Raw genomic sequence first — 133,332 nt, 5'->3', positions numbered from 1 at the left:
GGCACGTTCGTTCGACCCACTTATCTGGTGGGCGCAAACAACACCCTGGCTAACAGGCTGAGCAGAATTATTATTTAGATTGTAAGCTCTTTTGGGCAGGGACTGTCTCTTTGTATCAGTTGTTCAGCGCTGCGTGCGTCTGGTAGCGCTATACAAATGCTAATAATAATAATAATTATGCAACCATACGAGTGGTCTCTCCACATGGGCATGGCCCGCAGGATCTTTCGAGCGTGGGGCACCCCCTTGGTGAATCTTTTCCCACTCAGATCAACCACAAGGTCCCTCAGTCTGTTCCAGGCTTCGGGCCCATGACAGACTAGCGTCGGATGCCTTCCTCAATTGGGGGAGAGGTCTCCTATATGCTTATCCTCCAGTACTTCCAGTAGGAAAAACTTTGTTGAAACTCAAGCAGGACCGCAGAACCATGATTCTAATTGTGCCGTACTGGCCGAGACAGATTTGGTGCCCTCTTCTTCTGGAATTATCCTCCAAAGAACTGTGGAGATTGGAGTGTCTTCCAACTCTAATCACTCAGAACGAGGGGTCACTGCAATATCCCAACCTCCAGTCTCTGGCGCTCACAGCTTGGATGTTGAGAGCTTAGAATTTGCTTCCTGGGGTCTTTCGGAGGGTGTCTCCAGGGTCTTGCTGGCTTCCAGAAAAAAATCCACTAAGAGGTGTTATTCTTTTAAATGGAGGTTTGCCATCTGGTGTGACAGCAGGGCCCTAGATCCTCTTACTTGTCGTACACGGACCCCGCTCGAGTACCTTCTGCACTTGTCTGAGTCGGGTCTTAAGACCAACTCCGTAAGGGTTCACCATAGTGCAATTAGTGCTTAACATCAACGTGTAGATGGTAAGCCTGTCTCTGGACAGCCTTTAGTTGTTCGCTTAATGAGAGGTTTGCTTTAGTGAAAGCCCCCTCTCAAACCTCCACCAGTGTCATGGGATTTCAAAGTCATTCTCGTCCAGTTGATGAAAGCTCCTTTTCAGACACTGAATTCCTGCCCTCTGAAGTACTTGACTTGGAAGTTCATTTTCTTGGTAGCTGTTACTTCAGCTCGTAGGGTCAGTGAGCTTCAGGCCTTAGTGGTGGATGCACCTTATACTAAGTCTGTATGGACCCTAAGTTCCTGCCGAAGGTGGTGTCAAAGTTCCATCTGAACCAGTCGATTGTCTTGCCAACGTTCTTCCCCCAACCTCACGCCCATCCTGGCGAAAGCCACTTGCACACCTTGGACAGCAAGAGAGCATTGGCTTACTACATGAAGTGGACAAGGCCCCACAGACAGTCCGCCCAGCTTTTTGTTTCTTTAGATCCCAACAGTATGGGGGGTTGCCGTCTGAAAACACACCATTTCTAATTGACTGGCAGATTGCATTTCCTTCACTTATGCCCAGGCTTGGCTGGCCTTAGAGGGTCATGTCACAGTTCATAATGTCAGAGCAATGGCTGCGTCGGTAGCCCACTTGAGGTCAGCCTCCATTGAGGAAATTTGCAAAGTTGCAACGTGGTCTTTAGTCCACACATTCACACCTCATTACTTCCTTGAGCAGGATACCAGACGTGATAGTTGGTTTGGTCAGTCAATGTTTGCAGAATCTGTTTGGGGTCTAGAATCCAAATCCAACTCTACCCTCCTAGGCCTGTTTTATTCTGTTCCAGGCTGCACTCTTACTCTGTGTATAGTTTCAGTTTAATCTGTGTTATGTCCTCACTGTTACAAGGCCCAATTGAGCAACGTTTCAATGTCTGTTCTATTGGGTGAGCCTGGATGCTAGGGATTCCCCACATGTGAGAATATGAGAACCTTATTGTCCTTAGAGAAAGCGAAGATACTTACCTGTAACAGGTATTCTTTGAGAAAAGCAGGCTTCATATTCTCACAATCCCGCCCACTTCCTCTTCAAGTTGTCTTTTTCATGATTTTGTTTTCTTTATTTTGCTTTCCAGTTAAACTGAGAGGACCGTGTTCTTGCGGCAGGCCGTAAGGCACTCGCGCATGCGCAGTGGAGCGTGGCTTGCACTCCACAAAGCTCTGTTTTTTTACACTTGGGCATAAATGCCGGACTGGACGTGTATCGGTGTCTATCCAAACGTGAGAATATGAAGCCTGTTGTCCTCGTATAGTACCTACTACAGGTAAGTAGTACCTTCGCTATATGTAAATGACAAGATGCCCATTATATTCCTATGGGCAGCCTATCATTTTGCACATGCTAAATCTATTAGCGCACCTTAGTAAAAAGACCACATTGTTTTTTTTATTAATTTTTTTTTTGCATTTTGTTTGTATATATTTTTTCTCATATGGGTTTTATTCACCTCCTCCGGTTTTATCTATTGACAAACTGTAGTTTAAAAAAAAAATTCCAACATAGACATTTTGTCTCTCTCTCTTATCTCATCCGTTGTTCTTTGTACAAGGATCAATATAGACAAACATAAGTTGCTTTTGATCAGCATAGATTAGCAATTTCATGCTTGAGTTCTTTTGAGTACCCTTGGATGTATGCCATCCGATCCAGGTGATTTACCTCTCTTTGTCAATTTGGCTGAGTACATCTTCGGGGTTCACCAAGATTTATTTCAGTTCTTCTGCATCATCACCCTTGAAAAACAATTCTGGTACAGGCAGATCTCTTACATTTTCTTCCATAAAGACAGAAGCAAAGACAGTTTCTCCGCTATGGCCTTGTCCTCCCTGAGCGCTCCTTTTGCTCCTTCATGATCTAATAGTCCCACAGATTCCCTTGCAGGTTTTATGCTTCTGATGTAAATGAAACAGTTGTTACTGTGACTTTTAGCCTCTGTGGCGTTTCTTTTCATATTCTCTTTTAGCTTTCTTTATTAATGCTTTGTATCTGACTTGCCAGTGCTCATGTTGCTTCTTATTTTCTTCATTTGGGTCCTTTTTCCATTCTTTGAAGGACAATCTTTTGGTTGTAATGGCTTCTTTAACTTTACCTTTTAACCATGCTGGCTGACGTTTTCTCTTCTTTCCTTTGCAAATATGTGGAACGCATCTGACTGGGCTTTAAAGATGATATTTTTGAATTACATCCATGCCTTATTTAGTATCCTAATCTTTGCAGCCGATCCTTTTTGTGGTTAACGCCCGCTTAACTCACAGGTGATCGCACATACCCAGTTATGCAATGCCAGAGCCCAGACATGACCAAGCACTGAATAAGGTGATCAGTGGCTTAAAACTATTGACTGCCATGTACTAAATATAACCCCTTTATTTTTTAGAAAGCAAAATATAAAAATGTACAAGGGTTTTTTTGTAAGGTTCTATAGATTGCTCTTTGCTCTCTTATCATTAGTTACATCTGTGAAACTTTCTTTCTGAGAGTCTTTTGATTATAGTATAAAATATTCCAAGTACCCTGCTATGAATTCTTTATATTAAAACATTAAGACACAAGATACCTTACAATTTAACCTTCTCGGACAAGACTAGGGCCTCACACCATAAGCCAGGCTGACATACAGGAATCAAGTAGTGGTGCACTTGTAAAGAGTTATGTAATGCACTTGGGGGCCATCTATTCCCAATGTTCCTGTCACATTACAGGAAAACCACAGCTGAAAACTGTAGCAACTGCTTTTCACCTTTGAACACCAAGTTCCCCTTTTAAGGGCGCTTCCTCCCATAAGGGCCACACAGGACACAGATGGCTTCATGGGGCTTGGACAATGGGGAAGAGAAATTTAATTAATTCTTATTAATAGCTGCTCTCCATCTCACCCACTGAAGGCTGTCACCCTGCATTATCTATCAAAAGGAGTCTCTTGTGTGGTATATGGAACACAAGGTACAGGTGGTGGATCATGACAAACTGGGAATGTTTGACTGAATGATTCTGTACCGAGCTACCGATCTACTAGAAATTTGGATATCTGTATTTGTATTATATTAAAACACACACACAAACAAAACAAGGTAACAAAGCCCAAGTACTTTTACCTCACTACGAATCACTGACAGCAATAACATCAACCATTTATTTATTTTTTTTACTTCCTGCAGTGGCCTTCTCATTACCTCCAATACAGCTTTTTGAGTCACCAGCTTCCTTTCTAACACCAAAATAGATTTAGGTGAAAACCCCATAAAGCAGATGCAGAAGAGAGAACTAATGTTTGGAAGGCAAGTTCTGGGTACCATCTGCACAGCTCCCACAAAAGTTATTTTAAATAGTGATGTGTCCTTGTTCAATTATTTTATAACAAAATTTGTCCCACTGAATGCAACAAAACTGATCAATACATTAGTGTCTTTAACTTATTTATTGCTTCCAGAACCACTTGACCCATATACTGCTAAGTACTCCTTCCATGCTAATTACAGGTTCACTGATTTTCAACTAGTAACTTTTGATTTACATATTTACAGCCTCAGGTTTTGCATAGTGGGGCAAACCTTTAGCAGAGTTCTCTCCAAAGCTATTTCTGAATCTCTTCTCTCATTTTGTGGCTCATTTTCAAAGCACTTAGACTTACAAAGTTACATAAGTTACTATGAAGCTAATTTTCAAAAGAGAAAACCGTCTAAAAAGTGGCATAAATTTGCATTTGGTCATTTTTCTCTCAAAAACATCCAAATTAGTATTTTCAAAACCAATTTTTAGACATTTTTCAAAGAACTCCATTAGAAGTGCGTTCAAATCACAAGGGGGTGGGATCTGGGCATTCCTAACACTTAGACGTTTTTCTGCCATAACGGACCAAAACAAAAACATCCAGGGTTATAAGTTGGGATGTTTTGGTCTAGACCTGTTTTATTGACGAATAAACCACAAAAAAGTGCCCTAAATAACCACTGGAGAGAAAGCGATGATACTTACCTGTAGCAGGCATTCTCCGAGGACAGCAGGCTGATTGTTCTCACATGTGGGTCGACGTCTGCGGCGGCCTAGGAATCGGATATTTTGCAAGCAAAATAAGCAAAATGTTTTGCCAGAGAGTTCTGGCGCGCGAATCGCGCGCACCGCACATGCAGGGACGACTTCCCACCCGTCGCACGAGCGTGTACCTTAGTTAAATCAAAAAGCAAACAAATAAACACAACTCCAAAGGGGAGGTGGGCGGGTTTGTGAGAACAATCAGCCTGCTGTCCTTGGAGAATACTTGCTACAGGTAAGTATCTTCGCTTTCTCCGAGGACAAGCAGGCTGCTTGTTCTCACATGTGGGGTATCCCCAGTGGTGTGCTGGTAAATGTTTAACAACAGGCTCTCTCCCCTGCTATAGCCAGCTCTGCAATTGGGGGGGGGGGGGGGGGGGGCGACCTGTCTTTCGAATTCTTCGGGGCAGGCAGTCTTGCCTGCCCGCTGCCAGCGCTGACTCTCCCCTACTGGTTTGCGCTTCAAAATGGCCACCGAGACTTACAAGGGCGGCCTCCAAGACTTCAGCAGAAGTCTCACGAGGCCGCCTCTGGAAGTCTTGGCGGCCATTTTTAAAACGCAAACCAGCAGCGGGGAAGAGTTAGCTCTGGCAATGGGCAGGCAAGACTGCCTGCCCCAAAGAATTCGAAGGACAGGTCGGTGAGGGATGGATCCGGAGGGAGGGAGGAGAGCCGGCTTGCGGGTTTTAACAACCAGCTCGCAAGTCGGAAGAAAGGTTAACAACCTGCTCCAGCACACCACTGGATATCCCTAGCACCCAAGCTCACTCAAAACAATGAACATTGGTCAACTGGGCCCAGCAATGGCGAGGACATAACACAGATTGACCTAAAACCATAAACAACTACTGAGAGTGCAGCCTAGAACAGAACAAAAATGGGTCTAGGGGGGGTGGAGTTGGATCCTAAACCCCGAACAGATTCTGCAGTACCGACTGCCCAAACCAACTGTCGCGGCCTGATACGTCTTCCTCCCAAAAGAATCAAGAGTCCTAGCTTCTCTGCCTGGGGGCGCCAAAGCATAATCTTTAGTACTCCTGGCTCTCTTGAGGGTGGAATCCACTACCATGGAATTGTGGGGTAAGTGAGACCTTATCAACCCAGGTTCACCATGGATCCGATACTGGGATTTTTTTCGGGACCACAGGGCCAGAAAGAGGGGCTGACCAGTTTTGCATAAGGACTTCCTTCAGTACCTTATGCAGAGGAACCGTCACAGCCTCTTTAGGTGGAGAAGAATAATCCAGGACCTTGAGCATCTCAGTCCTGGGCTCATCCTCAACCTCCACAGGGAAGGGAATAGCTGTAGCCATTTCCTGGACAAAAGAGGAGAAGGACAGACTCTCCGGAGGAGATAGTCTCCTTTCTGGTGGAGGGGAAGGTTCAGAGGGAATCCCGTAGGACTCATCAGAAGAGAAGTACCTGGGATCCTCATATGACTCCCACGAATGCTCCTGCTCAGTGTCAGAAAAAACCTGAGTTAAGGTGCTTTGACACTGGACTTGCCTCGACGCCAAGGAACGATGTCCTCTGTGACGATGTCGAGAGGCCGATGCCTGGTCCGACTGCGGTAAAGCTCCCTCCACCGGTCAAAGGGGAGTCGGCCTGGGTGGCAGCTGACGTCGATGCCGCAGGCGGCATCGCAGTCAGGGACCTCACCACAGGTAAAGGGCCAGACACCATAGCAGTCCCTCCACAAGTTCTGGAAACGAGGCCCGGATGCGCTCGTCGAGAGCCGCCATCGGAGAAGGCTGTGGGGTCGGTGGAACAGGTGGTGTCAGAATCCATGGAGGCTCGGGAACAGGTACCGGGCTGCTAGGAGACCGACACATCGGCACCTCCCATATCGAGAGGGAGCATTCCTCTTGGTGCCGACGCTTCTCGGGTGCTGACTCTCTCTACGCTCCGGAGCTCCTGGTACAGTGTGTCGAGGGAGAACGATGATGGTGCTTCTTTGCCTTCACTCGACGCCAGTCATCAAGACTCCTCGATACCGATGAAGAAGACGTGAAATCCTCACGTCTCCTCGGGGCCGGGCCAGAAGAAGGGTGGTCCTGGGGGCCTGCATAACAGGATGCCTCACTGCTCCCGGCACGAACTGGTCTCGGTACCGATGTCGAAAGCCTGGACCAAGCCCCAAAAAGCTTCTCTCGTTGGGCTTCTCGAGACACTTGGGTCCATTTCTTCATACGAAGAAGACACAGACTACAAGCGGTTGGGCTATGATCGGGCCCAAGGCACTGGATACACCAGGCGTGGGTATCTGTACCTGAGATGGTCCAGTTGTACCGAGTACAACGTTTGAAGCCGCTGGGTGTCTTCGATGACATGGAAGGAAAACAGCCTCGGTGAAATAAAACGACGTGATTGTGCCAAAAAAGAAGGCACAAAAAAAGGGAATAAACCCGACCGCGCAGCCCAAAGGCCGGTCGCATTGAAAAAGAAAGGAAACCTTAAAGGTGGACAAGAAAACTATGGGAAAACTACTACTTAAAAAAAATATATTTAAAGATAGAAAATAAAGGTGAAAAATAAAGCGAAAGTCAGTCGCAAAGAGTTCTCTTCCTGGACCTGATGGAGCGCAGAGGAAACACTGCTGCACCTAACCACGGAGAAAAAAGAACTGAGGTACACGCTCGTGCAACGGGCGGGAAGTCGTCCGCGCAATTCACATGCCAGAACTCTCTGGCAAAAAACTTTTATTTTGCTTGCAAAATATCCGATTCCTGGGCTGCCGTGGACGTCAACCCACATGTGAGAACAAGCAGCCTGCTTGTCCTCGGAGAATCAGGGATGACCTCCCCTTACTCCCCCAGTGGTCACTAACCTCCTCCCACCCCCAAAAAATGTGATTAAAAACATTACTTACCAGCCTCTTGCTAGGCTCAGATGTTATACTCAGGTCCATTAGAGTAGCATGAGGGTCCCGAGAGTAATCTAGTGGTGGGTACAGTGCACTGCAGACAGGTGGATCCAGGCCCATACCTGTTACACTTGTGATGGAAACTGTAATCCATCAAAAACTCACCAGAAACCCACCTGCCTGAAGTGCACTGCACCCACTAAAACTGTTCCAGGGACCTGCATACTGCTGTGATGGACCTGAGTATGACATCTGAGGCTGGCACAAAATATTTTTAGAGGGTGAGAGGGGGTTAGAGACCACTGGGGGAGTCAGGGGAGGTCATCCCCGATTTTCTCCGGTGGTCATCTGGTCAGTTCGGGCACCTTTTTGTGCCTTGGTCGTAAGAAAAACAGGACCAGGTAAAGTCGTCCAAATGCTTGTCAGGGATGCCCTTTTTTTCCATTATGGGTTGAGGACACCCATGTGTTAGGCACACCCAAGTCCCACCTTCGCTACGCCTCTGACACGCCCCGGGAACTTTGGTCATCCCCACGACGGAAAGCAGTTGGGGATGCCCAAAATCGGCTTTCGATTATACCGATTTGGGCATCCTCTTTCGAAAATAAGACTGATAGTGTTGTCAGATTGTCAAAAGGCATTGGATAAATTCACAAAAGGCTCCTGAGGAAATTAAAAATTACTGTGATAGAAAGACATGTCTTATTTTGGGTTGGTAAATGGTTAAAAGATAGAGAGTAGGGCTAAATGGACAATTTTCTCAGTTGATCTGTACTGGGATCGGAAGTTGTAGATAACATCTAATTGTTGAAAGTTGTTAGATCCTGAGTAGATTGTGAGGAATTAAACGAGGGCCTTCAATGTATCACCTTGCCATTTTTTAATATTAAATTTTAGGTGTCAAATTCTGGACCATTCCCAAAGTCTCCCTATTTTCTATATCTTCAGGGATGGCCACCCGAGCACAGATTTTACTATCATCTGCAAAAGGGTTTTGATATAGTCGTGAACTTAAGGACTTTAAGGCATTCTCTGCATAAAAGAATTCTCTGCACAACGGAAAGATACACGGGCTGTGAGTTGAGCAGATGGAATCTTTGGAGTATTGAGGATATGAAAGGATTCATGACTACAGGAGGAAAGTTTTCTAATTTAAAGCTGTTTTTTGGAAATATTTAAATGCTATAGAGCAGCAGAGACTGGCAAGCTGTTCAGATGTGTTTTATGGTAGTTAGTAATTGATGTATTAGTGAGGATAGATATATGTATATGAATATGTGTGAGTGTGGTTGAATGATCTGGGGTATTTATGAATTTGTTAAATATATTAAAACATTTCGAAAATAAAGGATAATTTTCATCATAACTGTTTGTATTAATATAGATCATCTGCAAAAGGATATATACATATATATATTTTTAATAGTACAGCACTCTATGTTCTATGAAGAGCATAACCTGAATAAACCATTTACTGTCAGCACCTTTGCAATAGTACTTGAACAGAACCAGACCCATGCTTGATCACTGCAGCACTGTAATTAGACTGGAATTGTCCCTTGGTGGATCCATCTTACCTTGAAACCTATCATATTACTTTTAATACTAGCTGATAGGGGGTTTGGACAGATTCCTGAGGGAAAAGTCCATTGAACATTATTAAAAATTACATTTTTTGTGCTTATGTTCTTATGATACCTGGTGAAATTCAACAGAGGTTCTTGTTTACCCCTTTCTACTACTACTACTACTATTTAGCATTTCTATAGCGCTACAAGGCATACGCAGCGCTGCACAAACATAGAAGAAAGACAGTCCCTGCTCAAAGAGCTTACAATCTAATAGACAACAAATAAATAAAGTAAGCAAATCGAATCAATTAATGTGAACGGGAAGGAAGAGAGGAGGGTAGGTGGAGGCGAGTGGTTACAAGTGGTTACGAGTCAAAAGCAATGTTAAAGAGGTGGGCTTTCAGTCTAGATTTAAGGTGGCCAAGGATGGGGCAAGAGTAGGGGCTCAGGAAGTTTATTCCAGAAGTAGGGTGCAGCGAGACAGAAGGCACGAAGTCTGGAGTTGGCAGTAGTGGAGAAGGGAACAGATAAGAAGGATTTATCCATGGAGCGGAGTGCACGGGAAGGGGTGTAAGGAAGGACGAGTGTGGAGAGATACTGGGGAGCAGCAGAGTGAGTACATTTATAGGTTAGAAGAAGAAGTTTGAACAGGATGCGAAAACGGATAGGGAGCCAGTGAAGGGTCTTGAGGAGAGGGGTAGTATGAGTAAAGCGACCCTGGCGGAAGATGAGACGGGCAGCAGAGTTTTGAACCGACTGGAGAGGGGAGAGGTGACTAAGTGGGAGGCCAGCAAAAAGCAGATTGCAGTAGTCTAAACGAGAGGTGACAAGGGTGTGGATGAGGGTTTTGGTAGAGTGCTCGGAAAGAAAGTCTGCCCAGCACTATCCCCGCCCCCCCAACCACCCGCCCCGCCTCCCACCACCGGCTCTGGCACAGTGTTGTATACATTATATGCAGGTCATTTCTCTGTCCCTAGAGAGCTCACAATCTAAGTTTTTGTACCTGAGGCAGCCTTTTGTACCTTTCCCAGCCATTAGGCTCCCACAGCCACTTGTTGCTGGCCATCATGGGCAGAATGGAACACTGCCTCCTGTGTGTCCCTGACCTTACCCCCTGGCATTGCTCATCTGCCTCCAGTCCCATGGCTTTGTTTGCAAAGATAGGGCTGGTGTGGGACTGGCACATGGGATCCCTTAGGAAAAGGAGAAGTTAGTGGTTACTGAGGAAGGGCAGATTGGATGGGCCATTTGGCCCTTATCTGCTATCATGTTTCTACGTTCAATGTGTATGGCATGTGATAGTGCATGGTGGTCTCAAGACAGCTAGAGTTGTCAAACTTACAGCAGCACACTTCAAAATAGACATCAGTTTTGGGAGCATAAGCATATTACAGATAGACAGAGAGCCACCTCTCCCTCTTTTCTACTTTCCCTGTCCCTCTGGAAAAAATTATAGACTAGTATAACATACAACCCAGTCATAGCTCTCTGTGAACCATAGTTCAGTAACCGTCACTATATTTAGGTCAGTTTCATACATGAGGGAGTTTGGAATTCTGGACATCTCTGACATGTATGTGTGCAGGTGAGGGAGGTGATTTAAACTGCTTTTAATATGTTTATTGTTTTATCTTGGTTTGATGTAAACTGTGCTGGGCAATACATTTGTAATGAGGACGTGGTATATAATAAATAAAATAAAATGACCCACGTTATGGAAATATGCACTCATCCTCCCTTGCCCCAGATATTCAGCCTGCAGTGGCTGACAGTTTTTTTTAAACATCAGCTGCCATGAACAACAACAAAAAAAAAATCCAGATTTTCAGCAGAAGACCCAGATAGTGGCTGCTGCTGAATATTTAGATACTGTGCCAAGTGCCCGGCCCAATTCGGGTTACATCAAGATTCAGCTGCTAACTTTAATGGCTTATCTGGATATACTCTTAATACAGCTTCTTTTTTTTGTCTTAATGGTTTACCTAGATACTGTAAGAACAACTTTTATCCTAACGCCCCAGAACTATCTAGATAACGCCACAGTGGTCTGAAAAGATATTCAGTGATACTATCTGGATAGTGCCATGGTGGTCTGTAAAGATAATCCGTGACAATCTGTCTGGATAGTGCCACTGAATATTTTTCTCAGTGGCATTTATGCAGGAAGCAGGTCTTGCTACCTGGATAAAGGCTTTTAAATATCAATCTCATAATTTCCAAATTTGTGACGCGCACTGACCATTTTAGTAGCTGCCTTCTGGACCAACCCCATCTTGTTATATCTTTTTTAAGGTGCGGTTTCCAGAATTGTATACAGTACCTTAAATGAGGTCCCACTAGAGACTTATACAAAGGCATTATCACCTCCTTTTTCCTGCTGGCCATTCCTCCCTCTGTGGACCCAAGCATCCTTCTGGCTTTTGCTTTGCCATTTTTACATGTTAGCCCAAATTAAACTCATCAGATACAATTACCCCCTTTTCATTAACTCTGCAAATTTTCTTGCCAAGGAGTTCTGATCACCCATCCCCACTAACCCTACTGTATTTTCATGTATATAACTCGTGGATTATACACTATTTTACTTTTTTTTTTTGCAAGAGGTGCAGGGTATATACAAGTGCGGGTTATACATGAATTTATTTACAAAATCAGTGCTTTTCAATAGGAGTAATATACAATTTTACATTTTATTGCAATAAATGCGGGGTATATTTATTACATTTGTATCCCACATTTTCCCACATAGCAGTAGGCTCAATGTGGCTTACAGGTTCCAGAGAGGAGAGTACCAACTCCGGGAATATATGCAGAGTGGAAAATAGAGTAACAGTAGGTGCAAGGTGTATATATAATTTTACATACGAAATTAGATGTGTACAGGTTTTATACGTTAAAAAAAATATGGCAGTTTAAAGCTCAGAGACATAACCAAAATCTTGACCCGCAGATGTTGTTATCTGTGAGAAGTGAGAAGCAAGTTGTTTATCCAGAAATCTATTCCTGTGCAGAGCCAGATAAGATCATAAGAATAGGCATACTAGGTCAGACCGATGGTCAACGTAAGCCAGTATCTTGTTTCCAACAGTGGCCAATCCAGGTCACAAGTACCTGGCAAATTCCCAAATAGCAAAATTCATAGTAACTTAGTAAATGATGGCAGATAAAGACCTGTATTGTCCATTCAGTTGGCTCAACAAGATATACTAATAGCAGAAGGCATGATTTGATAACTACATATGCATACTTGATCTTGATTTGTCCTTGCCATTTTCAGGGAACAGACAGTAGAAGTCTGCCTGGCACATCTGTCTAGCCACAATCAGGGCACAGACCTGCTACTGATCCCTGGGCAAGAAGTGCCTTCCCCCATGTCTATCTCAATAGCAGACTATGGGCTTTTTCTCCAGGAACTTGTCCAAACCTTTTTTAAACCACCCTCCACTCTTTAGGTACTATGGACAATTTTAACAACGGGTTACAGATCACTAATAGCAGATCAGCAATTTCATGTTTTTCACTACCCTGGGGTGCATAGCATCCGGTCCAGGTGATTTGCTACTCTTTAATTTGTTGATTTGGTAAAGTCCATATCCACAACTGGGCAGTGACACAAAGCACACTCATGGCTAGGCTGTGAAAGATATATTTTAATCTATGACATACAGAATCTAAGTTCTGAACAGCTGCAATTGACAAGTGGTCTTCAGAAGAACTGGAAGAGTTTGAGGTATTTGACGGTGAAGGAAGCAAGCACCAGTGCCATCTTGAGTTCATCTGCTCTGAAATGCACTTACTAGAAAAACTTGCACATGTGTGTGTTAAGTACAAAGGCATATTTAGACAGGTTCAGGTGCATGTATTTATGCACACACATTTTCAAAAAGTAAAATTTCTCCATACAAATCAATTTTTAAAAGTTTTTGGGATGTACAATTTACTAGACACATTCTCTGCTGTGCAGCCTATTGCTAATTCTAGAGAAGGGAGACAAAATGTTAATGCATAATGGATGTAAGTACTAAAGACTTTGGGCCTGATATTTAGCACTATTTAACTGGTTAGGAATGGCTTCTGGCCGGTTAAATAGCGCTTAGCCAGCTAACAACTAATATTCAGCATGATATAGACAGTTATCTCTGCTGAGTATTAGCACTGCATGACTTAGCAGGTTAAGCATGAGTAATTAACGATAACCGGCTCAGTATAGCGATTAAGATAGGCCTGCTATTTATGTGGTCTATCTTTAACCACACTAAGCACTTAATGATTAGCGCTCAATATTAGCTTAACCAGTTACGCTGCCGCAGACAAAACTGAAACCAGATAGTCAATGCTGGCTGTCAGATACGGCCTGGCCTCGAATAGCCGCGGTCAGTGCTGCCAATGGCAGCTAACTGTGCTGCCTGTCAGCACCTGAATGAATAGAGTGTGTGTGTCTGCGATAAAATGCTTTTTACATAGGTCTAGTACTAGGCAAATTGGCAACCCATTAAAGTCCATGGCGAAGAAGCAAGGTAGTAGGACCCCAGCCCCAAAGTTGCAGCGGTTTGTGAAATCCCTCCAATGGCAAAACCACCTATTGTTCCCCTCTCATGCAATGGTGTAAAATCTTAAATCGATGCTGCTGCTGTACTGGCACTTCACCCTGTGTCCCTTCAAACCAGGCACTGCAGGCAGTTGCCCATCTTGTTCATTTCTTCCAATAGCCCTGGGACATAGATCCCTAAAACCCCAGCATTTGAAGTATTAATGTCAGGCTTTAGTCCTTCACACACACAATATAATTTCTATAGAACACATTCTAATTTTGATGTACAAAACTGAAGCCATATCCTCCCTTCAGTCAGACAGCCCTCAGGCTCCAAAACAAGTGTAGGCTTCTTTTTTTTTTTTTTTTAATAATATGAAGGCTTAGACTTGGTACAGCAGCTCAGTGACCATGCTATGCTGTGACCTGCTATGTTGCAGGGACCTTGATTTGATCAGTTCTTCTGCTCCCCTGGATCAGCTGGGGGTTGAGGAAGATGCAGTCAGCATTTACAGCTACTGGGGGGAAGATGAAGACCCATCATACAACATCATACAACAGTGACATCTACTGGCTGGATTTAGAGGCTTTGGTTGCAGGGCTCCAAACAAAACAAAATATAATGGAAGAGAATATAACAAGGGGGAAATAACCAGGGTAACTGCAATACGAACGCTAATCCTAGTCCTGGTTCAGATTAAACTGAAAGCCCAAACAGAGCAGGAAAAAACTGGTAAAAAAATATAGGGGTATTCCAAGGAGACTAGAAGATGGCAAGTCTAGGTTTGTTCTGGAGACTCGGGGTGCACGTTAGATTAGACAATGTAAAGTTTCTCTCTGGCATTCACATAGAGCTTGAAGAGAAGACAGCAAAGGGCGTGGATGAGAACTCGTTTCCTGGGGGATATATTATGGAAATCAGAAAAAGAAATAACGGCCATAATACAGCAGATACCCATAGGAATAGGGCATCTATTACGCACCTGATTACAACTGCGTAAAAAGGTCTTCCCTAAAAGGAGATATTTCTTGCAAATGGCGATCAGAGGAGCACCGGGTTTCCTGTTAGGAGAGTCAGAAAAAACTTATCAGCAATGGGCGTTTAAAGGATTATATAAATTAGATCAAATGTGGACTAATGGAGACATAAAGAATTTTGAAGAACTACAAGAGGAATATGGGTTATAAGATAGGGATTTAACGTATTATCATTGCTTGAGGAGCTATATCTTAAGAAGGACGAAAGATGAATTAGAACTTTCAGAAACAAAGCTCGAAAGGGCTATGAGAGGAAGAGGAGGAGGAAAAGGCAGTATTACACGGCTATATAAAGCCTTGCAGCTCCTCTCAGCACCACAAGATTATTATACCGAGAGATGGGAAGAGGCCCTACAGACAGTGGCGTTCCGAGGGGCGCTGACACCCGGGGCGGATCGCCGATGCGCCCGCCCTCCCCGGGTGGGGAGGGGGCCAGAGGGAGCATGGAAACGAACGACGCTGACCGCGCGCGGCACCCCCCCCCCCCCCCCAGCGGCGTGCACCCGGGGCGGACCACCCCCACCGCCCCCCTCTTGGTACATACTGCCTACAGACTACATTTTCCCCGGAATGGTGGGTGTGTAGTTATAGACAATTGCTGAAACCCTCCATCACCCAGGTCACGAGTGAAAATGGGTATAAAATATTATATTGGTGGTATTACACACCAGTGAGGTTACATAAAATTTACCCTCAAGTTCCCACAGACTGCTGGAGGGACTGTGGAGGATGTGGCACATTCCTTCATATTTGGTGGGAATGCCCAAAAGCACAGGTGTACTGGACCCAGATCACTGAACTAGTAAAAAAGGTAGTACAAGTGGAATATCCACGTCAGGCAGAAATATGCCTATTGCATTCAAGACCCCCGGGAAGCAAGAAATATGGTCACAAGCTGGCGATCCAATTCTTAGTAGCGGCAAAAATGGCATTGGCAAAGGCCTGGAAAAAGGTAACATTGCCTACCATTAAGGAGGTGTTGGCTAGAGTTGATTACTTACAACTGATGTCAAAATTGACGGCTGTGAGAAAAGGCCATTTGCATATATACCTAAAAATGTGGCAATCTTACGAGAAGGTTAAAAAAGATTTATCATAGCTCCATTGTTGGGAGGGTAGAAGTGGGGGGGGGGGGGGGGGGGTGGATTTCGGATTGAAGGGGATTGTTCTGTTATAGATGTGAAGTGTGATATAAGTCTAGTGATAAAAGATTGTACTGTTTCAAGATCTGTTTTCAGTTTAGATTGGATAATGTTATGCAGAACTGTTATTCCAAAAATAAAATAAAAATTAAAAAAAAAAAGAGAAGAAAAGACAGCAATGGGAGATATGATAGAGGTCAATAAAGTCACAAGTGGGTGGAACAGGTATAGAGGGAATGGCTGTTTTCTTTTTCAAATAGTACTAAGATTAGGGGGCAGTGCATAAACTAATAGACAGCATATTTTAAACAAATCAGAGAAAGAGTTTAAAAGGGGTTCAGACAAGTTCCTGGGGGGGAGGGGGGAGAGCGAAGATACATACCTTTAGCTGGTATTCTTCGAGAACAGCAGGCTGATTGTTCTCAATGATGGGTGATGTCCACGGCCAGCCCCAGGACGGAAATCTTCCTAGCAACAAAAATTTGCTACCGCGCATGCGTGGCCATATTCCCACCCATCACACGAGAGTCCCGCTTTAGTTAAATTATAAAGCAATAACAAAGAAAAAGGACAGCTCCAAAGGGGAGGCGGGCGGGATTGTGAGAACAATCAGCCTGCTGTCCTCGGAGAATACCTACTACAGGTATGTATCTTCGCTTTCTGCGAGGACAAGCAGGCTGCTCTCAACATCCAGGCCGTGAGAGCCAGAGACTGGAGGTTGGGATGCAGAAGCGCCCCTTGGTTCTGAGTGATGAGGGTTGGAAAACACTCTAATCTCCACGGATCTTCGGAGGACAACTCCAGAAGAAGAGGGAACCAAATATGACGTCGCCAAAGGGAGCAATCAGAATCATGGTTCCGCAATCTGCTTGAGTTTCAGCAAAGTCCTTCCCCACCAGAGGTATGGGAGGATATGCAAACAGAAGGCCCTTCCCCCAATGAAGGAGAAAAGGCATCTGACGCTAGTCTGTCGTGGGTCCTGAAGTCTGGAACAGACCTGAGGGACCTTGTGATTGATCTGAGTGGCGAAAAGATCCACCAAGGGGGTGCCCCACGCTTGGAAGATCTTGCGCACTAGAGCGAGTTGAGCGACCCACTCGTGAGGTTGCATGATCCTCCGGCTCAACCTGTCGGCCAGACTGTTGTTTACGCCTGCCAGATACGTGGCTTGGAGATACATTCCAAAACAGCGAGCCCAAAGCCACATCTGGACGGCTTCCCGACACTCTGTGCGAGATCTGGTGCCCCCCTGCTTGTTGATGTAGTACATGGCAACCTGTCTGTCTGAATTTGAATAATTTGATTGGACAGCCGATCTCTAAAAGCCTTTAGAGCGTTCCAGACCGCTCACAACTCCAGGAGATTGATCTGAAGACCCGATTCCTGGAGGGGACCAAGCTCCTTGAGTGTGGAGGCCATCTACATGCGCTCCCCACCCAGGAGAGATGCATCCGTTGTCAGCACTTTTTAGAGGCTGAGGAATTTGGAAGGGACGTCCCAAGGTCAAATTGGATCGAATTGTTCACACACTGAGGGAATTGTGAAATTCGGTGGACAGCTGGATTGCATCCTCTAGATTCCCTGCAGCTTGATACCACTGGGAAGCTAGGGTCCATTGAGCAGATCTCATGTGAAGGCGGGCCGGTGGGCGTCACATGAACCATGGAGGCCATATGGCCTAGAAGTCTCAATATCTGCCGAACTGTGAACTACTGAGACGCTCTGGCCATGGAACTAGAGACAGAAGATTATCTGCTCTCGCCTCGGGAAATATGCATGAGTCGTCCTGTGATGTCCAGCAGAGCGTCAATAAATTCCAGTCTTGAGCAGGGAAAAGATGGGACTTGGGGTAATTTATAACAAACCCGAGTAGCTCCAGCAGTTGAATAGTCATCTGCATGGACTGTAGAGCTCCTGCCTCTGAGGTATTCTTCATCAGCCAATTGTCGAGATAAGGGAACACATGCACTCCTAGTCTGTGTAGCGACGCTGCAACTACTGCCAAGCATTTTGTAAAGACCATGGGCGCAGACGCGAGCCCAAAGGACAATACTGGAAGTGCTGTGTTCCCAGCGGGAATCGAAGATACTTCCTGTGAGCTGGAAGTATAGGGATGTGTGCATAAGCATCCTTTAAGTCCAGAGAGCATAGCCAATCGTTTTTCTGAATCATGGGAAGAAGGGTGCCCAGGGAAAACATCCTGAACTTTTCTCGGACCAGGTATTTGTTCAGGGGCCCTTAGGTCTAGGATGGAACGCATGCTCTCTGTCTTCTTTGCACAAGGAAGTACTTGGAATAGAAATCCCAGCCCTTCTTGCCCCGGTGGAATGGCTCGATCGCATTGGCGCTGAGAAGGGCGGAGAGTGCCTGCCTGTGCTGGAAGCTGAAGGACTGAGCTCCCGGTGGCAATTTGGAGGTGTGGAAATCAAATTGAGGGACTATACGAGCCGGACTATTTGAAGAACCCACCGGTCAGAGGTTATGAGAGGCCACCTTTGGTGAAAAAATTTTAGCCTCCCTCCGACCTGCAGATCGTCTGGCAGAGACACTTGTATAGCAGCTATGCTCAACTGGAGCCAGTCCAAAGCCCGTCCCTTGGTTTTGCTGGGGAGCTGCAGGGGCCTGTCGAGGCTCACGGCTGTTGACAAGAACAAGCACGCTGGGGCTGAGCCTGAGAAGGCTGTCGAGAAGGCGGATTGTACCTACGCTTACTGTAGCATAGGGAGGCATTCCTCCTTTCCCTGAAAAAAACGTCTACCTGATGAGGTAGATCTGAAGAGCGCAGGTGGGAGAGTTTGTCGAGGGCGGTTTCCCGCTGGTGAGCTGCTCAACCACCTGCTTCGACTTTCTCGCAAAAAAAATATTATCCCCCTGGCAAGGAACATCCGCAAGCAGCTGCTGGACTCGATTGTCCAGGTCAGAGGCACGCAGCCATGAGAGTCTGCGCATCACTATACCTTGAGCAGCGGATCTGTATTCAACATCAAAAGAGTCTAAGCACCCCTGGACAGAAATTTAAGACACGCCTTCAGCTGCCTGACTACCTCCTGAAAAGGCCTGGCGTGCTCTGGAGGGAGCTTATCCACCAAGTCTGCCAGCTGCTTCACATTGTTCCACATGTGGATGCTTGTGTAGAGCTGGTATGATTGAATCTTGGTGTCACGTCTGTGGCCGTGACCACCCTCAGACTTACCTTATTTCTGGGGGTCAGCTTCTAAGCTGGCTTCTGCCTATCCTTTCTGGAGTAGTTTTCCTTCTGTGTGCTGGCTGCTTCCAGCATGGCTCTAATTACTCCACTCTACTGCACCTGGGGGGGGGGGGGGGGGGGGGGGGGGCTGCCTGAGTTAGCTCTACCTCTGTCTCCAGCCTGGCTCTGTTTGCTCCTCTGTGCTGCACTAGGTATTCTAGTCTCACTATGTTCTGTGTGCGCTCTGCCTGCTCCTTGGTTTGTGCTCCTCTCACCCGCGCTGGTGGCCAGAGCCAGTGGCTGCCATAGTTTGTCTTGCTGCTCCTACCCATTCCATACTTTAGCCCAGTCCGGCCGGTTCTTCCAGCCTGCCGGACTGTCTCTCGTGTTTGTGCCTGGACAGCCTCTGTAGCTGCTTACTGATGGCTGCAGCTGCTCCTCAGGTGTTGAAGGGCTTTATTAATCACTTAGAGACTGCAGCCTTGGCCTTTGCATCGTCTAGGTCCCTGGTATGTTTGAGTGCTCTGTGCACTGCTACCTTGTCCAGTTCAGTGTGAGTTTCTAGCTTGTTACTAGTAGCTTGGGCATAGCTTTTCTTGTTGGCTTGTGTACAGCTTTACTAGTTCTCCTGTGTGTGTGGTGTGGTTGTGGTGTGGTGTGTGAGTTCCTAGCGTGTGGACTAGTTAGCTTGGGCATAGCTTTGCTTGTTAGCTTGTGTACAGCTTTACTAGTTCTCCTGTGTTTTGCTTAGTGTGAGTTTCTAGCTTGTGACTAGCTAGCTTGGGCATAGCTTTCTTGTTAGGTGTGTACAGCTTTACTAGTTTTCTTGTGTCTAGCTTTCTGGTTTTCCCGTGTGTGTTTTCCTTGCTTCTGGAGCTTCAGCCCTAGTCCTGTCTGCTGCCAGTACTCATTGCTACTGGAGCTCCAGACATAGTCTTGCTACTTGACCTGACCATTGCCTGAATCTGACTACTCTCTGCCTGAACCCGATACTTGCTGCTGCTGTCTGACCCGACTACTGCCTGAACCCCCGATATTGCTGCCTGCTGCCTGACCCGACTACTGCCTGAACCCCCGATATTTGCTGCCTGCTGCCTGACCCGACTACTGCCTGAACCCGGATATTCTCTGCCTGTGGCCAGACCCGTCTAATGCCGAAACCCGGACATTCCCTGCCTGTCTGTCTTGCTTTCGCCTAGGTGCCCGGGGGCACTTCTGTATTCTGATTCCTGTTGTTCCTCGCTTGCTAGTTCCAGTTCCGGTTTTCCTGTAAGCCCTGCCAGCCTGCCCGAACCTGAGGCTCAACCCTCGGGGAACGGTGGCTAAGCGTAGGTGAAGCCTAGGTCCAGTGTGTTCCTGTCCAGCGGGTTCCGGTCCCGTGTGTTCCGGTCCAGTGGGCTCCACTCCAGTGTGTACCAGTCCTGTGTATTCCAGTGCAGAACTCCAGTCCAGGGTTTCCAGTCCAGCCTTGCCTCGTCTCTGCTTTGAGGTGACCTTGCCTGCCACTGCACTCACGGTAGTGTCCAAGGGCTGACAAGCCCTGTGCTTCCAGGGAAGAAGCCTGACACTTGGACATGAACATAGAGGAATGATAGGCCTTCTCCAAGAGTGTCCAAGGTTCTAGATCTCGTCCCGTGCGCTGAGGCAAAATCTCTAGAACTCCTGGCTCTCTTGAGAGCGGAATCCACAACCATAGAGTTGTGAGGTAACTGAGACTTCATCAACTCAGGTTCTCCGTGAATCCGATACTGGACTCAGCTTTTTTGGGAATGGTGGGATTAGTTTAGTGGTTTCATCCAGTTCCTAAGCAATGTCTCCTAAGGACATTATGCAAAGGGACAGTGGATGACTCCTTAGGTGGCGAAGGATAGTCAAGGACCTTGAGCAATCTCAGTCCTGGGCTCAATCCTCAGATACCACAGGGAAGGGAATAGCCACAGACATTTCCCGCACAAATGAAGAGAAAGAAAGGCTCTCCGGAGGGGAAGCTTTCTTTCTGGTGAAGGAGTAGGATCAGAGGTAAGACCACAAGACTCCTCAGATGAGAAATATCTGGGATCCTCCTCGGTGTCACACAAGAGTTCTCTGACTGCAGTCCGAAACCAGGCCCATCTCGACTGCGAGGAACCACATCCTCAATGGCGACGTTGAGAGGTCGACTCCTGTGCCGGCGGCGATGAAGCTCCCTCCAACGATGTCGACAGGGAGTCGACCTGGGTGGCAGCCGAAGCCAATGCCGCATTAAAGACCTCACCACAGGCGGAGAACCAGCTGCCGCTTCCATCAGCGGTACCACCGACGCAGCAGTCCTTCCAGAAGACCTGGCATAATGGCTCGGATGCGCTCGTCCAGAGTCTCTGCCAGGAAAGGCTGTGGGGCCTGTGCAGGAGTCGGAGGCAGAACCTGCGAAAAGTGAGGAGGCGGTACCGGGCTGTCTGATGACCGACACCTCTTGGATGGAGGATGAGCGGTCCTCCTGGCGTCAACGCTTCATGGGTGCCGAATCCTTCGACGCCCCGGAGCTCCCGGTACCGTGTGTGGAAGGAGACCGATGACGATGCTTCTTAGCCTTCGCTCGATGCACATCATCGGCACTCCTCGGTACCGACGAGGAGGACATGAAATCCACACGCCTCCTCAGGGTCGGGTCCGAAAGTGGTCGGTCCCAGTGGGCCTGCACAGCAGGAGTCATAGAGGCAGGTGGAGACCCACTCGATGCTCACTGCTCCCAGCGTGTGGTGGTCTCCGGACAGCCATTACCTGCGCTCCCCAATGTCGAAGAACCGGGCGAAGCTCCAAACAGATGATCCCGCCGAGCTTGTCTCGACGCCTGTGTCCGCTTTTTAAGGCTAAGATACAACTTACATGCGTCTGGGCGATGGTCGGGCCCAAGGCACTGAAGACACCACGCGTGGGGGTCAGTACCTGAGATCGCCCGGTTGCACCGAGTACACTTCTTGAAGCCGCTGGGAGTCCTCGATGACATGTAAGGAAAAATAGCGGCGGCGAAGTCAAAATTCTCGATTTTGCCAAAACAGAAGGGCACAAAAATGAGAACCACGTATGTGCGGCCTAAAAGCACCGCGACAAAAACGAAATGACACTTAACAGGGTAAAACTAAGAAATATAGGATCGTTTTTTCAGGTTTTTTTTTTTTAAAGAAGAGAAAACAGCTCAGACAAGAGCATAAAAACTATAAAGAAAGCGAAAATTCGCAAAAACGAAGGCTTTTCTCGGGGCGAAACGAAGGGAGACACCACAAGCAGCCACTCCCTCACCGTGGAAAGAAAAGAACTAAAGCAGGACATGGGCAGGAAGATGGCCGCGCATGCCCGCGCGCTCGAAGGCTCTAGCAAACTTTTGTTGCTAGGAAGATTTCCGTTCCTGGAGGCTGCCGTGGACGTCACCCATCAGTGAGAACAAGAAGCCTGCTTGTCCTCGGAGAATCTATAAACCACTATTAGCCAACATGACTTGAGAAAGCTAGTGCTTATCCTTAGGTACAAGCAAAAACAGGTGCATCTCTTACTTGGATCTGGACAGGACCTTGTGACCTGGACTGGTCCTTTTCAGAGACATGATGCTGGGAGCGAAGTATGTTTGACCTAAACCAGTAGGACATATCATATGTTCTTATTATACATGTTTTTATTTTGCAATGCTATCCCTGGCTACAGACTCCAGTACTGTGATGGAAGGAGGTTGCTGACAGGTTTATCATGCGCTGAAGCAGCTGTTAGGCAGAGATCAAAAGGTAAGGTTGGAGACATAAGTGGAGAACAGTCCTCGTTCCTTGCCTTCTAGCTGAGAATGAGTACCTGTCACCCCACCCTATTGGGGACAAGAAAACGCTATGACCATGATCATAAGATTAGATGTCCCACAAAAAAAAAGAAGAAAAAAATCATGAGTTGTTCAGCTGTATTTCTGTCTTTCTTCCCTCCAACCAAGTGCTCAACATTTTTTTATTTTTGTTACATTTGTACCCCGCGCTTTCCCACTCATGGCAGGCTCAATGCGGCTTACATATTGTATACAGGTACTTATTTGTACCTGGGGCAATGGAGGGTTAAGTGACTTGCCCAGAGTCACAAGGAGCTGCCTGTGCCTGAAGTGGGAATCGAACTCAGTTCCTCAGTTCCCCCGGACCAAAGTCCACCACCCTAACCACTAACATTTTGCCCAGTGCCAGTGGCCCTGTGAGAATGCATTAGTGCAGCTTGCTGTGCAAGGGGAAGAGCAAAGTCATGTGTTCAGCCCCTTTGAAGGGAAGCTTTTCAGTGGAGTAGTAATGTACAACTTCAGGGATGCTGCAGAACACGGCACTTGGCTGGTTCAGAGTGAATTTGTTGTCTCTGGTCTGGGCCACAATAATATGAACACATCCTTGACTTGTTCTGCAAAAAGAAGAGTCACCATGAATAAGAGGACACAGGGAAACCTGGCACCACAGGACAGAATGTGATGGCAACATTTTCACACATCTCACCTTTAGCACTGATAAACATTAACATCATGATGCTAAGAAACAGCTTACCTGTAAAGTGAAGTTACTCAGCTGTAGCAGATGTTTTCCGAGGACAGCAGGCCAAGTATTCTCAGATCTGGGTGACTTCATCCGTTAGCACCCGGTGCAGACACTGCCCAGCATATACAGCTATTGGAAAATTCTAGCAGGGAGGATATGTGAGAATACTTGGCCCGCTGTCCTCTGAGAACACCTACTACACGTGTGTAACTTCACTTTCTCCGAAGACAAGCAGGCCATCGGTATTCCCACATCTAGGAATTTCTAGCTGCCAGGTTCAACAAAAACAACAATGCTAGGATAACAGGGACTCAAAATGTCGAGGCCTTGAAGTCAATCAACCTTAAACTATATACAAGCTAATTGTGCAGGTGGCAGCCTGAACAGAACAAAAACTGGGCCTAGAAGGGTGGAATGACCTACGAGACTGGGCGTCTAAATGGCAGATGACGTTTAATGTGAACAAGTGCAAAGTGATGCATGTGGGAAAGAGGAACCCAAACTATAACTACGTCATGCAAGGTTCAGTGTTGGGAGTCACGGACTAGGAAAGCAAATAGAATGTTGGGTATCATCAAGAAAGGGATGGAAAACAAAAATAAGGATTTTATTCTGCCGTTGTATCGCTCCATGGTGCGACCGCACCTCGAATATTGTGTTCAATTCTGGTCACTGCACCTCAAAAAAGACATAGTGGAATTGGAAAAGGTGCAGAGAAGGGCAACAAAGATGATACAGGGGATGTAACGGCTTCCCTATCGGGACAGACTGAAGAGGCTGGGGCTCTTCAGCTTGGAGAAAAGGCAGCTGAGAGGAGATATGATAAAGGTCTATAAGACAATGAGTGGAATGGAACGGGTCAATGTGGAGCGTCTGTTTACGCTTTCCAAAAATAGTAGGGCAAGGGGGAATGTGATGAGGCTGCAGTGTGGTAAATTTAAAATGAATCGGAGGAAATTTTTCTTCACTCAAAGCGTAAACTCTGGAATTCGCTGCCAGAAAAGGTGGTTAACTTAGCGGACTTCAAAAAAGGGTTGGACGGCTTCCTGGAGGAAAAAGCCATAGAATGTTATTGAATGGACAAGGGAATACACTATTTCTAGGATGGGTGGGACAAATTGCTTGTTCTTTTGGCCGCTGTCGGTGACAGGGTGCTGGGCTCGATGGACCCTTGGTCTGTCCCAGCATGGCGATGCTTATGTACTTATGAATTGGATTCTAAATACCAAACAAATTCTGCAGAACTGTCTGGCTGAACCGGATATCACATCTGTTATCCTGCTCAAGACAGTAATGAAATGTAAATGTGTGGACTGAAGACCACATTGTAGCCTTGCAAACCTCCTCGATGATGGCTGATCTCAAGTGGGTTACTGATGTAGCCATGGCTCTGATATTAAGCCAAATGACCCTCTAGTCAGCCCAGCCTGACTCTAGCCAGTCGCTAGCCCTCTATAGTCAGCCCAGCCTGCTAGCCAGTTGGAAAGAGTGCATTTACAGATGGCTACCCCCATCCAGAATGAGTCAAAAGAAACAGAAAGCTGGGTGGATTGTCTATGGGCCTTAGTCCAGACAGACAGAAGGTTAAGGCTCGCTTGCAGTCTAAGGTATGCAGACTTTCAGCAGGATAGGCATGCAGTTTTCAGAAAAATGGTGGCAGAACGATTGACTGGTTAAGATGGAACTCCGACACCACCTTAGGACACGTCACTTCATTCCTACTCAAACTCCACTGGCTTCCCTGCAAAGCAAGAATGGAGTTTAAACTCCTCACTACCATCTTCAAATGTCTGTATGGAATGGCCCCAATATAGTTACAACGTTTAATGAAAGTTTATAGACCCTGAAGATCTCTCAGATCCCTAGCAGACTGGAACTTCCAAACAAACAAGCATGTCTCTTTAAAAACACTTTTAACAAAATACTGCTAGAGAGGAGTGCAAAATTGTGAAACTCGTTATCTTTAGAGATCAGAACAACATCAAACTATAAGAGATCCTGCAGCCGACTGAAAATGTGGCTTTTCCAAAAATTTTACAGTCGATCACCAGACCCCCAGGGACCCTCAATATGTGACAAAACAGTGGGTTTTTAAGCCATTATTTCTTGAAGTGTATTTCTCTAGTTTGGCCAGCAGGTGGTGCATGTTTATGTTTAAAGCTGACTGTTCCTTCTTTAGGCCCTGTTTACTAAGCCGCGCTGTACACAAACTAACTTTTTAGCACGCGCTAATGATAGAGGCACCAATTATATTCCTATGGGTGTCTCTAGCATTAGCCTGCTAAAACATTTGCAAGCCTACAACGTGGCTTAGTAAACAGGGCCCTTTGTTAACACAGATAAGAAGTAACCTGCAGCTACTTTTAAAACTTGTTGTTCTGGGCTCTGATTTACCCAGGAGCTCAAAATTCATCTAGGAAGTACTGGCATTTTCTCCAGTCTTGGCCAGGTAGAAAAAAAAAGAGAAAGAGCTCTTTGCTGAGGCCCTGTGAACAGTTATATGTTATCTCCCCAGGTACTATTTAGATAGGATTAATTATAAAACTATCTAACATTTGTTGACTATTTCAGGCCCAGACGCACAAGTCCCCGTTAAGAATCCCTCTGTATTTCCAAATCTGTAAGCATTACCGATTTGGAAATACAGAGGGATTCACAAAGAGAATCGCATGCAAATGAGCTGCCCGTTGCTTTTGCGACCCAGCTCATTTGCATGCAAATGGGGGAAGCCAGTCACAGCTGATCATGTTGGCTTTCTCTAATTAATCCATGCTTTTGAACATGCTCTGTAATTTTTTCTTTATAACAGTCTCTACCATTTTACCCGGCACCAACGTCAGGATCGGTCTATAATTTCCCGGATCATCTCTGGAACCTTTTAAAAAAATTGGCACTACATTGGCCACCCTCCAATCTTCCGATACCATGCTTGATTTTAAAGATAAATTGCATATTACTATCAATAATTCTGCAGTTAATTTTTTTAATTCTATCAGTACTTTGGGATGAATACCATCCTGTCCAGGCTATTTGTAACTCTTCAATTTGTCAAATTGCGCCATTACATCTTCAAGGTTTACAGAGATTTCTTTCGGTTTTTTTGACTTGTCAGCTTTGAATACCATTTCTGCCATCGGTAACTCTCACATATCTTCCTCAGTGAAGACCAAAGCAAAGAATTCATTTAATCTCTCTGCTATGGCCTGAGTGCCCCTTTTACCCTTGGTCATCTAGTGGTCCAACTGATTCTTTTGCCAACTTTTTGCTTCTAATATACCTAACATTTTTACTGTGTCTCTGCCTCCAAAGCAAAATTTTTTTCAAAGTCTCTCTTTGCCTTCCTTATCAACGCTTTGCAATTTACTTGCCATTCCTTGTGCTGTTTATTATTTTCAGTCGGATCCTTCTCCCATTTTCTGAAGGATTTTCTTTTAGTTCTAATAGCTTCCTTCACCTCACTTTTTAACTATGTCGACTGTCATTTGTTTTCCTTCCTCCCATATTAGAATATAACTAACCCAGACGTAAATCTTTGACCTTCGCGGCTGCTCCTCAAAGGTTTTTTTTGTCCGTTCTTCTCATTTTATCATAGTCTCCTTTAAATGCTAATGTACTGGATTTTCTGTGTGTACTTACTCCAGAACTGATATCAAACCTGATCATATTATGATCATTGTTTATCAAGCGGCCCAAGCACCATTACCTCCTGCACCAAACCATGTGCTCCACTAAGGAGAAGGTCTAGAATTTTTCCTCCTCTCGTTAGCACCTGTACCAGCTGCTCCATAAAACAGTCCTTGATTCTGTCAAGGAATTTTACCTCCCTAGCATGCCCCAATGTTACATTTAACCCAGTCAATGAAGGTAATTAAAATCACCCATTATTATTGTGTTCCCCAGATAGCTAAATGAGCCCCTGAACAACATTGAGAGTACTGCCTAGATGCTGCTCTGCACTTTCCATAGCAAGAGTAGCATTTAACAATCTCTGCTGCCATAAAAATGAAAGTGAAAGCACAACCGTAAGACAGCCTGGTGGAAATCTGAGGCATGGCACTTTCTGTGCAAAGGCTTTGCTGGCAGCACAAACTGATACATCCCCTCCAATATAAAGCCTTACAGCAGTAAGAGCAGCTGACAATCCTCACACTTTTCTTTTGTCTGTGAGGAAGGAGAAATAAGGATCGGCAGGAGGAGGCATGGGGTGGGAGAGGGACCTTGCACCACCAGGTGTATCTCCTAAAGTAGGCACTCCTTAGCCTAAACACCCCCAAGCTCTACTAAACCAGAGACCAAGAACAGGAGTTATTATAAAGACAAGACCAGGAGTTTGTGAGAGACCATCCACTGGCTGGTTCAGGTAGAGATATACTAACTGTCATGGTCAATTTAGTTCTCTATCTCCACCTGCTGCTAGATTGTCATAACCCACAAGTCTCTGGATTAATCTACTTTGATAACAAGGAAAAAACAACATTTGATTGAGAACTCAGAGGACCCTGTGCAGTCACCTCCAGGGGCACAATTCTTGTGAGAGAGCCAAGTGGAAATAAAACACTAGTTATCTTGTTCCTACTGAAGGAGACATAGCTAAACTGAGGCAGGTGCTCACAGAGCAGTGAATTATTTTGCTCTAGGTTTTGTTTTGTTTTTTTACTCAGCAGTTTTCTCACGCTTCTTTGGTCCTTCCAGCTCAACTAGAACCTGGAATCTGGCAGCATGAGCCTTCATTCACAAGCACCCACATATTTTTTTTTACTCTAGTTTCTCTCTCCAATGCAAATAGTTTGGTTGTTGCAGTGATGGTCCCGAGCCAAACCCTGTATGCTGGTTTATAAATCTAGTCACCAAATGTCACTCTTGAGCGCTAACCATGATTTTTGCTGCCCCTTCCCTACCTGTAGGGGCTGTGTACAGTGCTTTTTAACATTTTATTGAAACTCTCTGCTTACTTCAGTGCAATGGAATATTTGCTGTTTCCTGATTCACTGTTCCGCACAAGGTAACTTGCTTCCTTACATGTCTGGAGACGGCTCTCAGCCTCCATTCGTGATATGGATCCATGATACCAGCTGCAAAGAAATGGAGCAGAAACATTAAGATAGCACAAAAACAAAATTTTAGCTGGAGGAAATCACAGCCTCTACATATGCTATGTATGAAATGGAGAACTGTATCATTTGAATTCAACTGCTCTGCCAGATTTATCTAGCACATTTAGAACATAAGAAAATAAGCAAGTAATGATCACTTCTCTAGCATCTCAGATCTGTAACACCTTCCTTTTGTCTCTTCACTCTCTCGCCTGTATCTCAGGTTTGTAATATATTGCATTATCCTTACACAGCATATATATATCGAGCCTGTAATACATCCTCTCCTATATCTCAGGGCTGACAACACATTCCCCTATTTAGTAATTCTCTCTTGTATCGCAGATAATATCCAACCAAGTCATCCTTCCTTTTCTACAGACATGGCAAGAGGTACATAGCAATCCAACACAGCCAAAATGATCACTTACGGTTGTTTTTCCAGAGGGACAGTAGGCTCCACTTTCTCCTTCTCACTGGGTTCAGACACCGTTTGCATCAGGATTTTGTGTGTCCAGCTCTTCTGTCGCTGATGCTGCCAGCCTGTCTCTTCCGTGGTAGAAGAGATTTTTTCTGGCCCCTCAAACTGAACTGCAAGGAAGCAATGGTTTAATACCTGGATGGTAGCGTATGATTTTGGATATAGGAAAATTAGGTCTCTATCAGTCTAGTAATCCCGCTTTGTCAGTTACCTAATGGATCTATTTGCCTTCCCACCTTCCGATTTTCCCCCAAACCTCTCCCCATAATTCCTTATCTGTTTAGTCAAGCCTCTTTTCTCAGTCTTCTCCCTCCCTAACAGAACCTGTAATGCCCACGCCCCTTGAATTTTCTCCCAATTTCTTTACTGACACTGTGAAGTCTCATACACCTCTTTCTCTCCTTGTCTGGGAACACCTCTTAATATCTTTTATTTTTTCCCAAGCCTCTCTCTCTCCTCCTAGATGTTTACTTACCTACCCCGTGGTACTCATTCCTCTTTTTCTTTAAGGGGCCTGCTATCTTCCACTTGAATTTCTTCTTACCCAAAAGGACCATGTTCCTCCTCTTCCATTTAGTTTTCAGTAGGGTGTCTCACCTGACAATGCTTTCACAATGTGCTCTTTTTTCCACTCCCATGGCTGCTCATATTCTGTTGCGGGTCGCTGGTCACTTTCAGGTGTTCTGCTCTCTGCAGTATGTGCCTTTACACAGCTTGGCAGCACTTCCAGTTTAGCCTCTTCTCCTCCTTTTGTTGGTTCAAATGGTGTGTCATACAGTTGTGGGAGTTTGCCTAACAGCTCTTTGGAGCCTGATCTCTTCATAGGCGACATTTCCAACTTGCTGCCATTTCCACTGGGCTCACCAGGGCTGTCTAGCTCCAGCAGGATTATGGCTTTCCCCACAGGGTCCTTGGAGCCTCTCCTGCGGATTTCTGGAAAAAGAAAATATGCTAAAAGCAAGTTGAGAAAAGGAGGAGAAGATAAGATCAGAACCCTCTTATCCCAAATTCAAAGCTTCACTTAAGACTTGAAAAGCAATAACCAGATACCACTGAATATCCTTACAGACTGCCTTTGCGCTATTCTGATAGTGTTGGGGTAGCGTGTGGGTGGAGATGCAGTCATCCAGACACAGCTATATTCAGACTATCCAGATAATTACCTGGATAAAGATAATACAAATTCCTGTCTTAATGTCATTTGGTTAACTATCTATACTGCCACTAACAGCAGAAGCACTCACTGCCACTCAATATCCAGATAGTGATGCTAAATATTTGTGTTTTCTTTAGATGTCAAAACATTGAGCAATGGAGTTTGTATGTTCTTGCAAGACATTACCAGAATGAAATGCCAAGTAACTGTTCCAATACAACCAAAATTACTCTTGAGGAGAGAAGTTCTAGCCACCAATTAAACCAAAATTATTGTCACAACAGAAGGAAAAGCCTCAAATTCTTAGTGGCATTAACATTTAGTACTCTTGCACATTTCCAATCATTGGCATAAAAACCTTCTGTTTATATGAATATTTTCTTCAAAACTTTAAATTATTCAAAGTGAAAACTCAAATCAAAGATAACACTTAGTTTTCAAATAGTAGTGTGCATGCCCTTAGAGTCAATTCCAATGGTGGCCAGCGTTTCTGAGTGTCATTACTGCTGCATCAGGGAAACTTGGCATTCACAGCACATTTAACTGCATCTGATGTGCAATGAATGCCCAATTTCCTTGATGCAGTAGTGATGACACTGAGAAACACTGGCCACTGTTGTAATTGACTCTAAGGACACGCACACTGTTGTTTGAACATTAAGTGCTACCTTTAAGTTTTCACTTTGACTAATTTAAGGTTTTGAAGAAAATATCCACATAAGCAGGTTTGTATGTCAATGATTGGAAACATTGACACTGTAAGCTCTATTGAGCAGGGACTGTATCTCTATGTCAAGTGTTCAGCGCTGCGTACGTCTGGTAGCGCTATACAAATGCTAATAATAATAATATGTCAATGATTGGAAACATACGAGAGCACTTAATGTGAATGCCACTAAGAGTTTCTGAGGCTTTTCCTTCCGTTTTTTACATAAATGTAGAGATTAGTTGAGACACTAATTAAGTGAAGCATATTTTGGTTTACTAAGCATCTGTTCCATCCATTTACTCTTGTTCTGTAAAAATATAATTTAACAAATTCCCTGCAAATTTATAAAGTTAATAACTTCTGCTTTAAGGTATCTTACTGTAATGGGAAGCTAACATGCTAGTTTTTACTTTTCATATGTCTACGCAGACAGTGCAACTCCGTTTTCAAGAAATCAGGGTAAGTGAAACAGATCCGAGACCAACAAACAGCTCCTTCCTGCCAGAAGACCAAGCCCTGAGTATAGCTCCAACAGGAAGCGGGACTTTGGAGAAGGAAGTGCAGAGGAAACTACACCCAGGCAGGCCGATAGGGTCTATTCAACACTACACACAAGAAAAGAGAGTTCTGCACAACTGCTAACAGCTCTTTAGAAGAGCAGATTCTGGAAAGCAGAACTGGACAGCGTTGAAACATTCTCTTCTGCTGCCCATCATAACCAGCTCTTATTTAGGGACAACAAATGACTTATTAATCAGCTGAAGAAAAGCAGATATGTTTCCTTTTAGTGTCAAATACCCTCTTTCCTACTAACAGAGGGAGGTAGAGGTTAAGTGCCCTGTATTCAAATTCTGCATGGAAAGAATTTAGAGCCATCAGTATTAGGATGTCAACTCATATGTGCCTCATGATGGGGTCTATTCTACTTTCCATCCATCTGCCCAATTTCTGCACCTATGATTATAGGGTATTTTGAAGACATGGCTTTTAATTGGTATGGTATGGCAATTCTTCCTGAACACAAGCATGCTGGATTCCACGGCACGCCATGAGTGGGATGAGATTCCAGCACTATCCCAACCTTCCCAAGATTAATCCCCTTCTTTCTATAACTTTAATGCCTAAATATAAATGCCATTTGTGCACTAAAATTAAAGGATACTAGTACTTAAGAAAGTTTAGATGCTCAGCACCATTCTATAATTTAGGTGTAGAATTCAATTAGCATGGAAATGCAATGGGATATTCATGTGGCCAGAGAATAGGTGGGGCACTCACTTATGCATGTAACATGTGTTGAAGTGCCACATTTAGATGAATGCATTTAATTTTGCTATTGACATAACATAATTGGGCAAACCTAGTTTCAGGTGTGCAGATGCTGATTAACGTTAGTATTCTACAATCAGAATTCAGTGTACTACAGCTAGGTGCTTAACTTTGGTGCCCAAATATAGAAGTGGCACCAAAGTGACTTCCCTAAGGCCACAACAAGCTGTCGTGGGATTTGAACCTGGGCCTTTTGGTTCTCAGCCTGTTGCTCTAACCATTGGGCTACTCTACCATCCCTGGCTTTTATTAAGATTTCTACAAACTCAGCAAAATGGGACTAACAAACCATCACTGTTGACAATGCTATAATAAAGTTTATCAGACATCCTCTCCTGTCGTCTGCTGCCTCAGGAAGACTCCTTTCCATAGAAGGTTCTATGGAAAGGCATCTTCCTGAGGCAGCAAAAGATTAGGAAACAAGGCGCTCTTGTTGAAGACAGGAGAGGAAGTCTGGTGGATCAGCAGTGCACTGCATTACATACCTAAAAAAAAAAAATGCCTCCAACACAATCTTTTTTTTTCGAAAACCTTCCTTATCAGCGCTTTGCATTTGACTTGACATTCTTTATGCTGTTTCTTATTATTTTCAATGAAGAACAGAAACCCTACGTGATATATTAACTAATCACAATAACATTTCTACTATACATCAGCAATATAGCTAAATGATTAAACAGTGCTCAGACCCTTCTTCCATTTTCTGAAGGATTTTCTTTTAGCTCTAATAGCTTCCTTCACCTCACTTTTTAACCACACCAGCTGTCATCTGATCTTCCTTCCTCCCTCTTTAAGAAACGGAATATATTTGGCCTGGGCTTCCAGGATGGTATTTTTGAACAGCATCCACACCTGATGTAAAATTTTTTTACTTTCGCAGCTGCTCATCTAAGTTTTTTTTTCACCATTCCTTCTCATTTTATCATAGTCCCCTTTTTGAAAGTTAAATGCTAACGTATGTTTCTTGTGCGTATTTACTCCAAAGCTGATATCAAATCTGGTCATATTATGATCAGTGTTATAAAGCGGCCCCTCCTGTTACCTCTTGCACCAGATCATGCGCTCCACTAAGGACTAGGTCTAAAATTTGTCCTCTTCTTATTGGATCCTTTACTAGCTGCTCCATAAAGCAGTCCTTGACTTTGTCAAGGAATTTTACCTCCTTAACATGCCCTGATGTTACATTTACCCAGTCAATATTGGGAAAATTGAAAATCACCCATTATCGTGTTCCCCAGTTTGTTAGTCTCCCTAATTTCTGAAAACATTTCTACATCTGTCCATTCATCCTGGCCAGGTGGACGGTAGTACACTCCTATCACTATCCTTTTCCCCTTTACACATGAAATTTCAATCCACAGGGATTCCAAGATGTGTAGAACCTAGCACCGTTTAGCTATAATTTGGTGTTTTCTTCCCAATGTGCATCACTTTGCTCTAATCCATATTAAATTTCATCTGCCATTTGGATGTTCCAGTCTTGTAAGATCTGTTTGCAATTTCAACTTTGAATAGTTTTGTGTCATTTACAAACCTGATCACTTCACTCATTCCACTTTCCAAATTATCTATAATTAAGTTGAAAAGTACAGGTCCCAGTAAAGATTCCTGTGGCACTTCATTATTCACCCCCCTCCACTGAGAAAATTCTCTCTCTTTTCTATCTTTAAACCAGTTCCCAATTCACCACAGGACACTGCTTCCTATCCAATAGCTTTTTAAGTTCTTCAGAAGTCTCTCATGAGGGACTTTGTCAAAAGCTTTCCTAAGTCTAGATACAATGGTTATGCCAGGAAGGAAGGCTGTTGGATGTATGGCAGTTGTTACATCCTGGGAATAGGGCATACACACGTATTTATTTATTTATTTCCAAGATTTATATCTCACCCCCACCTCTTGCACAATAGCATGCTAATATGCTGCAGATAGCAGAATGGGAGTGCAGGAGGGTCTCTGACCTAACTGAGGGAACTCTCAGGCATACTGTGGTCTTTGGCGGCATTGCCTGCAGCAGCTGCCCAGAATGCCTAATGCTACTGTTTCACAGTCACTGGACACAGGGATGGGAAGTGGGTGGGAGAGAGGGGGCTGGGTCTTTTCTTTTTCCTTTGTAAACACAAAACCACAAGTGGGGCATCTGGTAGAGCTCTGGTATGACACTCGGTTGTTGCTGTTCTGTATTGTTCTACTGGTTAATAAAAAGATTTTAAAAAAAGATGGATGGGGAAAATCCATTGCTTATTTCTAGGAAAAGCAGCACAAAATCCACTTTACTGTTTTGGGATCTTGCCAGGTACTTGTGACTTGGATTAGCAACTAATGGAAACAGAATACTAGGCTTGATGGACCTTTTGTCTGGCCAAGTGTGGCAACGCTGATGTTCTTACTACCTTAAACCCTGACCAAAATTTTTATAAAACTTATGCATGCTTTACAGCTGACAGAAAAGCTGATTTGGAAATTGTGTAAAATATATGGGAAAGACAGGTATACATTTTCAGTCAACCCTAGTCACACCAGCATATGCTCCATTGATCTCTCTGCATCCCAGCCATTTACACATTACTCCTGGGGGAATCCTGCACACAAAAAAAAAAAAAAAAAAATTCTGCACACTTTATTTGTAATTTTCTTATGCAGAATTCCCCCATTATAAGAGCAGGCATCTCCAGGCATGAAATACCTTCCGTCTCTTTTCCCCCACCACAGTAGTTTTCCATGCACCTTCCTGCAGAGCTCCACTCCATTCCCACCTCACATATACACTCATCCTCATCCACCTTTTCCCAGCCCCCCTCCCCCACACTCCACCCACCTTTTTTTTCCAAGTCCCCCTACATGCCCTGTGGTCAGTTTTTTACCCTCCTGCCTGCTCTTATCTACGTTTTTTTCCAGCCCCCCCCCTACTCCATGCACATTCACCACTCCAGTGCAACAAGAGGAGGAGCTGCTCAGCCGCACATCAGGCTACTTCCTGCCCTCTGTCATCCTGGGCCAGACTGCTCCTTTGAGTCATGTGGATCTTCATACAGCTGAGCAGCTTAAAAGAACTGCTGGGGACCAAGGCGGCAGAAGATGAAGCAGCAGGACCTGCAGCTGTGCAGCCCCTCCTCTTGCCACACTGGAACAATGAGTGTAGGGAGGGAGACAGGCAGCCAGAAAGTGACTACCTGTGCCACTCTGCATGAGAAATGCAGAATTTTGAGCAGTCTGCAGAGGTGGGGAATTCTGCACAAATTCTGCATTTTGCAGTAGCGCAGAACTCCCCCAGGAGTAACATGTAAATAGCAGTTTCCTAAAATCACCATTCAAACATGTAGCCAATTCACATGTGTAAAACCATACTATTTAAGCACCATGACCTCCAAACACTCTTCTGGGAAACTGAAAAGTGTGTTACTTTGGGGAACTATGATAAGATCTAACAATTTTGGAAAAACTTAATATAACACAGCTATAATGACTAAAACATGCCAATACAATTTTCTGTATTTTAAGCATTTGGAAAACTGTTTTTACTGGTAAAATGTATACATTGTTCCTGGGAACAGTTTGTTTAATTGCTAAAAAGTGCATGCACTTTTAATGGTTATAGCGAAGATACTTACCTGTAGCAGGTATTCTCTGAGGACAGCAGGTTGATCATTCTCACAAGTGGATCGACGATCCGCGTCGGCCCAGGAATCGGCATAATAGCCAGCAAAAAATTTTCTAGAGCCTTCTGGTGCACATGCTACACCCCACCGTGCATGCACAGAGTGCCTTCCTGCCCGCCGTGCAACCGTGCTCCTCAGTTTAATCCGACAGCATAAGAAAAAAGAAAGAGAAAAACAACTTCAAGGGGAGGCGCGCGGGATTGCGAGAATGATCAGCCTGCTATCCTCAGAGAATACCTGCTACAGGTAAGTATCTTCGCTTTCTCCAAGGACAATCAGGCTGAATCATTCTCACAAGTGGGATATCCCTATCATCCAGGCTCACCCAAAACAACAAACATTGATCAACTGGGCCTCGCAACGGCAAGGACATAACGTAGATTAACCTGAAACTATATACAAACTAGCTGAGAGTGTAACCTGGAACAGAACTAAAAAGGGCCTAGGAGGGTGGAGTTGGATTCTAGACCTCAAACAGATTCTGCAACACAGACTGTCCAAACTGACTGTTGCATCTGGTATCCTGCTCAAGGCAGTAATGAGATGTGAATGTGTGGACAGAAGACCATGTCGAAGCCTTGCAAACCTCTTCAATGGAGGCAGACTTTAAGTGGGCCACTGATGCACCCATGGTTCTGACATAGTGAGCCGTGACATGACCCTCTCAAGTCAGCCCAGCTTGTGCATAAGCGAAGGAAATGCAATCTGCTAGCCAACTGGAAATGGTGCATTTACCGATGGTGACTCCCCTCTGGTTGGGATCAAAGGACTTGATTGGGCGGACTGTCTGAAGGTCTTCGTCCACTCCATGTAAAAGACCAACACTCTCTTGCAGTCCAAGATGTGAAGCTGCTTTCGCCAGGATGGGCATGAGATTGGGGAAAAAAAGTTGTTAAGACAATCGACTGGTTCAGATGGAACTCCGACACCACCTTCAGCAGGAACTTAGGGTGAGTGCGGAGGACTACTCTGTTGTGATTAAACTTAGTATAAAGGTGCATCCACAACTAAGGCCTGATGCTCACTGATTCTACGAGCTGAAGTAACAGCCACCAAGAAAATGACCTTCCAGGCAGGAATTCAGTGGCTCAAAAGAAGGTTTCACCATCTGGGTGAGAACGACGTTGAGATAGTATCCCTAAATTTTTTTTAAACAGTAATAATGGATGTAACAATATGCAAAGAAATAATGATTGTGTGAAAGAAATAGTAACTCTCAGTTACCTAAGCCATGACGCCCATACGCAGTAGTGTACTGGAGCCGGCTCGTAAGAGCCGGTTGTTAAATTTTTTAAGATCTTGCGAGCCGGTTGTTCTGCAGGGCGAGATGGCTCCAGTAAACGAGGTAAGCATGGCAGGAGGGCGCCACAAGCCATGCTTACCCCGTTTACCTCACCTCCCACCACTGCCCTCGTTCGCCTGCGCCGCCCTGGGGGGTTTTAAATCGTTTTTATTACTTCCGTCGAAATGGCCACATCATTGAAAGCCCTGCCTGTCTCTAGCCCGTCTCTAGCCTTCCCTTTGTGAGTTTGTTCCCTCAGAGTCCCGCCTTCTGATGACATTTCCTCTTTCTGCGAGGGCGGGACTGAGGGAACGAACTCACGAAGGGAAGGCTAGAGACGGGCAGGGCTTTCAATGACGCGGCTGCTTCGACAGAGGTAATCAGGGGAGAGAGGAGAATCACTGCATCCGGATGGCTGGGGGGGGGGGGGGGGCAGGGGAGAGAAGAGAATCGCTGGGTCCGGATGGCTGGAGGGGGGTGGGGGCAATATGTCCACTTTGAGAATCAGGTGCTCAACATTAAAAGTTTATATTTATTTACTTATTTATGGCATTTTATCCCACATTAAACATGAATTAGATTGGAACCTGGGATCATTTAATTTTTTTTTTCCTGGAGAGAGTAATGCATTGCCCCCCCCCCCCCCAGGCTCTCTCCCCGGCTCTGCAATTTGGGGGGGGGGGGGGGGGGCGCAGAGGTGGACCGGGGAGAGAGCCTGTTGTTAAACATTTACCAGCACACCACTGCCCATACGTCTAAGGCTCACTAAGGCAACAAGAAGTCTGAGCTCTGTATTTAAGGCTCTCACATTTGGTGCTCAGATACATCCTTGAGTAAAACATTGTAGTGAATGGGTGGAAGAGTAATTTGATAGTAGTAAAACAACCCGTACACAAAAGGCAAATAAGGTCCCCCAAGAGACTCCAAAATGCAAAATATCACTATGATCCAATAAAACGTCACAGTCACTCTAAAATAGTACTGGTGGAGGTTTGACAGGGGGCTTTGAGAAAAGAACACCTCTCATGAAGCAAACAACTAGAGGCTATGCATAGATGGGCTTATCTTCTACATGCTGATGATAAGCACTAATTGCACTAAGGTAAACCCTTCAGGAATTGGTCTTGAGAACAGAGTCTGATAGGTGTAGAAGGTATTTAAGCATGGTTTGTAAAGGGGTAGCAAGGGGATCTAGGGCCTTGCTCTCACACCAGATGGCTGTCACGTTTTCCAAAAGCAGGAACTCGGATTGTGAGCCCTTGGGCCACTGCCGAGGAGCGGCAGTGGCAGGCAAAACTACCCCACACAGGGATAAGGCAAAACTCTGACAGGGCCAGATAGACTTCAACTGCACTTAGCCACAGTTCCTCAGGAGTTCAGCCCCAGAGTGCAGGTGGCCGGCAGGACTTACTGGACAAGGCTGGAACTGGATACCAGCAGGATACCCACAGGGACTAGAACACACAGGGAGGCTAGGCAGGATACTAGACTAGGACTCTCAGACAAGGGACAGATCTGAAAGCTGCAAGCAGCCACTGAAACAGGGAACAAATACTGGTAGACAAGAGACAGAACTGAAAGCTGCAAGCAGCCACTGAACAAGAAACCCAGACAACCTAGCACTAGACAAAGGCATACAAACAAGAACAAGACTGGGCAACAAGCAATACAGAAAACAAGCCATACAGGACACAAAGCTACACAAAAACTAAGCTAGAATCAGGCAAGAATACAAACTATAAACTGGACTAGGCAGAAGTGCAGCAAGCACCAACAAACCAGGGCCTTAGACGATGCAAAGGCCAAGCAGAGAGTTTCAAAATGGCTAATAAGCCCAGCAGCAGCTGAGGCTCAAGCTGCAACAATCACCAGGCAACTATGGGTGCTGTGCAGGTTCAAACAAAACAAGCAGGTCTGGCAGGCCGGAAGATCCGGACCGGACTGGGCCGAAGTCTGGAACGGGAAACAGCACACAGACAATCCAATGCAGCCAGCACACAGAGACAGAACTAATATAGGAAGCACAGACAATCCAATGCCGCCAGCACACAGAGACAGAGACAGAACTAACACAGGGAGAACAGACAGGAGCTAGCTCAGAAGCTGACTGCCGGAAATAAGGTGAGTCTGAGAGGGGTCACGGCCACAGACGTGACAATGGCAAACCTCTTCCATTTGAAAGAACAACACCTCTTAGAGTAGTCTTTCCTGGAAGCAAGCAAGACCCAGGAGACACCCTCCGAAACACCCAAGAAAGCAAATTCTAAGTTCTCAATACCAAAGCTGTGAAAGCCAGAGACTGGAGGTTGGGATGTAGAAGTGACCCATCGTTCTGCGTGATGAGGGTTGGAAAACACTCCAATCCACACGCCTCCTCGGTGCCAGGTCTGACGAAGGTCGGTCCCAGGGGGCCTGCATAGCAGGAGGCCTCGAGACGGGTGGAGACCCACTCGATGCCTCGCTGCTCCCAGCGCATTTTGGTCTTTCAGCAGTCATTACCTGTGCTCTCAAAGTCGCTGCTTCCCTCAATGTCGACGACCTCGGTACCGATGTCGATGCCGACGTCGAAGGACCAGACCAATCAGCCAAAAGTTTTTCCCGCTGAGCCTCCCGAGACACTTGGGTCCGTTTTTTCATCAAAGGGCACAGCTTACAAACAGCTGGAAGATGATCGGGCCCAAGGCACTGGAGACACCACGCGTGGGGGTCGGTACCCAAGATGGTCCGGTTGCAGCGAGTACTACTACTAGTACTACTATTTAGCATTTCTATAGCGCTACAAGGCGTACGCAGCGCTGCACAAACATAGCAGAAAGACAGTCCCTGCTCAAAGAGCTTACAATCTAATAGTACAACGCTTGAAGCCGCTGGGAGTCCTTAATGACATGGATGGAAAAACAGCAGCCGCGAAATTAAAAGAGTCAATGGTGCCAATTAAAAGGCACAAAAAAAAGGGAAGAAAACCCGGCCGAGCAGCCTAAAAGGTGGCCGTGGCAGGAAAGGAAACTTAAACGAGTGACAAAAAATAATAAATATAAAGGTAAAAATTAACTTTTTTTTTTAATCGAAAAATAATTTCCCCATGGTATGCAAGATGGCAATTGTCCGAGCATTCTACACAGATGAAAATGTGTTTTACATTCATAAAATGGACGTTCTGAGCACCAGTGAAACTACTCTACCTCCAGCAATTGTTATCTACTATAGTATTATACATTCTAGCATTACAAACAAAATGGGTGTACATACAGATAAACATTGGAACAACTAGTTTAGTTACAGCCGGAAAAGGGACTGGAAAAGGGACGGGGCAGGAAGGGCACTCGCCTGCTTCCTGCAGCAAAGGGGGAAGAGATAAGGAGCAAAGCTTAGGAGAGAGAAATCTGATTATGTTTTACCTCAGTCATGAACTTTGACCTCTAAATAACTCCATGCATAAGAGCACCACAACAGGGCTCATCACAGGACAGTGAAAGGAGCAGCATGATTTAGAAACCCTGTATTTTAATTTCTATAAACAAATCAAAAAACACTCAGGACCACAAAATATTTGATAGGATACAGACTGACCCAAATGCCAGAAAACAGGAAGGGTAATTTTCAAAGCCATTTCTGCACGTAGAGGCATGCTTTACCAGTGGAACTGGACTGTTATAAACGTGCCCATCCAATATGTGAGCAGTGAATATGAGCACATCAAGCTGACACATTCCTACTAGCCAGGCGGTGCAGGAGTTTATGTGTATAACTCTGTCAATTCATACAATGTGCATAATTTGGCAGAAAACCCTATGTGCACCGAATAGCAGGTGTAAATAAATGCATGTGTACAGTTGTCCTTTGAAAATCTGGATGTTTGCCCATACCTTAAAAGCATTTATTCACTTTCTGCCGATATGGACAATTATAAAATTACTCCAAGAGTATTATTATTATTTACGGTTCATTTCTACCCCACATTATTCTCTCTTAACCATGGAACAGAATCTGAGAGACGATAAGGACCATAAGAGTCAGCTATTCTACCCGCTTAAATAAACCACTAGCAAATGACACACAATTTTGGTACCTATAGACCTGCATTACTTAGGGGAAGGGTAGAGTCTTTTGAGTTATTTTTCAAGAAGTATTAACAACTAGCAATCCCATTACGCACCTGTTATCATCTGCTGTGCATCATATGGCTCCATGTAACCATCATTGTCCCCAGTCCGCTCAGCATCCCGCTGGCCCTTAGTGCTTTTGGCATCATAGGGATCAGCATAGTCTTCTACGATAATGATCTACAAGTGACCACACACAGAAAAAAAAATTGTTCTTTTGTCTAAAAATCCCAAACAAATATAAATCTAAGTAATGTGCGTTTCTCTACAAGGAATCATATCTGAAAAACTAAAAAGAAAATGAAGACACATGGAGAAAACAGTAAAGAAAGAACAAAGGTAAGAAATGTTTTAAGTTAGTGAACAAAAGATTTCAGCAGTTCTATGAAATTATGATTTTTAGCAAATTATCTTGCTGAAAGAATTAAATATTGCCTTTTATTAAGAAGGTAACTGTTGGCCCAGCCCAGTAGTGCCAATGGAAAGTCATCAGTTTGATCCCATGGTTCTTGATCTAGAGATGAGCAAAGAACCAGGGAAACCAAGGACAATAAGGGGAAGGCATTAATGTAAAAAAATCCCATTCAATTCAATTGAGTGATTTACTCAGCGGGGGCTTATAATCAATTTAATTAATTCCATTGCTGTCCTAAAATATTCTTTCACCAATTAATCCCAATGCTGTCCTACGATATTTTAGGACAACATTGGGATTAATTGGTTAAAAATAAACCCCACAACTGATTCTATGGGACAACAAACTACTAAATAACATCAGTACTACACTAAGTGCCCTGTTTACTAAGCCGCGCTGTTTTTAGCATGCGCTAACAATAGAGACACCCATAGGAATATATGGGTGTCTCTAGCGTTAGTGCGTGCTAATTTTTAGCATGCACTAAAAATGCTAGTGCACTTTGGTAAGACAGAGCCCTCAAATAGTTTGAAATATGTGCCTCATTCACTCTTTCTACAGAAATCTTTCTTTAAATAACAAACCTCAAATCTCCAGACAGGAAAAAAAATACACAAGGTATTGAAATAACCTCTATCATTCTTGGGAGTTAGTTATCATAGATTATTAAAAGGAAAGAAAATAGAGGGAAAAAAAGAATCAGTATCAAAAACTCCCTTTTATTGGTGAAAATATACCAATTAAAAAAATGCCTTTCTACTAAATAAAGTGAATGTGAACACCCAACTCTTTTAAATATCACAAAAATCCAGATAGTAAGTCATAGGCTAGAACACGCAAGGATTTTTACTGCACTAATTAAGACATAGTAAATGACAGCAGATAAAGACCTGAACGGTCCAGCCAGTCTGCCCAACAACCCTTTTTTGTACTAAATAGAATGGAGTGAATGTGAACACTCAACACTTTTAAGTATCACAGAAACCCAGATATTAAGTCTTGCTTTCATAGGGTAGAACAAGCAAGAATTTTTACTTCACTAAATAACCACTTAAGGAAAACTAAATGAAAGCTAAAAACTAAAGGGACTTAAATGAAAACATATCAGCGTTCCCATATGTTTCTCCCAAAGCTGTCTTTCATCCATTAGTTCCAAAGTTATTTCATCACCTCTCACTGTGCAGTGCACTGCTTGTTCCGCCTATTTTTCTGCAATAAGAGCACCTTCACGTGCAGGCGGGAGAGAGGGGTCCTTAGTACTAAAAATATCAAACAGTGCAACGCACAGTGAGACGTGGATGAAATAACTGGAAATAACGGATGAAAGACAGCTTTGGGAGAAACTTATGAGAACACCACCGTGTTTTCAGTTGACATAACGCCAGTTTAGAGTCCCTTTAGTTTTTAGCTTTCATTTAGTTTTCCTTAAGTGGTTATTTAGTGAAGTAAAAATTCTTGCTTGTTCTACCCTATGAAAGCAAGACTTAGTATCTGGATTTCTGTTCTATTTAGTACAAAGCAGGGGTTTTTTTTAAATCAGTATATTTTCAACAACAAAAGGGAGTTTTTGATACCTATTCTTTTCCCCCCTATGCTTTCTTTTTAATAACCTATGATAACTGACTCCCAGACTGTCTTTCTTCATGTTCAATTGTAAAGCGCTGCGTACGACTGGTACCGCTATAGAAGTGATTTATAGTAGTAGTAGTAGTATTTCAACACCTTGTGTATTATTCCCTATCGGGAGATTTGAGGTTTAAGTTATTTAAAGAAAAATTTCTACAGAAAGAGTAAATGAGGCACATATTTCAAACAATTTAAGTGTAGTACAGACATTTTTTTTAAAAATCCCCAATTTTTTCCACTGACATTCCTTATAACTTTGGGAAAGTCACTTTATATTTCTTTTCCTTGTAAGCTCTTTTGGAAGGGACGCATTCTACCCAAATATTTAAAACCATTATGCAATGCTGTGCATGTCAAGTAGTGCAACAGATTGGTCAGTATTATGCAACAGAGGCTGCATCCATCACTCATATAAGGTGGAGTGGGGGTATGGTGGTCACGGTCATTGTTGCCAACTTTTGGCTGTATTTACCCCCGTTTCCTAAGCCATGCGGAAATGCTGAGACAGCCCATTCAAAGTGAATGGGCTATCGGCATTAGAACGGTTTAGTAAACTAGGGGGGTTAGTGCACACAATACAAGATTCTGGAAACTGTCACCAACAATATGTCCTCGAATCATCACCAGAGGTTTTCAGAACAATTTCATTAAGTTGAACAGAAAAATAGGTGTCCATACATGGGACACAAGTTAACAGAAAAAGAAGTTATGTGCAAGTTTGAAACCTTTCAGCTGTAGCATCAGCGTGGGTCAAACTTGGATTGATTCAACCCCTATTTGTGGAAAGATACTGAAAAATATTTCACAGGCATCCTACCATTTAACTCTCCCTAGGATGGAGAATGGTCAGTGCATAAGATGCCGCCATGGGTGAATCTCTTCATAAAGGCAGTTAATAAATCTCAATAAATAAATAAGAGATAAATACACCGCTGAATTTACGTATAAACTGGACAAGCTACATTACATGGGGCTTCATGCTTCACAAACACACACAAAAAAGTTAAATATGTAAATAATGAAAATTACAATATATTATATTGGGCCTGATATTTAGAAAATGCTGAGCTCCTAATTAGCCTCCTAAATTTGTGCCATATTTTCAGCGAAACTTAGAAGTTTAACTTTTCAGCTGAAAAGTCATCTTAGTTTAGGAGTTTAAAAGTTATGCTCATAAATGTAAACCTGCCACTACTTTGTCTAGATTTATGAGCTTAGTAAGACTACGCTCCTAACTTTTCTTCCTACCCTAAATCCACCCCGGTTGCCAATCACTTTTTATGCTCCTAAATTTGAGTTTAGTGAAATTTTGAGTTAAAATGCATGTACTCAGCTCTAGTAAATTTTCAAAGAGGTCAATTTATAAACACAACTGCCAAAGTTAGGTTGTTTTATATTTATTTTCTATCATCTATTAAACTTAAAATGTACTTTTGATTAATGAGGGAGGCATATCTCCAGAAACGTTAATTCAATGCTGAAGCCCTATTGCACATCCGTTCAGATGCACTTTTTTTTTTTTTTTTTGTAGGAGTCATCCATGTTTCTACACCTTTTCAGGCATTTTTAGGCAGGGCTAAGACTTGTGTCCCCCCTCCATTACGCACTTGTATTTAAGTACCGAGGACCCCTCTCCCTCCTGAAATGCACTTTTATGCAGTGCCAAAACCTTACTGCTTCCCCCTTTTTCAGACTGTGAGCCCACCAGGCCAGAGAAAGCATCTGCACATAATAAAAGCAAACTGCTCTGTTTGTACCACATAAAGGTGGAATATGAAATCCTATTACCCTTTATGTGGTTTGCGATTGTGGGTCCCCCAGACCTGTTAATGGAAAGCTGAGGACTCACCACCTCACCCTCCTGTTCATATATTTTATGCACTGTTGAGCCCCTCTCTCTCCTCCTCTATTTTATATATTCTCTGTACCCCCACTTTTTCTGCAGTGGAGAAGCTCTTCTCCCTCCATTCCCTCCTCAATTTCTTGCGATCTGCCTCCCTTTTTTCAGCGGTCCCGTGGCCCCCTCCTCACCGTATCCTGCGGCTGCTTGGGGTTCTTCTCCTGCTCGGACACAGGTGCTGTGGGTCCCTTACTCTTTTCTTGCACGACGGGATCTACCTTGATGAGGCGGCCGATATATGCGTTGCTGCTGGAGCTCCACGGGCCGCCGCCGGCCTCCTCTGACCCAGCTCGAGAATTCTTGTGCCCCTTGGTGGCGGCGGCAGGCGGGGGCAGCAGCAGCCCCGGCAGACTGTCCCGAGACAGGCGTCCCTCCCTGGCCGAGCTTTGGCTTTTCCTGGCCTCTACGGCTGAGCTCTGGCGCGAGGCCTTAGGGTGACTCTTCCCCGGCGCCAGGGCACCGAGCCGTGTGCGGTCCGAGGTGGCCTTCAGGCTGAGAGGAAACTCCTTGAACCACTTTGCCATGTTCGGGGTCCACTGAGGTCGCCCCTCCCTTGGTATCCCTGTCTCCTTTCCTGCAGTCCCTCCTCGATCATCCCCTCCCTCCCTCCCTCCCCCAGGCTCTTTACATGGCCCCGGTCTCCTCAGTCTCTGTGAAGTAACAACCCCGGGAAGCTCAGTCTGTCGATCCTGGACTTTCACACACGGTCTGACTTGGTTACTCCGGAAACCTCCATCTGTCAATCTCGGACTCGCTCAGTCTCCTTCTGGTAACTCGGTCAGGCTCGGTCTCTTCTGGTTAAGTCGCTGTCGCCTCGGTCTTCTGGTAACTCGGTCTCGGTCTCTTTCCGGTAACTCCGGCCGCTTCAGTCTCTTTTCGGTAACTCGGTTTCTCCTCAGTCTCCTTCCAGTAACTTCGTCAGTCTCGCCTCAGTCTCTTCTCGTCGTAACTCCGTCAGTCTCGCCTCGTAACGTAAGTCCAGCGGGTCCCGGTCTCACACTTTCGCGCTCTCTCTCACCTCCTCGCGCACACTAAGCGGCGGCAGCAGCGACTACTTAGGCTGCACGTGGGCGTGGCCGGAGCGCGTGGGCGTGGCCGCTGTTACGTTCGCCGCGTGCGCCGGGGCAAGAATCGAAAAAGAAGACTTGTCCTTGTGAACAAACTCAGCTTGCATAAAAGGAGCAGGTGCGCTTCTCTTCCTCTGTGGCATGATATAGTAAGGATTGCATTGCTTCAATCAGACTGTGAACCCTCCATGGACAGAGTAATAGCCAGAATACTTCATCTTGAGCTAATCCTGGAAAAGGTGTAAACAAAATCCAAATCCACAAAAAAAATTTCCAATGTGTATTATTACCTTCACTTATTGTAGTCCTACGCTAGCAGCCAGTGCACAGCACTCCCCTTCCCGAGATAACAGGAACTCTCACTGCTTCCTCCACCATGAGTCCTGGCTTCATACGGATAATCTGCGTCTGTGTGTAACACTTTAATGAAGCAGTGAAACTATTCAAAGTAGTTGGATTGCCACAGCTCCAGGACAAAATGAAACCAGTTTCCCATAAGTCACCTTGTGACTCTGGGCAAGTCACTTAACCCTCCATTGCCCCATGTAAGCCGCATTGAGCCTGCCATGAGTGGGAAAGCACGGGATACAAATGTAACAAAAATAATAAAAAAAAATAATTCACTATCCAGAAGAGAAACACCATCTCATGACCAGAAGCATTCTTAATGTATTTATTTGCATTGTAGTATTTCACACCACTTTAGTACTAGCCCTCCCACTATAAGTAAAGAGAGGATTTCTAGCCCTATAATCTGCGCATCAGTAGGAAAGACAAGTAATCTGAACCTGTGTACGCTTTCAGCAAGACCAACAGCTAAGTACAGAAGTATTGCCATACTGCGACAGTCCAGCATCCTGTTTCCAACCGTGGCCAATCCAGGCTACTAGTAGCTGGCAAGATCCCAAAAAAGTACAATACATTTTATACTGCTTATCCTAGAAATAAGCAGTGGATTGTCCCTGTCCATTTTAATAATGGTCTATGGACTCTTCATTCCATCATATCTTTTTTGAGATGCAGTGACCAGATTTGAACACATTATTCAAGGTGCAGTCACACCATGGAGGGATAGAAAGGCATTATAAAATCCTCATTTTTCTTTTCCCATTCCTTTCCTAATAATACCCAAACATTCTATTTGCTTTCATAGCTGCCGTCGCACACTGAGCAAAGGGTTTCAACATATCAACAAAGACAGACGCCTAGATCCCTTTCCTGGTTGGTGACTCCTAATGTGGAACCTTGCATTACGTAGCTATAATTCAGGTTCCTCTTTCTATCTCATGCAGCACTTCAGCAAGATCATCATAGCCATGGAATAGCCATAGTAAAAGATAGCAGATAACATCAAAGTCTAAATGGTCAGCCTAATGAGGTAACTAAAGGTGCACCTGCCAGTCATGCATAGCACACTGCTCTGTGCATGTCTTTGTGTAGGGTGTATCTGTCAATCTGTGCAGCTATAAAGTTTTGCTTTCCTTCCATCTTCTTTTTGAATTTCATCACTGCTTTTGCCCTCACCTTTGTAGTGCAACTAGTAGGTTACTTGCCTACCGTGTCCAGGACCAGAGTTTAAATCTTGCACTAGGATTTCTTTCAGGTACTGAGCCTATGGCCCAACTAATCATCCATCCACTTTTGGTCGGTAGGCGAGTATCCAGCGGGGGATGGGGAGACAGAGTACCACTCTACATAAGTCATTTGCAACTGGGTACCAGCATACGGCTACCTTACCTTTGTCCCCACTATCTCTATTAGGAGGGCTTTTCAGGCATCCACCAACCTTTCCATGAAAGGGCAGTGCTGTTGCTGCTCTTAAGTTTACCTCCTAACAAATTCATGGTCATGTCCTCTAGTTTTACCACTTCCGTCTGTTTCATAGATTCATTAATGCCTTTGTATTATGCCTCACTGTCCCTCCTTTCCTCTTAATATACAGATTTAGCTCTTCAACTTTCTTCACATACATTTCTGGCAAAGCTCCCATACCACTTTTGTTGTCTTCCTCTTAAGTATTTCAAGTTTCTATATCTCTAGAAAGATATGGCCTCCAAAACTGATAATGGTCCTATACAAGTGAAGCAATGCTATCACCTTCTTCCTTCTAATCTCTCTCTCTCTCTCTCTTGTGCTGCAGCTTAGCATCCTTCTGGCTTTGGCCACTGCCTTGGCACAGGTTTTGCCACCTTGAAATCCTTTAACGCTATCACTCAAGACCCCTCCTGGTCCATCACCTTCTCTCCACCTACTCCATAAAGCTCACTTGGATTTCTGCACCCAGAATGCATCACTCTGCATTATTACTAGTCCTTCACAGGCATGTGCAGTCTTCATTAAGTTTGAATGAAGATGCTGCTGTGGAAGAAGACAGAAAATGCACCAGGTTAACTAAGGTAAACTGCTGCTTTTACCTAACTCACAGATGTCTAAGGCACAGATGTCTGTACTGTGCTGATGCAGGATTTGGAGGGCAAAGGGTGAAAGATTAGAAAAGGAAGAGGAAAGAATTTGCTATTACCCCCTGCTGCTGGCCATCCTTATGCAGATGATTGCTGAAAAATGTTATTGTGCATCTTCCCAGCAGGCTGTAAGGCTGAAATGAGCCTTAAATGAGTTCACACTTAGCATCAGATTTAGCTAGAGAATGGCAGAAACTTGCAGGCATAAACCTCAAATTCTCCAACAGCCACTGAACAAACAAGGACAAGGATGCAAGAGCTTCAAATTAGCAAGTTGTAATTTTCCAAAAGATATTTCTCCAATACACATCCATCATACATTGTAACAAAACCAAAATACAAACCCATCATACATGAAAATAAATTAAAAATTTATAGCACAAGTGACAAAGATGTTCTGTGTGGTAAGAGCCTTAAGAGTAAAACAAATCCAGCGCTGCAAGAGGCTCAAAAGTTTCTTTCCAAAGAAGAATGCCCTTTGGCAAGGATCTCCAAGGAGACAAAAAGTCAGTGTTCAAGATATTTTGTCCCAAGAACAAATGATAGAGGAAGGCCAAAAGGTTGAGGTGCTGCTTTAAAATGGGATGAGGAACACTGCTAGCCATCTTCCTTAGGAGGGGTGTACCAACCTGAAAAATAGAAGAAAATCTGGTTTCAGATGGAGATCGTGTTTATCTTGCATCAGTAAAACCTTTACAGCATTGCTTCGTTCTCATACTGGGGTCCTCCTTATGTTACTGTGCAAATTCAAGTTCACTCATAATGGAAAAAGAATAACCATTATACAAGTTCCAGTTCTGTCCTACTAGAGGCAAGAGACTCCAACGCTGGGGTTTACCAGTACCCACACAGCCCATTCACCTTGAATGGGCTGTGTCGGCAGTGCCGCACGGAACAGACTCCCAAATTTGTTATTGGTATCAAAAACGCTCATTGACAGAGGAGAGCACAGCGTCTCTGAATTCAAGTTTTGGATACTGGTAGCAGGAGGCTCACTCTGTTCTCACTCACTCTTCCCAGGCAGCAACACCACTCAAAATGGGAACTCATTTCACACAAAATACACTACATTTAAGTTTACTTTGAAGCTTCTTAAATTACTGGAAGTCACATTCAACTAAGCGTAGGGGCCCTTTTACGCACTGACACATGCCTTACCATGCAGCAAAAAGCTCTGCCACAGGACGTGTCGATCTGTTTTTATTTTTTAGCATGGGAGGCGTGTCAATGGGCAGAGAATAGGTGTGCCCTGTGTTAATCGGGTAACGTGGACATATTGCAGGTTGGGGATAGAGTGGCAGCCCTTAGCACCTACAAAAAAGGAGGTGGTAATGGCCACGCACTAACTGAGAAATTAGAATGTGGCCACTACAGAGCAAACTAGAAATGTAGCATTTTACAGCTGTGCTAGAAGTGACCACAGAGTGCAGGAAACCCATGTGCTAACAAGATGGCCACTTTTCATTGCAGCTTAGTACAAGGGCTCCTTAATGCCTTGAACGTTAATAAATGCTTTTATACACTTCAGCGGAAAAACCCATTCCAAGCAACTTTCAGGTTAATGTGGAAGAACGTTTTGGATTGTTAGAACTGCTGTCACCGATTCATGGATTTATTCTCACTCCTCTTTGGGGAGCAAAAAAGAATATTTTTTAACCTTGAAAAAATAACAAATCTTGGGTGCATAGGAGAGGAATGAGCAGCAGGAAAATAGAGGCAATAATGCCTCTGAATAAGTCTTTGGTCAGACCTCATTTACACTGCTGCTTAATTCTGGAAACCGCACCTTCAAAAAGATATAAACAGGATGGAGTTGGTCCAGAAGGCGGCTAATAAAATGGTCGGTGGTTTTCCTCATAAAGCGTATAGGGACAGACAAAGATCTCAATACATATACTTTGGAAGAAAGGTGGCTGATAGAGATATTTAAATACCTCCGTGACAAACGCACAGGAGGCGAGTCTCTTTCAGTTGAGAGGGAACTCTGGAATAAGGGGGCAAAGGATGAAGGTGAAAGGAGATAGAATCATGAAATACTTCTTTCACGGAAAGGGTGGTGAATTCGTGGAGCGGCTTTTCCCAGTGGAGGTGGTGGAGACAAAAACTGTATCTGAATTAAGAAAACTTGGGACAGGGAGAGGAAGGAATAGTAGGTGGCATGGATGTGGGGACTGGACAGGCTATATGGTGTTTACTGTCATTTTCTATGGTTCTAAATCTACATGCTTTAATTGACCAAACGTACAATCTAAGTAAACATGTCCTCTTTCACCCAAACATCGTACCCTTTCTATAAATATTTGAAGTAAACACATTTAGCATTGTAGGTCATCCCTGGCTGTCCATCCTGGTTTATGTAAATACTCATTCAAAATGGAAGCGAGATGATGCTATCCATCTCTGCCCACTCCCCTACATTCCTGTTGCCCTTTTCAGTGTGCTAGCCACACCTGACTAAAATACAAAGGGACGCTTTTTCCCAAATGTGGCACTTTCCCAAGTGTATAATACTGTGTATGCATACCATTCTTTTCATGGATCTGAACCAAGGACTTGTAGGACTGTTGTGCTCTGGTCAGGCTATACTGAGACTGCAAGAGACAGAAAGGGAAAACAAGTGTTATAATTAAATGCAACCTAATCTCCCCTAACACTTTTAATCTAAAGCAGTTTTCAGAAAACTTCTAGACATACAAAACACACACACACACACCCTTTCCACTTACTCCTTGACATAAGTATTGCCATACTGGGAAAGACCAAAGGTCCATCAAGCCCAGCATCCTGATTCCAACAGTGGCCAATCCAGGTCACAAATACCTGGCAAGATCCCAAAAAAGTACAAAACATTTTATACTGCTTATCCCAGAAATAGTGGATTCCCCCCTTTCCGTGAAGTACTTCCTCAGGTTTCTTCTGTGTCTATCCCCTTTCACCTTCATTCTAGGCCCCTTGTTCCAGAGCTTCCTTTCCAATGACTCATAAGTATTTAAATGTTTCTATCATATCTCCCCTCTCCCACCTTTCTTCTAAGTATACATATGGAGATCTTTAAGTTTGTCCCCATACGCTCTGATCATTTTAGTAGCCGCTCTCTGAACTGACTCCATCCTGCATCCTGTTTATATCTTTTTGAAGGTGAGGTCTCCAGAACTGTACACAATGCGCTAAACAAGGTCTCACCAGAGTCTTCCACAGGGGCATCATCACCTCCTTTTTCTTATTGGCCATTCCTCTCCTTATGCACCAAAGCATCCTTCTAGCTTTCACAGTTGCCTAATCTACCTGTTATGGACACCTTAAGATCATCACATATGATCACACCCAAGCCCTCTTTTCATGTAAAAAAGTTCTTCAACCCCCTTCAACCGTTTCGGTGTGCGGGCGCTGCGTGGCAGCCGCACTAGCTAACCTAGGCTTAAATCCATTTATCTACGCAGATGATATAACCATCTACATCCCCTTCCACTACTCATTAGCTGAAATCACAGATTTGATCGAAGCGTGTTTCTCCACCATGGACGAGGGCTAAGGTGTTCCAGTTCAAGCTAAACACAGACAAAACTCAATGTCTTGTCCTCTCGTCCCTCCATGCCAAATTCTCTGCAAGCAAACTTGTCATCAAAGACCAGACTCTTCATATCTCAAAGAGCCTAAGACTTCTAGGTGTTGAGCTGGACCCTCATCTGCAACTAGACCTGCATGTGCGAGCGGTCACCAAGAGGATGTTCTATGCAATGTGGAGGCTGCGGCGTATACGGTTCTGTCTCACCAGAGAGCTCTTCCGTACTCTCGTCCACTGGCTTGTCCTGTCTCACCTAGATTACTGTAGTGGGATATATGCGGGCTGTCAGGAGCACTTACTGAGAAAGTTCCAGACTGCCCAGAACACTGCTGCGAGACTCATCTTGGGAAAATCACGCTTGGTTCCTGCGCAGCCTCTGCACCTCAATCTACACTGGCTACCAGTACAAGAACGAATCGCTTTCAAGATCTGCACATTAACACATAAAATAATTTAAGGATTAGCACCAAAATATAAGATTCCTTTAATAGATCTACCGCCAAGAAATGCCACAAACACAGCTCGCTCCTATCTTCAGCTACATTATCCAACTTGCAGGGGTGTCAAATACGAGCTTCTTTTCGCCTCGTCTTTCCACTACTCCAGTCCGAAGATTTGGAATGCTCTACCTTTGTACTTAGAATCGCAAGCTGACCACCATCTTTTCAAGAAGTTGCTGAAAACTTTCCTCTTCGAAAAAACATACTCCATCAGTAACTCTGTTGTTTAGTCGTTATTCTTGTTGCTAATGTTACATCCTTATTCTTCTATAGCTTTCATGTATTGTACTTTTCTTCTTTTTTATAATTCATGTAAGCCACATTGTGCCTGCATTTGTGGGAAAATGTGGGGTAGAAATGAACCATAAATAAACTATACCGTTCCCTCACGTTTTTGAAGCCCAAATTCATGACCCTGCATTTTTTAGCATTAAATCTCAGCTGCCAAATTCCACACCATTCCTCTAGCATCGCTAACTCTTTCCTCATGTTATCCACACCCTCAGGGGTGTCTACCCTATTGCAGATTTTGCTATCATCCGCAAAGAGGCAAACCTTACCAGACAGTCCTTCAGCAATATCACTTACAAAAATGTTAAAAAGAACTGTCCCAAGAACCGAACCTTGCGGTAACATCCTTTTCCTTAGAATGAGCTTCATTTACCACCGTCTGTCACCTTTCACTGAACCACTTCCTAACCCAGTCATTTTAGGGATCAAACCGAGGGCACTCAGTTTATTTATTAGTCTATGAAGAACTGTGTCAAAGGCTTTGATAAAGTCTAAATACACCAAATCTAGCACTTTCCCTCAATCCAACTCTCTAGTCACCCAGTCAAAGAAATTAATCAGATTTGTCCAAGACCTTTTTTAAACCCCAGATACGCTAACCACTGTTACCACATCCTCCAGCAGAAAGTTCCAGAGCTTAACTATTCTTTGAGTGAAAAAATATTTCCTATTTGTTTTAAAAGTATTTTCCCTTGGTCTTTGTACTTTTTGAAAGAGTGAAAAATCGATTCACTTCTACCCTCAGTACCTGCAGTATTTCTCTATATGCACTATTTGGTTAGTTATGGATTTCAGAGTCACTATCCTACAGTGCCCTGCCCACCTTTACCAATAAGGCCCCATATTGATACATCTGATATGGATAATACATAGTAACATAGTAGATGACGGCAGAAAAAGACCTGCACGGTCCATCCAGTCTGCCCAACAAGATCTGCTATAATAAAACTCACCCTCAACGTTCTGAGGACACTGACGTCAGTGAAGCCAAGCCCTGACTTCCTTCAAAAAGGTTCGAAGGTTCGTAGTGGTGAAGCCACCAAAATCGCTCCGGGCCCCGCCCTCAAGGGCGGAGCAATGGCAGAACAACGAAGGGGTTGGCAGGGAGGGAGGGAGGGAGGGAGGCGGGGGGGGGGGGGGGAAATTGCTCCGGGCCCCGCCCTCGCGTCAAACGTCATGACAGTGGGGGCGGAGCAATGGCAGAACAACGAAGGGGTGGCCAGGGAGGGAGGGGGGATGTTGGCGACGAAAACCTTGCTAGCACCCGTTTCATTTGCTCTGAAACGGGCCTCTTTTACTAGTAAACTCATATAACATATTAAGAAAGTTCCCAGTCCCTCTAGGTAACTTTTTTCTATTTTTCACCAGTTAAACTCATCTACCCAATGCAGCTCCCCCAACTCAGCCACTTCCCCTAGTCTATCAGCTGAAACTCTCTCACATTATTTTAAGTCCAAAACCTTTTTATGACACTTCCAGCATTTGATCCCTCCTCCATTTCATCTTGAACCACCTCACTCCCCTCTACCCAGGACCCAATTCCCTCTTTTGGACCAACCTCATGGTCTTCTTTCCAGTTACAAACCCTATGCTCGTTATCTAAGACAACCTTGAAAAAACATTTGACTTTGTTCTCTTGACCCTTTTCCATTATTGCTACTTTTGAAAATTCTTGCTATTATCAATAGTAGTATCTCTAATGGCCAATTTCCCTTTCTCTGGAAATCAACGATTGTGCGTCCCATTCTTAAGAAGCCATCTCTTGATCCCCAAGCCCCTGCTAACTACTGCCCAGTTTCCAATCTTACTTTTTGCTTGAAGGTTTTGGAAAAAATAGTTGATTCTCAGTTAGTATCTTTTGCCGACAAAATTTTTGCTCTCCACCCAAGGCAGTCCGGATTTCGCCCTCACTTCAGCATGGAGACGGTACTTACAACTGTTCTAAATTAAGCCTACTCTCACTGGGACAAACACAACATACATTTTTTTCCTCTCTGTTTAGTGCTATCTGGGTGGCAAATAATTGAGTTTAGTTAGCTGAGGTAGGGTTTTATTTTATGTATGGCAGTCTCTCTTTACCTGGTACTTCAACCGAACAACATATCTCACTGTACATTTTTTGCACTAGTAAATGTTTGTTGTTTATGTTTATTAAAACTTTTTATATAGCATATACTGACAAAATATTTTAAAAAAGGAACTCTATCGTTAAAAGGAAAGAGGACAACAGTGTGTGGGTGGGGGGTATGCTGGAAGGAAGGCAGAGAGGCGCTGGACCTGCAGAGAAGGGAAAGAGATGCTGAACCAAGGGAATGAAGGAAGAAGGGTTAAATACTGAACCCAGGGAGAAAGAGAGGACAGGTGTGTAAGATGCTGGGGGGAGGGAAACAGAGAGAGAAGCTGGATGGAGTGGGGTCAGAGAGGAGAAAAACACATTGGAGTAAAGGAGAAAGGGGAGAAGTTGGAAACAGGGAGGTATACAGAAACAGAGGGGAGATGATGGGCATCAATAACCAGATGTTTAAAGGTACTTTAAAATTCTTAAAAGAGGATTCAGAACACATAGAGAGAGAGAGAATTCCAATAATAAAAAGCATGTGAACTCGAGTTGTGATACTTTGGGACTCTGAAGAACAAGGTGGTGATCATTCAAAGAACGAAGAGATCTAGCCGGAGAGCAAGGTATTGTCCAAGATGTCAAAAAGTCAAGGGATCCACTCCTAAAAGCAGAGAAGTAATGTGTTTTTTAATAAGTTGTTCAATAGGTAACCAATGCAGCTTTTGAAAGAAAGGGGAAACATGATCAAATTTGTGGGCATGACAAATGAGTTTAATAGCTGTATTCTGAATAGTTTGAAGTTTTTTTTTTAAGATTAGATTGGGAACAACCAAGATATACAAGATTGCAATAATCAAGTCTGGTGTAAGGAGAGAGCATGGAACGTAGGTTGATCAACATAGTGGCGGATGGTAAGTAACTGACGAAGAATCAAAAAACCAACTTTACAAAGGTTTGAAATCTGAGGAATAAAGTTTAGGTGGGAATCAAGAGTTACACTTAACTTCAGCTTGATCGAGTTTATTCAAGAGCCACTTATGAGAAACCATGTCAAAGGCTTTGCTGAAATCCAAACAGTTAACATCTAGTGTATGTTCTCAATCCAATTCTCTGGTCACCCAGTCAGATACATTTGGAACAATTTACCTTTGGTAAAACGATGTTGCCTTGGATCTTGTAACCCACTGGATTCCAGGAAATTCACTATCCTTTCCTTCGGCAATGCTTCCATTACATTTCCAATGACCGAAGTGAGGCAGCCTGTAGTTTCTGTCACCGCTTTTGTGAAGAGTGACCACATCTGCTCTTCTCCAATCCCACAGAACCTTTTCCAAGGATTTATTAAACAAATCTTTGAGAGGACCCACCAGAACCTCTCTGAGCTCCCTCAATATCAGGTCCCATGGCTTTGTCCACCTTCAGTTTTTCAAGTTGCTCAAAACAATTTCTTCTGCGACTGGCTTAATATCTACTCCGTTCTCACACATACCTCTGTCAGCCAATGCTGGTCCTTCCCCAGGATTTTCTTCCATGAACACAGAACAAAAGTATTTTTTGTTTTGAGTTTTTCTGTATTGCATAAACACCAACTCTTTTGCCTTTATTTTTCAGCCACTTGTTTGGAGAACCATATCGGCTTCCTTTTTCCCTTGCTTTTTATTTACTCTCCTCATGTAAGGATCTGTAGCCACTGTTGTAATAAGTTAATTGATTTATTGAATTTCCAACATATAAACAATCTTAAAAAAAAAAAAAAAGCTCTTTCTGCAATTCTTGCATTGTCTGAATTACAGAAAACCAGCTGTGACAAACATTTGCCATACAGTCAATAGATCACAACTGGTATTAACCTTAAAAACATTCGAGGACTGAACCACCATTAAAAAATTGCATTCATACTTTTGATATGTGAACGAGAGCACCAGTTAGGGAGATCATGAGCTACAGCGTTTATCAATTTATCTGCTTATCCCCAAAAGTAATAATCATATCTGATTTACACCCATTCATTCCCCATCCAGAGGATCACCATCTGTCAGTGTATATGCACACACACACATGATCCAGTATCCCTGTTATTATTTTTATTAATACTGGTCCATTCTCAGAAACGGATACCAAAATGAGGAAACTAGTTAGAAGGAAACTAAAAGGATAAACATAGTAAACATAGTAGATGACGGCAGAAAAAGACCTGCACGGTCCATCTAGTCTGCCCAACAACTTAAACTCATATGTGCTATTTTAAGGGTTAAAAGTTCCCATGACACATTAAAATATATCAGATGCCCAGACAAAACATATTTCATAAATTAAAAAAAAAAAAAGAGGTCAAAAGTCTGCCAGCATGGCTAAATGCTGCTGTGAAAATGGCAACTAAAACCAAAAAGATGTTCTTAAAATATGGAAAGCAGGACTTCAAGAAAACAGGACGACAAATAAGTACTTCCAAATCAGATGTAACACAGAGGGGATTGGCAAATGACAGTGCTCAGGGAGGATAAGACCAAAGAAGAACAAAATTAATTGTTTGCTTTGGTCTTCACAGTGAAGGATGTTGGAGATAAGCATTTTGGAACCATTCTTTGTAAGTGATAATTTAGACAAACTGAAAAAAAAAATCATTGTGAACCTGGAAAAAGTACTAGACACAATTGTCAAACTAAATAGCAGCATATCAGCAGGATCTGACAGTATTTATGCCAGAGTTCTCAGGGAACATAACTTCGAAAACTGCAAACCTGATTATGATTTTAACACATCATTCAAACCTGCTTCTGAGAGAGGATTGGAGGGTAAGCAACATAATGCCTCATTTCCACAAGCCAAAAGTTAAAAACTGGGACTACCTGGGGTGGAGCAGAGGTCACATGCTGTAACTAAGTATACAATTTGTTCAGAACTTCCTTTACTCCTACCTGCTCCACTTTCTAAGCATCTGAACCTCCTCTGTTCTTCCCCTCTCCATCTCTCTTTTAAAGCACCTTGTTGTGTAGTGGAAATGGAACGAGTGACATTTTTCCTATTGACTGTGTTGACAAGTCTTTTGCATCTCTACCCCCTCCTTCTATCCAACTAAGCCAGGTCTTTTAACATCTGTATGTCTCCATGATATCCAAAATCCAGTCTAAAACTTCTCTCCCACTCTGCCTCTCCCTCCCCAAAATACCTTTTGGCTTTACCTCACTCTCTCTTCAATGGCAATTAGCAGAAAGCTGCTTCCATCCCCTTCCCTGTTTGTACCCCTTATATCTCTTGTCCACTGTTCTACCTTCTGGATAGCAGGCAAGTCTCTAGCGGTACCCTATCAACTATCAGTAGATACTACCATATGTGTTTTTTTACAACTATTTTTTCTACATTCCTTTGAATTAGCAGAAAGTGGTGTAGAATTTAGCTATGAAAAGTTCTCGATGTTTCACAATCTGATCTCTAGTTCTCAGACTGCAGTCTCTTACTTTATTGGCTCCGAACTGCACCCGTGCTTTGCCTTTCACCAACGTGGCACTGATCTGCATGATGACAGACTCAATAGAGTAGGCACTGCTCCAGCCCTGCAGATAGCACAAGATGGATCAACAGGTACCCACACAGTACAAACTGCACACACAGACCTTCTAACTGGTACTCTCCTTCCCTTTCACATCACAGCTACAAATACAAATGTCAAGATGTACTGTTAGAAAAATTTGCTTGAGGTCAGACTTGCAGTTTATTACTGTTAAAAGTGGGATATTACAAATGCTTTTCTTGTAAGTATTTTGCATTTGCATCTAGTAGTGTGGTTGAAATGTTTCTGCACATCAATGGGCCAATGGTGAAAATAGGCCTTACCTGCTAATTTTCTTTCCTCTAGACTACTACTACTACTTGATATTTCTAAAGCGCTACTAGGGTTACGCAGCACTGTACAATTTAACATAGAAGGACAGTCCCTGCTCAAAGGCGCTTACAATCTAAAGGACAAATGTACAGTCAGTCAAGTAGGGGCAGTCAAATTGGGGCAGTCTAGATTTCCTGAAAGGTATAAAGGTTAGGTGCTGAAAGCAACATTGAAGAGGTGGGCGTTGAGCAAGGATTTGAAGATGGGTAGGGAGGGGGCTTGGCGTAAGGGCTCAGGAAGTTTATTCCAAGCATAGGGTGAGGCGAGGCAGAATGAGTGGAGCCTGGAGTTGGCGGTGGTGGAGAAGGGTACTGAGAGGAGGGATTTGTCCTGTGAGCGGAGGTTACGGGCGGGAACGTAAGGGGAAATGAGGGTACAGAGGTAATGAGGGGCTGCAGACTGAGTGCATTTGTAGGTAAGAAGGAGAAGCTTGAACTGTATGCGGTATCTGATTGGAAGCCAGTGAAGTGACCTGAGAAGAGGGGTGATATGAGTATATCGGTTCAGGCGGAATATAAGACGTGCAGCAGAGTTCTGAACAGATTGAAGGGGGGATAGATGGCTAAGTGGGAGGCCAGTAAGGAGTAGGTTGCAGTAGTCAAGGCGAGAGGTAATGACAGCGTGGACGAGAGTACGGGTGGTGTGCTCAGAGAGGAAGGGGCGAATTTTGCTGATGTTAAAGAGAAAGAAGCGACAGGTCTTGGCTATCTGCTGGATATGCGCAGAGAAGGAGAGGGAGGAGTCGAAGATGACTCCGAGGTTGCGGGCAGATGAAACGGGGAGGATGAGGGTGCCATCAACTGAGATAGAGAGTGGAGGAAGAGGAGACCCTCCAGACCAGTCAAGATGCTTGGGTTATGCACTCCTACCAGCAGAGGGAGACTGAGAACACTAAAACTGTAACAATGTATAAACCACCTGCCAACCCCCAAGCAGCCAGTAAATCAGTAACAAAGCAGAAAAGAACAAACACATAAAACCAATACATAGAACCCTGTACTCAGAAATCAAAACAGACATGAATGTGCTTCTGTCGACCGAACGCCAAAGCACTGCGGTCTGCCCCTGACAACGCAGAGGCTACTACCACTGAACTTCAGAAAATGAGAAGTCCAGAACTAAAGACCTATCAGCCATAGCAACCCTGAGGCACAAAACCAAAAACAGTCTGCAGACCACACTACACTAAAACATACCGGGTGGGTTCTTGACCGATCTGGAGGGTCTAGAGGAAAGAAAATTAGCAGGCAAGGCCTAATTTCACCTTCCTCAGCGACCCTCCAGACCGGTCAAGACGCTTGGGAAGTACCAAAGCAGTAAATAGTCTAAGGGCGGGAACCCCGAAAACCAGAAGTCAGAACTGCCGCACCAAAACTAACATCCTCTCTAGCCTGCACATCTCTGAGGTGGGTACGGGAACCATAGCCCCCAGATCGATCAACCAAAGGAGGGTTTGGCGAATTGCCCTGGCCTTGAGATGAGAGCGACACGGAGATCCCAGAAAAAAAAAAATCGGAAGGAGGGCCATCGAACTCTAGGGCATACCCGTAACACACCACTTCGAGCACCCACTGCCATTGGCCCTACCCGGCCTGTACCGCCGAGTATCTCGCAGACGACCACGGCCTGATAGCCCTCGACCACCTGTTCTGGGATGCATCTCTGGCAGGCATGGAACCTTAACATTCCCAAGACCGCGTACCAACTTATCCAGCTCTTCCCCAAACAGCATAGAACCCTTGAAGGGGAGAGAACACAACTTGGACTTAGAGGCCGCATCTGCGACCCAACCTCGAAGCCAAAGAGCCCGACCAGCTCCCACAACCAATGCCATATTTTTTGCCGACGCTCGCAGCAAATCATAAAGAGCATCCGCTAAGAAAGAAAAGCCCATCTCCAGCTTGGCTAGCTCCTGCACCCAGGAAGATCTATCCACCACCGGATCATCTAAGGGTTTTTCAGCCCAGCGGAAGCAAGCACAAGATACTAAACCTACACACACTGAGGCCTGCAGCAACAAGGTGGACAGATCAAAACTACGCCTAATAAAGGATTCCAACTTCCTATCTTGAGGATCCCTGAGAGCAGCTCCCCCATCAACAGGAATAGCAGTGGCTTTAGTGACCGCCGTCACCACCATGTCTACTGAAGGAGACTTTAAAGAGTCCCTATCCTCTTGCGGAAGAGGATAAAGCCTCGCCATAGCTCTAGCCACCCTACAAGCAGAATCTGGGGAAGACCACTCCTGCATGACCATATCGCTGAGGTCTTTATTCATGGGAAAAGAACGGGAAGACCAGCGAATACCCTTAACCAATGGGTCTACCTGCTTTACCTCCGCCACCATGGTGTCAGGAGAATCAAATTTAAGTGTAGCAACCACCTGATCAATCAATTCAGCCAGCTCCTCTCTATGAAAGATCCTCACTACTGAGGGATCTTCACCTGGCAAGGACCCCTCCTCCTCAGGACAGGTGTCCAAAAGAATGTCATCTCCAAGATCACTGCACTCCTCTTCTGAGTGCTGTAAGGACAAAAACTCAAGGTCTTCTGACCACTCCAGACGAGGGCGCTTGGCAACTAAGGGACCTACCCCCTTCTGAAGGTCTGCCTGCTGGGATCCTGACTTCCACGCCTGGAACATCGACCAAATAAAATCAGATAGGAATCCCATGCCCCCTGAGCACTCAGGAGACCAGCCTACGTTCTGCCCCTGAAAATCCTGAAACGTCTGAGGCGAAACCGCAGGGCCGGAGGAATCCAAGATGGCGGTGGTTCCTGCCAAAATCTGAACCGCCGCTACAGCACCCTGGAGCAAGGACGTATCAACAGAGCCCGAGCCAACCCCGGAAACCTCTGCGGACAATACCAGAGGCGAAGAAAGAGGCGGTTTTGGCTCCCCACAGAGCCTGCATTGTGCCCCCGGTGTGTCCACACCTCGACGCGCACAGAACCGGCAATGGGACAGTTTCCCCGCCGACAAGCCTCAGGGAAGAAAGGAGGTAAGCAACCCAACAGGCAGCAGCGCCCAGATGCACTCTCTCTCTCACAGACGCACTACAGCTCTCCCAGTCAGACTTATACGGTCTGTGCCCTGAAAAGCACAGATACAAATCAAAGTAGGGTATACACAAAAAGCAGCAAATATGAGTTATCTTGTTGGGCAGACTGGATGGACCGTGCAGGTCTTTTTCTGCCGTCATCTACTATGTATGTTACTATGTAAAACAAACAAGCAGAGCTTTTCTTTTTTTTTTCAACTGGCTTCTTACCTCCCAGCCCGGTTGCTAAAAGCTGACAAGGGCTATGGCTCTCAAGGTTCCTGCAATCACACAGGGCTGCCTGCTCAGGAGAGCACAGCAGGGGGAGGGACCCGATCACAGGGTGTGACACCCCAGGGAAAAACGGAGCCTCACCGGACCCACTTCCCCGAAGCACACAAATTCTAAGTACAGGGTGCCAACCAACAAAAGGCGTAAAACAAATCCCAGGCCAGACTGACTGCTCAGGCTGCACATCTACCCTCTGCTGGATACTGAGATTTACTGGCCGCTTGGGGGCTGGCAGGTGGCTTATACATTGTTACAGTTTTAGTGTTCTCAGGCTCCCTCTGCTGGTAGGAGTGCATATCCCAAGCGTCTTGACCGGTCTGGAGGGTCGCTGAGGAAACAAAGATTATTCCTTTTTATTATTATTTTTTTCAATTAACGTTTACTTGGTCCAGCTTAATATATGTACTCAACTAGATTTTCTGAGTCACTCCCTTCATCAGGTCCCAACAGAAAGAGCAGCTAACATTTGTATATCTGGGTAACATTGTCTGCCTTCAGTAGTGTATCTAGTTTGAATCAGATGAAGACATGGATGAAGAACAGGGTGATATTCAGCCCATGGCAGACAGCAGTTTTTAAGTTACTGACAGCTGCAGGCAGAATCAATGTCACTGAGTATCTGGGGTCAGGTGATGACCCAAAAGTTATGCAGGCGATGGCCGATATTTAGTTTGCCTTTCGCTACACTGAACATGACCAGTGCCCATGTAACGACCAGCTCTTCCCCGACTCCCCCCTAGCACTAAGTGCAGTACCGCAGCAGTCTGAGTCCACGTTCAGTGGCACTTACCAGTTAAAATGCTGCTGAATATTGGTGGCCAGGATTTAGCCTCTCCTGCCCACTTAAGATTTAACTAATAGGGTGATGCCTTTTGGCTATTTTATTGACCTCTATTTTCATGTCTTAACATCTAAGATGGATGTTTGCTCCTTGCACCTTTTTTTGGTCTCTATTTCAAGTAGAGCTCCTTCTGCAATCTCTGCCTCCCCCCTCACATTCCACAGCACTGAAGGTAACCCAGTGCCTATAATGATATTTTTGAGGTTGTGCAGAAGAAGGTAATTCCAGTCACTACCAGCAGTACAAAAGGAAATCTGTCACAGGAACATATTTCTCATGGTGTAGACATTTCTCTCTTGAACATTCTCATTTCAGCTCTCCCTATTTTATACACAGAAATTCATCTCAGCATAGAAGTGTTTGGCATGGATATCCCATCATTTTGTTAACTCCTATAGTAGAAGTACTAGCAGTCTAGTTTAACATCTACTGTCATCAACTATTCTAGGCAACCTTTTCCTACAAAAATCTTTTATTTTAAAATGGCTATTGTTAATATAGCTATTATGAGATGTTCTGCAGCTTGTAAAAAAAAGAGACTCTCACCTGCTTGGTAAGAAGCTCCATACAGATAGATCCACCGCCTAACACATACCTAACAAAAAAAACAAAAAACAAATCTCACTGCTTGCATTTACTGTAAAAAGCACACATTTCTGATGTCCAACTCTCTCGTCATGAAGCTAGCAGCTGCATTAAGGAGCATTTTCATAGCAAAGGAAAGATAGGAGATCTTGCTGGACTTCATATTTCAGAAGTTTCTGAAGACACCTGAAGATCTGGGAAAATAATATCTGAAAATTTAGAACTGAGAAAGGGGATGGGTCAGACCTGCTTCCAACAGTGGCCAATCCAAGTCACAAGTACCTGGCAGAAATCCAGGGGCAAGCAGTGTCTTCTCCTATGTCCATCTCAATAACAGACAACTGCAAACTACATTTAAAAATTAGCTGGTGAACCATTTTACAGCATCGAAATACAGTGCAATCCGCTTAAGCGCAAGGGTCTGGGACCAAAGAAATGCATGCAGTTAACCAGAGTGTGCACTTAACCGTTGTGACCCAAAGAAGCTTGACATCTGATAAACATATGTACAGTACTGTTTATTATCATACGTACAGTATACAGTCTCCGTTAACTGACATTAGGCTTACTTGAAGTAATCAGTTATAGTCCTCTGTACAATCTTGGGTCTTTGAGTTCCATAGACTACATCTGCCAAACGGTAAAAACTGTCATAGCACTGACATCCAGTGGCCTCTAGATAGGCCCGCACGGCGATGAGACTCTCCAGCGCTCTTGCAAAAGTGACAGGAGGTTGTTGAATTTCGTCAGCATGTGCCTCGTTCATTTCATCATCTGTTTCATCATCAGCCGTTGCCTGCATGTAGGCACATATCTCGACATCAGTGCTGTCAGTTGTTTGTAGATCGTAATCAACAGCTACGTAGTGATGAAACTCCTCTTCAGTAACACCGGCTGGGATGTCAATAGCCTGTTCATCTGACGCGTTTGCAACAGCTGCATCTGTTTCATCCCTCTTCACATCCTTAACAAAGCTTGCCCGCTTGTAGCAGTTCACAATGGTTGCCTGTGTAACATGATTCCAGGCTTCTTTCTGCATATGTAGGGAATCCAACAGTGATAGATTACGAGCCAGTTCAACAGCACGTTTATCCTTGCCAGTCTGGTCATCCATAACGCTCATCAGACGACATAGCACAAGAGCCCAATAATGTTGTTTGAAATTGGCTATTATGCCCTGATCCATAGGTAGGATCAGAGAGGTAGTGTTTGGTGGCAGGAAGACCACCTTGACGTTACACAGTCTGACATCATCCCTGTGTGCACCACAATTATCACAAAGCAGCAAAATCTGACGCTTTTGTGCCCGCATTCTAACTTCTTTAGCCACTGCTTCCAAATTTCCCCAGTCATCCATATATTTGCGTTAGCCTCGTATGACACAGGAAGTCTCTTAACTTTCTTGAAGCAACGGGGCTGTTTGCTCTTTCCAATGATGAGGGGTTCCAACTTCTCACTCCCATCCATATTGCAGCAAAGGAGGATCGTCAGTCGGTCCTTCGACGTTTTACCTCCAGTAGTTTCGGCATGTTTGAATGCAAGTGTTCCATCAGGAATCGCAGGTCAGTAGAGACCGTTTTCGTCAGTATTGAAAATGTCACGAGGGGCAAACTCGTTCAAGATGGTAGGAAGAACTGAAATAACCCAATTTTCAGCACCAAAGTCATCAGCGTCTTGTTTCTCAACATGCTGTTTCTTGAATTTTATGCTGTTCCTCGCCTTCCATCTTTCCAACCATCCAACAGTGGCTTTGAATTCAGTTAGTCCAAGACTTTCAGCTAGCTGGTTAGCTTTCTCCATAAGCAGTGGACCACTGACAGGAAACTGTCTGCTTCTGACTCGAGAAAAGCACCGAAGAGCATCTTCTACCTCCTCAGCTTTTCCTGCCCGTTTGTTTCCGTTGTGGATTTGTATTGTTTTACCAGTCTTCCGTAAGCTGGTCTTTCTGCTTCAAGATACGTGAAATTTGACTGGGATTGACACCATATTCTTTAGCAATAGATGCTTGACTTTGTTTTCTAATTTTTTATGAACTTCTATTCATTCAGCCAGTGTTAAAGTCTTACAGTTCCGCTGTGACGACGTCAACGACCCCAATGTATACTTCTAACAACATTCTGTCGCTTATTCTGCCTGTGGCAGTTAAAGAGTCAGTAAATTTGAAATCTCGCTGGTTGTCACGCACCAATCAGCTTTCATATTCCATAAACGCGCTTATGCGGAGTCTTTCCTGCAGAGGAGTGGTCTTGAACCATGCATATAAGCGAATCTTGCACTTATCAGTGGTGCACTAAACCGAAGTTTGTCCCCATAGAAAATGATGGTGCCAAAAACGGGACCGAAGTACAGCATGCAGTTAAACAGAAAATGCGCTTATTTGATGTGCACTTAAATGGAATGCACTGTATTTCAAAGGGGAAATTCAGTACTGACAGTAAGACATGCTTAGCAGCAACTTGCAGCTCCCAGCACAGTATCTACGCATGGATACCATGTGAAACAGCCTGGAAAAGGCAGACCAGAACAAGTCAATACGTGGTGGTCTACAGGTGGCAACTGTCAGGTACCCCAGACTACATGAAACCTCAATTTTTGATACAACTGGGTGGGAAAAAAAGTTCAATATTTAAAAGATAACTTACCCCCCAGAAAGCACAGGACACACAACCCTTACAAAAGGAGGGTCAAAGGGAAAATTATCCTGAAAAACAAGTGCAGAATAGATTAGTGCAAAGCATCTATTATAACTGAGCTTGGCTAATAAAGGTGTGAAAATAAAGAGCAGAGGCTTTACTTTAAAAGAGAAATTTAATAAAATGAAGTCTGCTCCTTCTTTTTCTTTCAACATCTGGAGGTCATTGTGCAAAGCGCTATCCTGGTCAACCCTGGAAGAGAAGAGACCTAATTTTATTAGCAATCCCCCAGTATAAATGCAAAAAAAAAAAAAAAAAACACCCCGCAAAAAAAGCCCCCCACACACTATTTTAACATTTCCGGTCTGTTCAACTCTGTCAGGGGCTTTATCAAACTCATATAAGTCACGAAGAGTTATCAAAAGCAAACGCAGCAACAGTGATACAGTAAAACAGCATGCCCACTTTAGACCTTTTTAGAAAAAAAAAGGGGGGACATTTTATCTGCAGTATGCAAAATGAAATGTATGCAGGTTACTGCTAACTACAAAGAATTCCTTATAATCCAAAGAAAGTGAGCAGGTGTCCCCGATCCTTCCTCCTGCACTCTCTGATACACAGCATCTACATTTCAGAAAAGTTAGGTCTGGAGCCTGGGTCTGTGATCACAGCTCTGTCACCGACTTGCTGGGTGACCTTCTCATTCACCTTACGTACATCATCAGTCCCTCCACCCATCAAAAGCAAAGTTACTGTTAATGCACACCACCGGACAACAGAGAGCTAGAGGCAGGCTGACAGAAGGGAGCAACTGACATCCTGGGATGAGCATGTGCTCGTGACCAGGTTGGAAAAGACCTGACAAATAAAATGAGATTAGCACTTGCAGCTAAGCTACAGATAAGGATGGTCACTGAGGTCCAAAAGCAGCTGTTGTAAGGGTCCTGGAGGGGACTCAGGAGAACTGGAAAGTTGGGGTCCAGTAGGGGATAAGGGAGGAAAGGGAAGTCTATGTCACTCATATAATGAAGGAGAATTGTTAAGTCTCTCTGAGGTTGAAAGCAGCGGCCTTGAAGAATATGAATCGTGAATACTTGGCTTAGGCTAATTAACTGTTGAACCAAATGTACTAGCATAGGCCTTCAAACCTAAGACATGAAAGAAACAGAAAAATTGACTGTAGCATAGCCAAAGAAGGATGTGCCTGGGCCAACATGATATGGATGTGTATTTTCAAAGCACTTAGACTTACAAAGTTCCACTGTAACCTATGCAACTTTGTAAGTCTAAGTGCTTTGAAAATGAGCCCCATGGTGTACCTGCTGATGAAACAGACAGGGCCTGAGTGTGTTGCCTGCCAATTATCTTATCATGCCAAATTATGAATCTGTATTCTGAAACTTGCTAATACAAATAGCTTAGCTAAAGGAGGGATCAGAGATTTGTCTGGCACAGTTACTAGGTCTTTCCTAAAGCCGGCTTTAGTTAAACCTGCAACCTGTGTTGTGTGTTTATTTCCTCAAACACACTTTGGGCTCTCCAATCTAAGAGCCGAGGCAAAGTTAAGGAGTCCCCTAGCTTTCAATAACCATTGCAGCCTCCTGCCTTTAGGGCTACAAAAGAAATGAAATACTGCTGTAATCTGGCTGAAGCCCTGCCATAGGATCACAAACTGTTTTATGCACTGTCAGTGTGGCCCAGGGTAGGTTAAGACAAGACTGGAGGGAAGGAAGCAAAATGGAAAATTAAAAGGAAACATATTCCCACTTCACTCCAAAATATTTCATGTAGTGCCCAGTTTTCAAACCATTTTTACAGCCTTGGGCTGGGATGAGATTACTATAAAAGTCATAAGAACACTTACTTTAGGAGTTTCACATTCCAGTCATAGAGACTGTCATTTACTAGTTCAACTGCATAGTTACCTGAAGGGGAGACGACAGGTGTCAGAGAGCAGAAATAATTGATCAGGGAGCAAAACAACAGTCAGTACTATGAGATGCCCCGATCTTAAATGTCATACTTACAATTAGGAATGTGCTTTGATTAAAATTTTAATCCCAATTAAAAGGTACGTTATTCCCCCCCCCCCCCCCCCCCACCACCACCACTGCAGCTCCAACTCTTGTTGCCCAGTGTTACAAGGAGCTGCCGTGGAAAGAAAATAAACATACCTTTAATCATGCAATCAATTGCAATTACAAATTTTAATTGAATGCAGGCCTTGACAAAATGAAAAGATAAGAAAAACTGAATACAAATTCAAGAATCTAAAACAGCCATAAAATTTTCACAGCCTACTTACAATACAAACACTTACCGAGTTTGAAACTGTCTGATCGGTATATATCCCTGAGCTCCTTCATTAGCCGATCGGTGGCCTGCACTGAGCCAGATACTGCTCCCTAAAAGGAGAGCAACATAACGGATACTTTACAGGGATACCACTGCGGCTAATTTTCACTCCAGCTACTGCCAAATGCAACAGGCTGTGCAACAGAACGTGATTAAATTGCATTCATTTTATAAGAGGGAATATATATGTATATATGCCTTTATAAAGGAATCAAACACCATGGTCAGGCCCAGGCTCCTATAAATGTTCCAGTTTATATTATGCAGAGTGTATAACATATGCGGCCCAGGCTTGCCCTCGGGAACACCTATGATTCTTCTGGATTAAGTATGCGCAGGAAGGCGGTCCACCCATATTTTTATTCATGTATTTCCTGCAAAATAAGGTCTTTCTGTACTCAAAATGCTATTTTACCTACACAAATGGTTTATAATTTAGGCTCTAAATCAGGATAAGCAGCATTTATCTGGAAGAGTGCAGAGAATGGATTGTCAGGTATCATATTCCCTTTTCCAACTGAGAACAAACAACCAATCTCCCAGGCCCCTCCATTAACAGCCACCGCTTTATTCTCAAGCAATACACACATTTAGATAATCTTGTCTTTGGTTCTTTTTAATTTTTTCTAATATTGCCAAGTTCTCCTTTCCAATGCCTTCATCTTCTGACTTCTTTGCCTCTGCAGGTTCCTCCTCTTTCATCTCATAATGATCCAAGTCTTCTGTGTCCTGCAGAGAGAGAAAAAGAACTTGAGACAGAGAGAAGGCTATTGTTGCTTCTACCACTTTGTATATCAAAGAGCACTGAAGAAATTCATCCTATCAACAGCACTTTACAGCTTAGAGGAGATGAAAGATATAAATTGGATGGCTGTGCAGCACAAAAATTCTATTCTACCCCTTCATACACTGATAGTCCAAGCTGAGGGGGCTCTTCCCCATGTCCACTTACACATAAGAAAGAAAGCATCAGGAGTAACTCTTAAATCTCTCCTTCATCCCTCCCAAAAAAAGAATAGCCAGGATGCAGACCTACCTCTGGCATCTCCTCATCTTCCTCCTCCGAGGACACATCGTCCTGAGTGCACTAAGGAAGGATAAAAGCAATGATCAGATTGCTTCTCCTTTCACGTGAGCGATGACACTGCAGCAGCTTCTAAACAGATAAAGCAATGAGAAAGAGAACTGCCTTCTTGCTTATCCTCAGTCTCCCACCCTTTCTTAGCCTCCCAAGCAGAAATGTAGCACGACATTGCAAGGAACTTCCAACTTTTAAGAGTAATGTGGCTTATAAACTTACAGTACGGAAATGACCAATAAAAAAAAGGTCTTAAATTCCACACAGTTTTGCAAAATGCTCATCTGAATATTGCACTCTTTAGAAATCTGATTTGGTTTAATACCTTATAGCTCCATTAATGCAGGAGCAAAACAGGGCAAAAAGCTTATCAGACACACTGTGAATCATTAGCTAAAAGACAAGATTCAGGGACCTTGTTGGCATTTACCTGGTCTGCAGGTAGGGGCTGGTCCAACATCTCCATGTCAGGATGCTGAGGGAGGTTGTAGAGTTTACACAGGTCTGAGATTATTCGCTTCAGATGCTGCAGCAGCTAAAAAGAGGACACTTTGATCACAAACTCAATTTCATTCTACAATCAAAGCTAAAAGGACACCATCAAAGTCAGGCAGACTTTTGTCCCTTATCCAAAGCTACCAACGTCTGTACATCTAAGCCCTATAACCTGATGTCAGTGTCCAAAGAAGAAAACCCTGTACTTATTTTCCATGCCCAACCCTTGTTCTAATGCCAGTTGAGCACAAAAGGCACCTGATGGAAGTGGGCACTTATCAGCCTCAGTGGCTGCTGCAGCACTTGCAGTGATCATGGGAAGCAGGCAGGGTCTAGAAAGAGGAATAAACCTCAAGAGGAACTGCTGATGTAGGACCGAAACTAACACCTCAGCCCATGTTTACCAGTGTATTTCCTTTCTTCATCTCCACTAGTCTATCCAGGATAGCGGCCAAGCTTGGGTCATCTGACTCAACAGACCATATTGGGGGAACAGCAGGGTAAAACTCCTGATGACAAGAAAACATTCATTAATACACATGGTATCAGCAACATACTTTATAGTAGCAAAATGAAAAGATACCAAGCTCCTTTCTCCACTGCTCCATTTCCTGCCCTGGCTTTTACATGAACTCCACAAACCAGTCTCGATATTTCTAAGAGGAACTTCTTAAGAGTTATTTTCGATAGCTATAAGAAATAATCTGGTTAGGGTGATCCCGTTTCCTGCCAGCCATCCAGAATCTCATTTGGCATTTCTGATTATTTCTCTGCTAGACTCTTGCATCTAGTCTTACCTGCTAATTTACTTTCCTTGGCTTCCTCCAGACCAGTCCAGACACATGGGTATGCCTTCTCTTGCTAGCAGATGGAGACTGACAACCAATGAAAATCACAGTATCCTGTGCAGCCTCTCCTCAGTTAGCGTTTTTATAACAAAGCAAAGGGGGGAGGGAAGCATGATGACAGTACGTACCAGAGGGAGCAGAGATCAAGAACACTTGTCCCTTTTTGCTTCAGTCACAATTTTCCTTTGAAGAATATACCCCATAAAAGGAACGGGTTTTTGATAGCCCTCACTGCAGCCTCCTCTCTTCTACTGAGGTAAATGAAGGTTTCTGGATTTCTTCAAGGTTCTTCCCTTCAGATCATTTGGAGAAGACATCTCGTTATTCCCCTCCCCCCATGAGGTCTCAAAGACGGTGTGTGGAGGGCTTTCATAAAGCAAGCGCAAGACTGATGGAACCCCAAGTTAGCATTGTTGACGCAGTGAAAGGTCCAGCACTTGAGGGCATGGAAATGCGGCAACCTGAGGAAGTAGTAAGTTCCATGGATGTGGATAGTGCACCAGATCATTTAAAAAAAAAAACTGGGCTGAGGCGGTCATGACAACCATACTTGCCACAGTGCTCCCAATGGTGTTGGTAATTCCCTACACAATATTTGGACTGCACTGATGAGAATAAATGATTTTCTTAATAATTCAATGAAAGAAATTGTCAAAGTAAAATTAAGTGTGTGGCAGTAGGGCCCACAACTTCAGTGGTTCATTAAGTGATGTGTAAAAAAGATAACAGTTGAATAAAATTTGGAAGAAGTTAAAGTTCAGACAGAGCTGATTAAGGATAAAAACTTGGTACATCGTCAACTAGTTCAAAGAGAAAATAATGTAGAAGCTTAAATTTAAACTTCAAGAACTTTCCTCTAGTTTTGGGACTGGCACTAAGGGAACTTTTAAGGAAATATTTGGTGGAAGTGCTTCAAATCTTTGAACCTGGGTTTCCCCCTATATGGAAGGTTTAGTATTTACCTAGGAAAATCAACAATAGAGGTTAGGGCCATGGATCTGAAGAAATAACATCTCCAGATAGTTTGACCTAACAGCTTTATTGGAACTGGAAGAAGTTAGAAAGCAGTGGGCAAAACTGAAAGGAACTATTATGAGGGCAACAAACCTTTTTGTAATGAAAGTAAATAAGAGGAAAAGGAGGCCACTTAAGTTCTCAAAAGCAGTAGCTGAAAAGCTAAAGAAAAAGAGGTCATCCTTTATAAACTACAAGAGATCACCGAGAAGACAGGGGACAATATATAGCAAAGCTATGAGAAGCTGGTAGTCAGGAAAGCAAAGATGCAAATGGAAGAAAAAAATAGCCAATACGGTAAAAAAAAAAAGAGAGTGGGGGGAACAAGACATTTTTTAGAAACGTTAATGATAGGAGGAAGTGCAAAAGTGGCATTGTGAGATTCAAAGATGAATTGTAAGAGTATGTAGAAGCTGATAAAGAAAAGGAGGATTTAGATGCTTCCTACCTTGATCCATCCAGATCAGGTGGATTTTGTGGCACAGCGACAAGCAATGGATAATGTGCGTAGAACGCTGGGCTTTATGTGTCTCAGGTTTTAGATCTCCCAATGTGCCTTCTTGAGCTGGATGCTGAGAAGACGTTTGATCGTGTTCATTGGGGTTTTCTTGATAAGGTTCTGGCTACATTTGAGGTTGGGCCTTTTCATCGCTCTTAGATTTAGGCTTTTTATGCATCGCCAACAGCTTGCATTTAACAGTGGGAATTCTACAGTTTCCTCTTTCCTGGGGCACTCGCCAGGGGTGTCCTCTTTCTCCTTTTATTTGATATGGTTGTAGAAGCCCTTGTAGCTATAAGGACTAACATTAGTGGAGTTCATGTGGGGAACAAGGAATTCAAAATAGCGTTATTTGCGGATGATATTCTCTTATGACTTCCGTGACCTCTGACTTCTCTTCCTAATTTAATGAAAGAATTGAGGCATACTCGGCTGTTTCTGGGTATAAGCTGAATGCCACTAAATCTGTGGGCCTAGCAGTCAGGTTGGCATCTTCTTTCATTTTAAATGGACATCTAAGGAGATCTAGTACTGGGGGGTCCAGCTCCCCCTGTAAGGTTCATGACCTTTTTGGGGTTAATTACCCTGCTCTTCAGAGGACATTGATTTGGGATTTGGACCATTGGGCTACCATGGGACTTACCTGGTTTGAGAGGATTGCAGCTATCAAAATGAATATTTTCCTTCGCTTGTTGTATTTATTTCAGGTACTCCCGTTTCATCTCATCCTTTAAATTTTTCTGGAAACAAAAGCGTCCCCGTCTACCTCGAGCTTTCTTCTATAAGTATAAGCAGAATTGGGGGGGGGGGGGGGGGGGGCGGCTGGGTGTACCCAATTTGTTTTGGTATTCTTGTGCAGCGCACGTGCCATCCGTGATTGAGTGGTTTCATGCTTCTGACCATAAGTTATGGGTTCATCTTGAGCAGTGTTTGTTGAAATATCTTATTTGGCTCCCAGGAAAATATAGAAGGTTGGTTAGCCCCAACTGTTTCTGTCACTCTTCTCTCTCCCTTCATATCCCAATTGCTTATAATCCGTTATTTCTTCCGGGGATGGTTGGAAATGTGGGGCCTCTTGTACGATGATGGGGAATTTGTTTCTTTTGACACTTTTGCCCACATTTTTCTCCGTTTCTACAGATGAGTCGCATAGAGCAACCTTGTTGTTGATTTTTGTATTCACAAGTTTTGCTAATGGGTCAAAAGATCTGAGTTTTTCTTTATGTGACTTGACAAACTCAATTGTGTAGAAAAATGTTTCTTCCAATGCACCAAGAGGCTTTATTCATTTGGCTATCTTTTGTTCTTTATCGTTGTAGGTGTATAACTACCTATGTTAATACTTGTTTTTTGACCTAGAATTCAGAAAGACCTTTAGCTGTTCAAACATGACAGCACGTGTGGATGAGTCTGGGGTATAAGCTCAAGCATTTGTTCTAAGAGAGGACATTAACTTTTATGGCCTTTTGCTCATTTACTTTTACTTGTTATCTTCATATATTTTTGTAGTTCTCCGCTCCCCCTCCCCCCCCCCCCCCCCCCAGTTTAGTTTGTGGACTGAATGAACACAGGCAATGTTTGTTTTGCTTATAATTGGGATGTTCCCATTATTAACCAACATTGTACTAATGTATCCTTCTATGCTTTTTTTTCTCAGTATGAAGAATTTTTTTTTATTGTTTTGAATATTTCTATAAATAAAAATAAATTTTAAAAATGCAAAAGGAAACTAACTTCCCTTTAAACCTAAGAACAAGCTAAACTCAACCACAACATCAATGCTTAACCAAAGCCTTCCTGCAGACTGCAGTACATGGAGATTAGTGCAACTAACCTTTCCAATTTAAGCAGTGAAATTCTTCACCAGTAAAAACACAGGCAGTATGATGAAATGCCTAGCCACCCGCCTGAGGCTAACCCTGCAGCCACTTAAGAGGGTCTATCCCCAGCACTGCTCAGGTCCGCCTTTGGCCAAATCTCCAGCTCTCAAGGTGATTTCAAGGACACTGGGGTCACACTCCCAGTGGTCCCACAATTCCTAGAAAGCACTCACAGACCCACCAGGATTCTTAGTCAGTCCAGACAAACAGAGGCAATAAACTGAAGAAGGTTTATTGTCATAAAAATATTGAACAGTGAATCATATAAACAGGTAGAAAAGAGCAGGCACTAACAGATAACTGAATATGGATCAAATATAAAACTATCTAAACATTTATCTACTACCTAAATAGTACCTGGGGAGTTCAGGAACAAGATATAGCTGCTCACAGGTTATGAAGCCTAACTGTTCACAGGGTCTCAGAACAAAAAAAAAAAAAGAGAACCTTCTCTTTCCACTCCCTTATCTGTGACTGAAAGAAATACCTCACATCTTAAGCTAACAGCTTTTGTGGGAAGAAGAATCTGACAGTTATGTAACAATTTTACAAACAAATGAGTCGCCATCTGCTGACCAAACAAAGGAAATGCACATCATAAACAATATGATAAACAATATTACCAAGGGTGGAATCCACGCAAAGCTGCCACTAGCACTCTAGCTCCAAAGGCTGCATCCTGAGAAAAATGTACATCTAAGAAGTGTGCAGAAAAGTGTGAAAACATGAACATGTAGAAGCACTACAAACCTCCTGTAGTGATTCAGATTATGTTTGGCCCAAGATGATGCTGGGCTTCTGGTACAGTGGGTCCTTAGCACCAGTGACACTTGATATACCTTAACAATACATGCCAATGTAAGCCTTTGTCAGGGGCCAGAAAAGATAAAGCAGACTCTGTTTCATGGGGGGGGGGGGGGGGGGGGGGGAGGAACCAATCTGAGTTATCCATTACCAGGCTGTGTGGAGTAGTCCAGCTGGTCCAAGTTCTCATCCTTTAAAAGGTAAATACTCAATAAGGGCAAAAGCCAACTGCCCCAAAACCTAACTGCTTAGGCCAGGCCTAACAGAACAGCTACAGACTGCACAGGAATCTTCACCTCCTACCTGCTACAGACTGACAAATATTGACTAGAGATATGGTGCATACGATAATTATAAGGTGATGTCATTGAGAATCATGGAACCAATCAACATTTGCTGGCAGGAGAAGGCATACCCATGCCAACTGGACTGGCCTGGAAAAAGGATAAGGAAATTCTTGTTAATTTGGATATTTGATGCAATTTCAAGTTATAACCATGCTGAGTTTGAAAATGTACTCACATTTTTTTTATCTAACAGACCTGCAAGTGGGGATTAACTGCAGAAGTGTCTAACCTGCAATGGGAACTGGGTGGAGAAATGGAAGCCTCAAGACAGAAAAAGGCAGTGCCTTGGAGAAATGCCAGTGGGAAGAAAGAGAGGGGAAAAAATGTAGTGACAAATGAGAGTAAAAGCATGAGGGTGAGGAGGAGGACAGAATGAGAAGACTGTGGAGAGGGGGAAAAGAGGAGAGAAGGTAGGGGATGTAAAAGGAAGAGAGGGTCACAGTGAGGTGGGGGTAAACTACAGAAGAGGACTGCTCCTGAATATGGAGGGGGTGGAAAAGGAATAAGAGGGGCTGCACCTCTGTGCACATGCTGGGGAGAGATACATTCATGGGGGGGGGGGGGGTAAATTAATTCCATAACAGGACCACCACCTATAAAAATGTTGCAAAATGCTATTTTATAAAAGCAACACAGACATGTCTGACTTTCTAAAATAGAACATTAGAATTACCTCTAGTAGCACAAAAATTCTCTTGCATGGGCAGGCAACTATGTGTTTATTCAATGCAAGCCTGTGCATAGGTTGCAACTCCCCCAAATGCCACCCCAGTGAACATCTAATCTATGTGAAGTACATGCACTTGCATGGATTATTTACCTTTGTAGTTGTACAATAACTATTTTCTACATGTAAAACATGTTTCGCATACAGAAAATGCATTTATAAAGTTACCCCATGTACTTTAATTGTTGCAAGGCTCTACTTCCTGTAAAGACATTATTGGGGAAACAAAGGCAGGAGTGCATATATAATGTATTTCGTTTATAGCAAGTAGGTCTTAGAGGATTTTTTTGAATCCCTGGTCATATGATCAATTATCTGTTAAACATCAGCGTTATATCCAATAATTTCAAGACAGTGAAACAGTGCAACAAAATGGGGACAACGGAGGGATAAGCCATTCCTCTTTATGCACCCTAACTAAAAGAAATAGAGAACCGATTATCCCTCAAAGAAATGTATTCATTTTTTGCAGCCATACTTCCATAAGAACACAAAGTGGAAACTGCCAGAAATAGGCAACCAAAATGGTACAGGGTCTAGCACCAAAAGCTATACGAGACAAGATTCAGGGACCTAAATATGCAAATCTTAAGAAAAGAAGATACAACAGACATTCAAATACCTGAATGTACAAAATAACCAAATCACAGAATTAAAAAAATAATAATAATTTCCATGATGCACATACAAACGAGATCCTTTAGACTATTAATAATACTTAACTTCCTGGCCTACAGCATCTAGCATAGCACCTGTACATGTACACACTTACATCTGCCTTGTGTGTTTGTGGGGGGGGGGGGAGTGTAATCATGCTTTACTGTATGCATATATCTGAATATTCATACATACATTACAAAATAAAGACCATATGACCAAGCCAGTCTGCCTACCTATGCCATCTACTATCACTTCATGCAATTTGGAACGTGAGGGAGTATGATTTTAAGGTGTGAAAGGTTAAGGTATTATGTTAGGTGTGCAAGAAGTATATGAAAGGTGAGCTGTGGAAATTTGTGAATTATTTTAAATGAATATTGAATAAAGGTAAATTTTTGTATTGATATTGTGGTAGTTACTTGGTAATAAGCACTGCTATACTGGGACAGACCGAAGGTCCATCAAGCCCAGCGTCCTGTTTCCGACAGTGACCAATCCTGGTCACAAGTACCTGGCAAGATCCCAAAACAGTACAATACACTTTATGCTACTTATTCTAGAAGTAAGCAGTGGATTTTCCCCAAGGCCTTTTTAATAATGGTCTATGGACATTTCCTTTAGGAAGACATCCAAACCTTTTTTTTAAACCCTGCTAAGCTAACAGCTTTTACTACATGTTTAACTACATGTTGAGGGAAGAAATATTTTCTCCAATTCGTTTTAAATTTACTACTTTCTAGCTTCATTGCGTGCCTCCCTGGCCCTAGTATTTTTGGAAAGAGTCAACAAGCGATTCACGTCTACCCGTTCCACTCCACTCATTATTTTATAGACCGCTATCATATCTCCCTCAGCCATCATTTCTCCAAGCTGAATGGACCTAGCTGCTTCAGCCTTTCCTCACAGGAAGTCGTCCCATTCCCTTTATCATTTTCGTCGCCTTTCTCTGTACCTTTTCTAATTTCACTATATCTTTTTTGAGATGACCAGAATTGAACACAATATTCAAAGTGCAGTCGCGACATGGAGTGATACATAGACTTTATAATATCCTCATTTTTGCCTTCCATTCCTTTCCTAATTAATAATACTTAACATTCTATTAGCTTTCTTAGCCGCCGGCACACACTGAGCAAAGAGTTTCAACTTATCAACGATGACACCTAGGTCCCTTTCCTGGTCGGCGACTCCTAATGAGGAGCCTTGCATTACATAACTATAGTTTGGTTTCCTTTTTCCCACATGCATCACTTTGCATTTGCTCACATTAAACATCATCTAACATTTAGATGCCCAGTCTCGTAAGGTCATAAGTACATAAGTGTTGCTAAACTGGATCAGACTGAAAGGTCCATCAAGCCCAGTATCCTGTTTCCAACAGTGGCCAATTCTCTTGTAATTTTTCACAATCCTCTTATGATTTAATAACTTTTGAATAACTTTGTGTTGTCAGCATATTTAATTACCTCACTAATTACTCCCATCTCAAGGACATTTATAAATATGTTAAAAAGCAACGGTGCCAGCACAGACCCCTGGGGAACCCCACTAACCCTTCTCCATCGAGAATACTGACCATTTAACTCTACTCTCCGTTTTTTTAACTTTTAACCAGTTTTTAATCCACAATAGTACACTACCTCCTATCCCAAGACTCTCCAAGTTCTTCTGGAGTCTTTCATGAGGTACTTTGTCAAACGCCTTTTGAAAATCCAGATACACAATATCAACCGGCTCACTTTTATCCACGTTTGTTCACCCCTTCACTAAATCCATGTATTTATTATTATTCCTTTCCATTAGAGATTTTATGTATTTGTCCCAGACTTTCTTCAATTCAGATACAATCTTGATCTCCACCAGAAGGCCATTGCACACAACCACCATCCTTTCCATTAAGCATTTCTCTAAAGTACTCCCGAGTCTGTCCCTTTTCACCTTCAATTCAATTTAGGTCATCCATACCGCTAGTATCCCCTGTTTAGGGTTCAGTGCTGTTTACAACATTAGTGGAACAACAGTTACAGTTTTATAAGTAGGACAGCGAGTGAATACATTCTTATTGGATAGATATAATGTTACAGAGCGTTATACAGTGTGGTTACACCATATAACTGTACATTTGTCCTTTAGATTGTAAGCTCCTTTGAGCAGGGATTGTCCTTCTATGTTAAATTGTACAGCGCTGCGTAACCCTAGTAGCGCTTTAGAAATGTCAAGTAGTAGTAGTAGTAGTAGTTACAGTCTGTGTTAGGATCGATACTTCTAACATCCATTAGGGGATTGATGTATGGTGAGTGTTATGTAGCAGACTTTGGGAAAAAGAGAGTTTTTAGTACCCTATGCCTCCTCATTGCAGAGTTCTGCATTTATGTCACAGAGGTATCTGAATGTCTCTATCGTATCTTCCATCTCCCACCTTCTTTTAAAGTATACATATTGAGATGTTTAAAAAAAAAAGCTTCCCTCATACGTTTTATGAGGGAGACCACTGATCATTTTAGTAGCTGCCCTCTGGATCAACTCCATCCTGTTTATATCTTTTTGATTGTTTATCTGCAGAATTATACACAGTGTCACTAGAGTCTTATACAGGGGCATCATCACCTTCTTTTTCCTACTAGCCATTCCTCTCCCTATACACCTGCAGTCACCTTTTCTACCAGTTTGGCCACCTTAAGATCATCACATACAATCACATCCAAGTACCATTCCTCTCTCATACTCAAAGTCCTTCACCCCTTAAACAGTACCGCTCCCTCGTGACCTTACATTATTACTTTTTTTTTAGCATTGAATCTTAAACCTTACCTATAACCAAAACTGTTTTTGACTTATCTGCTTGTGCAATTGTCTGTTATAGTAACTACGGTCTTTATGTAACAGTAATGATATATTTTCTAATCTGTTCTCCAACAAGCACGATAGTAACATAGTAGATGATGGCAGAAAAAGACCTGCACGGTCCATCCAGTCTGCCCAAAAAGATAAACTCATATAACGTATTAAGAAAGTTCCCAGTCCCTCTGGGTAACTTTTTTTCTATTTTTCACCAGTTGAACTCATCTACCCAATGCAGCTCCCCCTAGTCTGTTAGGCATATCTTGAGATTTTAGAAAAGGTCTTTATAGTCAGAGAGCACTGTAGCTTCCATGAATCATTAGTTAAGAGCCGTCTTTGATTGAGTGAGGGCGACCCTCCCTCCCTCCCCCGTCTCCTGGCGCCGATCCTTGCTTGTATGTGTCCAGGGAGGGGTTTATTCCTTAACACCCCCGATCCTCGTGAGAAGCCTCCTCCTATGATCTCCGTTACCTACCGTAATATTACAGTGAATTCGGAGCCGCTCTTCTTCCCCCCCTCGGGTCAGGAACTCGCAGCTGATCTCGTCCAGGGAAGAACCGGCGATGCGGAACCGCTCGTGTCTCTTATGGAAAATGGACTCCAGCAGTTGTAGCTCCCGCCGGAGGGAGAAGGAGGAGGAGGAGACCGACATCTTCCATGGACGGACGGGGATCTCCGAGCCAACTGCAATGGCGGCAGCGGAAGCGCTACTACCGCTGACCCGGAAGTTGCCTTTCACCCCGGAAGTGTTCGTTTGGCAGGTGTGAGGAGGAGGAGGAGGGGGGGGGGGCACTGTTCTGCACCTGTACTTACATTGTTCAAAGGCTTATATTTAAGCGCAGGACAACATAGTAACATAGTAGATGACGGCAGAAAAAGACCTTCACGGTCCATCCAGTCTGCCCAAAAAGATAACTCGTATTTGCTGCTTTTTTATGTATACCCTACTTTGATTTGACTGCCCCTATCGGACAGACCGTTCACTTGTCTATTAGATTGTACGCTTTGAGCAGGGACTGTCTCTCTTTGTTAAATTGTACAGCGCTGTGTAACCCTAGTAGCGCTCTAGAAATGTTAAGTAGTAGTAGTAATAGTGCTCTTCAGGGCACAGACTGTATAAGTCTGCCCAGCACTATCCCCACCTCCCAACCACCAGCCCCGCCTCCCACCACTGGCTCTGGCACAGACCGTATAAGTCTGCCCAGCACTATCCCCACCTCCCAACCACCAGCCCCGCCTCCCACCACTAGGGTTACCATATGGCTCCAGAAAAGGAGGACACATTGATCCAGTCCGGGTTTTGCTTCCATTGAAAGCAATAGAAGTAAAACCCAGACTGGCTCAATCTGTCCTCCTTTTTCTGGACCCATATGGTAACCCTACCCACCACCAACTCTGGCACAGACCGTATAAGTCTGCCCAGCACTATCCCTGCCTCCCACCACCGGTTCTGGCACAGACCGTATAAGTCCGCCCAGCACTATCCCCGCCTCCCAACCACCAGCCCCACCTCCCACCACCAGCTCTGCTACCCAATCTTGGCTAAGCTTCTGAGGATTCATTCCCTCGGAACAGGATTCCTTTATGTTTAACCCATGCGTGTTTGAATTCTGTTACCGTTTTCCTCTCCACCAAACATGTGTTTGTTCCTCACTACCCACTTCAAACTTGCAAAAGAGGACAAAACCCCCCCTGCCTGGCCAACCCCTTTGTTGTTCTGCCATTGCTCCGCCCCCAACGTCATGATGTTTGACGCGAGGGCAGGGCCCAGAGCGATTTCCCACCCCCCGCCTCCCTCCCTGCCAACCCCTTCGTTGTTCTGCCATTGCTCCGCCCTCGAGGGCGGGGCCCGGAGCGAGTTTGGTGGCTTCACCACCACGAACCTTTGAACCTTTTTGAAGAAAGTCAGGGCTTGGCTTCACTGACGTCAGTGTCCTCAGAACGTTGAGGGTGAGTTTTATTATAGTAGATGAACCACGTGTATTTCCTTTCTGGCATATGTACCTTGATACAATTTGATCACTATTGGTCAAAATAGTCTTATAAGGATAATCTGTTTGAAAATGGACCTACCTCTCAGGACAGGCAAAAGTATTCAAACTCCTCATTGGCCATTAACTTTTAGTAGTGGAAATATCCAGGATTATGTGAGCTTTTCAGACCAAAATATCACGAACTGTTCCACCTTACATAGTAAATGCCGGCAGAAAAAGACCTGCATGGTCCATCCAGTCTGCCCAACAAGACAAACTCATATGTGCTACTTTTTGTGTATACCCTACTTTGATTTGTACCTGTCCTCTTCAGGGCACAGATCGTATAAGTCTGTCCAGCACTATCCCCGCCTCCCAACCACCAGCCCCGCCTCCCACCACTGGCTCTGGCACAGACCGTATAAGTCTGCCCAGCGCTATCCTCGCCTCCCACCACCGGCTGGCTCTGCCACCCAATCTCAGCTAAGCTCCTTAGGATCCATTCCTTCTGAATAGGATTCCTTTATGTTTATCCCACGCGTGTTTGAATTCTGTTACCGTTTTCATTTCCACCACCTCCCACGGGAGGGCATTCCAAGCATCCGCTACTCTCTCCGTGAAAAAATACTTCCTGACATTTTTCTTGAGTTATGAAAATAGTTTTGAACACATATCTGTATTCCTCAAAAGGTGATTTAATCTTGTGGTCCATGATGCAGCTCTAGTGTAGTGATTAGTTTATAACACTACATTGGTGTTCTAAGAAGTAGTTGCAGTCACAAGAAGGATATGGCATTTGTTCGTATTTTTATTAATGTAGGTGCTGTATCGTAAACAGTTTTGGGTTGAACTTTGTGCAAGGAGGACTTTAAATAAATGTAATGGAAACTATTATAAAGAATAAAATTACAGAATACGTAGACAAACATGGTTTAATGGGACAGAGTCAGCCTGGGTTCAGCCGAGGGAAGTCTTGCCTCACCAATTTGCTTCTTTTCTTTGAAGGTTTGAATAAACATGTGGATAATGGTGAGGCGGTTGATGTAGTGTATCTAGATTTTCAGAAAACTTTTGATAAAGTTCCTTATGAGAGACGCCTGAGAAAATTAAAGAGTTATGGGATAGGAGGCAAGGTGCTGGTGTGGATTAGGAATTTGTTATTGGACAGAAAACAGAGTGTAGGGTTAAATGGTCATTTCTCTCAATGGAGGAGGGTGAACAGTAGAGTGCCGCAGGGATCTGTACTGGGACCAGTACTATTTAACATTTATAAATGATATGGAAATCAGAATGACAAGTGAGGTGATCAGATTTACAGATGATACAAAACTATTCAAGGTTGTTAAAACATGTGTGGACTATGAAATATTTCAGGAAGACCATAGGAAATTGGAAGATGGGGCATCCAAATCACAGATGAAATTTAATGTGGAGAAATGCAAGGTGATACATATTGTGAAGAATAATCCGAATCATAGTTACCTGATGCTAGGGTCCACCGTGGGGGGTCAGTGGTCAAGAAAAATATCTGGGTGTCATTGTAGATAATACACTGAAATCTTCTGCTCAGTGTGCAGTAGTGGCCAAAAAAGCAAACAGGATGCTAGGAATTATTAGGAAAGGGATGGTGAATAAGACTGAAATACTATAATGCCTTTGTACCGCTCCATGGTTCATCTGCACCTTGAGTATTGCTTTCAGTTCTGGTCTCCGTATCTCAAAAAAGATATAGCAGAATTAGAAAAGGTTCAAAGAAGAGTGACCAAAATAATAAAGGGGGTGGAACTCCACTCGTATGAGGAAAAGCTAAAGAGGTTAGCGCTCTTCAGCTTAGAAAAGAGACAGATGAGGTGAGATATGATTGAGGTCTACAAAATTCTGAGTGGTGTAGAACGAGTAGAAGTAAATCAATTTTGTACTCATTCCAAAAGTACAAAGACTAGGGGACACTCAAGGAAGTTAAATGGAAATACTTTTAAAACAAATAGGAGGAAATATTTTTTCACTCAACGGATAGTTAAGCTCTGTTAGTGTATCTGGGTTTAAAAAAGGTTTGGGCAAGTTCCTGGAGGAAATGTCCATATTCTGCTATTGAAACAGACATGGGACGCAACTGATTGCCCTGGGATTTGTAGTATGGAGTGTTGTCATGATTTGGGTTTCTGCCAGGTACTTGTGACCTGGCTTGGCCTCTATTTGGTAAACAGGATACAGGGCTAGATGGACCATTGAGCTGACCCAGTATGGCTACTTATATATTTTATTTTAGTTACATTTGTACCCCGCGCTTTCCCACTCATGGCAGGCTCAATGTGGCTTACATATACAGGTACTTATTTGTACCTGGGGCAATAGAGGGTTAAGTGACTTGCCCAGAGTCACAAGGAGCTGTGCCTGAAGTGGGAATCGAACTCAGTTCCCCAGGACCAGAGTCCACCACCCTAACCACTAGACCACTCCTCCACTATATAAGCTTGGAGGAGGAAAATATAGGCTGGTGATTTTTATTTTCAAATCCCTGCCTATATTTCAACATGCAGTCTCTGCACCTGTTCCAAAGTAGTTGCAAAGTTCACAGATAAATAAGTTAGGGAGTTTGCAAGATAAAGTGGCCAAATAGTTGGGGCTCACAAAATAAATTGTTTGAAATTGACGATGTGGCGCATTAACAGCAAATAAAGTGAAGGGAATGGAAAGGGCTCAAAATGACATAGTAGATACATAAAGACCTGCATGCTTCATCCAGCCTGCCCAATAAGATAAAACTCATAGCATGTGTTGAACTACTACATTTATGTTCTTGATCTGGCCCCTTGCCATTTTCAATGCACAGATCAGAGAAGTCTGCCTGGCACTGAACATACTCCCCAACTACTGGAGTTTGCTGAAGCCCATTCCAGCCCAGAGAGAGAGAGAGAGTACATTTGTGTCATTACTGAAGACAGAGGCTTGACATTTAGCAAAATCTCTGGTGGCTCTTCCTGGGTGTAGTACAAAGTACTAAAAGCACATCTTAGCTTCCTAGAATAATGAAGACTGTTGAAATGCGGTCTCCCATGTTCTGATCTCTCCCACCTCCCCCTCCCCCCCCCCCCCCCCCCCCCCCCCAAGCTATGAGTCTCAGAAAGTGTTGGCAGCAGCTTCCAGTGCAGTGACAGTGTCCTTGAAGCTTTAAGCCTTGTGTGAGGTTCATCCATCCCTTCCTCTAGGCGCCTGCGCAGCAGCTCGCCCGGAGCAGTTCAGCACCACGGACAGCTCAGTCCTGTTCCAGCTTCCGGCCTGCTCTGCAGCGCAGGCTCTGCACACAGGCAGCGAAGATGTGGCTTTCCAAATAAAGGACCTACTGCTGACTGCGGCAATGGCTTTTCTGAGCTCTCTCTTTCTCTTTGGATTCCTGAGCAGTAAGTGCAAATGTTTTCTTCTGTTGGATCTTAACTAGGAATAGGGTTTGTTAATACTGAAGTAGTGGCCGTCAGGGTTGGGGAGGGGGGGGGGGTTGAGTGTGAGAGGTGTTTTTTTTCCTCCTCTGAGTGCAAGTTTGCGCACCGCTGTGTAATCAAGCTTACATTAGGGAAGAATCTATTTTTATTTCACACAAAAATATAAAGAACTATCTTAATTCGAGTATGGTAATGACTATGAAGAAAATCGCTTGCACGTTTTGGGGATTAACTGGAATAACTAACCTTTTTTCCTTTTAGATTGAGTGGGGAAAAGCCTTAGTAAATCCAGATTCTAAATGTTAAGTTTTACATCAATACATTTTTACAAAATCCATGGATATAAAATATGTAAAACATCAATATGTCCAGTCGAGTTTAATTTCCTTGTCATGCTGATTAATGATACAGTTTATATAAGGTCAAAGTAACAATCTCTACTTCACATAATTCAGGACTAAACTGTAATTTTGTATTTGTACAGCTTCATTTAAAGGCAAGATAAACATGAAAAATGTGTTGTAAGGGGATGTAGGTAAACCTTTATATGCTTATTAACACACGCACACAAATTCATGTGTGTATATCATCTTATATTGGTAAAGTGAGATTCTTATAGCATTAAATGCTTTATAATTATAAATAAACAGATATGTTTAGGGTTGAAATTTACATCTTTCTAGAATTATGGTTATAGTTTTACGTAGAAGGCCTAATTTTATAACAGGATGTTAATGCAGTGTTTTCCAAAGTTGGTCCTGGAGAACCTCCTTGCTAGCAGGTTTTCAGGAAATCCACAATGAATATCCATGAGATTGATGTGCATGCACTGCCTCCCTTGTAAGCAAATCTTTTTCATGCACATTCATTGTGGATATCCTGAAAACCCAACTGGGAAGGGGTACTCCAGGACTGACTTAGGAAACTCTGGTTTATTCCTACCTGAGGAATCCAAAAAGGTGCCTGTTTTTATAAAGGCAGCATAGCTGCTTATGCATCTGCTTAAAACAGGCACTTGAATCCAGCCCCTGAAGTGGGCAAATGCCGACATGAACATTTATATCTGCTGCAAATGAAGGCACGTACTCACATATTATATAAAATACACATATACATTGCAGTTCTACCCAAACAATGACCCCAGGAATGCTATAAGCGACCCCCAAGTAAGTACATGCAGATTTTCACTTTGCATACTTAGGCACTTGTGCAACACCATGCAATGTTATAACAGAACCCCCACCCCATCACGGATATACTAAGCAGCATCATTTCTGTGCACTACATTTATTTCCACAGGCAAATTTTTTCATACATTTAAGTGCAAATAAAATTTGATTACAATTTTTTTTCCCAAACAGTAATTATAACTAACTGATATATTTTCTGACCAGCACTAACACATACTTGCCTCAGCTTAAAATGGCATACCTAGGAATGTGCTGAGGATACTGCAGTAAGTTGCAAATGTGTGTACACGACCCAAGTGCTAAATATTAGATGAAGTAGCACCACTACAAACAAGAACCTCACGCAGGCATAACTCGATACCATGGTACAACGAAGAACTGAAAAAACTAAAAACACAAACTAGGAAACTTAAACGAGCATGGAAAAAAATGAAAGACGTAAGCACACTTAACGCATGGAAACAAACTGAAAGAAAATACAAATATGCAATAAGACAAACCAAAAGATCATACTACAAAACCAAGATAGGGCCAGACTACAAAGACATGAAGAAACTATATCAACTCGTGAACAAACTACTAGACACCACCATGGTCACCACAACCAATTCAGACACCCCACCTGCAGACAAACTTGCTAAATATTTCAAGCAAAAAATTGAAAACCTACGCAACATCTTACCTCAGAACAACATCGACATTGAGAAATTCTTAAAATGTCTGGACCCAAACCCCGGTGAATACCCACCACACCGAATCTGGACAAACTTGATCTCCTCAACGCTAAAACAGTCACCCAAGCGATCAACAAAGGCGCCAAGACTCATTGTAAATTGGACACCTGCCCCAGCTACCTAATAAAATCCGCTCCTCCACGTTTCATAGTAGACCTCACATTACAGCTAATGCAAAGTAATAAGGGAGTAAAGGTCTGAGAACTTGCACAGCCCATTTTTCGGCACACCTTAGTAAAAGGGCCCCTGTAAGTCTCAAAAGAAAGACCTGTTTCCTTCTCTTTTTTTGTTTCTTTGGAAAACACCAACTTTAAAATTCAAGAACAATTTATCACAGTGCCTAAAATACATTTGAAGCAAATGGTCTTTATCAGGTAATTATGCAAAAGTAACCAGCATAGTAGATGGAGTAGAATTTTCTAAATCAGAGTGATCCAGAATAGTTTAAAGGTCCAGAGAATCCATTTTTACAGGATGTCCCGTCCCCACCCAGGTATTTTGAAGACTGATTTGATTTCAATAAACCAGTCTGATGCAGATAAAGACTGTGAACCCCATTCAGTCTGCCCAATTTACTTGCTACTAAAAAAGCCTTAAGACTCTACTTGATTTTGACCTTCCCTTCATTTCTTTGAAATTAAGAATCCCCTCTGCTTATTCCAGGCTTTAGTTTCCCTACAGCTAAGGAGTATCTGTACTTATCCCAAGCTTTATACCCTACACTGCCCCCACAGCTAAGGGTCCTCTGTGCTTATCCCAGGCTTTATACCCCACAGCTAAGGGTCATCTATGTTTATCCCAGGATTTCTACCCCACACTGCCCTCACAGCTAAGGGTCCTCTGTGTTTAGCCCAGTATTTCTACCCCACACTGCCCCCACAGCTAAGGGTCCTCTGTGTTTATCCCAGGCTTTATACCCCACACTGCCCCCACAGCTAAGGGTCCTCTGTGTTTATCCCAGGCTTTATACCCCACACTGCCCCCACAGCTAAGGGTCCTCTGTGCTTATCCCAGGATTTACCCTTCACTCTTTCGACAGATAAGTATACTTTGTGCTTATTGCCTGGCTTTTGACTACCTCCAGAGAAGGCCATCCCATGTATCTATTATCCTGTCCATGAAGAAATATTTTATAATGATTCTCTTGAGTCTGCCCCTTTGAAGTGCCTCTGATGCTCTCTTAATTATTCAAGAAACAGGATCATGTTGAAGTTTCAGTAACAAGTTCACTCTAGTTCCACTCTAAAGTCTTCTCTATTGCCTGCTGGTCCTTGCATATGCTGCTAAATGACCGGTAGATTTGCCTTCTTTTTTTATTGTAAGGAAGTCTCACAATAGACACTGAAGAGAGACTTGTGGAGCATCTGCTGGATCCTTCCCGCTACAACAAACTCATTCGTCCAGCAAGCAATGGTTCAGAGCTGGTGGTTGTACAGTTGATGGTGTCTCTGGCACAGCTTATTAGTGTGGTGAGTATGTCAGATCTCTGTCTTGCATAAATTTATAAAGATTTTGAGTAGAGTGATGTGGTAGCTGTGTTAGGTCACTTTTAAAGGTAATCAATAGAAATAAAGTAAAACATAGAAAAGAAAATAAGATAATCCCTCTTTTATAGGACTAACAATACATTTTTTGATTAGTTTTTGAAGTTAACCCTTCTTAATCAGATCAGAAATAAGCAGATGTTGATAAATAACCGTATATATAAGTGAAACATCAAAGCATTTCACTGGCAGTCTCATAGGAAGAGTGTGGGGTAGGTTAGGTGAGAAACAGGGAGAGATGGATGGGTGACAAGGCAGTAGAATTTTACAGTTTATAATGGGCTAGAAACCCAGATCTTTGTTGTCCTGTCTGGTGGGTGTCAAAATATTTAATCATTCTGACTTCAAAGGTCTTATGTTCCTGAATTGTCTTAAAGTTTCCTTTTAGTATTCTCACCGTAAAATCATTGATAACAGTGTTCTGGTTTTGTAAAATTGTAAAATATAGTGTTTTTAAACATTGTTTTATTTGTTGTTAGTCACACTGGGCTGTATTTATAGTAGGGGAGCAGTACATAAGTAATATAATGAAAGAAATTAGCTTAATAAGTGTGTATAAGTATTTTGCTTACATGTAACTGAGGTTCTCTGTGGACAGCAAGACAGGTTGCTCTTACTCACGGGTGTCACCGCTCTGGATTAAAACTGAACCTACATAGTATGTGCAGTAAGGTCCCCTCGGCCACACATTACAGCTAAAGCAAAGTAATAAGGGAGTAAAGTTCTGAGAACCAGCTCTGTCATGTCTACACATGCTAAAGCCCCTCCTTGTAGAGATTTAGTTCAGAAAGTGCTTTACTTTTCTAGTCCTTTTCTTCCAAGCAGCCTGCAGCAAAATGGGGGGGGGGGGGGGGGGGAGGGGTTGGAGAAATGGAGCAAAGCAATTAATTTCTGCTGTGCTGATCCTACTTCAGACTTACCTTTTCCCCGTTGCCTCTTATGTCATAGGAGCCCTATCAGCATCTCTCTGACGGGGAGAGGGATCTTGGGGTGATAGTATCTGAGGATTTGAAGGCGACGAAACAGTGTGACAAGGCGGTGGCCGTAGCTAGAAGGTTGCTAGGCTGTATAGAGAGAGGTGTGACCAGCAGAAGAAAGAGGGTGTTGATGCCCCTGTATAAATAATTGGTGAGGCTCCACCTGGAGTATTGTGTTCAGTTTTGGAGGCCGTACCTTGCTAAGAATGTAAAAAGAATTGAAGCGGTGCAAAGAAAAGCTACGAGAATGGTATGGGATTTGCGTTACAAGATGTATGAGGAGAGACTTGCTGACCTGAACATGTACACCCTGGAGGAAAGGAGAAACAAGGGTGATATGATACAGACGTTGAAAAATTTGAAAGGTATTAATCCGCAAACGAACCTTTTCTGTAGATGGGAAGACGGTAGAACTAGAGGACATGAAATGAGATTGAAGGGGGGCAGATTCAAGAAAAATGTCAGGAAGTATTTTTTCACGGAGAGAGTAGTGGATGCTTGGAATGCCCTCCCGCAGAAGGTGGTGGAAATGAAAACGGTAACGGAATTCAAACATGCGCGGGATAAACATAAAGGAATCCTGTTCAGAAGGAATGGATCCTAAGGAGCTTAGCCGAAATTGGGTGCCAGAGGTGGGACTGGTGGTTGGGAGGCGGGGCTAGTGCTGGGCAGACTAATACGGTCTGTGCCAGAGCCGGTGGTGGGAGGCGGGGCTGGTGGTTGGGAGGCAGGGATAGTGCTGGGCAGACTTATACGGTGTGTGCCCTGAAAAGGACAGGTACAAATGAAGGTAGGGTATACACAAAAAGTAGCACATATGAGTTTATCTTGTTGGGCAGACTGGATGGACCGTGCAGGTCTTTTTCTGCCGTCATCTACTATATTACTATGTTAATCTGGCTGACGCCCCCCCCCCCCCCAGCGGCGTGCACGCAGCAGGCAAGAATGCACTGGGGGGGGGGGGCATCATGCTGCAAATGTACACCTTCAGTTCATCTAGCTGTTCATGCCTTAGATCTCGTCTTCTGAAAAAAAAAACAGGGTGTTTTCTGCCGTAGTGACTGTAGTTGCTTCCTTCAACAGGCAAGAAAGCAAGAAGACACACCTTCTGCTTAATCTTCTAGCATCTTCAGCAACACCTATAAGCTGAGTATAGAATATTCAAACAGATTTTCTCAGCAGACATTTACATAATCTAAAGGAATGTGAGATGTTCCTGCAGCTTTACCCTCATATCTTTATTTTTGGGGCCATTTGTCACGTTTTCAAAGCTGGAACTGGGTTTGTGAGCCCTTGGCAGTGGCAGCCAAAACCACCCCACACCGGAGACTAGGCAGAACAGGACTGGACCCCGGACTGGAGTTGCAGCAGAGGTAAACAAGCAGGATTAAAGCAAAGCAGGTACCCTTAAACTTCACCTGCACTTGGCCACTTTTCACCCAGAGTTGAGCTCCAGGCTGCAGGTGGCCAGCAGGACTTACTGGGCAAGACCGGACTGGATACCCACTAGGCTGAACCAGGACTGTGGGTCAGAGGGAAAAGGAACATACAGAGGCAGTAGGGCAAGGAAGGGATAAGCTAACGGGCAGGACTGAAAGCTGCAAGCAGCCACTAAAACAGGGAACAAAAACACTGAAAAACAAAAGACAGACTGAAAGCTGCCAGGCAGCCACTAAACAAGAAACACAGAGAACCTAGAACAAGACACAGTAAATACAAACAAGAGTCAAGACTAGGACAGTACAAGCTAAGCTACACATAAACTAAACAGAATCAGGCAAGGAAATAGAACAGAAATCAAACTAGGCTGAAGTGCAACAGCACCAACATACCAGGGCCTTAGGCGATGCAAAGGCAAAGCAGAAAGGTTTCAAAATGGCTAATAAGCCCAGCAGCAGTTGAGACTCAGCTGCTGCAATCACCAGGCAGCTACGGGTGCTGTGCAGGCTCAAACAACACAAGCAAACCTGGCAGCCTGGAAGATCCGGAGCGGACTCAGCTAAAATCTGGAACGGGTGATGGTCCATAGCAGCCACCCATTCTGGCCACCAGAGGGCGAGGAAAGCACAGACGTAACACTCCTATCCTGAGTGAGTTGAATTTGGTCCTCAAGATGCTAGTTCTTCTGTCTTTTCAGCCCCTAAGTTCTCACCCTCAAAACAGGATGTTCTGAACTTACGGGCAGACTTGACAGTAATGACTCTGGTCAACATCTGCAGAGTAGTGACACCGTTGTCTTTTCATATATTTGCAAGGCATTTTTGATTTGAGGTAGGAGCATAAGTGCTAGTTGCATTTGGGGATGAACTTATTCCAGCAGGAATTTCACAGACCCATCTATCTTGGGAAGTACTTTTCTACATCCCATAGGTTCTACACTGGTCTGGTGAAGTCATTAAGAAATGAGAATTTAGATCTTACCTGCTAATTTTCTTTCCAGAGACCCTCTCTACTTTATTACCAGTTTTTATATTTACTACTACTACTACTACTACTATTTAGCATTTCTATAGTGCTACAAGGCATAAGCAGCGCTGCACAAACATAGAAGAAAGACAGTCCCTGCTCAAAGAGCTTACAATCTAATAGACAAAAAATAAATAAAGTAAGCAAATCAAATCAATTAATGTGAACGGGAAGGAAGAGAGGAGGGTAGGTGGAGGCGAGTGGTTACAAGTGGTTACGAGTCAAAAGCAATGTTAAAGAGGTGGGCTTTCAGTCTAGATTTAAAGGTGGCCAAGGATAGGGCAAGACGTAGGGGCTCAGGAAGTTTATTCCAGGCGTAGGGTGCAGCGAGACAGAAGGCGCGAAGTCTGGAGTTGGCAGCAGTGGAGAAGGGAACAGATAAGAAGGATTTATCCATGGAGCGGAGTGCACGGGAAGGGGTGTAGGGAAGGACCAGTGTGGAGAGATACTGGGGAGCAGCAGAGTGAGTACATTTATAGGTTAGTAGAAGAAGTTTGAACAGGATGCGAAAATGGATAGGGAGCCAGTGAAGGGTCTTGAGGAGAGGGGTAGTATGAGTAAAGTGACCCTGGCGGAAGATGAGATGGGCAGCAGAGTTTTGAACCGACTGGAGAGGGGAGAGGTGACTAAGTGGGAGGCCAGCAAGAAGCAGATTGCAGTAGTCTAAACGAGAGGTGACAAGGGTGTGGATGAGGGTTTTGGGAGAGTGCTCGGAAAGAAAGGGGCGGATTTTACGGATGTTGTAAAGAAAGAAACGACAGGTCTTGGCAATCTGCTGGATATGAGCAGAGAAAGAGAGAGAAGAGTCAAAGATGACCCCAAGGTTTCGAGCTGAGGAGACAGGGAGAATGAGAGAGCCATCAACAGAAATAGAAAACGGGGGGAGCGGGGAGGTGGGTTTCTGTAATCTTGCTCTTTTGTTCTGGTTGGGAACTGTTACTTTCTCCTCGTGTTCAACATTCAATTTTCTCCAACAGTTTAACTTTCAAAAGCCTGTTTAACGACCATATGGTAACATGAGTAGTATAAATAAAACATCTTTAAAAAAAGGGAAAAAGGAGAACAGGTGACTTATTACTATGTCATTCAAAATACTGAAGCCCTAAATCCTGCAAAGGATGCAGGACTTTTTCTCTTTGTCCGTCCATGGTGGTTGGGAATAACCTACAGGTTCTGGACTTGTGGGACTAAAGCAAGAAAATTGGGCAGACAAGACCTAATTTCTCCTTGTCAAGTTAAACTCGATTTCCCTGTCCCATTTTAAAAAATGTTCTGAGGAAGAGGGGGGAGAGTTAGAGAAAACGCTGAAAAGAAAAAAAAGGGGGGAGGGAAAATGGGGTAAAAATGTCTGTTAGCATCTGTAACAAAATTTGAGAGAGAGAGAGAGAGAGAGAGAGAGTAATGCTTTTGGACAGCAGTGTAGAGAACAAAGTCAGAAGATTTGAGATGTGCCAGCTACACGGAAGTCCCACATTTGCTCTTCTGAGCTCTAGGAGAACTAGTCTCTGTCCGCACACTCGCATGATTTTACCCACTTTTGTAGCTGATTTATCCTGCTTCTCAGTGGAGAACGGTCAGTTCTTTGTAATAGTTTTATCTCTCTGTTCCTGAAGATAGAACACTGGTGCACCAGGGCTGGCATTAGATGGTGGCAAACAGAGCAGTTGTTCTGAGCCCTCGTTCCATAGGGGACCCCAAACCTGCCTCAAGCTAAAGTAGGCATAGACTGAAGGCCAGCTTTTGGGCCCCCTCCCCATTTTCTGCCCTGGGCCCCTGAAAGTCCAACACCAGCCCTGGCACTCACTTAAAACAAACTTGCTGAAATTCTCAGATCTGCAGAGTTACAGATAAGATATAAATACAGCACATATGAGTGAATTGTGTAACTACTTGGGAATAACAATCTGATTGTAGGGGACAGTCATAGGCTGTGTTCCAATATCATGGACACCTACAAACACAATTAACATTTATCCTATTTTATTTCTAGCATGAGCGAGAGCAGATTATGACAACCAATGTCTGGTTAACTCAGGTAAGAGCATTGCTGTTTTCCCTCTGTTTCCTAGATCTTCTCAATTTTTAACCCCATACTGTCTAGTTGCTTCTGACTGAGGGACAAGAACCATTGCTCCCTCTGGAACCCACCACAGGAGGAATGGCTGTTCTGCAGTCACTAGGATTTTTATCTTTTGGGGGGCTGGGAATATTGCACTGCTGCTCTAGCACCTGTGGAAACACGGTGGGTGACTGAAGCCACAACAAGGAGTGAGCAAGAAGGGGTCACTGTCCCGGGGACCAAGTAGAGTGGAAGGGATCCACATCATCCTTTAGAGCCAGTCTGCGAGCCCAAAAAGGAAGGGGCTACTGTTCTGACTGGTGCGTACCCTGCTGGTGACAAAGAGTTGGAAAAGAAATGCTAAGGTTTGGGGACTGGATTAATTATTCCTGTCTGCCAAACTTAGAAATTCTTATTAAAATTTGAAAGCATTTAATATCAGAAGTTTTTTTTTAATGTGAAGTAGCTCCTACAGTAAATTAATATTTTCTAAAGGTGCACAGTGCAAGAACATCAGTCTTGAAGCAACATATTTGACAACTGTAGACCAGCAATTCATGGAGATCCACACCACATGCAAGGGGGAGTGGTTTGGACAGGCCCAAAATATCTAAATGGATTTCCCATTTTAGAAGGGGAAAACACATAGATACCAAATGTTTTCAGACATTGATTTTTTTACACCTGCCCCAAGGCAGCCCAAGGGGCAGGTGCAAAGGCCAGTGGAACCCCTCCCATCCACCACTGGCAGCACCAATACCCATTCCAGATAGCCCACTACTCAAAGCCAAAAGGATCCTCCACCCCATGCTTCAATCTCAGGCATCTATTGGGGGCTTTCCTTGGTAGTCTAGGGGAAGCAGGAGTGGTCCGCAGGTTCAAAATTGTACCAGTTGAACCCTGAGCCCTATGGAGCAGGAGTAACGGAGGATTACTGCTCCCTCCAGGCTACCAGGGAGAGGCCATGGTGGGGGGCTAGATGTGGATGTGGGGGTACTTTATGGCTTGGGGAAGCAGAGGGGTAGCCTGGCATGGGAGGGGATTGAGAAGGTGAAGGGGGAGTGGAGAGATGGATGCTCTTTTTCCACATGTATAGCTTCTTCTATGCATGTGTCAGCAAATCCTTTTGTATTTGCCAATGTCCGTCTTGGCATCCTGCGACTTATCTAAATTGGACCTTCACATATGTTGCTTGGAGTAAAATATATTTTAAATTCAGTTGACACAGTACAGATAACCAGCGACTCTCATTGTCTCTCAGGAATGGCAAGATTACCGTCTGACTTGGAAACCTGAAGACTTTGACAACATGAAGAAAGTGAGGCTGCCATCTAAACACATCTGGCTACCAGATGTGGTCCTGTACAACAAGTATGTTCACAGTCCTAGACTCAGTTATAGAAAAGGGACTTGTAACAGGCTCATCTTGTCTAGCAATTGTCACCATCCACTGCAGTAACACACAGACCCTTCCCCACTGCTAATGACCCTGATTTATGGCATTTTGGATACTAACATTTCCCTCGTCCTCATTTCCTCGGAGACTATTCCATGCTTGGACTGCTGCTTTTTATGAAATAGCTTTTTATTAGAAAAAGTCACAGCTACAAACCAACAATGAAAATGGAGGTAAAACATAGCCCAAATCATCTTGGCACTGATAACAGGTTTTTTCCACAAATCTTTTTTATTATATTTCTGTAGTACACAACATTTAAACCGTAAGTTACAACTTATCACAGATCTCTACATCGCTACCATACATCTTAATACATTCCTGCTTCATTTCCCATTTACCATCCCTCCCCCCTACCCCCCAGGCCCATCCCCCCTACCTGTAACACTTGTGCTGGTAAATGGGAGGCCTCCAAAACTACTACTACTACTTGACATTTCTAAAGCGCTACTAGGGTTACACAGCTCTGTACAATTTAACATAGAAGGACAGTCCCTGCTCAAAGGAGCTCACAATCTAAAGGACAAATGTACAGTCAGTCAAATAGGGGCAGTCTAGATTTCCTGAAAGGTATAAAGGTTAGGTGCCGAAAGCAACATTGAAGAGGTGGGCGTTGAGCAAGGATTTGAAGATGGGTAGGGAGGGGGCTTGGCGTAAGGGCTCAGGAAGTTGATTCCAAGCATAGGGTGAGGTGAGGCAGAATGAGCGGAGCCTGGAGTTGGCGGTGGTGGAGAAGGGTACAGAGAGGAGGGATTTGTCCTGTGAGCGGAGGTTACGGGCGGGAACGTAAGGGGAAATGAGGGTAGAGAGGTAATGAGGGGCTGCAGACTGAGTGCATTTGTAGGTAAGAAGGAGAAGCTTGAACTGTATGCGGTATCTGATTGGAAGCCAGTGAAGTGACCTGAGAAGAGGGGTGATACGAGTGCCCCCTTCACCCCTAAGAGCTATGGTAGTGTTGTACATTTGTGGGTAGTGGGTTTTGGGGAGAGGGGGGTTGGGGGCTTAGCACCCGTGGTAAGGGACCTATGCATGTGGGAGCGTTGTCTGAAGTCCACCACACTGACCTCTAGGATGTCCAGTTGGTGTCCTGGCATGTCGGGGGGCGAGTGTACTATGAATCCTGGCCCCTCCCATGACCAAATGGCTTGGATTGTGTGAAACTGGTCACCCTTCCAGACTCCAGCCAGGGCTGACCCTGCTTAGCTTCTGCCACACACATGGTCACTGCTGGGCTCTAGCCTTCTTGGTACCTCACAGGATTCCCTCTCAAACACTGGGGACTTTTCAGCCTGCTCTTCTCCCTTCACAAACCACTCATCAACACCAGGCTTCTTGCAATTAAGGGTTTTATGTCTTTAACATAAACATTTCTTCAAGTCAAACATAACAAAAAAGGCACTCTACTCAGAGCCTGCTTCTTAAACCCTTCTCAAACTTTAGACAGTTCCTCAAACTCAAACAGAGAAACAAAAGAATTTACTTTCCTTCTCAGAGCTGTCACCTTCTCCAGAGAGAGCTTCCCCAGTGTTTCCATCTCCTCCCTACAGCTTTCCATCACTCTCTTAATAAAGCTGCCTGCAATCCTCTCACACCTGGTTCCATTTCCCAATCAACTGCTGGCTTTGCACTCTCCTGGCTAGAGTCCTCCCCCTGACTCTGATTCTCTTGCTGCTGCAGTGCATTCTGGACCTTGTAGTTCCCTGCCTCATCACAATTGGGACGTTTTTGAGCTGGGCGTTTTTAGTTTCCATTATCGCTAAAAAACAAACAAACGCCCAGCTCGGAAACGACTAAATCCATGGCATTTTGGTCCGTACAAACCGTATTTTCGAAACGGAAGATGGACGCCCATTTTCTTTTTCGAAAATACGGTCTGTCCCACCCCTTCACGTACCCGTTCTCAGACATAGACGCCCATGGAGATGGGCATTCACGTTCGATTATGCCCCTCCTGGTAGTATAAGAAAAAGTTTGGCACTCCCATCCCCCCCTCTCTTGCGGTTGAAACATTATGGCACACCTCACCCGTGGTGGCCTTTTCCTCCAGATAAAAGCAAACATCTTTCTATTGAGGCGAGTAAAGAAGCTTCGAGGGATTGGGATAGGAAGCACCATAAAGAGATATTGCAATTTCACCAGCATCTTCATTTTAAACGCATTAATGCGCCCCATCCGCAAAATACTCAGACCTTCCCATCTGTCAAGCTCAGCTAATAGCTCTGTTATTTTAATTGGAAAGTTTGCCTCATAGAGGTCCTCCACTTTGGGAGTAATCTGTATCCCTAGATATTTGATAGATTTTGTGTCCCATACAAAAGGGAATGCTGCTTTCATCTGCGATACCTCTTACCCAAGCACTGTGATATTAAGTAGTTCTGTCTTGTTAATGTTTACCTTCAAACCTGACTTGTCCCCATACTGCCTCATTAGCTCTATTGCCCGCCTCACAGATGGTTCAGGGCTCGTCAATGTCATTAGAATATCGTCTGCGAATAACATCGACTTGTGCTCCCTCTTCCCTCTCCTTTGACTCCTGTATCCGCTCTATTGACACAGGCCAGTGGTTCAATCGTTAGGGCAAACAATAGCGGTGAGACTGCACATCCCTGCCTGGTACCTCTTTGGAGTTTTATGGGCTCTGAATATGAACCATTGATTTTTAATACCGCCAATGGGGCCTGGTACAGTAATTGCAACCACTTCAAATAGCCTCCGTCTATCCCAGCCTTTTGCATCATCGCAAAGAGGAATGGCCACTCTACGCAATCAAATGCTTTTTCTGCATCGACCGAGAGTACTATTGCTGGCTCCTGTTCGTCCCTGACCTGTTGGAGCACATGTATCAGACATCTGGTGTTATCAAAGGCCTGGCGCCCTGCTATAAAACCCACCTGATCTTCATGAATTAGCTTGGGTAACACTATTTGCAGTCTATTTGCTAAACTTTTTGTGAAGATTTTATAATCTATATTGAGGAGGGAGATTGGTCTATACGACCCACACTGCTGTGGGTCCTTCCCTGGTTTAAGCAATAGGGTCACCGCTGCCAGTCGCCATGAATAAGGCAACTCTTGCGCCTGGTCAAAGGATTGGAAGAGCCTTAATAAAAGCGGTGCCAGAATGGTTGCGTATAATTTGTAAATTCAAGCAGGAAACCCATCCGGCCCCGGTGCCTTGGCATGTGGCAGATCTCTGATTGCGTCCTTAATCTCTTCCAACCCTATGGGCACCGATAGTTTTTCTCTTTTCCCCTGTGACAACTGGGGCATTTCTATCCCTTGCATATATTTGTCTAAAATTACTGGGGGTAACCTCTACTTCAGATTTGTACAGGCTGGTATAGAATTCATGAAAAGTTGCTTGTATGCAGTGGTGTAGGAGGGGGGGGGGGCGGTGGGGCGGTCCGCCCCGGGTGCATGCCACTGGGGGGGGTGTCGTCTCCGTTGGTTCCTTGCTCCCTCTGCCCCGGAACAGGTTACTTCCTGTTCCGGGGCAGAGAGAGCAAGGAACCAATGGAGCCGACGCAGCTCCCAGCGATGTGGACTCGGGGGCGGATCGGCCCTCCCGCCCATCCCTCGATTCGAAACTAAGTAAGATCGCGCTCCGGGGGAGGGTGCGCGCCGAGGGGGGGCGCCGTGCTGCACCCGGGGGGGGGGGGGTTGCACAGCAGCGACCCGCCCCGGGTGTCAGCCGCCCTCACTACGGCACTGCTTGTATGTCTCCTGTTTGTGTGACTGTCTGACCTTGTTGAGTTATAAGACTATGGATATGATTGCGATGTACCTGTTTTTTCAGCTTGTTCGCTAATAGTCTACTCACTTTGCCCCCCCCCCCCCCCAGCTCATAATATTCCTGTTGCAATTGGCTGGCCACCTCTGCCATCTGTATCTCATTAAGTTGCATTCTGTTTTTATGAAGCTCTGTCATGGCTTTTTTATCCCTGGGATCCGCTTTATATTGCCACTCTGCCTGCTCTATCCTCTCTCTTAGTTCCCATTCTTCAGCTTCTTTTGATTTATTCAGGTGGGCCTTGAGGGCGATTAACCCTCCCATAGGCTTACTGGGTGGATGTCTCCCACATCATTAAACTCCAAATATTCTTACTGATAAGCAGGGGTGTACTGGTTAATTTTTAACAACAGGCTCTTTCTCCGGACGTAGCCAGCTCTGCAGTTGGAAGGGCTAGGGGTGGCTGGGGGGGGTGGGGGGGAGCAACACTTGCCTCTCTCTCCTCCCTCCCTTCATGCGGGCACGCTAGGCATACCTTTGCTGGCAGCCAATAAATGGACTGCCACCACTCCCAACTGTCTTGCTCTGAGCAGCATGCTGAAACTTCTCACACATGCTGGAGAAGTCCCAGCCTGCTGCTCAGAGCTGGAAACAAGGAGCGGGGAGCAGCAGCAGTCTATTTACTTGGCTGGCAGGGCTCAGCATCCCCACCAGCAAAGTAAAAGAGAATTCAGCAGGGGGCCCAAGCCCACATTTTGGGAGCCAGTTGTTAAAGTAGCCATGGAGGGCCCTACTTTAACAACCGGCTCCCAAAATTCTTAAAAACGTAACAACCGGCTCTTGCGAGCCTGTGAGAGCCTGCTCCAGCACACCACTGCTGATAAGAGTTTTTCTGTTGTAAACCGCTTAGTTGCCTGTACAGGCTTAATTTGTGGTATATCAAAACCCTGGAAATAACATAAATAAAATAATCTGCCTAAAACTCGGGTGGAGTACAGGAAGAACAATCTCAAAATACACATATCAAGAACTATAACAGCCCCCAGGATTAAATCTACTCGGTCTCCTTAATCAGCAGGAAATGCAATAAGCACAAAGTGTGTTTTAAAATATTTTTAAACTGTTCCATATATCCTAGCAGCTGATTCCATAAAGGGCAGCTGACTTGGTCTCTGCATATCGAATAGTACACAGTACTGAAATATCCAATTGCTTGGTGCTCTCTGACATCAAAGAATGTACCAGATGACAAACCTATAATATTTTGGAAAAATACCAAGGCGTGGAAGCACACAGAACCAAATTTCACTGTACAAGCCACTGGCAGACAGTGCAATTATTCCAAAATGGGTATCACATCCATAAACTTTGTATCATCATCAACAACCATTTACTGCTGAGTTCTGTACTGCTTGTAATTCTCTACATCGGGCAGTTGATGGACACAGATTACAGTAGTCTAACTTTGTTAATATCAAACATCATACAACAAACCAAATATCATAAGCATATGCTTTCATTTTGGTAACATATGCAAACTAAACAATTAAGACTGAATCACATGATCCACCTGTACATATTGGTTGTAACCAGATCAAACAAAAAACAGTCCTAATTGGTATCACCATGATTTTCATTTTACACCCTTAAACCTCACCCCTACCCCAATCCCCCTACCCCAATAATACCCACTAGAACAGAACTGACAGTATGTTGACAAGACTCTCCAATCCTCTGGTAACCACAGCTTTAAGGCCTCCTAATGTTTCATATTTCCGAGAATGAATTATTGATGGGGGAGTTGGGTTTTTATACCCCTACCACCTAAACAAAATGCCTCAAATAAAATGTAAACAAAAACTATCCCACTTTGGGACTGCTGCTTTGTAACCTGGAAAGCGGAATAATGAGTGAGATGATTGCTGACTACACAAAATTGTTAAATCACAAGAGGATTGTGAAAAAGTGCAAGAGGACCTTATGAGACGGGAAGACTGGGCATCCAAATAGCAGATAACATTTAATGTGAGCAATGCAAAGTGATGCATGTGGGGAAGAGGAACCCAAACTATAGCTACATGATGCAAGGTTCCATATTAGGAGTCACCACCCAAGAAAAGGATCTAGGTGTCATCACTGATGATACGTTGAAACACTCTGCTCAGTGTGCAGCGGTGGCTAAGAAAGCAAATAGAATGCTAGGAATTATTAGGAAAGGAATGGAAAACAAAAATGAGGATGTTATAATGCCTTTGTATCGCTCCATGGTGTAACCGCACCTCGAATACTGTGTGCAATTCTGGTCATCACATCTCAAAAAAGTTATAGTGGAATGAGAAAAGGTACAGAGAGGGGTGACAAAAATGATGAAGGGGATAGGACGACTTCCTTAAGAGGAAAGGCTAAAGTGGTTAGGGCTCTTCAACTTGGAGAAGAGACAGCTGAGGGGAGATATGATAGAGGTCTATAAAATACTGAGTGGAATGGAATGGGTAGTTATAAATAGTTTGTTTACTCTTTCCAAAAATACTAGGACTAGGGAGTATGCAATGAAGCTACTAAGTAGTACATTTTAAATCAAATCGTTGTCCCACCCCTTTTTCACACAAATAAAGGTAGATGCTCCTACTACCCTCCCCCTTCAAAGGGGCTTTTTATAAAGGTATGGTTTTCCATAGTGCCTCTTCTTAAGTAAGTACATCAGTATGCATAATACCATCATTGCCCATTGTCTGACATAAATTTTTGCATGATATTTTTCAAATAACTTGCAAAAGGCCACAAATGTTTTCTCATGCTTGTTGATGAATTGATTCACTTTTTCATTTTTGTCATGTACGTTATACTGTCTGATCTGATTTATGTCTCCTTCCTCAGTGCCGATGGGATGTATGAGGTGTCCTTCTATTGTAATGCTGTAGTTTCATATGATGGCAGTATTTTTTGGCTTCCTCCAGCCATTTACAAGAGTGCTTGCAAAATTGAGGTCAAGCACTTCCCCTTTGATCAACAGAACTGTACAATGAAGTTTCGTTCTTGGACTTACGATCGTACAGAAATTGATCTTGTGCTGAAAAGCGAGGTAGCCAGTTTGGATGACTTTACACCAAGTGGCGAGTGGGACATTATAGCCCTACCAGGGAGGAGGAATGAGAATCCAGATGACTCCACCTATGTTGACATCACTTATGATTTTATCATTCGAAGAAAGCCACTTTTCTACACAATCAATCTTATCATCCCATGCGTTCTTATCACATCACTGGCTATCTTAGTTTTCTATTTACCTTCAGACTGTGGAGAGAAAATGACACTCTGTATCTCAGTTCTGCTGGCTCTCACTGTTTTCTTATTGCTTATTTCAAAGATAGTACCTCCCACCTCCCTTGATGTTCCTTTGGTTGGCAAATATCTTATGTTCACAATGGTGTTGGTGACTTTCTCAATTGTGACCAGTGTTTGTGTACTCAATGTCCATCATCGCTCCCCAACCACCCACACCATGCCTCCATGGGTAAAGGTGGTGTTTTTAGACAAACTTCCCACTTTACTTTTTATGAAGCAGCCACGACAAAATTGTGCACGTCAGCGACTGCGCCAGCGCCGGCAAGCTCATGAACGAGGTAGTGGGAGCTTTTATCTGAGAAACAGTGCCAAATCCTGCACCTGTTTTGTGAACCAAGCCACAGTGAAGAAGTACGGTGGACAGATTTCAGAGCCATTTGCTATCAGGAACAGCTCTCGGGAGAGGCAGGCGAAGCAGGGTAAGCAGTGCTGCTGTGGGCTGGAGGAAGCTGTGGATGGAGTTCGCTTCATCGCTGATCATATGAAAAGTGAGGATGACGACCAAAGTGTGAGTCCAAATACATGTTGTTTTATGCTTTGTGCAGAGTGGTTAATGAAAGCATGTCACCCCTTGCATACTGTTTCTTATCCTTCCTTTATATAAAGCCAAGAACACAGAAAAGACTGTATAAAAGTAAAATTTTGAGTCATATTGCTTGTTATGGTTTAAGAAATATCTATACACAATGCCTCTTTCATCCCTCTAGTAATAAGTATTCCAGGAGTGACTTTTCATAAAAATATCTCACTTTGCACAGTCCTGGTGAAAAACAATCAGTGTCTTTCTCAAAGCTCTTCTAGTGTAAATGAAAAGGGTAAAGTAAAAATACAGAACTGATGAAATGAAATTCAATTATGGAAGCATGATGGCTCCAGTTGCTCAGCTCTTTCAAGCTATATTGCATTGATTAACTAGGAGCTAAAATATTTGCAACTAAAATCTCCAATACTAGGAGCAACACTGAAACTTCTGGGTGGAATTGCAGATTAGCAAGTACTTTGTACCCATGGAAAATGTAGGGTCAGTCAGTGATGTAAAATACATCCATCCCAGGAATTCAAAATAAAAGCCCTATGTGTTGCTCCTGTCTTCTATCTATGTCATAAGTGGCTGAGCTGCTCAGAGAGGGCGAGGGAAATTTTAAGCCCCTAATTTTATCTAAATAATTACTTCGTTATCCCAACAACATCTTTAAAAAAATATTCCCCCAATATAACAAAAGGCCAATTGACCTAGGCCTCCTAGCAAGTTCTTCTGTCTGAAGGATCTGCCCCAGCTTCCAGTCATAAGAGTTTGACTACTTTCAGTTTATTACTCATTTGCCATCACTTCTGGTTTTTATCCTGTTTACTCCTCTACAGTCTTGGGTTGACGGCATAAAATGTTCCATACCTAATCCAGTCCCCAGCCCACCTCCAGTCTCTGTAGTAATTGAAACTGTTCCCAAATAGCACACCTGTCAGGCCATATATATCGCAGATCAAGCCACCTTTCAAAGCACATTCTACAGATACCCACTGTGTTTGAATAGTGGCTTGTGAACATACGCTTAGGGTCTTTTGTGTATTAAGGTTTTGCAATTATTCTGTTATTTGCCAAAATGAACCTGAAGTAACTACGAAGCCTGTCTAGTGATTGTTGGCATATGCCCAGCATCTGGTCGCTGTATCTTTAAAAAGATATAACAGAATTAGAAAAGGTTTAAAGAAGGGTAACTAAAATGATAAAGGGAATGAAACTCCTCTCATATGAGGAAAGGCTAAAGAGGTTAGGGCTCTTCAGTTTGGAAAAGATACGGATGAGGGGAGATATGACTGAGGTTTACAAAATCCTGAGCCGCTGTCTCAGTTGTCGGTCAAAGATTTGACATTGAAGACAGTGTTTTTGGTTGCTATTTCTTCAGCAAAGACGGTTTCTGAGATACAGGCTTTATCCTGTAGAGATCCATTTCTTCATTTTATGGAGGCAGGGCCAGTACGGTTCCGTCTTTTTTGCCCAAGATTGTTTCGCGTTTCCATATGAATCAGCAGCTCTGTCTTCCCTCTTTTCGTAGAGAGGATCATCCGACGGAGTTTCATGCTCTCCGGTGTCTAGATGTTAAGCGGACTATTATCAGGTATTTGGAAGTTACGAATGACTTCCGGTGTTCGGATCATCTGTTTGTCCTTTTTGCGGGTCAAAGGAAGGGGCAGCAAGCTTCTAAGGCAACGGTGGCTCATTGGTTGAAGGAAGCTATTGCCTCAGCTTACATCGCGTTCGGTAGGGATCCGCCGGCTCAGCTTCGAGCTCTATCCACTAGGGCGCAGGTGACTTCTGTAGCAGAGGCTAGGTCAGTTTCGGTGGACGAGATTTGTAGATCTGCCACCTGGTCCTCGGTGCATACTTTTTTGAAGCACTATAGATTGGACGTAGCAGCAAGGGCTGATGCTGTGTTTGGAGCTGCAAACTGGGATCTCTGGGTCCCACCCTAATTAAGAACTGTTTGGGTACATCCCACCAGTCTCTGGATTGATCTGTGGGACGCTATGGAAGGAAAAATTAGTTATTACCTGATAATTTTCTTTCCATTAGTGGGGTGAGAAGGGAATTTTATTACTGAGCACACACATGAAGAGTATATGTATATTTTCTCTTGTGGGGGCTATCGGTCAAATTTCAAAAGTATAAAGATATGTCTGGTTTTGACATTTACTTGCATCATATTTATGCACTGAAATGTACACACTCTGAGACAAATATACATTTTATCAAATGCACAACTCTGTTCAAACTATGTCCCTGGGAATATCTATATTGTGAAGCTCACGGCCACTGGGTGATTCTGAAACGCAGCCCTCTGCTGGCCGGGGACATGCTTTCCAGTTTTTGCGAAGTTCCTTTGGCTCTCAGTACCAAGCCAAACCGTGTATTGTGATTGAGTAGGCAAACTGCTTAGCCACAAATAGCTCCAACCAAAGCAGCTTGAAACAACTTGTGAGAAATCCCTAGCAACTCCAGCAAAAACAACACAAAAAGCAAACAGTTCAACACAAGAAAGTTTCCTTTATCTTCCCCTCTTCTAGGTATTCTTGAATTAAACCCTCTTGAGGCTCCCTAACACTTTGCTTCAGAACAATCTATAAAAACACAAACCCTTTCTGCCATCTAACCAACCTCACAGACCTTAAACTCCTGAGCAGCGCTCTAGCTAATTTTCTCCCAGTCACTTGCAAGCACCCACCTCTATATCTGGAGCTCCTGCCTTACTCAGGGTGACTGCTCGGGTATGCCTTCCTTCGGCTGGAAATCCTCCCCTGTCCAGTCCAGTGTGCCCCGGTCACCCCTCTGATCCACAGGCTGGTCCGTGACCCCTCGCACTCTCCTGGAACTTCAACTAGGATTCTCCAGCCTTCACATATATGCAAATGAGACAATCAAAAATGCAAATTCAGTTTATTACACTATACTTCAGTCTTGTGGAACTCACTTCTTTCCAGCCATTAGTAATCTAACACAAATTCTCTCACTGAGCCCATCTACTGTGGGGAACCTGGGTCTCATGTCTAACAGCCTCCACCCCTGGATAGGACACTCTTCACTCTCATTGACCTTACAGTTCTATCCTCCACCCCACGGCTGTTAGTTCATGTTACATAAGTCACAAGTCCCTCAACAACATGGCCTGATAAGTACCTTCCTAGACTTTTAGAGTCTCCTTCTCTCTTCCATCTTCCCTGTACACCTCCTCCAGCAGGCTTTCCAGGTTCTCCTCTCATTCCCCATTTCTCCTCCCTCCTTGGTTTAGATGGTGCTTTATATAGAGTGGCCAACGATCCACCCCCACCTCTATAGGCCTCTCCCTCCTACATCCAAAAAGGGCCAGACCCAGAACTCTCTCCAACTTTCCAGCTTCTACTCTGAGAGTTCCCCCTGGTGGCCTTTTTAGGGAAGGGCAGGTCCTATACCACAAGCACCCCCTATCTGTCCCTTCAGGTCACTACACTGGTATATCCCCTTTGGCTCCCTCTTGTGACCAGAATGGGCATATCCCAGGTTTTCAGGTGGAGAGCGCTCTCTGGTGGTCTCCTCAGGGTAGGGCGGTCACTATGTTTATCACAATATATGTAAAATGAGGTGCATGCTTTCTGTGTGTGTGTAATTGCACATGTTTAGAAAAATCCTTTTCTGTACATGAAAAACTTTTTAGAAACTTACCACCATAAAAACACTGCTCTGCACATAGAAACCTTTTAAATTATCCTCCTCATTCTGTAATTTATGTAAGTTGTAGTGCTTTTGATATCATTTACAGACTTAAAATCAGATGTAGTATCTGCATCCAGTCATACTGATACCTTCAAATTATTTGAAATTTTGCAAGTTATTTTTTTTAATCTTTATTTTTACTTTTTAACATTTTTTATTGATAACATTTCAATACAAATCAATTAGCCGCCCCAACATCAACATAACATTGCTGCCAGCAATTTCAATAGCTCGAACATAGAACATACACATCAGTCATCAATTTTTATATTATGTGAAACACCTTACCCCCCCCCCCCCCCGTTTTGTCAGTGTCTAGTGCAATAATCTTATCCAACACTCTATCCCTATCCCCCCCATGTGATCTCCTTCCCCTAGACCCCCCTTTTTCCAGACGCCTCCTAATTCTTCAGAATTAAAATTGGAAGTTAATATTCTAGTGGTTATCAGGGTTGCCAGGTAGAATTTTTTTTTCCAGCCCAATCCGGGCCAGAAACCAGCCCAAAACCCGCCCAAACACAAACCCCGCCCCTGACACCCCCACCCCCGCGTCACCGGCCCCGCCCCCGCCGTCACCGGCCCCGCCTCCCCGTCATCAGCCCCGCCTCTCACGTCATCGGGCCCGCCTCCCCATCATCAGCCCCGCCTCCCACGTCATCGGCCCCGCCTCCCACGTCATCGGCCCCGCCCAAAACGTCACTAACCCCGCCCAAAAACGTCACTAACCCCGCCCCCCGCGGCCGAAAAAAATCAAAAAGCCGCCCGGAAGCTTAAAAAACCGCCCAAAAAACCGCAACCCGCCACGGGCAAAAATTTCCCGCGGCGGGTCGCGGAAAACCGCCCAATTGGGCGGTAAAACCACCCACCTGGCAACACTGGTGGTTATGCTTCTTGGTTCCCTGCTCTATATCATGCACAGCTGATTGATAATAGAACTTTGAGCTCTATGGGCCAGATTATTGATATATGGCTCCCACGCTACATAAACTTTGTGCTGTATTTTAAGTTTGTAATAAGAATTTCTCAACTCTGCCATCAACAGAGCATGCCAGCTGTTAGCACCACTATGAAAATAATGGTACGTCAGTATTTGTCCAATCTACTGTAATATCCCCTTTCTCACTCAGGGTGACCTGGTTCTCACTATGCAGATCATATGCAGATTAGTGGGCCACCCCTTCTCACTCAGGGTGACCTGGTTCTCACTAAGCAAATTAGACAGGTCTCACCAACACCATATTTCTCAGGCAACTCCACCAAGCCTCAGGGTCTCCAGGGTCACATCTCTTCTCCTTCAGACAAAACTCTCTCCTGTCTCCTCTACTGAGAGGAAGCTATTTATGAGGTGTCCAATAAACTTCCCCACCTCTTGAGACCTCGCCCCACTGGTTACAGAAAGATCTGGGTCTAGAAGTCTCTTCTCACTGCCCCAGCTATCTCCCTGGAGCTCCCTCTACTGGTCCATGCAAGTCAATACTCAGCTAGATCACTAGAGCTCACTCTAGTGAGCAAAATGGTCATTTTCCTGGTTTCCAGTGGGAAAGCACCCTCTGCCAACCTCCTCAAGTAAGGGCAGACATTCTGTTTATCACATACCCCCACCCTTAAAATATTGCTGCTCCCTTAAACATCTCATCTGGGGTGCCATTTGTAATATCCTCTTTCTCACTCAGGGTGACCTGGTTCTCACTATGCAGATCATATGCAGATTAGTGGGCTACCCCTTCTCACTCAGGGTGACCTAGCTCTCACTAAGCAAATTAGACAGGTCTCACCAACAGCATATTCCTCAGGCAACTCTTTATTCCAGTCCCTTGGGCACACTTCTTCCACCCTTAAAATATTGCTGCTCTCTCAAACATCTCTTAGCCTCACTTCCTTCGAGGAGCAGCAATCCCTGAATCCCCTAACTTATCTCGGGATCAGGTTTTTTCTTTCCCTCCTTTCCTGGTCCAACAAAACCAGCCTGCAGTCAACTGGAAAAAGTAGCAGAGATTCTGTGATATCCTTGTCTGCAGGTGGTTATTTCATAACAAAATCCCATCTGAGGTGCCATTTGTGATATCCCCTTTCTCACTCAGGGTGACCTGGTTCTCAATATGCAGATCATATGCAGATTAGTAGGCTACCCCTTCTTGCTCGGGGTGACCTGGTTCTCAATATGCAGATCATATGCAGATTAGTGGGCTACCCCTTCACCCTCAGGGTGACCTGGTTCTCAATATGCAGATCATATGCAGATTAGTGGGCTACCCCTTCTCATTCAGGGTGACCTGGTTCTCAATATGCAGATCATATGCAGATTAGTAGGCTACCCCTTCTTGCTCAGGGTGACCTGGTTCTCAATATGCAGATCATATGCAGATTAGTGGGCTACCCCTTCTCATTCAGGGTGACCTGGTTCTCAATATGCAGATCATATGCAGATTAGTGGGCTACCCCTTCACCCTCAGGGTGACCTGGTTCTCAATATGCAGATCATATGCAGATTAGTGGGCTATCCCTTCTCACTCAGGGTGACCTGATTTTCACTATGCAGATCACATGCAGACTAGTGGGCCAACCCTTCACACACAGGGTGACCTGGTTCTCACTATGCAGATCATATGCAGATTAGTGGGCTACCCCTTCTCACTCAGGGTGACCTGGTTCTCACTAAGCAAATTAGACAGGTCTCACCAACAGCATATTCCTCAGGCAACTCTTTATTCCAGTCCCTTGGGCACACTTCTTCCACCCTTAAAATACTGCTGCTCCCTCAAACATCTCTTAGCCTCACTTCCTTCAGGAGCAGCAATCCCTGAATCCCCTAACTTATCTCGGGATCAGGTTTTTTCTTTCCCTCTTTTCCTGGTCCAACAAAACCAGCCTGCAGTCAACTGGAAAAAGTAGCAGAGATTCTGTAATATCCTTGTCTGCAGGTAGTTATTTCATAACAAAATCCCATCTGAGGTGCCATTTGTGATATCCTCTTTCTCACTCAGGGTGACCTGGTTCTCAATATGCAGATCATTTGCAGATTAGTGGGCTACCCCTTCTCATTCAGGGTGACCTGGTTCTCAATATGCAGATCATATGCAGATTAGTGGGCTATCCCTTCTCGCTCAGGGTGACCTGATTTTCACTATGCAGATCACATGCAGACTAGTGGGCCAACCCTTCACACACAGGGTGACCTGGTTCTCACTATGCAGATCATATGCAGATTAGTGGGCTACCCCTTCTCACTCAGGGTGACCTGATTCTCACTATGCAGATCACATGCAGATTAGTGGGCCAACCCTTCACGCTCAGGGTGACCTGGTTCTCACTAAGCAAATTAGACAGGTTTCACCAACAGCATATTCCTCAGGCAACTCTTTATTCCAGTCCCTTGGGCACACTTCTTCCAGCTTAAATACTTTATACTGTCACATGTCCTCCCCCACACAGATACCTGAGCTCAGTACTAACTTCAATACTTTGGGGACTACTAACCCCAGGCTTTGCAGCCTGCTTTACTCAGTACTTGGGAAACACAGTCCTGGGACACACAGTCCACCCTCCTTTGAACACACAGTTCACCACAAGTCCATCAATAACAAAGCCCCCTGAGTATGGGAAGTACCCACACTTTCCACCTGAGGTCTTCAGGCTCCCAGTCAGTTCCTCCACTAGGCCCCCATCTTTTCTCCTTCAGGCAAAACTCTCTTCTATCTCCTCTACTGAGACGAACCTGTTTAGGAGGTGTCCAATACACCTCCCCACCTCTTGAAACCTCGCCCCTCTGGTTCCAGAAAAAGCTGGGTCTCAAAGTCTTCTCTCACTCCTCCAGCTATCTCCCTAGAGCTTCCTCTGGTCCATGCAAGACAATACTCATCTAGACCACTGGAACTTCCTTTAATGAACAGAATAGGCATTTTCCTGGTTTCCACTGGGAGAGCACTCTCTAGCAGCCTCCTCAAATAAAAGCAGACACTGTGTTTGCTACATACCCCCAACCTTAAAACATTGCTGGTCCCTTAAACATCTCATCTGGGGTGCCATTTGCAATATCCCCTTTCTCACTCAGGGTGACCTGGTTCTCAATATGCAGATTAGTGAACTACCCTCCTCCCTCAGGGTGACCTGGTTCTTAATATGCAGATCATATGCAGATTAGTAGGCTATCCCTTCTCACTCAGGGTGACCTGATTCTCGCTATGCAGATCACATGCAGATTAGTGGGCCAACCCTTCACGCTCAGGGTGACCTGGTTCTCACTAAGCAAATTAGACAGGTTTCACCAACAGCATATTCCTCAGGCAACTCTTTATTCCAGTCCCTTGGGCACACTTCTTCTAGCTTAAATACTTTATACTGTCACAAGTCCTCACACTGAGCCTCCCCCACACAGATACCTGAGCTCAGTACTAATTTCAATACTTTGGGGACTACTAACCCCAGGCTTTGCAGCCTGCTTTACTCAGTACTTGAGACCTTGCCCCTCTGGTTCCAGAAAGATCTGGCTCTAGAAGTCTGTTCTCACTACCCCGGCTATCTCCCTAGAGCTCCCACTGGTCCATGCAAGACAATACTCAGCTAGATCAGTGGAGCTTCCTCTAGTGAACAGAATAGGCATTGTCTTGGTTTCCAGTGGGAGAGCACTCTCTGGCAGTCTTCTCAAGTAAGACCAGACACTGCGTTTATCACATAACCCCAACATTTAAATATTGCTGCTCCCTTACACATCTCATCTGGGTTGCCATTTGTAATATCCCCTTTGTCACTCAGAGTGACCTGGTTCTCAATATGCAGATCATATGCCGATTAGTGTGCTACCCCTTCTCGCACGGGGTGACCTGGTTCTCAATATGCAGATTAGTGAGCTACCCTCCTCCCTCAGGGTGACCTGGTTCTTAATATGCAGATCATATGCAGATTAGTAGGCTATCCCTTCTCGCTCAGGGTGACCTGGTTCTCAATATGCAGATTAGTGAGCTACCCTCCTCCCTCAGGGTGACCTGGTTCTTAATATGCAGATCATATGCAGATTAGTAGGCTATCCCTTCTCGCTCAGGGTGACCTGGTTCTCAATATGCAGATTAGTAGGCTATCCCTTCTCGCTCAGGGTGACCTGGTTCTCAATATGCAGATCATATGCAGATTAGTGGGCTACCCCTTCTAGCTCGGGGTGAACTGATTCTCACTATGCAGATCACATGCAGATTAGTGGGCCAACCCTTCACGCTCAGGGTGACCTGGTTCTCACTAAGCAAATTAGACAGGTTTCACCAACAGCATATTCCTCAGGCAACTCTTTATTCCAGTCCCTTGGGCACACTTCTTCCAGCTTAAATACTTTATACTGTCACATGTCCTCCCCCACACAGATACCTGAGCTCAGTACTAACTTCAATACTTTGGGGACTACTAACCCCAGGCTTTGCAGCCTGCTTTACTCAGTACTTGGGAAACACAGTCCTGGGACACACAGTCCACCCTCCTTTGAACACACAGTTCACCACAAGTCCATCAATAACAAAGCCCCCTGAGTATGGGAAGTACCCACACTTTCCACCTGAGGTCTTCAGGCTCCCAGTCAGTTCCTCCACTAGGCCCCCATCTGTTCTCCTTCAGGCAAAACTCTCTTCTATCTCCTCTACTGAGACGAACCTGTTTAGGAGGTGTCCAATAAACCTCCCCACCTCTTGAAACCTCGCCCCTTTGGTTCCAGCAAAAGCTGGGTCTCAAAGTCTTCTCTCACTCCTCCGGCTATCTCCCTAGAGCTTCCTCTGGTCCATGCAAGACAATACTCATCTAGATCACTGGAACTTCCTTTAGTGAACAGAATAGGCATTTTCCTGGTTTCCAGTGGGAGAGCACTCTCTAGCAGCCTCCTCAAATAAGAGCAGACACTGTGTTTGTTACATACCCCCAACCTTAAAACATTGCTGGTCCCTTAAACATCTCATCTGGGGTGCCATTTGTAATATCCCCTTTCTCACTCAGGGTGACCTGGTTCTCAATATGCAGATTAGTGAACTACCCTCCTCCCTCAGGGTGACCTGGTTCTTAATATGCAGATCATATGCAGATTAGTAGGCTATCCCTTCTCACTCAGGGTGACCTGATTCTCGCTATGCAGATCACATGCAGATTAGTGGGCCAACCCTTCACGCTCAGGGTGACCTGGTTCTCACTAAGCAAATTAGACAGGTTTCACCAACAGCATATTCCTCAGGCAACTCTTTATTCCAGTCCCTTGGGCACACTTCTTCTAGCTTAAATACTTTATACTGTCACAAGTCCTCACACTGAGCCTCCCCCACACAGATACCTGAGCTCAGTACTAATTTCAATACTTTGGGGACTACTAACCCCAGGCTTTGCAGCCTGCTTTACTCAGTACTTGAGACCTTGCCCCTCTGGTTCCAGAAAGATCTGGCCCTAGAAGTCTGTTCTCACTACCCCGGCTATCTCCCTAAAGCTCCCACTGGTCCATGCAAGACAATACTCAGCTAGATCAGTGGAGCTTCTTCTAGTGAACAAAATAGGCATTGTCTTGGTTTCCAGTGGGAGAGCACTCTCTGGCAGTCTTCTCAAGTAAGACCAGACACTGCGTTTATCACATAACCCCAACATTTAAATATTGCTGCTCCCTTACACATCTCATCTGGGTTGCCATTTGTAATATCCCCTTTGTCACTCAGAGTGACCTGGTTCTCAATATGCAGATCATATGCCGATTAGTGTGCTACCCCTTCTCGCACGGGGTGACCTGGTTCTCAATATGCAGATTAGTGAGCTACCCTCCTCCCTCAGGGTGACCTGGTTCTTAATATGCAGATCATATGCAGATTAGTAGGCTATCCCTTCTCGCTCAGGGTGACCTGGTTCTCAATATGCAGATTAGTGAGCTACCCTCCTCCCTCAGGGTGACCTGGTTCTTAATATGCAGATCATATGCAGATTAGTAGGCTATCCCTTCTCGCTCAGGGTGACCTGGTTCTCAATATGCAGATTAGTAGGCTATCCCTTCTCGCTCAGGGTGACCTGGTTCTCAATATGCAGATCATATGCAGATTAGTGGGCTACCCCTTCTAGCTCGGGGTGAACTGATTCTCACTATGCAGATCACATGCAGATTAGTGGGCCAACCCTTCACGCTCAGGGTGACCTGGTTCTCACTAAGCAAATTAGACAGGTTTCACCAACAGCATATTCCTCAGGCAACTCTTTATTCCAGTCCCTTGGGCACACTTCTTCTAGCTTAAATACTTTATACTGTCACAAGTCCTCACACTGAGCCTCCCCCACACAGATACCTGAGCTCAGTACTAATTTCAATACTTTGGGGACTACTAACCCCAGGCTTTGCAGCCTGCTTTACTCAGTACTTCCTCTAGTGAACAGAATAGGCATTGTCTTGGTTTCCAGTGGGAGAGCACTCTCTGACAGTCTTCTCAAGTAAGATCAGGCACTGCGTTTATCACATAACCCCAACATTTAAATATTGTTGCTCCCTTACACATCTCATCTGGGTTGCCATTTGTAATATCCCCTTTATCACTCAGAGTGACCTGGTTCGCAATATGCCGATCATATGCCGATTAGTGTGCTACCCCTTCTCGCTTGGGGTGACCTGATTCTCACTATGCAGATCACATGCAGATTAGTGGGCCAACCCTTCACGCTCAGGGTGACCTGGTTCTCAATATGCAGATTAGTGAGCTACCCTCCTCCCTCAGGGTGACCTGGTTCTTAATATGCAGATTAGTAGGCTATCCCTTCTCGCTCAGGGTGACCTGGTTCTCAATATGCAGATCATATGCAGATTAGTGGGCTACCCCTTCTAGCTCAGGGTGAACTGATTCTCACTATGCAGATCACATGCAGATTAGTGGGCCAACCCTTCACACTCAGGGTGACCTGGTTCTCACTAAGCAAATTAGACAGGTTTCACCAACAGCATATTCCTCAGGCAACTCTTTATTCCAGTCCCTTGGGCACACTTCTTCCACCCTTAAAATACTGCTGCTCCCTCAAACATCTCTTAGCCTCACTTCCTTCGAGGAGCAGCAATCCCTGAATCCCCTAACTTATCTCGGGGTCAGGTTCCTTCTTTCCCCTATTCCATTTAGGAGGGATTCTCAGGAAGGCTTTATATCCAGTGGTCCGCCTTAACACAAAGGCTCTGCTTTGCTCTAGGGGACCTTCCTCTGTAACCCCTAGAAACTGAAGGATTCTTCGGCCTTTCTTTTTATGCCTCCCTAGACCTTTGCGTCTTATTTCTTTGCCCCTCTTCTTCACTGTGGGTTGCTGGTGTACTTTCCTACAGCCGGGTTTTCTTACCACCCCAGGGCAACTTCTAGGCCTATCTTTCTGCTTTATGTAATCTTGGGTGGCACTTCTACTCCCACTAGGTCTGGACTGACCTTTGTGGGTTGGGTGTAGGGTTCTAAGTCTCCTTTTCCCTGAGACTTTCAAGCGTTTCCTATTCCTCCCTTTTGGACTAGGATAACCACTTTTAGCACAAGACTCCCCCCAACCTCTGGATGATCTAGCCTCCCCCTGGCCCCCTTCCTGAGCTGGTGTCCCCTGCCTAGGAGCTCTTTCCTCCCCTGACTCTAATGTGCGGTATCTGGGCCCTGAGCCTTTCCGGCTCCTGGGCAGCCTCTTCCCTTTTCTGCTTGCCCACTTTAAACTTTACACCACCTCTTCCTGTGTTTTTACCAGGACATTCTGACTCTCCCTATCCAGACCCTTACTCATGTGCAGGAGTTTATTGACCCCTCATGGTTGCTCCTTCCCCTTGAGCTTTTCCTGTAGGGCCATAATGCAGGGTTGGGCTTCCTGAAGCTCTCCTAGCCTCTGGAACTTGACTGCTCCCCCTATCTCCACACAGGAGACCTTGTGGATCTCTGCTGACTTGCCTTTGGAACTTGACTGCTGCTCCCCCTATCCCCCCACAGAGGACCTCTTCTGGAGACTGATGCCTTTTCCAGGGCATTTTCCCCATTTCTGGTAGGAGAGTGGTGTCTAGCGGTCTCCTCAGGGTAGGTCAGTTCCTGTGTTTATCACAATATAGAATGCTGATTTAACTGCTGACAGAAATTACAGCAACTCCCTCAACCCCCCCCCCCCCCCCAAAAAAAAAAAAAAAAACACCAGGTTATAACAAAGATATGGGTCACCGACATAGATCCTTCTTGGTGACCTCTACCAAGAAAAAAAAAAGGATGCCAAGTTTGCTGAAAAGTCCTCCATATGTTTGGAGAACCCCTCCTAGCATCCAATATTTCCAGTTTCAATAAATCATATGTTCATTCCACCTTTCAACAGTGTTAACTGATGCGATTGTCTCCAATTTCTCAAAATATATTTCCAAGCCAAAACAATCCTAAGCAGAGAAAATTAGAAAACAGCTGTATATCTGCTGTAAAGCTCCTGGCCACTGGGGTGATTCAAAGATGTAGCCCCCTGCTGGCTTGAAGTCTCACTTAGAAAAAAAAGAGGAAAAACAACTTCAAGGGATCAATCCAAGACAAGAGATAAGATGCTCCTCAATAAAGTTTTTTGAAGCATCTTATCTCTTGTCTTGGATTGATCCCTTGAAGTTGTTTTTCCACTTTTTTTTCTGTGCTGGACTTTTGTGGAAATTCTTGGACCTCTTTTGATATTTGAAGTCTCACTTGCCAGTCTTCTTGGAGTTTTCTTGGCCAGAAAAACTACTGAACCACAGACAATTCCAACCAAAGCAGTTCCAAACCACCTGTAGTAAATCCTGAGTAACTCCAGCAAAGAAAGAAACAGCTCAAAACAAAGTGGTTTCCTTTATCTTTCCACCTCAGGACATTCTTGAGCTAAACCTACTTGAGGCTCTAGCACTTAGCTGCAGGACAGTGTGGATAGACATGCTTTTCCTGCTTTCCACACAAACTTGCTGGCCCTGGGCTCCTAAGTAAAACTCCAAGTAGTTTTCTAGTCACTTGCAAGCACCCACCTCTATATCTGGGGCTCCTGCCTTACTCAGGGTGACTGCTCGGGCATGCCCTCCTGCGGCTGGAAATCCTCCCCTGTCTGGTCCAGGGTGCCCCAGTCACCCCTCTGATCCACGGGCCGTGACCCCTCGCACTCTCCTGGAACTTCCACTAGGATTTTTCAGCCTTCACATATATGCAAATGAGGCAGTCATCAAAATGCAAATCCAAATTTATTAGACTATACTTCAGTCTTGTGGAAACCCCTTCTTTCCAGTCGTTATTCACTTATCACAAGTTCTCTCACTGAGCCCATCTACTGTGGGGAACCTGGGTCTCAGTGTCTAACAGCCTCCACCCCTGGATAGGACACTCTTCACTCCTTTATCGTCTTATCCTCCACCCCACGGCTGTTAGTTGCTTTCACCTCACACAATACATCCTGTCATATACCCTGGCCACTGCCAGGTAAGTACTTCTTGGTGGTTGGCAGGGAACCTTCTCCTAACCCTTCCAGGAGTTATCCTCCTGCATGTTTTCTTCTTCACTTTTTCTCTCTGTTACTCTTCAGGTTCCGGTCACCGCGGAGACCCAGACCAAGGTATCGGCCTGCTTATCCGACATTGCTGCCTGGATGTCCAACCGCCACCTGAAGCTGAACATGTCCAAAACCGAGCTCCTCGTCTTTCCACCCAAACCCACCTCTCCTCTTCCTCCACTCTCTATCTCAGTTGAAAACACCCTCATCCTCCTCGTCCCATCTGCCCGCAACCTCGGAGTCATCTTCGACTCCTCCCTCTCCTTCTCTGCGCATATCCAACAAACTGCTAAGACCTGTCGCTTCTTCCTCTTCAACATCAGCAAAATTCGCCCTTTGCTATCTGAGCACACCACACAAACTCTTGTCCACGCTCTCATTACCTCTCGCCTTGACTACTGCAACTTGCTCCTCACCGGCCTCCCACTTACCCATCTATCCCCCCTTCAATCCGTCCAGAACGCTGCCGCACGTCTTATATTCCGCCAGAACTGATATACTCACATCACCCCTCTCCTCAAGTCACTTCACTGGCTTCCGATCAGATACCGCATTCAAGATTCTCCTCCTTACCTACAAATGCACCCGGTCTGCGGCTCCTCACTACCTCTCTACCCTCATCTCCCCCTATGTTCCCGCCCGTAACCTCCGCTCCCAGGACAAATCCCTCCTTTCAGTTCCCTTCTCCACCACTGCCAACTCGAGGCTCCGCTCATTCTGCCTTGCCTCGCCCTATGCCTGGAACAATCTTCCTCAACCCCTACGCCAAGCCCCCTCCCTACCCATCTTCAAATCTCTGCTTAAAACTCACCTCTTCAATGCTGCTTTCGGCACCTAACCTTTCGTGAAATATAGTATGCCCTATCAGACGGACTCTACACTTGTCTTTGACTGTACACTTGTCTCTAGATTGTATACCTGTCTTTTAGATTGTAAGCTCCTTGAGCAGGGACTGTCCTTCTAAGTTTAAATTGTACAGCGCTGCATAACCCTGGTAGCGCTTTAGAAATGTTAAGTAGTAGTAGTAGTTTTGAACCAATCCAGCTATCTGCAGTTCAGCAAATGTTTTCATAGTACCACTCTCCGTGATCAAGTCTTTAATATAACAAAGTACATGGCTATGCCATCTTCTCAAATACCCTTTAGAACCATCCAAGTCTAGTATTGCCCCACAAAGGCAATAATACTGTGGTGCTTGGCGTTACCTTCAGCTTGTGGCAGAGCCAATGCTAACCCTTCCTCATAGAGTGATATTTACAGACTCAGTGATTTAATGTGTAGGTAAGATAAAAGATGCATAAGTGCCTCCAGTTGTTGCTCCAAAGAAAGTGGTGTAAAGAAATTGGTACCTTTAATCCAGTCCACCAAATGTCTCATCAAGCAAGCCACATTATAATACTGAAGATCTAGCAGGGACAGGCCACCCCGTCTCACAGGCAGTGCCAAGTGGTGTAAAGTGGCACGAGGTTTCTTATTGTTCCAGATAAATTTGTACAGAGCAAAAGTTTTTATAATCCTTATTAGTTAGAAACATCGGGAAGGTTTGTAGTACATAGAGCCACTTAGGGAACAGCACCATCTTGAACAGAGCTATTTGGCCTCTCAAACCCAATGGTAAAGGCATCCACAGTGTCAGGACGTCCTGGGATGTATTCAGTAGATTAGCGACATTTTTTGAATAGGCTCTGGCCACATATACCTTCAAATATAATCCCCATATATGCATGTTCCACCTTTTTAAGCGGAAAGGTCTCAGTCTAATCTTCATAGCTATAGCCACCTAAAGGCTGATTTATCTAAATTTCAGCTCAACCAGATACATGTCCACAATAACAGCAGATCATTGGCAAAAGCCATACAGCGAACTTTCTCAGTCCCATTGTCAAACCCTGGATTGAGGCTGCCTCCCTTAAAGCAACAAGCAATTGCTTCACAGAAAGAATAAATAAAAGGGGGGTGGGGGGGGGGGGGACAGGGGATGACACCCCTGTCTCATACACTGTCCCAGGGAAAAGAACTCAGATATCTGACCATTAACCAAAACTGCTGATTGGGGATTAGTATATAAAATTCGGGTCATATCTAAATAATAACCCCCCCCCCCAGCAGTTGAAACAGAAAATCTCAATTTACACAACCAAAGGCTTTGTGAGCTTCTAAAGGTTATCAATAGAAATCAAACAAAATAAAACATGGAAAAGAAAATAAGATGATACCTTTTTTATTGGACATAACTTAATACATTTCTTGATTAGCTTTCGAAGGTTGCCCTTCTTCCTCAGATCGGAAATAAGCAAATGTGCTAGCTGACAGTGTATATAAGTGAAAACATTCAAGCATTACTATGACAGTCTGACAGGGTGGGAGGAGGGGGGTGGGTAGGAAGTATGCATGGGGACATCAAAGCATATCATTGATATTCTAACAGGATGGGTGTGGATAGGTGAGGGGTGGGGTGATCAACAGAGACATACAGCTTTATGGTTTATAATGGTCCTTGTTAAGTCCTTTCTGTTGGGTGTTAAAATATTCAATCATTCTGACTTCAAAGGTCTTACGTTCTTGTATGGTTTTAAAGTTACGTTTCAGGATTCTCACTGTGTGAAGTCACTGGTACAGTGTCCTGGTCCTGTAAAATGTTGACCAACAGGCTTCTAAACTAAGAGGACAAGGATTGTATGAGTAGCACTGTGTCCCATGCAGGGGCGTAGCCACACACCCAATTTTAGGTGGGCATGGGCCCAAGATGGGTGGGCAGAAGAACCATGCCCCATCCCACAGGTGATTTAGTCTCTCCTTCTCTCACCTGCATGCCATATGGTCTCTCAAACACCCCCCCCTCCCCTGCATACCTTTTAAATAGCAGATCTTCACCAGCAGCATGCAGCAACTAATACACACTGCTCATGTTGGCCCCACAGCCTTCCTTCTGATGCAACTTCCTGTTTCCGCATAGGTGGGAATACATCAGAGGAAAGGCTGTGGTGCTGGTATGAGCAATATGCATCAGTCACTGCTCACTGCAGGTGAAGATCTGCTATTTACAAGGTAAACAGGAGGGACAATTGTTGGGAGTTTTCAGATGGTGGGACTTTGGGATCCCTGCCAGCCACATCATAGATGTGCTGCTACTGGGTGGGCCTGAGCCTAAAGTGGGTGGGCCTGGGCCCACCCTTGGCTACGCCACTGGTCCCATGGCAGCCATAAGTTTCACAAGTTATTAAAACATATTTGTAATTAATATTTGCGTTATTCAATTTTGATAATTTGGAAGTTAGGGTTGATGATATTACCTAGGATTGGCCTAGTGTGTCTTTTAGATTTTGTAAATCTGAACTGATCCAGAAATGATTTGTAGCGGAATATAAATTGTATTTGATTGTGTATATTCAGCATGACACCTGATCTTTTGCTGCTCCTCACACTAATCATTTTCTTTCACTCCATTCACCTATTAAACATTTTCCTCCTCTCCCCTTTTTCTAGGTAAGCGAAGATTGGAAATATGTGGCCATGGTGATTGACCGTCTCTTTCTTTGGATCTTTGTCTTCGTGTGTGTCTTTGGCACTATCGGAATGTTCTTGCAACCTCTCTTCCAGAATTATACTACCAACACCTTACTGCAGCCCACCAACCCAACAGTAAACAACAAATAGTTTTTATACTGCAAGAGAGACTCCAGGTTCAATGTAAACAAACTCAGCAAAACTAATCTAAACAAATCTTACAAGAAATGTGGTTAGGTCATAATCTAACACCATCAAAAAAAGCTAATTTTTAGACAAGTGGCTTGTACGGGAGGAATTCTAGCCTATCCCAGATGTAAAGCATTCTTCTTTTTATGGTAGAGGCTTTAATAAGGTGACGTGATGGATTCTAAGAGACAGGACATCCAGTAGCTCTTCAGAGTCAAAGCAACCAAAAGGCAACGGTGGGGGGTGGGGGGGAGCAGAATGAACAGTGACTCAATTCCATGTTGGGAGCCAGGACTAAGTTGGGTCAGCTTTTACCACTATCTTCTGATTTTGGCTCACTCCTTGGAGATATAAGAGGCTGGACTCTTCTTGACGTTTCTAATTTACTAATGGGCACATTTATTCCCATTACAAAAAGGAACAACATTCCTATAATTAAATGTGTTGTTACCTTGTAGCTATAATTGAAATGCATAAGCATTAACAGTGGTAAACTTGATTTTTCTAGTAAACATTAGGTGTAACATGTTAAATTGGATTTAACACACACTATCGTGTACTTTAAAAAGGTCTAATTTTTTTTTTAATTAAAAAAAAAGCAAACAAATTTTAATTGTAGAAGAAATCCCAGATGAACTGAAAAGTTTTAGCCCTGCACATCTCTAGCAGAAGAGCCACTTTTAACTGCTGCATAGTCCAGTAACAAATCTGCTACTAGGACTCCTGATTGCTTTTACTGAAAAAAAAAAAAATGCCTTCACAGGTCCCATGTACACTCTCCACACATCCTTCTAATTGTACACTTTAAGACAGACCTCTGAATTACATCTGCATTATGTTTTACTGGTCCAGAAACACTTATAGTTTTAAAGCTGTACTATTTGGGCATAGCTGGATCAAAGCAGCAATGCATTCAGATTCCAAAGAACTTACAATGGGATGTGTGGCTGGTCACATTCCAAATGGAGGACTGGGAAAGGGGTTCCGTTTCAAATGCTACTGGATTTCTTCTAAGGTGTAATAAAATCACTATTGGATCTAAGGTGTGTGACTATTTCAATCTTTTCTACACCTAGTGCTAAAAGCTCAATTGCCTTCACATGCCACTGACATATTTACACACAGAAGATGGCTTCAGAGAGTGAGAGTAATATTTATTTATTTACTAGTAAAAAAAGGCCCGTTTCTGACACAAATGAAACAGGCGCTAGCAAGGTTTTCCTCGGAGTATGTATGTGTGAGAGTGACTGTGTGAGAGAGAGTGAATGTGCGAGTGTGTGCGTGTGACAGAGAGAGTGAGACTGGGTGCGAGTGTGTGAGAGATAGATTGTGTGTGTGAGCATGAGAGTGTGTGTCAGGGCCCCCCTCCCTCTGAGTTCCAGGGTCCCCCCTCCCTCCTGCCCTCTGAGTTCCAGGGTCGTCCCCTCCCTGCCTCCGAGTTTCAGGGTCCCCTCCCTCCCCTGCATTATGCTCTCTCCCCTGCATTCATCCATATGCAGGCAACGTCCTCTGTGACCTGCCCCCTCCATCCATCCATGTGCAGCATCTCTCCCCTGCCCCCCTCCACCTCCCTCCGAGTTCCAGGCTCCCTCCCTCCCTCCCATTTCCAGGGTCCCTCCGTCCCTCCCTCCCAGTTTCAGGGTCCCATGGAACTGGGAGGGAGGGGGACGGAGAATGTTGGAGGAGTGACGTCAGCAGGCGGTTACAATCCCAGTGACACACATTGGAATGTTGGAGGAGCAAATTATTATATTAGATTTATTTAAAGCATTTATATCCCACATTTTCCCACTGGTTGTAGGCTCAATGTGGCTTACAAAGCAATATCAGGATTACCGTACAATAGTACATTAAAACAATACAAACAGTAAATTAAAGTTAGGAATTATATTAAACAGCAGAGTAGTAAAGAAAATAGATGTAAGTGTTTCTGGATTATTTGAAACCAAAGAAATTGATCTGATTATGTTGCATTTGGAGAATAGACCTTTTTGAATAGGATGGACTTTAATAATTCTCTAAACCTTAGATAGTTCTGGGTTGATTTAAGTAATTTGGGTAATATAAATATTGCAGTTAATATGTTATGGTATATTTGTATTCCAGGTCTAACCTGAAAACAAAAGAAATGCAGTTGCCAGAAAGAACTCAACTACATAAAGATTAATGTCCAATGGCTTCTTTTGTAACAGACCGGTCCGTATACACCATTTAGAGGAAGCACTGAAATGAGGAGTAAGAAGATGACAGTTAAAGATAAGAAAATTAATTAATGTTGTACATTGTAAAGTTCTGGGTCACTGGGTGATTGTGAAATGCAGCCCTCTGCTGGTTGGGGTCTCACTTGCATTGGACTTCTCTTGGTTCCCAAGCTATAGTGCACTTGGTCAGGCAAACTACTCAGCCACAGACAGTTCTCACCTAAAGCAGTTCAAGTTGCAGTAAATACCTAATAAGTACAGCAAAACAACACAGAAACAAACTGTTCAAAACAGAGATTTTCTTCATCATCCCCTCCGCAAGAGATTCTTGAGATAAGCTCTCTTTAGACTCTCTAGCACTTGGCTTTAGGACAACCTACAAAAACACACACCTGTCCTGCTCTCCACCTAACCTCATTGACCCTAGATTTCTCAGCAGCTGGCTAGTCTTCTCCCAAACCCTTGCAAGCACCCACCTCTATATCTGGGGCTCCTGCCTTACTCAGGGTGACTGCTCGGGCATGCCTTCCTTCAGCTGGAAATCCTCCCCTGTCCGGTCCAGTGTGCCCCGGTCACCCCTCTGATCCTTGACCCCTCGCACTCTCCTGGAACTTCAACTAGGATTCTCCAGCCTTCACATATATGCAAATGAGACAGTCATCAAAATGCAAATTCAGTTTATTAGACTATACTTCAGTCTTGTGGAACTCACTTCTTTCCAGCCGTTAGTCACTTATCACAAGTTCTTTCACTGAACCCATCTACTGTGGGGAACCTGGGTCTCAGTGTCTAACAGCCTCCACCCCTGGATAGGCCTTTCTTCACTCACATTGACCTTACAGTCCTATCCTCCACCCCATGGCTGTTAGTCCATTTTCATATAAACCACAGTGTCCTTAACAACATGTCCTTCGTCAGGTAACTATCTTCAGGGGGTTTTGAGGGCACGCTTTCTCTCAGATTCCCATTCTCCAGGAGGTCCCTTCCTTCACTTTCAACTCCTGGCTTCCTTCTCCTCCCTGTTCTGGAATAGTCCAGAGCCTTCTGGGTGCCTTTCCCTTAACAGGGAATTTCTACTACACACTCCCTGGTCCCCATTTTCAGGCCTTAGCCAGAGCTCCCTCTGCTGGCTTCTTCAGGTCATTACCCTAATGTTCCATTTGGAGCTCCCCCTAGGAATCAGAACAGAGCATTTTTTCTATTTCTTGGAGGAGAGCGCCATCTAGCGGCCTCATCAGGGTAGGGCAACCACTGTGTTTATCACAACATTCAGGTGCAATTTATTTATTTGTTGTATTTATATCCCACCTTATCCCACCACTTTGCACACTCAAAGTGGCTTACAATATATCATTGGAATGTATCAGTGGAAGAATATTAGTAAATAGACATTTAGTATTGCAAAGTCTTGGTCAGCATGATGATAATTAAAACAGTTATAATATACAAGCAGATATAGTGGAACAGTTCTAAACATAGATGGGCGAGTTGTGCATATTCACATTGGTTGATCTTTGTGGTATGCTTTATTAAAGAGATGGGTCTTCAGTAGTATGCGGAAGTTCATTCTTTCGTAGATCGATTTTAAGCCGCAGGTAGCTAAAATTTGACACACGCATTAGTTTGTATTTCATTCCTTTGCAGCTGGGGAAGTGCAGATCAAGGAATGTGCGGGATGATCTTTTGGCATTCCTAGGTGGTAAATCTATCAGGTCTGACATGTAAGCTGGTGCATCTCCATGGATAATTTTGTGAACTAGTGAGCATACTTTGAACGTGATGCGTAAGCATTTAAGCTTACACCTTTTCCTACAGTAGCTCCAGGTGAGTTATATTCAGTTACACTAGGTAATTTCCTTGTCTGTGGATGGCTCACAATCAAAGTTTGTACCTGAGGTAATGGAGGGCTAAATAAATTGTCCAGATCACAAGGAGCAGCAGCAGGATTTGAGGTGGACTTCCCTGGTTGACAGCCTTGGGCTCTAATCACTAGGGTACTCCTTTTGGAAAGGGTGGTAGATATGTGGGACATCCTCCCAATGGAGCTGGTGAAAATGAAGACTATATCTGAATTCAAGAAAGCATGTACAGAGGCTCTTGAGGGAAATGGATCAATAGTTGGCATAGCTGGACAGACTGGAGAGGCCACACTGTCTTCTCTAGCATCAAAAAGGGAAGGAATACTGAATGCAGAGACAACCTTTCCTTTAAAATAACCAAAGGCCAGCAAGGAGAGCGATGTCAGCAATAAGATTTAGAGATCCCTTCTTTGCAGGTGACAACTGTGAAAAGCCACTTGCTCAAGCTCCTTCTAGACTTCCTCAGGAAAGGAAATGGATCATCGAGACAGTGTGCTCAGAGAGGTCATCCAGAAAGAAGTATGAATTGAATGAAAAACATTTGGGTCTGTGCTTAAGGGACTACATTCAGGTCCATTACCCTGAAGCTTAAGCGCATAAGCACATAAGCACTGCCATACTGGGAAAACACCAAGGGTCCATCAAGCCCAGCATCCTGTCACCACCAGCGGCCAATCCAGGCTTCAAGAACCTGGCAACCCCTCCTGCGACTTGACGACCCTGAATAACTGTGTCATCTGCAAATTTAATTACCTCACTAATTACTCCCATCTTTGTCATTTATAAATATGTTAAAAAGCAGCAGTCCCAGCACAGACCCCTGAGGGACCCCACTAACTACCCTTCTCCTTTGAGAATACTGACCATTCTCTGCTTCCTATCCTTCAACCAACTCTTAATCCATAGTACTACCCTACCTCCGATCCCATGACTCTCCAGTTTCCGCTGGAGTCTTTCATGAGGCACTTTGTCAAACGCCTTCTGGCAATCCAGATACACAATATCCAGCGGCTCTCCACTGTCCACGTTTGTTCACCCCCTCAAAAAAATGCAGTAGATTGGTAAGGCAAGACTTCCCTTCACTAAATCCATGCTGACTTTGTCTCATCAACCCATGTTTTTGTATGTGCTCTGTAATTTTATTCTTAACGAGTACTACTACTACTTAGCATTTCTATAGCGCTACAAAGCGTATGCAGCACTGCAAACATAGAAGACAGTGCAAATCAATTAATGTGTAGAGGAAAGAGGAGAGGAGGGTAGGCAGGGCGAGTGGTTACAAGTCAAAAGCAATGTTAAAGAGGTGGGCTTTCAATCTAGATTTAAAGATGCTCAAGGATGGGGCAAGACATAGGGGCTCAGGAAGTTTATTCCAGGCGTAGGGTGCAGAGAGACAGAAGGAGCGAAGTCTGGAGTTGGCAGTAGTGGAGAAGGGAACAGATAAGAAGGATTTATCCATGGAACGGAGTGCACGGGAAGGGGTGTAGGGTGTGTAGATTTATTTTTAAATTGCATTAAGTGAAAATTCAAAAAATTGTTTAGGCGAAGATGATGTATGACATGAAGTACCCCAGCCAGGTAGGTTTTCAGAATATCCATAATGAATATTCATCAGAGAGATTTGCATGCATTACCTCCACTGCATGCAAATCTTTCTCATGAATATGCATTGTGGGTATCCTAAAAACATGACTGGCTGGGGTGCCTCCAAGACCAGGTTTTGGAACCAGTGGGTTAAACATAAGATTGCATTTATTTGCACAGCATTGGAACATGTCTGAGAGAAAGATTTAGGGGGAGAGTTTTCTTTTGGACCAGAATATATAGGCCATCTTTGTCGGCTTTGCTTACATAATCCCTCTTCTTTGTAGCTCCTACTATACCTCTACATGACCAACCAATCTACCAATCTCAAACTTAATAGTCCTTTTACCAAGCTGCAGTAAACAGGGCCTTAAGGTAGTGGTGGGGACTGGTTTTGCTGCACACCTGTCCGGTTTGTGAGTTCCTGTGCCGAGTGGTGAGTTGCCGGGTATGAGTGGTACGCGCCCGGATACTCTCGGCGGCCAAGCAACCCCGAGGTTCACCTGCAGTGACCATCTTTGCCCGGAGGCTGAGCCCCCAGGTGCAGGCAGCCGGCAGGATGTGCGCTGAGGGGCGAGAAGAGGGGTACTGAAGCAGCTGAAGAAGAGCAGTAGCCAAGGTCTGGGTACAGGCAGTAGACAGAAGAGTAAATCAGGTCCAAGCAAGATCGGTAGGCAGGCAGCAGACAGAAGAGTGAATCAGGTCCAAGCAGGGTCGGTAAGCAGGCAGCAGACAGAAGAGTGAATCGGGTCCAAGCAGGGTCGGTAGACAGGAAAGCAGGAGAAACACAGTTAAGTTAAACGCTATCAGAAAGAAGCCGAAGCAAAGAAGCAGAGGGAGAGCCACCCAGAAATAGTGCCAGTGTCTGACGTCAGCAGGGACCAGCTGGGGAGGAGAGCTTCAAAGGCCATTGGTAGTGGGGGAAAACGAGAACATGAGCCCGCCTGCAGGGAACACTAATCTCCGCGGAGCAAGGAGGCAGGGTCACGGACCCAAGCAGCCCGCCAGACGGAGCCCCGAGGCGAGCAAGGCACCCGTGACAACTGCGGGCAGTGCCAGCAACACCGGTGCAAGCACAGCGCTACCGGAAAGAATGCTCGCCCAGCACATCGCCACCGAGGAAGAGTTGGCCCCACTACGAAGGTGAGAGGCATGACAGCACCAGAGCCCTTTTTACTGTAGCGGGTAAAAAGCCCCTAAAAAAGACATGGTCTTATGGAGGGGGGGGCGCACTTACCACTTCCCTTTGAGGTGGTGATAAGGGCTCCCACAGTAACCGCTGCCCAATTACCGCAGGGTTAGCATCATGCTAGAAAATACAGAATTATTTTCCATAGCGCCAGAAATGGTGCGCACTTGAGGCAGAACTACTGCCAGCGGCTGTGTTGGGCCGGCGGTAGTTCCGGGTTGCCGTGTGGCAACCCCACTTCCACACAGCAACCCTTTAGTAAAAGGGCCCCTTAGTTTGTCTCCAAAGTTGTAGCTTTTAACAGCATCCTCCTATTTCATGAAATGCGGGGTCTTTTACTAAGCTATGGCAAAGTGGCCTGTGGCAGTGCGAGTGCATCTTTTAGGAGCATGATGGGCCAGTCTTTACTGCATCCTGGAAAAAGGGCCTTTTTTTAAGGGGCTGGAAAATGGACATGCACATGTCTATTTTCAACCTGAGACCTTACCACCACCCAGGCAATAGACATGCGTGTGCCCACTGCTGTTTACTGCCAGGTAAGCACTACATGATAGAAAATATTTTCTACCGCGTGTTTTCAGTGCACACCAAATTCAGAATTACCACCCGGGGCATTCTAAAAGGCAGTTATTTTCTGTTCCTTGGCTGCTGGAGAGTTAGCTCATCCACCGACCTCAATTAAGTGATAATTAAGTTGTGGGGAAGTAGAATATTTGCATAGGTTGCTGAATCAGCTTCAAAGATCCTGTTTAAAAGAGGCCCCTTAGATTCAAAACTATATAAAGAGGAAAAGTCCCACTGAACTTTCTTTCTGAGAAGTTCTGAGAGAAGAGGACATTTCTCTGGTAAGTGAATGCTACTTTGCTTTGTGCTTTGGGAACTTAAAGATTGGGGTTTAAAGGAGGAATTGTAGGTTAGTGTTAGGCAAAAATAAAAATATAAAAAGCAAATTTTAACAACTAATCTCCATAGCATGCGCGGTCGTCTTCCCGCCCATGCGCGTTCATTCCCGCCTCAGCTTTTCTTTTGCCGCGGAGAGTGGCTGTGTGTCTGTCTCTCTCCCTCAGGCCCAGAGAAAGACTTCGGTGTCTTAGCGCTGTTTATTTGCCCTTTCTTTTTTGTTTCAAATATTTGAAAGGTATTAATCTGCAAACGAACCTTTTCCAGAGAGGGGAAGGCGGTAGAAGTAGAGGATATGAAATGAGATTGAAGGGGGGCAGACTCAAGAAAAATGTCAGGAAGTATTTTTTCACGGAGAGTGGTGGATGCTTGGAATGCCTTCCCGCGGGAGGTGGTGGAGATGAAAACGGTAACGGAATTCAATCATGCGTGGGATAACCATAAAGGAATCCTGTGCAGAAGGAATGGATCCTCAGGAGCTTAGTCGAGATCGGGTGGCAGAGCCGGTGGTGGGAGGCAGGGCTGGTGGTTGGGAGGCAGGGATAGTGCTGGGCAGACTTATAGTCTGTGCCCTGAAAAGGACAGGTATACACAAAAAGTAGCACATATGAGTTTATCTTGTTGGGCAGACTGGATGGACCGTGCAGGTCTTTTTCTGCCGTCATCTACTATGTTAGTCTTTTCCACTTAGTTTTAAAAGCTTTGTACCACAGCATTAACAGATAGAATCTAACAGCCACTGCAGGATAAAGAGAAAAACGAAAAAGGCAACAGACTACGTCCTATATAAAAGTCTGTTATAAAAAGTAGACCGATACACATATATAAAAACAAAGAAATAATTTATTCAAACCAAGATAAAAGCAGTACCCGACGTGGCCACGTTTCGCCCTCAGGCTGCGTCAGGGGTAAAACTACAAATAAAAACATAAAAATAGTGATAACATCATCTCAAGTTATGTACATATATATATATATATAAAGTCATAACAGCAAATGATAAAATAAAGTACAATAGATTCATTACACATATATGTTTGGAAAGTGGTTGTCTTATCTCTTCCTCCATTTTACTTTTGAATGTGTAATGCATCTATTGTTTTTATTTGTAGTTTTACCCCTGACGCAGCCTGAGGGCGAAACGTGGCCACGTCGGGTACTGCTTTTATCTTGGTTTGAATAAATTATTTGTTTTTATATATGTGTATCGGTCTACTTTTTATAACAGACTTTTATATAGCAAGTAGACTGTTGTCTTTTATGTTTTTCTCTTTATCCTGCAGTGGCTGTTAGATTCTATCTGTTAATGCTGTGGTACAAAGCTTTTAAAACTAAGTGGAAAAGACTAACAGACTGCAGGATAAAGGACAGCTTTATGGAGCAGCTGGTGCAGGAGCCAACGAGAGAAGGAAAAATTCTAGACTTGGTCCTTAGTGGAGCGCATGATCTGGTGAGGAGCGTTATGGTACTGGGGCCGCTTGATAACAGTGATCATAATATGATCAGTTTTGATATCAACCTTGAAGTAACTATACACAGAAAGTCAAATACGTTAGCGTTTAACTTTAAAAAAGGAGACTATGATAAAATGAGAACAGCGGTGGAAAAAAAAACTTAGGGGGACAACCGAGAGGGTAAAAACTGTACAACAAGCATGGACGCTGTTCAAAAATACCATCCTGGAGGCCCAGGCCAAACATATTCCATAAATTAGAAAAGAAAGACGGAACTCCAAAAGACAGCCGGCCTGCTTGAAAAGTGAGGTGAAAGAAGCTATTAGGGCTAAAAGAAATTCCTTCAGAAAATGGAAGAAGGAACCGTCTGAAAATAACAAGAAGCAGCATAAGGAGTGTCAAAGCAAATGCAAGGCGCAGATAAAGAAGGCCAAGAGGGAGTACGAAAAAAAGATAGCATTAGAGGCAAAAAAGCATAGTAAAAAAAATTTTCGGTATATTAAAAGCAGGAAGCCGGCAAAAGAATCAGTTGGACCGCTGGATAACCGAGGGGTAAAAGGGGCGATCAAGGAAGACAAAGACGTAGCAGAGAGATTGAAAGAATTCTTTGCTTCGGTCTTCACCGAGGAAGATTTGGATGGGATACCAGTGTCGGAAATGATATTTCAAGCGGACTTCACGGTAAACCTGGAGGACGTAATGGGGCAGTTCAGCAAACTGAAGAGTAGCAAATTTCCTGGACGGATGGTATTCATCCTAGAGTACTGATAGAACTAAAAAATGAGCTTGCGGAGCTACTGCTAGTGATATGCAATTTATCCTTAAAATCGAGCGTGGTACCGGAAGATTGGAGGGTGGCCAATGTAACACCCATTTTTAAAAAAGGTTCCAGGAGAGATCCGGGAAATTATAGACCGGTGAGTCTGATGTCAGTGCCGGGGAAAATGGTAGAGGCTATTATTAAAAACAAAATTACAGAGCACATCCGAGGACATGGATTACTGAGACCGAGTCAGCACAGCTTTTGTGTGGGAAAATCTTGCTTGACCAATTTACTTCAATTCTTTGAAGGAGTAAACAAACATGTGGACAAAGGGGAGTCGGTTGATATCGTGTATCTGGATTTTCAAAAGGCGTTTGACAAGCTACCTCATGAAAGGCTACAGAGGAAATTGGAGGGTCATGGGATGGGAGGAAAAGTCCTATTGTGGATTAAAAACTAGTTGAAGGATAGGAAACCGAGAGTGGGGTTAAATGGGCAGTATTCACAATGGAGAAGGGTAGTTAGAGGGGTTCCTCAGGGGTCTGTGCTAGGACCGCTGCTTTTTAATATATTTATAAATGATTTAGAGATGGAAGTAACTAGCGAGATAATTAAATTTGCTGATGACACAAAGTTAAAGTCATTAACTCGCAACAGGATTGTGAAAAATTACAGAAGGACCTTATGAGACTGGGAGGCTAAATGGCAGATAACGTTTAATGTGAACAAGTGCAAGGTGATGCATGTGGGGGAAAAAAGAACCCAAATTATAGTTATGTCATATGCAAGGTTCCACGTTAGGAATTACGGACCAAGAAAGGGGTGTCGTCGATAATACACTGAAACCTTCTGCTCAGTGTGCTGCTGCGGCTAGGAAAGCGAATAGAATGTTGGGTATTATTAGGAAAGGTATGGAAAACAGGTGTAAGGATGTAATAATGCCCTTGTATCGCTCCATGGTGCAACCGCACCTCAAGAAAGATACAGTAGAATTGGAAAAGGTGCAGCGAAGGGCGACTAAAATGATAGCGGGGATGGGACGATTTCCCTATGAAGAGACACTAAGGAGGCTAGGGCTTTTCAGCTTGGAGAAGAGACGGCTGAGGGGAGACATGATAGAGGTATATAAAATGAGTGGAGTGGAACAGGTGGATGTGAAGTGTCTGTTCACGCTTTTCAAAAATACTAGGACTAGGGAGCATGTGATGAAACTAGTGTAGTAAATTTAAAACAAATCTGAGAAAATGTTTCTTCACCCAAAGCATAATTACTCTGGAATTCGTTGCCGGAGAACGTGAAGGCAGTTAGCTTGGCAGAGTTTAAAAAGGGGTTATACGGTTTCCTAAAGGACAAGTCCATAAACCACTACTAAATGGACTTGGGAAAAATCCACAATTCCAGGAATAACATGTATAGAATGTTTGTACGTTTGGGAAGCTTCCCAGGTGCCCTTGGCCTGGATTGGCCGCTGTCGTGGACAGGATGCTGGGCTCGATGGACCCTTAGTCTTTTCCCAGTGTGGCATTACTTATGTACAAGTAAGTTTTTTTGCATGCCACTTCAGACATTTTGGGATTTAGTTTATAAATATTAGAGAATAGAACATTTTATCTCCAGGTGGCCACAAACTAGTCTAGTAGTCAGCATTGAAAGCCACTAGTCTGACATATTTTATTTCTTCTTTATTCTAGTTACTCTGACTCAGCTGAGTCTGGCCATTCTCTTACCGCCCCCCCCCCCCCCCCCCCCCCCCCAAA

General features: G+C 44.2%; 3 protein-coding genes across 5 annotated transcripts; 1 reads left to right on the top strand and 2 right to left on the bottom strand.

Moving 5' to 3' along the window:
- Positions 1-23,354: 23,354 nt before the first annotated feature.
- On the bottom strand, positions 23,355-46,069 carry SHE (Src homology 2 domain containing E). The gene is made up of 6 exons (XM_030187710.1): positions 45,657-46,069; positions 41,638-41,764; positions 29,947-30,282; positions 29,300-29,459; positions 28,728-28,847; positions 23,355-23,644 (listed from the first exon to the last, which is right to left on the bottom strand). The coding sequence occupies exons 1-6, from the start codon at positions 46,047-46,049 to the stop codon at positions 23,458-23,460; spliced, it is 1,323 nt and encodes a 440-aa protein (XP_030043570.1). The 5' UTR covers positions 46,050-46,069; the 3' UTR covers positions 23,355-23,457.
- Positions 46,070-49,213: 3,144 nt separating this feature from the next.
- Positions 49,214-81,002, bottom strand: UBE2Q1 (ubiquitin conjugating enzyme E2 Q1). Of its 3 annotated transcripts, XM_030187193.1 has the most exons (13): positions 80,767-81,002; positions 71,076-71,180; positions 70,607-70,711; positions 70,135-70,185; positions 69,687-69,827; positions 69,064-69,148; positions 68,608-68,668; positions 66,905-66,995; positions 66,753-66,811; positions 64,072-64,120; positions 58,928-59,023; positions 51,579-51,645; positions 49,214-49,683 (listed from the first exon to the last, which is right to left on the bottom strand). In XM_030187193.1, exons 1-13 carry the CDS (start codon positions 80,941-80,943, stop codon positions 49,652-49,654), a joined length of 1,119 nt encoding a protein of 372 aa, XP_030043053.1. In that variant the 5' UTR covers positions 80,944-81,002; the 3' UTR covers positions 49,214-49,651. The 3 variants fall into 3 exon arrangements, with proteins under 3 accessions (XP_030043053.1, XP_030043055.1, XP_030043054.1); XM_030187195.1 differs by lacking the exon at positions 58,928-59,023; XM_030187194.1 differs by lacking the exons at positions 49,214-49,683; positions 51,579-51,645 and adding an exon at positions 57,125-57,159.
- An 8,003-nt stretch (positions 81,003-89,005) lies between these two features.
- Positions 89,006-121,586, top strand: CHRNB2 (cholinergic receptor nicotinic beta 2 subunit). Its single transcript, XM_030187437.1, has 5 exons — positions 89,006-89,097; positions 94,606-94,650; positions 95,936-96,045; positions 102,737-103,712; positions 121,416-121,586. The coding sequence occupies exons 1-5, from the start codon at positions 89,068-89,070 to the stop codon at positions 121,584-121,586; spliced, it is 1,332 nt and encodes a 443-aa protein (XP_030043297.1). The 5' UTR covers positions 89,006-89,067.
- The last annotated feature ends 11,746 nt before the right edge of the window (positions 121,587-133,332 follow it).

Source organism: Microcaecilia unicolor, chromosome 14 (assembly GCF_901765095.1).
Source record: "Microcaecilia unicolor chromosome 14, aMicUni1.1, whole genome shotgun sequence".
NCBI classification, from domain to species: Eukaryota; Metazoa; Chordata; class Amphibia; order Gymnophiona; family Siphonopidae; genus Microcaecilia; species Microcaecilia unicolor.
The sequence above is the reverse complement of the archived record's forward strand: the minus strand, read 5'-3'. Positions and strand labels throughout refer to the sequence as shown.

Coding starts and splice junctions, on each gene's coding strand:
- SHE (XM_030187710.1), bottom strand. CDS start 46,049: ATGGCAAAGTGGTTCAAGGAGTTTCCTCTCAGCCTGAAGGCCACCTCG. Junction 41,765..45,656: donor CCAAGCAGCCGCAGGATACG/GTGAGGAGGGGG, acceptor GGTCACTTGTAG/ATCATTATCGTAGAAGACTA. Junction 28,848..29,299: donor GTCCCTCTGGAAAAACAACC/GTAAGTGATCAT, acceptor ATTTCTTTGCAG/CTGGTATCATGGATCCATAT.
- UBE2Q1 (XM_030187193.1), bottom strand. CDS start 80,943: ATGTCGGTCTCCTCCTCCTCCTTCTCCCTCCGGCGGGAGCTACAACTG. Junction 70,186..70,606: donor AGCCCCTACCTGCAGACCAG/GTAAATGCCAAC, acceptor ATCCTTCCTTAG/TGCACTCAGGACGATGTGTC. Junction 59,024..64,071: donor TGGAGCTTCTTACCAAGCAG/GTGAGAGTCTCT, acceptor TGCTATCTGCAG/GGCTGGAGCAGTGCCTACTC.
- CHRNB2 (XM_030187437.1), top strand. CDS start 89,068: ATGGTGTCTCTGGCACAGCTTATTAGTGTG. Junction 89,098..94,605: donor TGGCACAGCTTATTAGTGTG/GTGAGTATGTCA, acceptor TTTTATTTCTAG/CATGAGCGAGAGCAGATTAT. Junction 103,713..121,415: donor GTGAGGATGACGACCAAAGT/GTGAGTCCAAAT, acceptor CCCTTTTTCTAG/GTAAGCGAAGATTGGAAATA.